The sequence below is a fragment of the Vanessa tameamea genome, chromosome 7 (genome assembly GCF_037043105.1).
Source record: "Vanessa tameamea isolate UH-Manoa-2023 chromosome 7, ilVanTame1 primary haplotype, whole genome shotgun sequence".
Taxonomy (NCBI): Eukaryota; Metazoa; Arthropoda; class Insecta; order Lepidoptera; family Nymphalidae; genus Vanessa; species Vanessa tameamea.
The window spans coordinates 13519440-13663618 of NC_087315.1; the positions used below are offsets into that span (position 1 = coordinate 13519440).

At 34.9% G+C, this 144179-nt stretch overlaps 7 protein-coding genes across 10 annotated transcripts; 4 read left to right on the forward strand and 3 right to left on the reverse strand.

Annotated features, from left to right (window-relative positions):
* The first annotated feature begins 25848 nt into the window (after positions 1 to 25848).
* LOC113395699 (zinc finger protein 1) lies at positions 25849 to 36135 on the forward strand. 3 transcript variants are annotated; one of them, XM_026633369.2, is made up of 4 exons: positions 25849 to 26049; positions 31359 to 31549; positions 31756 to 33820; positions 33969 to 36135. In XM_026633369.2, the coding sequence occupies exons 1-4, from the start codon at positions 25956 to 25958 to the stop codon at positions 34160 to 34162; spliced, it is 2544 nt and encodes an 847-aa protein (XP_026489154.2). In that variant the 5' UTR covers positions 25849 to 25955; the 3' UTR covers positions 34163 to 36135. The 3 variants fall into 3 exon arrangements, with proteins under 3 accessions (XP_026489154.2, XP_026489152.2, XP_026489153.2); XM_026633367.2 differs by having other exon boundaries at positions 25914 to 26351; XM_026633368.2 differs by having other exon boundaries at positions 25914 to 26351; positions 31359 to 31531.
* A 4216-nt stretch (positions 36136 to 40351) lies between these two features.
* On the forward strand, positions 40352 to 52772 carry Ltn1 (Listerin E3 ubiquitin protein ligase 1). Its single transcript, XM_064215417.1, has 25 exons — positions 40352 to 40558; positions 40739 to 40939; positions 41213 to 41344; positions 41704 to 41838; positions 42385 to 42497; positions 43046 to 43231; positions 43377 to 43542; positions 43859 to 43925; positions 44080 to 44197; positions 44431 to 45268; positions 45340 to 45529; positions 46075 to 46232; positions 46778 to 46911; positions 47597 to 48089; positions 48443 to 48856; positions 48987 to 49159; positions 49233 to 49416; positions 49590 to 49776; positions 50134 to 50355; positions 50477 to 50603; positions 51386 to 51529; positions 51603 to 51754; positions 51827 to 52224; positions 52305 to 52472; positions 52548 to 52772. The coding sequence occupies exons 1-25, from the start codon at positions 40511 to 40513 to the stop codon at positions 52605 to 52607; spliced, it is 5208 nt and encodes a 1735-aa protein (XP_064071487.1). The 5' UTR covers positions 40352 to 40510; the 3' UTR covers positions 52608 to 52772.
* A 1312-nt stretch (positions 52773 to 54084) lies between these two features.
* On the reverse strand, positions 54085 to 55559 carry LOC113395701 (transmembrane protein 138-like). The gene is made up of 4 exons (XM_026633371.2): positions 55341 to 55559; positions 55200 to 55272; positions 54909 to 55080; positions 54085 to 54838 (listed from the first exon to the last, which is right to left on the reverse strand). The coding sequence occupies exons 1-4, from the start codon at positions 55466 to 55468 to the stop codon at positions 54732 to 54734; spliced, it is 480 nt and encodes a 159-aa protein (XP_026489156.2). The 5' UTR covers positions 55469 to 55559; the 3' UTR covers positions 54085 to 54731.
* Positions 55560 to 55830: 271 nt separating this feature from the next.
* On the forward strand, positions 55831 to 63608 carry LOC113395724 (neurogenic locus notch homolog protein 4). 2 transcript variants are annotated; one of them, XM_026633398.2, is made up of 11 exons: positions 55831 to 56127; positions 56568 to 56640; positions 57873 to 58058; positions 58457 to 58647; positions 59100 to 59308; positions 59830 to 59883; positions 59966 to 60042; positions 60138 to 60318; positions 60949 to 61262; positions 61348 to 61488; positions 62222 to 63608. In XM_026633398.2, the coding sequence occupies exons 2-11, from the start codon at positions 56578 to 56580 to the stop codon at positions 62420 to 62422; spliced, it is 1617 nt and encodes a 538-aa protein (XP_026489183.1). In that variant the 5' UTR covers positions 55831 to 56127; positions 56568 to 56577; the 3' UTR covers positions 62423 to 63608. The 2 variants fall into 2 exon arrangements, with proteins under 2 accessions (XP_026489183.1, XP_064071514.1); XM_064215444.1 differs by lacking the exon at positions 55831 to 56127 and adding an exon at positions 56137 to 56492.
* A 1044-nt stretch (positions 63609 to 64652) lies between these two features.
* LOC113395725 (NKAP family protein CG6066) lies at positions 64653 to 66959 on the reverse strand. The gene is made up of 5 exons (XM_026633399.2): positions 66503 to 66959; positions 65957 to 66098; positions 65375 to 65595; positions 65031 to 65301; positions 64653 to 64937 (listed from the first exon to the last, which is right to left on the reverse strand). The coding sequence occupies exons 1-5, from the start codon at positions 66852 to 66854 to the stop codon at positions 64763 to 64765; spliced, it is 1161 nt and encodes a 386-aa protein (XP_026489184.1). The 5' UTR covers positions 66855 to 66959; the 3' UTR covers positions 64653 to 64762.
* A 67432-nt stretch (positions 66960 to 134391) lies between these two features.
* On the forward strand, positions 134392 to 135514 carry LOC135193368 (larval/pupal cuticle protein H1C-like). Its single transcript, XM_064215445.1, has 2 exons — positions 134392 to 134507; positions 134777 to 135514. The coding sequence occupies exons 1-2, from the start codon at positions 134496 to 134498 to the stop codon at positions 135422 to 135424; spliced, it is 660 nt and encodes a 219-aa protein (XP_064071515.1). The 5' UTR covers positions 134392 to 134495; the 3' UTR covers positions 135425 to 135514.
* Positions 135515 to 141723: 6209 nt separating this feature from the next.
* Positions 141724 to 143116, reverse strand: LOC113395722 (larval/pupal cuticle protein H1C-like). The gene is made up of 2 exons (XM_026633396.2): positions 143001 to 143116; positions 141724 to 142731 (listed from the first exon to the last, which is right to left on the reverse strand). Exons 1-2 carry the CDS (start codon positions 143010 to 143012, stop codon positions 141814 to 141816), a joined length of 930 nt encoding a protein of 309 aa, XP_026489181.2. The 5' UTR covers positions 143013 to 143116; the 3' UTR covers positions 141724 to 141813.
* Between the last annotated feature and the right edge of the window lie 1063 nt (positions 143117 to 144179).

Consider the following 144179-nt stretch of genomic DNA (forward strand, 5'->3'; position numbering starts at 1 on the left):
AATATACAATTACATATATTCATGGAATACGTTTATTATTTAATATTACCTACAAGCTTCTATCTTAATGTACTTAAATAATTATTATAATTTATAATTCTCACAAGGTGAAATCATCGGCTTGCTCAAATGTTTATTTATGGATATAACTAACAGACGTTTTAAGTTAATATTATATACATTTTCATAACTAATAATAATATGATGCCGTCAGTTTTAAGTTGATGAAATAATAACTAAAATAAAACTAAAAACGTTACCGTTCAATTTAAACGGGTAACAATAAAACTTATCAGTTTACCTTACTGATAGATCAACCAATATAAATACATTTAAATCTCTCTTATTGTAATTGATATAAAGGCGATTTTGTCACAGCAAAATGTTAAGGCGAAAATGGGATATAAAAAGCGAAGACAGCTGAGATGATCTAAATAGGAGCGGTTTTATGAGGGTGGCTGATCGAGGATATTCCTCCGGGCTCCGCAGCGTGACATTCCTCAAGGGACCGGTGGGCTTTATCGCGGAGGTAGCGGTGTTATGGACTCTGATACTCTAGATTGGGGAAAATTTCTTGATGGGTTATTTGGTATTTTTCTTTATTATTGTAGCTGCAATATCCAAATGTAAAAAATCCTTTGCTAAAATAGGATAATATGCGTATTTCTGACATCGAACTTTCTTAGCTAAAATAACTAACGTTTAGATGATAAAGATTTTAAGCTCAACGAAAATGTTGTTTAATACTTTCATAATAACTTTTCGTTAACATTAAATTATTTAAATAGAAAATTACTGTTCCGGCGTCTGTCTGGTTTAGCGTAGGGGGTTCTTGCGGACAAGATAAATGCATGCGGAGAACGCAGGTGCGTGCGACCCGTTTCATCTGTAAACTAGGCACATGGACAAGATCGGGGGTGATCTCATGAGCCACAGTCAAAATAATTCTGCATAAATTTCATAATTTAGAATTTAACAAGTAATAATATTGAGTAAATATTTCTACTAGAGTTAACTTGGCAAACTACTCGCTGTGGCTTTTTTAAAAGCAAACGATAATCACCGTGTTGTTATGTAGTGTGTAATGTAATAATAAATTAAAGATAAAACACCTATTTCGTTTAGTTTTAATATTATGCAAACCAGACACGGGTCGTAGCTTTCCGCCATCGCACAACGCGGCGTGCCGCCCGCGCTAATTGTTGTTCATAATTTGTTTGCAACTGGCCACACCACCGCGCCGCACCGCACCGCACCGCGCCGCACCGCACCGCACCGCGCCGCACCGCCGTGCCACCTCGCGTACGCCACAAGGTGATATTTTATCGTGTCCACATTTAAATGTAAATGCGCAAACTTCCACTTCGCTCGACTTTTGACGACTACCTACGCACGTAATTTACGTATGTCCGAGTTATAAATTAACCTCGCTCGCCCCGCTCAGCTTACATGGGATTTGAATTTTAATCGCTCGTTTCCTTTATAAATTAGAATTACAATCGGACGCCTCGTATTGATTGAGTCCGGAGGTAGTTCTATCAGTTGAAGGTAGGTCCTTAATAGCCATTGAAATTGAACAGAACGTGAGTGGACAAATTGGACCGGACCGGGTCAAGATAAGGGCGCAAGGAAAGGGAAATGTTCATAAACAACAGGCGACTCCGTCCCAATTAATAAAGCAGCCAACACTGAAGTAGCGCAATTAATTCTCTGCCTTCGTAGATTTTAATAGTTCACATAAATCAGTGTGAGCGGCCGGTGGGTTAATCGTCGTTTAATATGCCGGACCGGCCTATCGGCGAACTATCTTCTGCCGAATATATTGCTCGCCTCCGCCTGATAAAGCACGGTACGTGGTTTGACAACCCATTAACTTGGACTTCTTCCTCCTTTCTATTGTGGGCTAATTAAAAGCATAGAGCTACGTGAATACCTTGGCGAAAGATTTTTTACAATCTGGTTTTTCACGATTAAAGTGATATTCTACTGCCAAATAGTAGTACTTTGTTTTGGTTCGAAAGGTGACCTTCGTACCGACCAAAGGATGGTTAATAACGCATTGATCTATCTACGCAATGGTCGATATTACAGAGCCCAACACATACCATTTTTCTAAAAAAATATGCACATCTGTTTAGGTTTTATTTTATTTTTCTATAAATACACATTTTTCTATAAATACATGAGCAAAGGCGGACTAATGGTGAAATTGCGAGTTGTGTCTGCTTTGTGCTTAATTTGTGTTTAAAATTTATCTCGTGCCCGACAATGAAGGAAACCATCGTGAACAAACACGTATCGGATGAAAATGTATCAAACAAACAAAGAATAAGAGCCAAGCTTTCTCCAAAAAACAGAGACTACGTACTTACTATTGAATGAATTGACTTGAATATTATTATCTAGTAATATTAATATAAAGCCGAATAAGATTATATTTATTAAGATTAAATTACACTTTGAACACTGTGACAGTAGGTAGCTAAATTCAATTGTAGCTAGACTTCAGTTCGCGTTAAGTGGTTATATCCCCTTTAACAGCGGACAGGGGCCGAGTGGACACTAAACACAAGGTGCGAGGGGGTAGCGATGGGGGGACGGTGGGAGGGATGGTCGCAGGCGGCGACACCTCGGGATATTGAATTTGCGGCGAGCGACTCTCAATTGTTATCTGGCGCTGCAAGGTCGCCCCTGAATAGCACCCTGGCAGGTACTACTGCCCTTTCTTTTAAGATAGGGGTGTGCGTATTTCATTTAAATTATTTTGATTATTAATTGAATAAATTCAGTTTATTAATCAATATTATTCATTAATATTTCTTTAAAATAAAATATAGAATATGTTCTATTTTGTATACTTTCTTTAAATGAATTCAATCCTTTAGAAACCTCCAAAAAGCATGTGATTAACCCTTAGTAGTTGGACTGTATGTCTGATATGCGATTGGTGTTTACACTAAGTAAGAAAATATATACTTTTCGGTCATTCAGATAGATTGCCAGTTATGTCAAGGTCATATCGTTTTCAAAAGCTAAAAATTAATATGCAGAATAATAAGTATGATATAATATTTATTTTTATCAGTTTAAAGACAGTATTATTTACAAAATTACAATGTATGCATCACTTACAGGTAAAATGCTGGCAAATACAGGGTTAAGGGCAGCTTAAGGGTTTGGTAAATTCCACGGGCAAACAGACTGCGCCTATTATACTCAGATATATCTTTTCTTTTATATATTTTCGTAATGAAATGAATCACTGAAATAATATTGATACAAACAAAAGTCAAGGAAATATTCTCGATAATTTGATTTTATTAACTTTTTAAAATATAATTTATTTTGAGTAGGTATATATTTATTAAGCTTGTGATATATTTATTCAAACAACATATATATATCAGTATCATATATTTTTATTGTTTTTATTCTTGAATATTTTATTTTTACCATGATTGTGTGTGAATTTACGTATCCATGATGAGAATAGTTAGAAACCGTACTTCGCCCAAGTGAGGAAAGCGGTGACGCTTAACGTTAAACGCTTAAAAAAGCTCGGTGTGCTCAGCAATGCATGACAGAATTCATGTCGGCCCATCGTCTAAGACTATACAAGGCGCAAATTCGGCCTCACATGGAATACTGCTCTCACCTCTGGGCGGGTGCTCCCCAGTACCAGCTCCTTCCATTTGACCGTATCCAACATAGAGCGGCTCGAATTATCGACGATCAAGCCCTTTCCGATCTGCTTGATCCTTTGGATTTGCGTAGAGATGTTGGATCGCTCTGCATCTTCTACAGAATTTTTCACGGGGAATGTTCTGAGAAATTGTTCTGATTAATCCCGGCTGCTGAATTTCACCTTCGGACATCTCGTCAAAATTCAAAATATCACCCGCACCACCTAGATGTCCGAAAATCCACAACAGCGCGATTTTTAAGACATTTTCTGCCTCGCACAACCACTCTGTGGAACCAGCTTTCGCCGGCGGTTTTTCCGAACCGATACGACTTGGGAACCTTCAAGAAAAGAGCGTACTCCTTCCTGAAAGGCCGGCAACGCACCTGCAAGCCCCCCGATGTTGCAGATGTCCATGGGCGGTGGTAGTCACTTTCCATCAGGTGAGCCTCCCGCTCGTTTGCTCTAACATAAAAAAAAAAATGTAACCGCTTAAAACACATCAAAAATATTACAATTAAAAATCCAGTCCATTAAACATATTCGGACCTGTTAATACTCTACCCTACAGCTATAATTCAACTAGAGCTAAAAAGTCCTCAATTATACAAAACAATAGTCAACCCTAACTGCCAGTAAGGGCGGTCATTGGTCAATTTATTTCTTACGCGGAGACCGGCCGCAGTTATCATGATTGAATTAAGTAACTCCATCCGGGATTGCACTGATTTAGCCTCCGCTGCGAACACCTCCGACCCGGACCGATCCGGTCCGGCCACAAAAAGGGAATTCGGAATTTTAATCGTGGGAATGTACGCCTGTTTCGGAACGAGCCCGCGACCGACATTTATTTAAGGTTAATTTTGTGAGCGGTCATCGGAGTCGGTATTAGTTTATCGAAACCTATCGAGGTCGGCGCCCACCGAAGTCGATCGGCAGCGATTTGTTTATTTATCTCAGTTGCTATTCGACTGTTAAACTTGCCTTTGAATTTATTAACCTTTATAAGCTTATAACAACATGAAACTATTTATCAAATGATTATATTAACATTTTTATTTAAATATTTGCTCACCTTGTTACAGGTTTCCTTGTTCATATTCAAACACTAAAAGAATTTTAATCACAAATGAAGTACCTTATACCTTTAATAAAGAACTGCTGAATGTTTAATTATTTAAACATGTCTTTTGAAACTAAATTCACCCCGAGGTTTATTCTTATGAATCTTTTTATCCGTGAGAAACTGGCCGCAAAGAAAAAGTATAAAATCTTTTATAAAATTTTATGTTCGGTACAAATACTCGTTATATAATTCCTAGTTTATAATAATAATTAACACTATAACAAACATATATGAAATTAAAAAAGTAAACAAAAGTCAATATCTCAGTGCTGGGCTGTGACCTCATCTCCCTGTAAGGAGAACGTTTAGAGCTAATTCCACACACACGTGGCAAAATTTCATTGAAAATAGACGTGATGGTTCAACGCCGAGCACGAGATGAATTATAAACAGAAATTAAGCACATGGTGCTTGCCTGGATTTGAATCCGCGCAATCAACGGTGAAGTTGCACGCGTTCTAACCACTGGGCCACCTTAGCTCATGCAAATGCAACTTCATATTTAAAAATAGCTTAAACATTTAAAAGGGTAGCAAATTTAAAGAAGCAACTGACGTAGACGTGCTACGGAGGCAGTTAGCTACATTTAACCTTGAAGTTACATTTAACATTTAACCTATAGTAGATAATGATTTTTAACACAGAAATAATGTATTTTATTAATTATTATTTATGACGTAACAAAATTTGAAATAAAATTAAACCGAAAATATTTTAAGAGCTGACAAATTAAATTAAGAGCCGACGCAAGGTAGTCGAATTTATAAACAAACTTTACACTTAAGTAATTCTGCCGGACCCTATTCATAACTAGAAACAAAATTAATTTCACTTCTCGTAACACAATCATCTTATTGTTTAAGTTGTACCTTACAAAATAGTAAATTGAAAAGTTAAATCAACATGACATCTATTAAAAAAAATGTGTTTGGATGAATTATGTGTAACGTAATTCATCCAAATAATTAGTTCGTCTAGTTAATGACGGGTTTGTATGTAAATTAATTTTGAAATGTCTGGGATACATAAAATTTTATATATTATTATGCAAAACTGAAGTGCTTTTCTTAATCTGTACTCAGGTATAAACTCATTTGTCCTGATTCACTGTCAATGCACATTCAAAAGTACTGAGTCTAGAAAGCTAAACTACTCGACTGCATAGAGTCAGTAACTTTTTGTTGGCAATGTATACGATTCTACAACAGGATCCCAGAAAGCGTTCAAAATTCCTCTGTTGCCAAATAAAAAAAAAAAATGTTAAGGAACGCTTGTGTGCGAAAGGTCACTGTACAATGATTAATATCACACCTTGGGAATGAAACGATCGCCTCCTGGATATTTCATTTCATATTGAATAGATGTATAATAAAATTGTCAAAAAAAACCCGCTGAGTTCTTTCGCCGGTTCTTCTCAGGTCAGAGTATTCTCTTTTCCAAACCGGTAGTAGTGTTTAGGTAATTTGACTATCAATAAGTAAGAGTAAAGTAAGTAGTTAATGTTTCTATATTGAATAAAGGAATTTGAGTTTAAGTTTGAATTTTGCAACATGTGACATTAACTTTATGTTAATTTTTTTACGTATAAAAATGTTTTTGGTAATTTCATCTTTAATGTGGGCGTGGGGGTGGGTGTCGATTTGAGTTAAAACGTTTATAATTATATTATTTTTGTAGAAGTGTTTGTTGTTGTTATTGAATGTTCCGAGATCCGTGTGTACAATCAGAAACTCTATATATCATTTTTCAAATATTTTAGAAGTCATTTAATATTTATAAAGAACGTTGAGAACAGTCTATAATTTATTGTAATAACTAGGAACTTCACATTTGCATACAATATCGATGGATCGAAACAGTCGGCATAAAAGTGAAGCACGTTACGTTAAATTATTCCGTTCCATTTTAGACGAAATGTGTACAGAGCAAACATGAAAAGAGAACAAAATTAACCATTACGGTGGATGGAAGGCACAAGCGGTGGCAGGGGCGAGTACGGCCGCGATTTTACTATATTAATCATACTAAGAAATAAAAAGATATAGCCTAATTAATATAATAATTGAGTCACGTTTCGATAGTGTTTACGGAGAAATAATTTTTTGTGTATTTTCATAATTTCGGAAAATTATGTATTTTGATATTTGTAAGAGACAAAATATCTATATAATTTTAAATTATTCGTAATTGACAAAATCAATTTATCAAAGTATGTTGTTATTATGCACTATTAGTAATTACGCATTATTTACTTTGAATAGTCTCTTGTTTTCGACTACATTCCGCAAGAATTAATTTTATATCATATTGTTGTGCCCCTACATCGCCTGCCCGCGGTACGGAGCGCGGCCGGCGCGATGGTGAGAGGGGTAGGGGGCGAGAGGGACGACATCAATAATCCTCCTTGTTATTTTTATGCAAATGCCCACCGTACGATAATAAGTGGAACGCGAATCACCAGACGTTATACAGATTGGAAGAATTCGCTGACAGACGGGCCGAACCACACGGCTCGGTTTTTCCCACGCAAGCTAGATTTAAGTTAGATTTTCAAATCTAAGATAGATATTCAAATATTAAAGATTATACTATTTATTGAATTGTAAAATAAATAACATAAACGTTACTTTTTTGTCTTGAAATGTGTTTTGAACATTACAAACCCAACGAGAAATTCATCAAAATGAAATGAAGAATTATTAAGTTTGCAATAAATATTCCGAATCGAAAGAACCTTTACTATATATGTAATATATCAAATCATTTTTTAGAAAGGGTTTATTCAAACATCAAATACTAATGCTACACCTAAATTCAACCATGAAATTAATATAGCGCTCATAGAAGTTTTCCATACAATGTTATCATAAAAAGTATGAAAAATTATAATTATAGCATTTATATTTCCAAAATCGCCTCGTGTGTCTCCGAAGTGCGTTTTGGTACATTGGATTGTAGGATCCGAACGATACTGATTCGACGTAATCAGTGTTGTGACGTTACAGAACTTTGTTTCATCAATTTTATTCATTTTTCCTGTAATTTATTTTTCTTTTGTACTTAGTAGTCATAAATTAATGAGGCTTGGAACTTGTTGAGATTTATGTGCCTTGTACATTGTATACTTTATATTTATGTTTTAAAACGGAGTTCTGGTCAATTAAATAAATCATAGTCACGCGAAATTGATTCTGATCTCGGATTTCACAATGTTGCTTCCTACCAAATTTTATCAAATTCCTTTCCGTGGTTTGGTTGTTAAAGCGTAACAGGGAAAGTGGCAGAGTTCAGCGTTTTATAAATATAATATGGGAAAGAGGTGTGAAGTTACCCATTGATTTGGAGACATTATAATTATAAGTTCAATTGTTTTTAATTAAGATACAGCATTTATTGATGATCACCGATATTTTCAGCTAAGAACTAATTAATAATTTGACAAAAAAGTTGCTTTTTATTTAACTGCACCTAAACATCTCCTAGCACACTTCGTTCACTTAAGGTTTTTAAGACATCGCTATGAAAAAGTAACCGCTTTTGTAAACCATTTGTCATTTGAACTTAGTGATGACTTTCTATTATATGCACCCCTGCACCTGCTAACGTTTCTTAAGGTTTATCTGCGTCAAAAGAAGAAAGTGCTTTCAAAATAGTACCTACATAAGTTTTGGTGTGATAAGAAAAACTTTGGACTTTGTAAGCCAGTGTTTTATTACCAAATAAGTTTACCGCTGAACCCTGACGCTAGCACCAATAAAAATAGACACCAGATATCATACGATACGGTGGCACCTCTGACCGAGGAGACAGGGAAACGAAGTACTTCAAAGGCTGACGAGTGCGGAAGTTGTCTTATGCTAAGCACATGTACACTCTAATGTGCGACTTGATAGGAGCTTTACTTGGTGGTAGGTTTTGTGCAAGCCCGCCTGAGTAGGTATTACCTACTCGTCATATGTTCTACCGACTAATAGCAATGATTGGAATTGTTGTGTTTCGGTTTAAAGGGCGAGTGAGCCAGTGTAACTATAGACACAAGGGACGTAACGTTGGTAGCACATTGGTAACGTAAGGATTGGTTATAGCTCAATATTTTTTGCAGCTCCAATGTCTACGGGCAATGGTTACCGCTCTACATCAGGTGGCCCATTTACCCATCCGCCTACTTATACCATAAAATAAAAAACCTGAGTATTACATGTGTTTTAAGGCACGTTAGTATGAGGTGTATGGATAACAATAATCAAAGTTGAAATCAGAAATCTTTACTCAATATAGAAGCGTTACACTTGCTAATCGATTGTCAAAAATTTACAGCAGGTCCGGAAATAAATATCTCGTACAGTACATCAGAAGAATTGGCGAAAAAACTGAATCGGTTTCTTATGTCGTATTTTAAAATTAAAATTTGAATATTTGTTTTTAATTATAAATCTCTAGCTAGCTCCATAACTAAGAACTGATATACAATTGTTATCGTAGACAAAAACGACATATTAATGGCCCGGAATTCAAAGCAGAAACTCTATGACCCGCAGTCGTATCCGCTAACAATAAGACCAACGGGGAATTATATGTGTATAGAAAGAAACATAGTATCTTCTTCTATCCGTATCTTATATAATATCAATTACCAGAAATGAATATTAAACATGGTTATGTAAAATAATACGTTTAAAAGGAAATGCGACACAGTATTTGAACATAATGTGTTCTCGTTATCAAAGGCCGGCCGGTGCGCAAGCGCTGAATACCTACGCCAGCCGTCGGTCACAGGCCAAGGCGCGTGTGTAACCGTTGCACGCAAGATAATAAACATTACAATTATAATCTTTGCTCTATTTAATGAGATTTTTTTATCATCGTTTGGGAATTATTAATATAAATAAGGCGCTTCATGTAATAGTACTTCTGTTATCGTTTATTAAATACAAAAGAAAAGTTTCAAATATTCAAATCAAAAGGAAATAATATTTCAATCTGTTACAATTTTTACAGGGTGTAAGTAAGCATCCCTGATATCGATAATCCGCCACCGAGGTGTGAAACTTAATATGTATCTTGTGGCTGTACTTACACTGGTTCTCTCATTCTTCGAACTGATACACAACATAAGTATTTCTGTATGACGGTAGAGATGTGATAAATGGATGCCACTTATCCAGATGGGCTTGAACTGAGCCCTACCACCAAATTTCAGATCTTCTTCGTGAGACTTTTACGAGCTGTTACTTTACAAACATCATATTCCTATTTGATAATAAAAATCTTACCATTAATAATTCTGGGGTCGTTAAACCTTTTTTAAAGTTACACTGAATTACAAATAACGTACTTGAATTAATATAATTATATATTAATTGTAACAATACAGTTAAACTTCGATATATATTGACGTTATGATTTGCGTCAAGGTATAAATACATAAACTTTGTGTAATATTCCCATTAAATGCGACACTTTAATTGTTTAGTGTGTTTGTTACTTAAATTTATTCAATGAAACATTTGGTGTATTTCAAAATATCACACACATGGACTAAACACAACAACATACGTAATAAATACGGCCAGAGTCTTTGATGTATTTAAAAACCGGCAAATTGAACGAGTGCGTTCTTGTCTATATTTGTGTCAATGAATCAAAACATAAAAGTCATCTACTCAGTGAAGTGTACGTACAATTCAATACGCGAACACGGTACGCCATAACGCTATATCATAAGTCTTGCTTATATTGCGAAGTGACATAAGTAGAGCTATGAGAACAAAATCTCAACTCATCATTGAACACGCTAGCAAAATTCCAAAGAGTAAGGTATAGGAAATTTGCTATTATAATTATACCATTAAAGGGCAGGACCTCCAGACCAGTAGTCTAAAATTCAATTTCGAGCATTCGCTTCCAATCGTGTCAATTGTTTTTAAACTTGATCCTTATCTCTCATTGATGTCATGTTATAAATTGTATCATTACAGGCTGCGCACTGCAATGCTCAAATCTTCTCAATCACTTACAGGCGAATGATCCCGGTGGAAGCCTGCCCTTAAGAATTTGCGATTAAACGCATCGAAATAACCTCACCACGTAAGTCAGCTTCAACGTCTCACGAGTGAGATATGAAGTGAGTCTTTAGTTTAGTTTTTCAGTATAAAACTGCTGATCTTCGTTTTGGAAAAATTGTTTTAAAATAAAAACTTTAATACCCATTTCCCAAAAGTATCGTTAGCGTTTGCTAAAGACATGCTGCGCCGACCCCAAGTAGAGTTGGGATAAGGGCAGGAGGATGATGATCGTTAGCGTTTGCTTCTTTCCACTGACTGATATATATCGTCAAAAATACGAATTTGGATTGTTTTCCTAACAACACTAGAAATTATATAATATTAATAAAAATATAAAATAATAATCATCACTATACGACAATAAATGATCTGACTTTATCAAGCTCTCAGAGCGTACACATACTGGCGTGGTTATTGAATACAATATACAATACAATTGATACTTAAAAACGTTAAGTTAAGCTTCGTCGCTATACGGAAGTATTTATTTCAGGGATTTTATATACAGATTATTTTGTTAGCCAAATAAAAAAAGAATATGAATGTTATTTTTGCTAAAAATCACTCAGAAATCACAAGTACAAATCAAAGGATAGTTGTACATTTGAACACAAACCACACAGTTGTAGCTATTAAAGTTTGAAGAAAAAAGTTAAACCAGTTGTGATAAAAACTAGATGATTCCTCACCTGTTTATTTTGAACAACGGTGTACTTTATAAGAAAACGAATACTGTATAATAATGAGTAGACATCAAAGCATTGCCTGACCTACTTAGTAACAAATCATAATTGATTAACCATATATAATTTCCTTCAGTCGTAATTTAATAACTTTATTATTGATTATCTTGTAAATGGATGATTTTAAGACTCAAAAAAGCTTACCCATATAAAATAAAAAAATAACATTATTTTATTATTTTTGGTCCCATTCTGATAGCGTTAGGGCTTTCTGTACCACCTACTCATCAGGTATTTAGCCGCCAAACAGCAATACTTAGTATCGTTGTGTTCCGGTTAGAAGGATGAATGTAACTGCAGGCACAAGGGACATAACATCATAGTTCCCAAGGTTGGTGGAGCATTGGTGATATAAGGAATGGTTAACATTTCTTACAGCGCCAATGTCTACGGGCTGTGGTGACCACTTAACACCAGGTGGCCCATTCAACTATCCACTTACCAATTAAATAAAATAATAATAATGCATGTTATATAGTTTTTATTACTTTTAACAATATTTCTATAAAATTTTTAATAACGGGTCGTCGCCCACGTGACGCCATTTGAAATGCTCCCTTGACACCGAGCACAAGATGGCGGTGGTTATGAATGGTATTGTGTTTGTGTGAACGTATGATAACGCGCGCGTGTGTGCGTGTGATAAGCGCGGTGTTTTTACCTTATATTAGATAAACTATTTACAATTTATCATTTTAATTATAAATTATTCAAGTTTCAAACCACTTATATCCGATATGACCTCAACCTGCCGCCTACCAGTTTAGGTATAATGGATATATTTTTACAAAATAAAGTTAATTTTACAATCAAAGACAACAAATCAAATAAAATATAAAATTGTATAATTAGTGTATGATTTAACATCGACTTATTTTATAAACAGACAAAGTTCTTATCACTCTATTGTTATTCTAAGTAAGTTCCTCTTTATTTCGAAGAGGATAATGGGTCATAGGAAACTTTTATAGAAGATGAGGTATGAAAAGGATACCTAATAAAAAAATGTAAGAATGTATGAGAAAAAGTATAATAATCCCATTTTATTCGCATACTACCTATATATAAGATTGGAATTTTTTTATTAGGTCTTCTTTTCAAGAGTAAAAGAGTCGATCAATACTGTCTACAAATAGTTTAAGTAGAGTAAAAGTTTACGATTTCACCGAGGGTTTTTTTATTAATAAACCAAACTTATTAAAATTATTATTTAACACGTCAGCTTTCTAAATTTTAGAAAAATATAAGATACATTATATTATTTATAAAATTTGTTATATTCTGTAACGTAGAAAATAACTTGGCATTTCTTGGTAAAATTTATCAGTAAAATCTTAATTCTGAACTAACAGTAAGGTGTCATCCGATTTTCAAGAGCAATCCAATAAAAAATTTAAATTTCGAAATCGCACGTATGAGACGGAAAGGAACGACTCACACGGCCCGTTAGTCGAAACAAGCGATCGGCAATTATTATAATTCTTTAAATATCATAATAGCCTACAAGAATCAGATATTTTGATCTTTTCATAATATAAGTTTTTCTTTTTATTTCAAATATTGATGGCATCGTAGTACGGATCTAACATACTTGGTAGTAGGCAATGATGTTCTAGTAAATCAAATAAAGTTTATTAGAATATCATTGGTAGTAGGGATTTGTACACGCCCGTCTGGGTAGATACAACCCACGAGTAATATGTTCTACTGAAGCCGGTTTTTATTATTTAATTTGTGTTTATAACTAATGACATGCTCATCGATGAAAGAAAACATAGCGAAAAATGTAAACCTACTTGTGTTAGATAAAATTCTGACGCATACTTTGAATAAGCATGTGGCAGAATTTTATCCGCTTTATACAAGAATAGTAGAAGAAATTACAAGCCTTATCCTAAAATGTAGAAGCCGTCCAACATTTACATGCTGTTAATTGCTATATAATGTGTTTATTTTGAAAGTGCGCAATGTATCATCGTAAACGTCAAATTATCAACTAAGTACTCATAAACTTGTATTTGAGAATTAGTCATTTAATATCGAAACGTTAAAATTTGGACATTATAATCACCTAAAATTTTATATTACAAAAACATAAGATTGTACTGAGTAGTAGGTAGTTATCGATGCAAGTTGCATCGTTAAACCTGATAACCTTGTTCCCAGAATCGCTCTCTGAAGCGAGCGGTAGGAAGTTCGCTGATTTTCGGGCGCGACCTTTGATAGCAATTAATGTGATGACGATTATAACAAAAAACAGCTATTATCGTTCACTTTGCGTTTGTAAGGTTATTGCCTTTTTTCACTCGAATTGCGTAGTTTAATTTCAAAACCTCGGAGAATGAGGGCGTCGGGACGAGGCTGTGTCGTGTAGGTGCAAAGCTTTATCGCTGCCGGAGGAAATGGGACCTTATCTCGTTGATGATAAGGTGTTCGGGGATGAGCGTGATATTTACCGTTAGGTGACGTCAATGGTTATTTGTGTGCGTGTTATCTGGAGGGCGGAGGTGAAGGATCGTCGACGCAACGTTCACGTGGCGTTCGTCAGTCGTTCTCAGAAGATGACGATAGGGCTGATTGATTGCTCTTTGTTATAATCGACGTTAATTACCTACCTGCAATCTGACGGATGCTGCTCATCTAATTTATTTGACACGTACCGTCCTGTATAATAAATGTTTATCGCTTGTTGTCACGAAATGAAATAAGACTATACCGCTGGTGCAGTGATTAGCGCACCGCGCTGTGAGATAGTATTCTTTGGGTCATTTATTTGTTTTAGTGTTCAGGCATTCGAATCGAACAGATATTTTACCAATATTTTTATTAAAAAATATTTCAGAAAGTTTGCATGTTCCTGCTGAAATTATTGTCAATTTTTAAAGTACCTCATACTGTATACTCGTAAAACTATATTGGTAAAATATATTTATATGTGTTTCTGAATCATAAGTTCATCGAGATAAGAAATCTTGTTCTATAAAATCTAGTAATCTTTTGAAGTTGCCGTCTTCGATAAAATAAAATTCAGAATAAACACAGAGGTAAACAGTATATACAGTTCTCCTACCTTTATAAGGCGCCATAGTTTCTTTACGATAATAATATTGATCACAACATGTTATCAGACGTCACTAGTTAATCTAATTACTAATGAAAAACACCTTACTATCTGTCAGACAACTACGACATTTATATAACGTCATTTATTTTTGCGACTTAAACTCAGAATTAAAACTGGTGTAAATATTATTTATCGCTTTTAAAATAACATCAAAACACACTCGCATTTGTCTGGTTCGGTACATTTATTTAAAATAATTGCATTACTAATATAATCTACGACAAATTTTCTGCTTTTTTTTTAAATTTAGTGTTAAAGAAATTTCTGAATAATTAATAATGACGGGAAAAGGTATAATGGATACGTTGCTCCGTGTCTTATACAGCCAGCTCACGGCAGATTGAGGTCAATCTAACGATATTCAACGAGATTTATGATTTGCTAGCAATTTTGTTTGCAATGTTTTACTCGTAAATACAGTTAAAGATCACTCAACCGATTTTAATCATAATGAAACATTCCTTTGAACACTTTTAGACAATTTCAAATAATATGAATTATAGCAAAAACCGCGCAGTGTTCTTATTTTAAATGTGAAACTAAAAAACTTTAATCAAAATATTTTTAGCAAGTAAATAAGTCTCTGTTACTTTTTTACTCTATAAAAAAACGCAAACAAAAACAAAACAATCATAGCTCTAGTAATTGTACACAAACAAAATCCCAGTATGTATGTAATCTATGATAGTAAGTTTTTATCTATCCTTCGGCCTTCGTGCCCAAGTATCAGGCATTGCGGTAAAAAGTTGTACCGAGCGCAGTCCACCGCCGCCCGTAACAGTTGGCGCGCCGCCAGACGACACACCTCGTTTACTTTCCATTACGACGGATCCCAACACCGGTGCCAACGCATCAAGCCAAAGGTGTACTTTAATTTCTGTGATAATGAAGACATTGAAATAGGTTCAAAGTTATATAAATGAAAACCACTTGTAAAGGGACGCCTGACGGAAACATTATTTTATTTTTGTGCAAGATACTACCTCGTTGACTATTGGGCTCGTGGGTCTTAAGGACTTAGGTTGCAGGTCTGCAATTCGTGCATTCAAATCTCAAGTCGAACCAAATTATTGCGTTTTTCTGTCAAGAAGCTCGTTGTTTAGAAATTGGCAGTGCTCAGACATTGTCCGTCGAAAGCGTTTAACACTGTTAGTCCTGCGACTCTTACTAGTAGTTTCGGGTTGCTTTTGCACACCTTTGCACGCTGTAATATCTCTTGTGCAATTAGCCCGTTCCGAATCTGCTTAAAAGGCATCGTCACAAATTAATAGTATCTTCTAATTGGTTCCACATTCTTCGGATTCGAAGAGCGTATCGACGGACGTGTTGTCCAATTAGATATTTTGTTCTTATATATAAAGGTCTTTATAGTATGTTAGCGGTGATAATGTTGTCCTGACCGAAATAGGCGATTTAGGAGACTAACCCAATAGGCTGGGCATACTATAATGCACAAGTGTTTGCACAAACACATCTGCACTCTCTATTCCCTATTTCTCATTTTACTTGGTGGTAGGGTTTTGTGTAGCTCGTCTGGGTAGGTACCACCCACTCATCAGATATTCTACAACCAAACAGCAGTACTCAGTATTGTTGTGTTTTGGTTTGAAGGGTGAGTGAGCCAGTGTAACTACAGGCATAGGGACATAACATCTTATTTCCCAAGGTTGGTGGCGCATTGGGGATGAAAGGAATGGTTAATATTTCTTACAGCGCCATTGTCTATGGGTGATGGTGACCATTTACCATCAGGTGGTACCATTTGCTCGTCTGCTAACCCATATTATAAAATAAAAACAAAAAACAATATCCGATGGGACGGCAAATCTAACACGACCGGAAAGAGTTCAGGCACAATACCATGGTCTTAACGTGCTTTGCGAAGTTCAACTTTCAGACTCCGGGCTGTTACTAAGATTGTTTCTATTTATCAGCACGACATGAGGTTTGAACCTTCAGATCTGCAGCATCTATCTAGCCACTATACCAACGAGGCAGTAAAGTTGACGGTATTTCTTATATCAATAAATAAATAAATAAATAATAAGTGTGTGACTCTTGGTTTATTTCCTTTCCAATCTTTTAAACTATTTATTAGAAAAACATTATTGTTTGTAATTTAGAATCTATTTATTCGAGTATATATCTATAAAGCGGACCTCTATACCTCTCGCCAATACAACACAACGGAAAACTTTTAAACCGAACGATCGTCGCCAAATTCCACGAACATTAATTTTCACTAGAACCGGATGCAAAGGAAAATATACTAAAGAAAACCAGAGAGGTTAATCTGTTCGAGCCAGATAGGATCTTGTTTTAATACGTCACGGTGTCCTGTTGTTATCTCTAATTAAAAATATTACTGAAGGAAATATTAATAGAAGAAGAATATTTAATTGAATCTGGCATTGCAGGAAATTCGGTATGACAAAAAGCTAAATGCTATGTTTTTAGTCAACGCCTCGCTTCTATCATTTCAAAATAGTATTCATAAGCCAAACTGAATAACTTCTTATAAGAAATTTTGAGTCAGTCAGTCACGTTATAGGAAAAAATTAAGTGTGAACAACCGTTGAATCAAAAAATATATATAACATATATAGGTATGTAAGAAATAATTATAAAATGATAAAAATAATAGCGAATAATTTTCCTGTTGACAATAATATTATAAAAATATTCTATATAAACAGTTCTTATCGGTTAATAGGTAAAAGGTAACACAAACAATTGAATATAACTGACGTGACCACAAACCGCAATCCGCCGTTACCTGCGGAAAAACAACGCAAAAATAACTCGCAAAACAATGAATTCGCTCTGTAACAACCTTGTTCTCTTTAAGTGGTTATGGCTTCATAATATTTATAACAAACTAAGAACAAACACAGATATATAATTAACAGATGTACATATATTCCGATGTAGGTACTAATTAACGTTAACGTAAAAATAAGCTTGTATCTGTGAGCAAATTTAAATGAATTACGATATTTAATGTAGGTACTAGATTTTTTTATAATTATTGATAGATAGGGAGATGGCAAAGTGTCTAGATCATGTGAATATTAATATTTACTTATGCGCCATCTCTCTTGGGAACGAAGATCTTATCTATACCCTTTGCTTAAAGTCACACTGCCTCACTCACATATACAAGTTATTTTATCGTTACAAACACTTAAAGAACATGTAACATTAGTTTTCGGCGTTCTTATTTTGAAATTATAATTAATGTCAATGACAACAGTTCAAAAAAATATTGCAAACAAACATACCTACACGTATCGTATGAATCGCAGCCACATGTGTGCCTGTAACATCGGGAAAGTAATAAGCTCTAAATCTTCTTTTAAATATTAAAAGAGCCCTTCTTTTAAATAGTACTGATATCCACGGGGCGAATTTCGGTTAAGGCAAACTGAAATAATGCAAGTACTTAGGAGACATTATAGTGCAAAGTGTGTGTGCCAACACAGGTGCGCTCCCTGTGTTCTCACTCATAATCTGGCGGGACAATAATCCACATCGACTAGAGAGCTCAGACGCAGGAACGACGGCTTTATGTGTGAACATTGCCAGCCTTCACACTCGGGGTACTATTTACGGATATCTTAATTTTTATTAAGCTTAACACTAGCGATCTGCCCCGACTTTTGCAATTTATTAATAAAGGATTTTTTTTAATATAAATATAATTTGTAAGTTATATCATTCAACAGTACTATAGCTTGCTACCAGTGAAAAAAATGTTAGATTGAATGATTCGAAGATTAGTTCCGGAGATTGCTATACATACATACAAACAAAAAACAATCTAGTTCTTACCAATATTTGTGTACTAGCTACCATGCGATTTCTCCTCACGAATGGATAGACAACAATCTCAATAATGAAACCAGTACACTAATTTGCTAATTAGGGTCTTAATGTAATGTTATGTATAATACACCTAATCAGATTTACAGGTTAATAGATAAGATCAGCGCATTCAAACATACAAACACTCCGAGTCTAGTATTAGTGAATATGGTAAGAAATATTTTCTTTTCAGCACACGTCAAACTAAAGAATCTCCCCCATCTGAATATTTGTCGCGTCATCGTCGACCGCCATAAAGCTGCACTCCATAATTAATTAACAAATAATAACAATAGTGGGGTGTTTTTACGAGCTAAACAATAGCAAAGTTACGTCTGAGTAATGTGATGAATTACAGGGTGATATTACTGAATAGCAAATTAGTTTGTGGCTGTAAAAACAGTAACTACTACTACTTTACTTCATTGCAAAACATTTTAGAGCGGAAAGTCAATAATTTGATAGATTGCTGATTAAATAGATACTAGAAAAATAAGTTTTTTTTTTCGATAAATAAATAGGTAGAGTCGAGATGGCTCTGTGGTCAGAACTGGTGAACGAAATCTTAATCAATTCCGAGCAAATTTCACTGAATTTTCTTTTGCTCAAGTGTGTATAAACACAATCTCCACAAACATCGTGAGGTAAGTGATGAGGTAACTTACTTACCTCATCACTTACCTGGTGCTGGACGAAAGTTTGCCACATATGAATCTAGTTTATTCATATATAGCAAATTTACCCACATTAGAGGAGCGTGGTGGAATAAAATACAATCCTTCTCATCAAAGGATGAAGAGAGTCAGTGGAACATTAACATTCTGTTACTTAATTTAACTTTTTCATAAAACCATAATTAAATATATATTATGTGTGAAATTATCATATTATATTGTATTTGGTACAATTCTGCCTGAAACCGAGTTTGTGTTGCGTTTGATTTAACCTTACCCCGCAAAAAAATCGACTGGCATACCTACATTACTGTTACACAAACATGCAGACTAAATTGTAATATAAATATATATAATATACATGTTATATAATTGTATATGAAAGCAAAGAAAAATATCTCAAAAAACATCACGGACGCAAATGTGTATAACTACAATTATTAATTATAAAACTCGTTTAACATTGTTTTTGCAAAGGTAACATTGTAGGTACGTCGTAAATACCGTAGTTAATTATAACAAGTAATTATTATTGTAATCGGCAGCTATTGGCAGCGGTTCAAGCGCCGCGCCTCTCTCGGTTATTAAACTGATATTAGTTATATAGTTGAAATGCAATGAAGAATAATAATACATTCGCATAAAACTGAATATTCAGTGTGATCTACCTGTCTCCTACCGAGACAAAATTCCGTCACAATTATCGCGAATTATTCCAGGTGTGATTATCGAAATACTGTTTTCATATTTTGATAATCTGAATATAATCAAGTGTGACACAATCGCTATCAATACTAAATATACTTATTTTTAAACAGACTAATCGCATTAAGTTGTTTATTCACTTGTAACTCCATACTCTATGGGAACATCTCCACCACATGTTGGCAGGTTTGAGTCTCGTACGTATCAATGACAATCGTATTAAAAACAATTGTCCATTGTCTTCGTTATCTTCACAAACAAGGGATTTACGGCGTTCCTATCATTATCTGTGGCACAAGTCAAGTATAAAGAGTATTTGACACTTAGTGCATCCTGTGGAAGTGCAGACCATCTGGCACCGGTCTGCGATTGATTTTGACGCGGAACTATGACTCTTATATAGTTTTAATACGATTCATTTACTCGTGATGTTCGTTTGCTCGGACAAAGCCTCGTTGGGACAATTATCGTTTGTTCGCAGGTCCCGAGTTCGCGACGGATGGCCGCCACATGACGGAGGACTATCGCTATGAATGGAAATGAAACACTAAAAATTTGTAATAGGTGTTTTGTATTGTTTTCTGATTTCACAAACACCTTGGCTAGTTTATTACTTATATAAGGTAAAAAAAATCCTTTGTCATTTTTGTAGATGTATAACTTTTAAATAAAATAGTAGTAAATATCTTCTTATTATAAGGAGGTAACTGGGAAGAAAAATTTAAAAATATTTATTCACGAACGTAATTTTTTTGGTAGTTAAGAAAGGTCTTAAGGACAATAACTCGTTATAGAGTGATGTGAAGGTCGCAGTTTCGTACCGTACCACTTTTAGCACTAGCGCCTGTTTAATGAAATTATTAGCAAATCTTAATATTCATTTCGATTGTTAACTTGAAGTAATTACATAACCTTTATATTCAACCAGTGCTTACAACACAGATATTGTCATTTTTCCTATCGTGGAAATGTATTTTTATCGCAAGAGGAAACAAAAGCTATATTACAAGTGAATGTTAATTTAATGTTATAAGACTTAGAACAAAACGCATCTGCAACAATACATTCGGTTTTTATGTTTGGGTTACAGGTCGCGCTGCTGACAGCCGATGTTTTACGATAACCCGAAGGGCCCACTGATTACACTATTTTTACTCTTCCCTTTATCATCCAAACGCTCACTAAAGCTGATAACTTATATATACGTTTCCCCTGTGATAAGCTCGGCTGACACTTGTTTATTTTTTTCATTCATGTTTCAATTCGTTTACTAAAAAAAGTTTTTTTCTCGAGAATATCTCGATAAGTCAACTTATTTGAACATTAATTATGACGCTTAGTTGCGTGGGACGCTGACTTGTGATATTTTAACGTTACTATTATTTATTTTAGGAAGTGAGACTGGTATAGAGTTGAGCCACCTGATGAGTGAACGTCGTCATCAGTATACAACGTCGTGATGAAGAATAACAATCATTCCTCCCACCGCCGCTAGCCACCGACTGCTTCTACACACACTACTAACGTTACACCTACTTATAGATTGCCAAATATCTGGTGTGGGTTGTACCTAACCAGACGAGTTTGCCTAAGCCCTACTACAAAGATAACTAGTTCGGCAAGAAATACCACAGACCTGAGAAGAATCGTTTTTTTTTATTTATCCTCTCTCACCGTCTCCAAACAGGAGCACATAAATATTGAGTATTATTTCTAAGTATACGACGACATTTTTATTACACGACCTTCGCCACTATCTTGAAACAAAAAAAAAAAATTTGCCAACTGAATAATGTTTTCGCGGCTATTCTTAAACTGTGAACTATAAATTACTTAATTGCAATAATAATATATTCCCACATTCAGAAAAACCGTTACGTTTAATAACGCAGCGATATTTCTATAGGTGAGCACATGCGGGCGATCGTACTACAATCGATCGCTTTATTATCGGTTTGAGATCGTATAGATATCGTCTCGTTGCAACTTGAAATTAGCATCAAAATCGATGGAATAACGACATCGACTTGTATTAAATATACCTCCATGATTTTCAACAGAATGGTATATTGATTCTATATATTATTTATAAAATAGTTTATCAACTATTTACTACAGTTTACGTTTTAAAATAAATTTAATAAACATGTAAAGTTGACTTCTATAATTATGTAATCATGTAGAAATGTTAAAACAACTATTTACATATGTATATATAGTTCGGAAAATGTGGATTGTGGCTTCTGTGTTTTTATCTTTGGTACATTAGTTTAAAAAAAACTTTCATAACTACATAACATTGCCATATTAGGACCTGCTAGTACATATGAGTAACCTCCAAATAAAATCTCTAATATATAGGTAAATCCCTAATATCTTTAAAACATATTCTCAGTAGTATATTTCACATACAACATAATTAAATAATACAATAAAACGCCTTTATGACGTTTGCATTAGAAATTCGTTTTTTTTTTTTAAATAATTAGTAGACTTCAGTGTATGTAGGCCGGTAAGTCAACCGACGGGACCACACGCGGTCACACGTGGCATGAGGTGGGTCCATTGTCGCCACCCTCATCGCCACGCACCACAAAAATTCATGTGAACATTACAAAAGCAAACGTCTCTCTATTAGAATACGATTCGGTTGCCATAATAATAATACGTGCATACTTAATTATTCTTTAGGTACGTACCTATTTAAAACCAATTATTACTCTAAACGCTATTTTCATCAGTTGCTATTGAATATTTAAAAAAAATAATTAAAAAAACATTTATATATGTTATTTACACCTTGTTTATACTACAATATGCATACCCAGCTAGAGCACCCGTTTTATGTCATCAGAATCAACCTACAGCTACAAGTCTTCCGATTAAATTTCAATACAAAATTAGTATGTCTTACAGATGTTGGTATTATTAAAGTAGGTATTTTGTTCTCAAAATCAAAATATATTTTTTTAAATACTAAAGGTTTTTTCTAATAAATATACTTTTGAGAGTTATAACATTTAAGAGTATTCCTAATGCCGTGTGGTAGCTCTTCGTAATCGGTTGTTATTCTTATAAGCGAAAACATTAATAAAATGAACAAATACTTAACCAAAATATTAATTTATTTTGAATGGTAAAAGAACCAAATGAACCACCTTATGTTAAGTTTCCATCGACGTTCGTAGACAGCGACACTGAAAGATATGTTAACTTTATCCATTGCTAACCATGGAAATTCAGATGGTGCGTCCCTTGTATCTGGATTAACGCTGGCTCACTGACATTTCTCAAATTAAATGTATTACTACTTGGCTTCAAGATAATTGTTGAGTCGGTTATGCCTACACTCAAAATAGCTCGGTAATTTCTCCATAACTTAAAACATACGATGACGCTTGAGAATTCCTTAATTAAATATTGAGTAATTAATATATTACAGCTTACTGCATTATTTACTAAGTTTATTTAAAAAAACCTCTTGAAACCACAACAATACTTACTATGAATCACAATGCTACATTATTGATGTATTATTAAGGTATAATATTTACGTATGAACAACGGCTTTTTAACGAGATTATACATAATATATGACTAACATGAAAAACCTATATGTTATTAGCAATATAAATAGATAATTTACATATACATTTATACTTTTACATATATGTATAATATATATATTACATCACCAATGCGCCACCAGCCTTTGGAACTAAGAAGTTATTTCCCGTATGCCTGTGTTATGAGTGGGCTTGCACAAAGCCTAATTTTCTTACATTTTCAGCAGTTTGAACTAATGATTTAATTGGTTTTGTGTGGAACTAATACCTACACAATTCAGTTACAACAATTAAAACCCTACAATCCTAAAACGCAATATATATGTGTAAGCGCAGATGGTGCAGTATGTAGACCTCATGACTCTAGTCGAAATTTAGGAATTTATTCAAACCAAGGCAAGCACCTCTTAGTTATGGTTGGCTTATTTGTGCTCTTGTGCTCAGTTGAGGCAAAACCTAAGGAAGATAACCGGCATGTCTTTTGACACCCTGCCACACGTATATCCTTCAATACTAAAGACTTCCTTAATTATCATTGGTTAACATAATACCTGCACCGTTCATTAGTATTTTCGCGCTATTGGTGAATTATTTAAGAAAAAAACTTACGGAACAGATGTTAGGTGTATAAATTTTAAGCTCTCTAAACTCATTATAAATAATACAGCTCCAAGACGACGCTGTAAAAATATAAATTACATGAACAATGCTTAGGTGTGACATTCAGAATACATTTTAATAACTCAAGCGCTCCAGCGATAGAAATGTAGCAATTGTTTTACACGTTCGTCATTCGCAGCGGTTTCACAGCGCTTTTAATGTCGAAGAAGATGCACACGTGTGGCACACGTGCGAACAAGGTGGTATTGTCTTAAACTATAAAGGTTACACAACGGATAAATTACAATGGACATGTCTTACAAATGTACACCTTAACACCGTCAAATAAGGCTCACAATAGTGTATTGTTTATTGAACAAAATAATTATGCCGGTAGCATAACCTTACCGAGGCTCGTCTTTGTTTACTTATTTGCCATTTTACTAAACGCAGAACAAAAACTATTTTACAATAAACCCATATCCTTTTTTATAAGAAACAATTTTTCTTGTTTTCATTCAAATATGAAAAAAAATATAACTAGATAGTTAATTATTATTTAAATGCATAATATACTTAAAAGGCGAAAAACTAAAATGTAATTAACCACAAACAGTTAGGTAAGTTAAAAACAAGATTGCTTATGGATCCAATATTTTTTTTTTATTGTAACGGTAGGCGGACGGGCAAATGGGCCAAATATTAACCATTCCCCACATCGACAATGCAACGCCCAACTTTGGGAACTAATATTTTATATCCCTTGGGTCTGTAGTCACACTGGCTCACTCACCCTTCAAACCGGGGCATGACAATACCAAGAATGGCTGTTTGGCGGTAGAAAATCTAATGAGTGGGTGGTAGGTACCTCGCAGAGAGCCTTACCACCAAGTGAATTATAAGTGTATTATTATACACAGTAGGTAATTATAATATGTAGAAATAAAATTAGATAGGTAGTCTCGATATTATTATTACCTATGTAGGTACTTGATTTATATTTATAGTGTTGGTTGCTCTTATCAAAGTATTTAAAAGACTTATTGTTTAGGAAAGAGTTTAATATGGAACTTATATCAAGCACATCTATAGTTTTGTAAACAGCAAAAGCTGTACGCTACGTCTAACGCCATCTAGTGACAAGAAGCCAATGTAAAAATCCAAACAAAAGTAGAGACTGGACAGCTTTAACTTAAATTCTTTTATATTTACAGTGTTAACTTAAATTATGTTAAAATTATCTATGTAAGGTAGTAAATTAGTTAATAAAATAATTATTTTTAATAAAATTCATATAAATACTCAAAAGTAGAAGCTTCTTCAAATTTTAAGATGAATTCACGATAATCTCATTTTTTTTTTTTCATAAAAGAAATACATTTGCAATTACTAACATATTAAATACAAAAATCATTCGGAAACTTTAAAAGCTCGCATAGAGTTATCAACATCTTTGTAGCTTATCAAGATTCCGAAGCGCAAGATAGAGACAGGTAGATGAATGGGAAGGTGGAGCGTAGCGCGTACACATACAAGTACATATAACGAGTCATCAAAAAGCGATCTCTTATGACATACTCGTACGATACTGAAGACGCGGTGTTCGCCGGACACGGTGCCGGTGGTGGGACACGGGTCGAGCGCGGCTCGTAGTCGGCAGTCGGCAGTCTCTCGGCTCACTAATTAAGTATAGGTGGGGGCGTAGGGGCGCGGGGCGCAGCGGGCGCAGGGCGGGGCGAGAGGCGGGCCGGCTTCATTCCGCCGCGCGCCGCGCCGCTAGCAACACGTAGAGAGCGCGCGCGGGCCATGGTCGCGAGAACCGATGAGATGTTCGGCTGCTATGGTGACAGCTACTCGTACCGCCTGTGGAGCCTGGCCAACGTGTGGGGCGCCTGCCGATGTGAGTAGCGCCGCGCTCCGCTCTGGGACTTTCGCCGCTGACGTCAGCGGAGGCTGTGCAAGCCTGTGTAGTACGGCGTAGATACGATCCGGAGCCGGCTCCGTAGATAGTGCGTTGAGTAACGAGTTTCCGTAGTCGCGGTCAGTGAGGTGTGAGAACGAGGTGTCGCTAGATGAAAGTGCAGAGCTCGCTTATGGGAGTTGGCGGTTGGTACGAATGCTTGGCGGCCGGTTGGCTTGCCGACATGAGGAGTAAGCAGGTCCCCACGTCTACCACCTCGGCCAGGCGGCTCGCGGCCTTAAGTAAGCTTCTTTTCCTTTTATGTTTATTTGCATTTTTTTTTATTTATTTACAATTAATTCTTCCGCGTCTGAGTTTATATTTTTATTTCCAAATTAAATTCAAACTCCTTGACTATTCTTTACACTCTTTAAATATTTAAAAACGTTTTTTATCCAATTTGCTGAAAAAGTTTTAAAAGAAAAAAAAACTAAGTGTAAAAATTTCAAAGAAAAAAGTTCCCCAAAAAGTAGAGTCGAACTGTGAAATTGAAACAGGTGAAAACATCACCTCGACCGCATTAAAAATAAAACTCGAGCACGTCTTCATTAGAAATAACCTTCGTGTTCGTAATCTCCCCTCGACTCCCGAGGGATATAATTCATCCACTTGAGAATCGGGAACAGGTACACACGGACTTAAAAGAAAGTTTCGTTTGTCGAGGGGAACCCCGCTCTCTTTCAACGTCTTAAATCGTAAATGATTATGTTGTTTTAATTCATTTGCTTTTTCTCTTTTACTTTTATATTTTATTCTTCTTTGAGCGCCGCCTGTCTGGAGTGGTTAGAACAGCTGGCCGTTTATGCGTTCGGACCATGATGGTAGAGTTCGTGGAAGACGTATGAATAAATTTTTGAAAGTTCCGTGTTATCGTGCTTCCTGATCGGCTCTACGCTTTCTGAAACGCGTCACGCTCGTCATTTCGATATTATTTGCTCAATGAACTCCAATTATAGCGCGCTACAGATAACATCGCCCAATGCGTAGTTTATCGTTAAAACATATTTTGTAAACGAACAAGGTGTGCGGTTAATTTACTTTTAGATACGTACACATACAATAACGCCAGTTAATATTGACAACGTTGTAGAGCCACAACCGTTATTCCAGAATAATAATTTATTGCCGTAAGCTAACCAAAGTTATTAATATAACAAAACGAATTATTCTTACAACATGATGACTTTACAGGTAAAATATGAATTAATAATAATCCTTCACTAAAGAAAAATTAATATACCAAACACCATAATAATGGGTATTTTTAATATTAATGGATAAAAATTGCTAAACATCTTTAATTACTTTGTTGTTGTTGTACGAAAACGAAATCACATTTCTTTAATAATCATAATAAAATATAATTGTTTCTTAAGATGTATATGTAATATGTATATAAAGTATATTTTTGAAAATTTAATAATAGTTGTAAATAAAAAAATATTTAATTCGTTCCGCGGAAGTTATGGGCGCTTGCAGCCACTAATCACTTGTTTGCTAAAGGCACAGAACGTTAACAGCTAGGTATATTCATATCGAAAACTCGGATCCGTTAATCACTTGATAAACAATATTTAAGATATAAGTCGTTACCGCAATTTAGTCTGACTCAAAGGCGAGTCAACATAAAGTTTTTTCTGTCTCTATCTACGAACAAATCATAAGATATTGTTTGAATTGCAGGTAATACTGAAAACATTTCCTACCATACTTCTATACACTCTAATTGTACTTCCACTGAATATTAATGATTTATTTTCGGAAATCTATATTAATAATACAACTAAAGTTATAAGATACTTTTGATAACGACAACTTGAAACGCTTTACGTTTGATGATCAACAGAGGGGAAGACAACACCTATATTTTTGTGAATATAACATATACATATAATAGACCAGTAGTAGTATTATTAGTGCGAGCTTTTTACTGGCCGTGAAACTATTTGAATATGTATTACAGTTAAAATAATCAGATCATAATCAAAATCAAATATTCATTGTGATGACAGACCATGGAAAACAAGGAAATGGACGGACAGAAATGTCTTAGTTTTAGAACTTATTCATTCGCATACAGAATCTTTGACGTTATATTATATCATCCTTAGATATACTATATATGCTTAATATATGAGAATAATAATAATATAACTTTTCAGTCATATATCTAGTATAAATGAATAGTTTACTATTTAGAGGTAATTATTATACTACAATAACAAACTAATTAGTTCATGTAATTTAGAACTGTAATTATTTTTCGACCTTTGATCAAAATATATACCAAACATTTACAAAATATGTTATCGGTATCTACAATTAAGAGTACTAAATAATCTACCTACAATCTACCTACTAATCTACAAGTAATCTACAAGTAATAAGGTATATAATATAAATATACAGGTGGGTAATAATAAAAAGGTAAATACAATTTTAAATGGTTGATAAAAAAAATCCTGCTGTATTTAATAGGTGTTTTGACTAAACTATACTATAGCTTGAAATCATTGATGTTTTATATAAATCTATAAAACACAGTAGTAAGAGTTCCGTTTATAACATTTTCATTTTTTATTTAATTAAGTACTTTGTAACACAACAAAATGAAAATGCATAAAAAGTGGTAACTGATGTTAATGGCGTTCTTTATCGGCCGATTCCAAGACGTACCATCTTGCAAAATTTTACTGTATTTAATATATCATTTACTCATATTGGATTATTACACATAGTTTAAATAACCTTAATAAAAGTTGTAAAAATTTTGCATATTCCACTACTGGGCTGAGTGAGGTCTGATGCCGTTTTGAGGAAAAGGTCTACAGTTTATTTCAATGCTTGAAAATTCCTTTGTACGTGCTGCAACTTAAACCCGCCATTTTCGGTTGATATTGACTTAATCTTCCCACTGAGACTTGTTGGCTCCTTATAATAATAGGTATATCGTAATCGTCAAATAATTTTTTGTATGATGCGTAACGCATTGGACTTGAAATACCTAGCTCATTATCCCTGTCACGTCTATATAGCTCTGGGTATCCGCTCGACATTGACTCAGGCTCCGCGGCGTGGGTACCGAATTGCCGTAGAGTGAATCATAATTAAAATAGTGTACGATTGTGACGTTCAGAGCGAAACTAAATAACGATGTATTATTACATTTTAGAATGAACCCGCGGTCCATATTCCTTTGTCGCAATACAATTGAACAAATAGCTCGCACCCAACCAAACAGTTTACTAATAATTCTCTCATCGCACAATTACGATCGGAGACGTTTCAACATGGAGTCTAGCCACTTCGGGACAGGCGGAGTTTTTTTGTTTCGAAAGCAAGCGAGCCCCGCGCCCCTGCGCCGCACCGGCACAGGTGTAGCCAATCACCAGACGCGCTTGTGTGCCACAATCAACAATCAACTCCTTATCTATGACCGCTCACACATGTGTGTGCGATAATTATTTATTGTAACGCAATAGGAAGCGTCGATCGTATGTGTGCGTGCACGTTTTTTATCAGCGGTTAACGGACGCGTGTACCCGTGCGCAGAGATTACTGCACGATACTCGCATTGTGTAGGTGTTGTCGTCCGTTCCACCTAATAAACTCTAGGTACACTGCTCACTGCTTACTAACACGCTACATGTAGACACTGCTGTTTAATCTAATATTTGAGTAATTAGTGGTTTTGAATAACAAAATAAATTCATGTTCTTTTTTAAATTAGTTTTGTTCGAATGATTACCAAGAATTATTAAAAGTGAAGTAACGACGTATGTTACATTGGCTATAGGTATTTCATTTAACCAAACGTACAAATTTATAGCCTGATTTGGACCTGTACATAAAGCAATTAAAAAAATTGTATTTAATCTCACATTAATAATCATTTATTTGAATAACACCGAATATTCCGTACTTATATTGAATAAAAAACTTTACCGTACAAGCGACGTTACTGTGATTTTCAGTGCAACTAGCGCCATCTGTTATCGAATAGCATAAAATTACTTCCAATCGAAGTTATTTTATTATAATAATTATATTTCATATTAGTGCGAGATGTTATCAATAAATTGCTTACTGTTTATAAATTTTAGCATATTTGTTTCAAAGCGTGAGAGCACAATTTGGTCAGGTTAGTTACCTAAATAACGGTGAATATGACCTGCGCTTCGGAGCGCGGTTTACGAGGTCATATTTTCTAAAATTCAATACCGGTGTGCCGATAGCAGATTATATTGAACCTGAAAATCTAACGCCTATAGGTACATATAATAACAACTGCGTTTGCGTGCAATCCTTTTTCAGAATTTAAACATAAGCGTTATTTTAGACTCGACAATAAACAAATAAACTCGACATAAAATAAAAATTATAAATATAGATCGCTGCTTTAAGCAGTGTAAGCGTGATGTACCTCTTGAAAATCGTCAAATGTGGGGTATAATATAAATAATTAAGGCAAATAGATAAAAAAATCCTGATAGAACTACCGCTCAGCTGTTTGTAACGCAAAATGATTCCGGAGCGCCACATGGAACAGCCAACTCTATGGCGCTCGCTGTCCGTGGACGCGCACGGACTCGACCGCACTAATTAATACGTCGTGGCGTTGTTTTGCTCTTTATTATATTTGATTTACGACGTAGACCGCGCCCGTGCCGCCGGACGCCGGACGCCGGTTTTAAAAACGATATTACGCGGCAAAACGAGTATTACGAAAATAACCGAATCCAAATTGAAATGTTACCGTGTTACAAGAATGAAGGTGTCCGCGATCGTTTAGCGTATAAACATCGTTAATTGCTCACCGGGCACATGTACGAGATCCGACTTTATTATTATTTTCATTTGTTTTGTGGTCATAAATCGCTCCTGAATTAAGGGATTATTACGATTACAAATTAAAAATAACATGTATGAACAACGTTTAAAGCTTTACGTTACAAATTTTCGAATGTTTTTACAAACATGCTGTCGACTTTATTATTTTATATTATCATACCTAATTGTTTAGATACCTAGTTGGTATTTGTTGTTAGTTGTTACCCGTATATGAACTCACGACCCTCAGGTGCGATAAAAAAAGTTCATAGATTTCTAACTCAACGTGAGTTCAACCATAAAAAAAACTGTAAAATAAGTAATGTTAATAAGTTAAATGGAGATGAAAAAATCGGATGATATACTGAACAATACGAGACATTAATATTTATTTATAGTAAAGAATTTGAAATCAACAGTCCGACCGCTTGCCGGTGGAGGTGCGGAGGGCAAACCTTCGGAGGAAGAGGAGGAGCGTGGGGGCTCACCGCTGGGCCCTGGCGGTCCTTTCACCTGCAGCCAATGCCGCGGCGCCTACCCAACACGCGAGCAGCTCGAGCGACACGAGACCCTGCACTCGCCCAGCACTCAGGTGGATAACATCAAATATGTCAGTGCCCATTCTAATATACCAACACTAACAATCCGTGCAGGTTATAGTGAATAGGGCGAATCCTCATTTTACACTTTCATTTCATTTATTTTTTTCAACATTTATTTTTACTTTTACTCGAATGCTATTAATTTATTTGCATTTTTTTTAAAGTTCTCTTAAGCAGATACTGATTTCTGATTAGTGTTTAATTTTGTCAACAGTCGTGCAAGATTTGCCACAAGAGCTTCGCGAACGTGTACCGACTGCAGCGCCACATGATCAGCCACGACGAGAGCGCTGGGCTTCGTAAATTCAAGTGCAACGATTGTGACAAGGCATTCAAATTTAAACACCATCTCAAAGAGCACCTTCGGATACACAGTGGAGAGAAACCATTCGAATGCGCCAATTGTGGCAAAAAGTTTTCCCACTCCGGCTCGTATTCTTCACACATGACATCTAAAAAATGTCTAGTGATGAACCTCAAGATGGGGAGAATAAAGCCTAACAACCCTGCTCTTAACCCCGATCGAAGTCCTTCGCGCAAACGAACAAATGCCATGGTTGCATCGCAACTGAATAATAATATTGCGCCGAATGGTAATTCTTTCTTACCAATTCTTCCTAAATACAACGACGCTGCCGCTGCATTCTTTGCATCGATGTCTACACCAGAAAATAATTTCCACCGACCGCCTTTAGGCCAGCCAGGGATTAATCCTTTCTACATGCCTCCCGGTATGCCTTTGAGTCCTGCTAATGGTATTGCTCCATACAGTTTTCCTACTTCCTTAAGCCAGCTTTTCGAGCAACTAGCATCACAACAATACCACCAAAGAAAAATTGAAAATCCTAGTCCGAAACAAATGGGTCTTCCTTCAGCTGATCCTGAAGATTTAATAGAAGAAGTGATCGAAGATGAAGACAAAAGATCAGAAGGTAGCGCCGAACTCGTAATGGACATAGAAGATGAGGATAATATTAGCATAAAAAAGGAACAAGAAGAACGAGAGAGTGAGCACAGGTCTCCCTCGCGTGTTTATGAATCCGTCCCTGTTAACAATAACAGTGAAGAGGCTGACAACAACCAGACAGGTTTTAACACTATAATGAATTCCGTTAATGCGTCTGTAACGAAACATTTTTTTAGAGCTGATATGGAGAAACTTTCACCTGTTTCCGGAAACATATACCCGAGCATAGAATCGCCAGTATCACGCGTTACCGTGAAAGAGGAACCTGATGAGTTGCGCTGCTTAAAATGCAACGTTTCGTTTAATGATAAAAATGAACTAATAGAACATGAAAAAGTCTTATGTGGAAATATGTTTAGGAAACACGAGGGATTAGCTGCTCAAATGGCTGAAACAGTGGCACTAAATAGGTTAGAAGCTGAAATGCGAGCTTCTATACAGAGTGGAGTCAGTGCAAGTGAAGATGAGGACTTTGGAAAAGACGATAGAGATGATAAAGTATCTCTCCATGACAGCGATAGAAAGATAAGAGTTCGAACAGCCTTAAGTGAAGAACAACAAACTGTCCTAAAGGAGCATTACTCTGTTAATCCTCGACCTAATAGAGAAGAATTTAAAAAGATAGCTCATCAAATTGGTCTAGATAACAGAGTCGTACAAGTGTGGTTCCAAAATAATAGGGCGAGAGTGAGACGAATGACTCAAGCGATAGCTATTTCGGATCAACCATTAGATCTGTCAACAAAAAAATGTAACGCATCGTTAACTTCTAGTCCGTCACCCTCCCCGCCTTGCAGCATTTCAGTTACACATTCCGACTCTGAAGAAGCAGTTAATTTGAGCCAAAAATCTTCGCGTAGTACGACTCCACATCGTTCTAACTATCTTAATACGTATCCACATTCCAATTGTTCTTCTTCATCTTTTACTGATTTTCGATTGTCGCCATCGCCGGGTGAAACGATTAGCGCGCAGAAGAGGTTACTGTCTCAAAAGGTGCCAGTAAATCCTATGATGCCAATGGATAAACTTCTTCAATATAATGATTTGACAAATGGCAGATCGCCAATACTTAACATGCATATATCGTCTGAACATAGACAAGAATCTAGCCCATCTTACGACCGACCGTCTTGGGGAGATGAACTGCAAGCTCAAAACGAATTTGAAGATGAAACGTCTGTACTTAAGAAAAGCAAGCTAAAGGCTGGTAACGACTTTAAAGAGGGAGAAGGACAATTCGTCTGCGACCAATGTGATAAAACTTTTGTGAAACAGAGCTCTCTCGCGAGACACAAATATGAGCATTCAGGTTAGTATTTACATAATATAAATAGGTAATTTTAACAATCAGTTAGCTATGTTAAGACTACTCTCTTGTAATTTTATAATGGTCGAAAAAATATGTTGAGATTTTATAGTAAAAAATGCAGTATTATTATACACCTAATATATTTCAGGTCAACGACCATACAAATGTTTGGAGTGCCCAAAGGCGTTCAAGCACAAGCATCACCTCACAGAGCACAAGAGGCTCCACACCGGCGAGAAACCCTTCCAGTGCTGCAAGTGCCTCAAGAAGTTCTCCCACTCCGGTTCCTACAGCCAACACATGAACCACAGGTTTGCCATTTGCAAACCCTACAGGGACTAACTAATACTACAATATTATAATAGCTAAATAATTCACAAACTTTCTAATTTGAAGTCTTATTCTTGATCATAACCTATGTAAATGTATTCGCAAATACGCGGGGCTGTTACTTAGTAATTTGTCAGAACAAAAAAAGTCAAATACATATTTATTTATTACGATACAATTCAATAGTTCGTCTAGATAGAGTTTTAGTTAATGTGATATTCGTAAAAAATATAAATAAACATAAATTGTAGGATCACGATTTTAACTTTAAAAGTTGTTTTCATATATACTAGTTTTATATTACAATAACTTAAAATGACAAGCATTGCCTGAACATCGAGATTTAGTGAACATCGAAATAATTACTCATAATATGGTTAATACTCATGTTATTAAAGTATTCTTTGCTCGGTATTTATTATTCGAAAATATAATTTAAGGATTTTGCTCAACGTCATATTTCGTACGATACGACATCATTCAATCAATTATTTATATTGCAACTAGTGCCAAATATGTGTAACTATGTGCCAGTTCATAAACCAAAAATATTTACTGTTTTAATTTAATTACGAGTTAGTGCGAATTCGACTGAGCTAAGAGCTTACAATAAAATCAAATCAATGGTTGCGTCATAAATAATTGTCTTAATGAATATATATTTGTATATACTTTCGATACTTAACAAGTATTCTGAAAAAATATAGATTAGCTTCCATTTTAAATAAAAATTAAAGTAATCAATTCACAATGTTATAATAATGACAATAATCATAAGATCACTTTTGAAATCAATATTTTGCTGAAATAACGATTTTTTTTTATTGACGCTTATTATGCTGTCATTATTGTAGACCAATCACCTCGCGTTGTGTGAGCTCAGTCCGTTTTCGCCCTTATAGTTTATAAATAGTTTTACGTGCTGAATCCCAAAGGCCAGTACCTGTAGCATAATACTCATCAACGTTTAATATTATTCTATAATTTTTATACTTATCTTTGAAATAATAATTAGAATAGAACGATCTTGTCATTATATACATTCATATGTTGTTTTCATTCGAGCGCCGTTAGAGCATTTGCAAAAACAATGCGAATTCGAGTACGAAACGTAGGCTTACCAGACCTGTGTCTGTCGCGATGACAATATATGTATATAGTTAAGTATAACGCTATCCATATAATTAAGTTGACTCCGTGTGTTTAATGTGAACGTAAATACGTACAAAAGAGTACACGTCGACTTCAGACATCTAATTTCATGCTTCCAACACGGAGATTGCTTTTCGGCTATGAACCGATGCACTCTCGGTCAACTTTTCATATTAGCCTCAGTATTTAACGACTTTAGTGTACTAAAACATTCATATACCATCGTCATTTTTGTTAATCTTAATAAAGTACTATTAGAATATTTAAACTTCTCGTATTTTAGTATTAAGTGAATAGATAGATATATAACTTAAGTTTAAAGCATTCCATAATACTTCTATGGGATCTCCGCTGTGTTTAAAAAACTTTTGAATAATCCAAAGATTAGTAATACAGGTGTAAATAATAATTATTGTACATATATTAAAAAATAAAAATATCTGTAAATATGATCGCTTATAAAATCTAACAGTATAGTTTATATGTGGATGGGCGCGCGACGGAAGCGAGCGCCTTGTATGAATATAAGAGACAATAATGAATGAACATCTGTTTATTAAAATCGATATATTTATAGCCGTAATTGTAAATCAAAAATAATATTCCCATGATGTGATCGTTACCAGCGAACTCTGTGTTATTTATTTCTTAAAAGTAATAACGAGGTTTATTAGGATTATTAAAAAAATATAAATGTTTACGAATTTTCATTGACGGTTTACATAGAAACTAGATAGCAACACGACTCACGCATTGACTATTCGAAGTACTTAATTTGTATACAATTATCGATTGGTTAAGTAGCAACGCATTTGAATTAATCAAACGCTAATGTCTACCTAAATAAAAACGATCATTTTTCATTCTTCCATACAACGTACGTTAGATCAGAAAGTTCCTAAGCCTAATACTTTTAAGAGATACCTAATGATTTATCTATATTATTTTGTATTCATAAGTAGATAAATATAATTTTTAAAGGTTTCTAATCAACGAATTACGTAAATTATTGCAAACAGTACATTTCTTGTTTAGCATAATGATAAATTGTCCATTGAGACAGTATTTGAGCACATTTTCGCGTTATTTAAATTGTAGCTGTATATGTATGGCTCGGCACTAAGTCCATTTAAAGTGTTAACTTTGTTGGCTAATAAGGACAGGATCGACTTATAGATAAAATAATACTATTTTATTTCGAATCTCTGCACAAAAGCTCTGTTATTTTAATTTAATTATATATGTACTTCTATAAAATACACACCAGATAAAAAAAAATCTTACAACTGTTATTATTGGTTATTGTTTTTGTATAAGTTCTTATAACAATAGACACTCCTTTAAGTCGATCCTTAGTCCAATCAGTATTCCGCTAACATTAAAAAAAACTGCGCAAATACCAAATCATTCGTAATTTAAATAATATAAAAACTATTGTAAAATTAATAATAATTGCATTAAGCGAGTCTGTTTGAAAATATTTCATATTTTATTATGTATAATTTTAATATAAGTGATTTCCAAATTATCACCGGTGGGCTAGATAAACCAAAGAATAATTAGTTTACGAGATATGATGTGGAAAATTGTAATATATAAACCTCCCATCATCATTAGTTTAGTTTTAAGTTTTGTGCCAAAATTATTTTTTAAAGCTTCGAGTATATTTTATATGCAATGTAAACTATATTTTTCAAATTTGAAGGGCATTACGTACTATGGCATTATTTAGTTATACTCTTGTGCAATATAATATTGCAGAGAAAGAAATCTTCCTTTTATATATATTATATATATATAGTTTTAGATGTAACTTTAGGCCAAAGTGAATTCCTATTGCCATAATGTTTGTTGTAAAGGTGTAGCAACTGCTTGCAAGTTGCTATACTTGTTAAAATAAGGTAACTCTAGATTGTTAAACGTAACCATAGATTAACATGTGTTAAAATATTGCCTATATAAATTATAGTAATTCATTTTACTTGATATTATAATGTATATTGAATTTATGAATATTAAAAATATATATATTGACATTTCAATGCAATGAAGTTTATTTTATTTTTAGGCTCATGTTCTTCGGCCACTTTTTAAAAATGTTTTATACTTGAGAGTGCAAGTACAGACAACAGCTAGTATTGGGAATAGCTTGAATACTTACTGTCTAAATATCTCAAAACGATTCTCTGAGTAGATATATCCGTTACATACATTGTACATGTACAAATACATTTAATATTTGTCTTACAATACAATTTATTAGTTTCACAAATTAAATAATAGCTAGTTTTTTAAATTTAACTATACATTTAATAAAATTGCAACTGTTCTGTATAAGGAAGATATTTGAGAAAAATATTATTAAGGCTATGTACCACATAACATTGATTTTTAGATTTTTTTTTGTTTTTTTTTTCCCGCTAATCTCTAAAAAATTTTTTTAAAACAGGGCCTTCAATAATTAGAAAAATATAATAATTATAGGTTAGATTAGATTTTATAATACTTAAAAAAATCTTTAGGTACTTACATATTACTTTGCCAATCATGGCGGAAAATACTCTCGATTAAGTCATCTATGAATCAAAAAAATATATAATCATAATCGGACCATCCATTCGGGAAATGCGATACGACAAAAAACACAAAGAGATACACAAATGTGTCAATCATATAACAACCCTATGTTTGAGTTGGCGCTTAAAGTCCCAGCTTAAATATGTTCCAGAATAAATATTGGACAACATCACATAGGTATATTACTCTGATCCCAATGTAAGTAGCCAAAGCACTTGTGTTATTAAAAATCAGAAGTAACGACGGTACCACAAACACCCAGACCCAAGACAACATAGAACACTAATGAACTTTTTCTACGTGGACTCGGTCGGGAATCGAACCCGGGACCTCGGAATGGCGTACCCATGAAAACCGGTTTACACTACTCGACCACGGAGTTCGTCGTCACAAGTAAGAAGTCGCGGGCACCAGCTAATTTTTAGTAAATTTATGTACCTAAAGAAATAATATTTACCGGAGGAAATCATCATTTTTTGATATGCATATATCTTGCGTTTTTGTTTATTCCAATAGTTTCAGTGTGCTTCTAAGAATTAGGTATATCTGATCAAAAGTCCACGTCAGTCTCAATATATCGATATTAGTAATCAAATGAAATCGTTTAGATGTTCTCCGTAAGTATACTCTATTACTACTATTATAAATAGGAATATATATAATTTTTATGTATGAACTTATTCTCAAATCAAAAGTTTTGATTCAGTTATATAGGTGTTATAAGTGACTGACAACTGTATGATTGAAGTTTTATGTAAAATAATATTCTAGTTAAGTTTCGGTTCGGTCAGTTTATTCTCGCTCGGGACGCTCGAGATGTTATATTATAGGTACTGTATTCTAATCCTATGCAAGCTCGTCCAGATATGTACCACCCATTCGTCAGATATTCTATCGTCAAATAGCAATTAGTACCCAATATTGTTTTGGACCGACTTGTAAGATGAGTAACTACAGGCACAAGGAATATGACATCTTAGATAAGGTATGTTTTATGTATAAGATCAGTGGTGGTCATCCGCCTACCTAAACTATAAAATAAATATATACTTCCTTGCCATATACATATATAATATTATCACGATAATAAGAAATATATACTTTACTTATGAAACTGTTTAGTTTCTATTGTTTTATTTATTTTCCTCTATGCACGTGTATGATGTTTTGAAATTAACCATAAAATATTTTAAAAAGAATCGATTTCGTTGCGTATCCTTCATCAGATCATATCTTTCGGGCGTCCAGTGACGGTCACATCTTTATTTAAAGCTTTTAAATTCGTAAAAAATATTGGTTAGATAGGTACTACTTATACTAAATATTTAATAAATTATCACTAATACAAATAAGTATTCTAATTACATTAAAACTATCGCTAATTATCAACATCGATAATTACGCTAGTAAATATCAAATCAAAATTCGCGATCTACTGTTTCAGATCCACAAACTTAGATCTTCATTACTTAGATGTAAATTGTAATATAAATAATTATCCTAAAAATGTAGAAGAACTTTCTCGAATTGACATTAGTAATATCTACAATGTTTTGGTAAATCTTAGGATGGAATTAACTGATAATTGAGAAAACATTAAATCAACTAATAACATGTCAGAAATAAACATCTAATCATCAATATGTATTTTTTATACAAAATGATTAAAATAAAAGAACTCAGTTTCACATCTCATACCGTTATACTACCGTGAAATAATTTCTGAAGAAATTTCAAATTTCATGTACAAGAGAGTCGTGAATAATTTTGCAGTTAACATAACACAACTATTAAGTTTAAACTAGGAAGTAATTCGGATATCCCTTTTTATGAATTAGCGGATATTCAAATATTATATATAAATTGGCGCCGACGCACTTTTAAGAAAATTCTTCAAATTGGCGCGAAAATATATAGTTATTCATTGGTCAAACGCTATTCCAGTAAGAAAGAAATATGTAAAAATGAATATGTAAAGTGTTGCAAATAGAATAAATTTAACAGGTTTCTTCTTTCTTTCTTAAATTATTGTTAAACTAATTCCATTTATTTTGTTAACAAATAAAATTAAAAAGTTTAATTAGACTTATGATATTTTATTACAAGTATAAAATAATAAATTGTTTTTTTTAATATCTGGGATTTAAAGATTGTACCCACTAAACCGTTTGCAAATTAAAATTAAACCAAAGATTTTATCCTAATAAAATCTTTGATTTAATTTTGACAGATAATAAACATTAAACAAGCTTTAAATGCTTTCATATTAATTAAGAAATTGAATTCATATTAAATTCTCGTATATATAAACACACTAATACGTGAATCTAACCTTTTACTTCTTAAATCATAATATTATACGTAGCGTTAGATTTTATCGGTAATAATTATTGCTCACCGTCTGGTAACACAGTGGCACACGGTTGGCACTGTGAATGTCAAGTGTCAACCGTCATCTGTCTAATAGTCAGCAATCACATCTCAATTGGCAAATTGTCACAATTATGTCAACATCATTTGTTCAAACCAGCAATTTTCGGATAAAATCACTTTAAAAATTATCATATCGACCGACGTACATGCACTTTTTCTGTAAATCAGTCCATATATTTATTTTCATATGTAACTATAATGGGCGGTAAAACGAAGCAGAGCCAAAGAACTAAGAACAATGTTCGAGTGAGTACATGCAGCAATATTAACTTTGCTTCATACAACTATTATACACGGCCATAAAATAGTCGTTTCTTTAATTATATCGTTTATATATATTTTTTTACTAGTAAAGCATTTCTTTAAAAGTTTAAAAGTAACCTATATAATTAAAGTATATTTATTTTCCTCGTCCTCTACTTTCAGCCTTCAAGCAGCGGTCGGAGCGCAGAACTATTAAGTAATACAATTAAAGTGGACTCATCATTTGGAGCCTTAGGTCACGGCAAGCCTCTACCGGTGTTATTCTCAACTTTAGGTGTATCCAATATTGACCTAGGCCTCAGCCCTGAATTCTCAGTATGTTTCAAGAAGCTTAATAAAAAGGATCCAATTACTAAAACAAAGGTAACACACACCAGTAAACAATTTAGTTAATTTTAACTGTCACTATTAATACATTTGTATCTTAATATTAAAATCTAATTATATTTATTATTATTATCTTAATCTTTTAGTAGATAACAAAATTAGAACATTATATACTTTATTGCACAACAAAATTAAATTCTGGAAAAGGTTGCCTTAATGCTACTGCATTTTGTCTATATTATTGTGAAATTAGTTCAAATTAATTTCTTTAATAGACACATTATTCATATTTTATATCTTATATTCCAGGCTCTACAGGAATTGACTGAACTGGTAAAGAATAGCAATGTCGATGAAGTGGTAGCGGCTTTACCGAGCTGGGCTCACTTCTACCAAACTTTGATCATTGACAGTGACAGGAGAGTGCGGGAAGCGGCTCAGGTATAAATTGAAAATAACATTTTGATTGATCTTTCACTCTTTGATCTTACACTCCATTATTTTCTGACTAGTGATCAAATATACTTCAATGTAGTAGTTATATAAAATTCAAAGTGCTCTAAACACAAACTTTTAAGTATAATATATTACCATGAAACAAAAATTATCAAATAGAATAAAATATCACAAATAATTATACAATATATACAGAATAATACACTATTTATCAGAGAACCTCATAATGATAAGACAATTTAATTATTTTTTTTACCGCAAATGTCATCAAACTCATTACTGATACTGAATTGAGAGCATAAATATGAGAGAGTGAGTGAGTGCGTATGTTGCCCGGGCGGCAGCTGTGCCACGGCACGCTGGTGTCGGCGAGCGGGCGGCGCGCGGCGCCCCAGCTGCGGCGCCTGCTGCCGGCGTGGCTGCTCGCGCGACACGACGACCATGCGCCCGTCAGCGCACAGGCGCACGCGCAGCTCAAGGTACGATGCTGTCGATTTGTGACGGCACTGGAAGGTATTCTGAGAAATGCAGTACTACTCCTAATGTTATGAAATATATAAAACATATATTAATTATGTTAAATCTGGATGGTGCTAACAAACACAGATTATAAAATTCCAAGTGCATTCCCCTACATAGTATGTGGAAGTGAATTGAGAGGCACAATTTCATCCAACACATTGAAAATTTCATCTATGAAAATTTTCATAATTCACAAAGGACATCAATGAGGACAGAATAAAAAGGAATCAAATTTCATAGGATAATACATTTATAAGAGAAAAAATTACAATGAATATTACTTATGAGATGCCAAACTTTAGTTGTGTGAAACAAACAAAGTGTGCATTTGATCTTGTTTCTTTTCTCTCACACCACTCCTACACTCTTTCCTCACGTCTGGAGAAAGTTCGAGCGTATATTTAAACACTACCATTAATTCATTGAATCGCCCCCCTCATTATTATTTTTATATGAGGTAAAATGTGTGATATAAAGGGTAACAATTTTTTTTTATATTTCAGATGACTTTTCCTGAGAGCAAATTAGGGGAAGCAATCTCGTTCTGTAAATCTGAAATCATGTCATTACTCATTGACAACCTCACGGGCAATGCAGAAGCTATGCTCAGTAAAAAGTTAGTATAAAATACTTAAAGTTGAACAAAAATGCTGACTTCTCGATCATTCTTATGTAATCTTTTATTGGTTGTAAAAGTGTTGGGACGTCTTATGTACTGCATGGCGTGATACGGATCCGAATTTATCGAAGATAGCGGGTTCGACTCGAATAAGCAATATAGTTTTTCATATACTTAATTTGTGTTTACAATATTCATCTTATGCTCGGCGGTGAAGAAAAACATGTTCAGAAAGAATATGAATGGATGGTGAACTTTCTAGAACTTCTTCCAAAGAGGATAGCAGGCTGTGTTCCCATATATTAGATTCGTAATGATGTTGTGAATGGTATAAGCAATACATTAAGATATGTATTGTTTTTTACATTGGCAATATTTTCAGAAAGTACTTGTATTCATTATTTGCGAATGGAGTGAATTGGACGGGATGATTGCATTCAACTAAGTGAAAAATGTTAGATAAGCAGTGATTTAATAGAATAATTAATATAATAGGACCAATTAACAAAAGTACGATTATATTCATGTAAAATATTTTATTACAGACTCGACAATCCCGAGGAACGTGAAATTCAAATTGTGCGTGTTCTATGCAGCAGCTTGAGAGCGCTGGATTTATTTTTAACCGAACTGCCGGAAGTTCACAACGACTGGCTGTGGGACGCGATAGAGCCGCTACTGCAAGCGAATACTTTTTGGAAGCTGGCCGCGCATCAGTCGCAAAATATCAGGTGAGTTTACCGGCTCGGAAAGGACGTTAAGCCGCTAGTATATTAAACTTTCCATCGACGCATCGAGGGGACGGGTCGACCCCGGTCTCACGGCTCTCGCTAAGACGAGTCCGACGCGCTCTCAAGGCCAAGGTCTCGGCGACAGGGCGGCGTGGTACGGCGCGGCGGGGCGCGCGGCGGGGCGCGGGGGCGCGCGGCCGGCGGCGGGCGTGGGCGCGCGCGCGGCGCGGGCGCTGCTGGCGCGCGCCGAGGGCGGCGCCGTGGCCGCGCAGCGCTGGGCCGCGCTGCTGCACGTCATGCACCGCCGGGAGGTCAGTGGACGAGGGCGGCCCGCAGTCGTCGCCGCTCATCAGATTTTCTGCCAAATAGCAATATTTTATATTGTTGTATTATGTTTTGAAGGGTGAGTGACCCAGCATGACGACGGCCACAAGGGACATGACATCTTAGGTTCTGATGTAGATGGAGCATTGGCGATGTCAGGAATGGTTATAATCTCTCAGAGAGCCAATGTCTATGGGCGGAGGTGGCCCCTGGTGGTAACATAAAAAACCGAATAATTGCTGTGAAATGCCTGATACTTATCAGCCATAAAAATGTTTTTGATAACTCTTATTAAATTTTTAGGAGTGGCACACGTGGCTGGATAAAAAAGATCTACTCATGAAACGACTTCTGGAAGTTATAGAAAACGGTAATGATAGATTCCATTGGAAAGTAAATAATTCGATCAGAGTTCGGACCCCATTTTTTAGATACTGATATTTCGATTTTATCTTCTTCAAATTGCCCTTTTCTTTTTTTGTGTAATTGTTGTTTAATTTTGTTATATAATTGATATTATACAGGCGGATGGGGAGACGCTCGGCTTTTGTCTAATATGTTGCTGCCGTTGTTGGCTAAGTTACCGGCTGATTTGATCACCAAGGACTTCTATATAGCATTCTTTGGCGCAATTTTCACTGGGTTTGTATAGTAATTTAAACAATACATCATACTTAACTTATTGATAGATAAATATATATTTCAAATGTAACTATAATGGATTACGATTAAAAATGGTGGTAGGGCTAGAGGTGGGACAGTCTGGCTGAAACCCAACCAGTAGTTTTCTGTTAACTTAAAGTTGTATTTAAACAAAACATTAGAATAAGCGTTTGCTCACTGGATAATTTTACTTTTACACTCCATATTTTTAGGTTTAACAACAAAATACTAATAAGTTCGAAAAGTGAAAGACAGACATGGATAAATATTCTAGAAGAATGTCTTCGATATTTGTCAATTCAGCAGCACGAATACGTCATAGAAGTAGTTACTTTCGTATATCGAACTTGGCTTGAAAAAATATTCGAATATACAGATACGCAAGTGAAAAATCACTTGATAAAACATTCGTCAACAACTATGGCATCGTTGGTCAAATATTGGCTCAAACAGACCAAACAAGAAAACAGTGAAAAATACGACCAACTCATAAGGAATTTTTGGTTGAGCATTGGCTCAACGATAGCTGCGCAGATAGACAAATTAACGGTCGAAAAAGATGATATTGTGCAAATGATCGAATCACATATACTTCTATTGCAAACTTTGAAGACAGCTTTTCTACAAGAAGGCAAAAAGCAACATCATATTCAGTTTGCAGATCAAAAGATGCCGGACGTCAAAGATCCGCCTCCGGCTGTAACGGAGCAGTGCGACGTCGCTTCAGTAGAAAGGTTCAACCACAATTTAAACGCCGTGGTGGAGACCACGTGCTGCAAATACTTCGACTTTGCGCACGAGAAACAAGTCTCTCAAGCTGTCTTCACGTCTTTGATCACGCTAATAATAAAATTTGAAAGTAAGAATTTATTTCTGGCGCAAGCGAGACACTTCAATCAAGATTCAGTTTATGGATTGTATGATTCTGTGTTGAGGAATTGGTTAGCCGGCGACACTATGAGATGCAAAGCGCTCGTAGATCTCATATTCATTATTCTTAAATATTTAACCGAACAAGAACAAGACGGGATGTTCAAGTCTTTTCAACAGGTACGATCGGCGAAGTTACTAATGAATATGAACGTAAAATGACACGTCTGAAGTTGACGTTCGTTTCGCAGTTTCCTCCATTTGTGGTGGAATGGTGTATATCGAGGACTCTGTCGCACCCGCACTGCTCGTCGGCTGCGGGAAAGAGATGGCTGCGCGGCGACGTCGTAGAGGCCAGCATGGTCGCACTGTGCAAGCGACAGGAAGACAGCGATGCGGACGATATGCTTCTAAAGTGTCTCAGTCCCGACGATAGGGGGGGTAGGTAGCTTCAATTTAACCGATAAATAGTATAGAACAAAAAAAATAATTTTAAAAGGACTTAATTACGTATGCAGGAATTAGTATGCGTCAGGTTGAGCCGAGATGGCCCAGTGGTTAGAACGCATGCATCTTAACCGATAATTTCGGGTTCAAACCCAGGCAAGCACTACTAAATTTTCATGTGCTTAATTTGTGTTTATAATTCATCTCGTGCTCGGCGGTGAAGGAAAACATCGTGAGGAAACCTGCATGTGTCTAATTTCAACGAAATTCTTCGCATTGGAGCAGCGTGGGGGAATATGCTCCAAAACCTTCTCCTCAAAGGGAGAGGAGGCCTTTAGCCCAGCTGTCGGAAATTTACAGACTGCTAATGTTAATGCTAACGCAGGTAATCAAAGAATGGAATTGTGATATAAAACTTCAAAATAGACAGTGCATAGCGATTTCGATATATAAAGTTTTAACGATACGGCTACACATCGTAGTCGCATTACCGAGTGAGGGTGATCTCATGCCGCGTGTCGCGTGTGTCGTGCGCGCAGAGGCGGCGCTGAGCGAGCGCGGCGTGGCGCGCGTGGTGCGCGCGCTGAGCGCGGCGCCGGCGAGCGCGCGCGCGGCGCGGGCGGCCGCCGCGCTGGCGCCCTGCGCGCTCGCGCTGCCGCTGCTCGACGCGCTGTTCCGCCTCTCGCTCGAGCGCCCCGTGAGTCCGCCGCACCTCCTGCTTGCACCTATTTTATTTGTACAGACTGCGAAGCCAGGCCACCGAGGCTGCAGACGTGGCTCTGTAAAAGTGGAAACTAATTTTTATGCTCTCGAGGAATGAGACGTCGTGTCACACCTGCCCGTGATTATACTGGTTCATGTTTTAATCGAAACGCGTCGATGTATCACTTTCGACGGCGGTATAGTCCGATACGAGTGGGCTTCGATTACTCGGACAAGTTAATAATTTTTAACAAAAGTATGAATATACTTAATGAAAGATAGTGCACATTATCAACCTGTGTAATAAATATTAATAGTCTGTCCCGCTGCCGGTTAAAAAGTATCGGAGTGCCGAAAGCCGGGCAACGTACTCCAGTCGCTTTTCGATATTCCGATGAATACATGTAGCGGAATGTTCTATCCGTCGCCAGATTTTCTTAGAATATACCTTCACCGCCAAACCCGAGATGAGCTATAAGCTCGCAATCGCTCAGCGACCCTGCAGCAGAGTGGGTGTGACGTGTGCGTGCGTGTGTGCAGGCGGGCGAGCCCCGCGAGGCGGCGGGCGCGGCGCGCGCGGCGTGGAGCGGCGCGCTGGCGGCGCTGCCGGCCGACGCGCGCGCCCGGCTGCTCGCGCTGGCGCGCGCCGCGCTGCACCGGCGCGTGCACTCGCGGTGAGACTACCTACCTACCCGCCTGCCGTCCTACCGGCACTCTAATATAATGTCCGGACGTTCCAATTATTAAACCGGATAGCTTTTCGAGTCCCAGTGCCACGTTTTCCCAGGGCCACCGACTCGTCGGAAGGTTTTTGATATAATTATATTAAACGAAACGTAGTTAATTTTTCTACATAGTACATAATTTGGATTCACAGAGGTTAAATAGTATTCTTGAAGCCTAAAAGGAGTTACGTGATATTTTAAGGATATTTTGTTAAATATATAAGGCGTTTTTGTGCGATTGCGCGCACTATTAAACACTGATCATATCTGAACTGGCGAAGTTAGAGGGATAATTTATATCGAAAGAGAAATTTTGCTAATAATAATAATAATAGTAGGGACCTATTCCTGGCTTACTTCTCTTCCTTGTATATATGTACAAATTTATTGATTATGCTACAAACGCTCACCATCAATTCAAGGTGCACTAACTATGTAGTATCTATTGCTCAATCATTATTATTACGTTATCAATATCTCCGTGTAATTGAAAACCGAAAGCGGAAATAAATATTTTGGCAATCATTTCGTTCCTTAAAGATGGAAAGTAACGGTTGAAAATCGCAAAAAAACTTTTACTACTTATTTTTTTTGAAAAGGTACCTTTAACGGCATTAATACCGTTCTCTTCCAGCACGGATGAACTGGATATGGAACGTATCGAACACGCCGCGTCTTTGTGCCCATATCTCTTTTTATCTGGACTAAATAATTCTCCCGAAAATGCCAGCGAAATAGTATCCCATACCAAAGAGCTGTTCGAGATGCAAACACAGAGACCCGAAGTGCCCATTGAAGTGTTCGCCCTGAGGTGCGACTGTATAGAAGGAAACATCAATTGTCCTTTTGAAAACGAAAATGAATTCATCGAAATAGTCGTGAGAGATTCAGACAAGGAACACGAGGAGCTTACGAAAAAGGATCTCATTTTGTACCTCAACGAGAGTTTGTTTCGCGCTTCATTCTTGAGAGCTATTCTATCGAAGAAGGCAGTCTCGGATGAAGACGATGAGGAGACCGAATCTTGGTGCGATGTGCTGTTGAGAGACGAGTATTTCAAAGCGAAATTGAATCGGGTGCTCTACGAATATGTGGTTCTCAACGTGTTTTACGAGAAATATGCTTTTGTAAGTTATTTAAAAGTTCAACTCATAAACTTTGGAAGATTTTCTTCAAAAATTTTTTTAGTAGTTACATGTGACAGTACGTAACTACTGTCTTTATGTATTTTAGTTTATGTTAAGAACATTTAGTTTGTCGACTTTTTATACATTTACTAGTACAGACAACACAGGGATTGTATGTAGACTTAGCTTTTACTTAGCAAACAATCCAAAGCTTACATATATGGGCATATTACATTCTTACCATTGACAATTAATTTTTTGTTTATGAGTTTATTTAAAAAAATAAAAACATTAAATGTATTTTTGTTTATAATTTGTTTTGACTGAAAGTCACGTTTTTGTATTGTTTATAGTGGCCTGATTATGAAGTAATAAAAAAAAGTAAAGAACGAATGGAAAACTTAATAGAAGATATTTTATCCGAGATCACACCGGAAACAAAGAATGTCGTCATGTCATACATACACGAGAATGCGATCACAAAAGGTTACTACTGGTCGTATGCTAAGAAATTATTCGTCGTTAAAATGAATAAAATAGCGCACGAGATTCGCGAAAGTGAAAACGAAACGCCCGAAAGTCAATTAAGCTTCGACGACAGACTGGAAGACGGTAAAGTTTGCGATGAGAAAAGTGAAAAAGAGGACGATTCTGAGACTACGAATAAAACTCCCGAAAGTGACGAATATCAAAACGTTATCGAAAATTTAGATATATCTAAATTGGAGGAAATGATCACTGGAAGTGGATTCTTTCACAGTTTGCAGGTGACGTGAAACATTGTTATCGAATAGCTTCATTTCATTATCCTTTATAATCATCATTTGTCGTACTCGATTACGAACAGCCCGTTAGAAATATATAATAATCCAAGAATTCCGACTCCCCGCGCGGCAGGCGGACGCGGCGCCGAGCGAGCAGTCGCGCGCGCTGCTGATGCTGCGCAGCGTGTGGCGCGCGCACGCGCACGAGTGCGCCGCGGCCGCGCCGCTCGCCGCGCCGCACGCCGCGCCCGCCGACGTCGTCATCGACCTGTACTACCAGCACAACCACATCATGCTCTACGAGACGTACGTCACGGCCGGCCCGCCCGCTCGCCGCCCGCGCGCCGAGCGGGCCTGACGGTGCCGTCGCTGTCCGCAGGGACCTGACCGCGGCGCCGTGGAGCCAGATCGTCAGCAACGCGGCCATCGTGCGGTTCCTGACCGAGAGCGTGCGCGCGCGCGGCTGGGAGCTGGGCGCCCACCAGTGGGACTTCACCACCATCACGCTGTGCTCGCTGGTCACCTCGCTGCGACTCAGCGCGCATCGCTGGTGGTGCTGCAAGGTGAGTGCGCCGGGGCTCCGAATGGATTTCGAACGATGTCGCACATATATCTCAACAGTTTACCTAGATGTAATCGGGGCCCAATAAAATCGTAAGAAATTCGTGTGACTTCGCGCCACCGGGGACCGAATCTAAAATGACGATGTTCGACTCGACAAATGGCTCGGCCATAGGTGGCGATCGTGGCGCGGGCGGTGCTGGAGCTGTTCGGCGTCGTGCACGAGTTCGTGGGCGGGGTGCGCGCGGAGGCGGAGCGGCGGCAGCCGAGTGCGCACGTGCTGGCGCTGCCCACGGAGTGGGCGGACATCTTCGCGCCAGACTTGAATAAAAATCTATTCGAATTACTAATGATAATGCTCAGTGAGTCCGCACGTTCAATATTAAGTTTTTAATTATTATTTAGACTTTTTAACGCCTTTAACGTTTAATACTTAATTCAAAATACAACCAAATTCAAATGGCCAATTACACGTCGATCACTGTCAAACATCTCCTCGTAGTTGTACCTGTAGTAATTATTATACATTACATTTCGGTTCAGTCGAACAATTCTATAGCTCGATAAATTATTCTGCATCCGCATAGTACGACATCGAAATGACAAATGGTTTTAATAGTTCACCAACCATCACGATCGGTCCAGTCCTGCAAGGATTTAGGACATATATCCCACAAAAGGCACGAAATAGCATTCTGACCCAAGCGCAAACGCGACAGAGCAAGACGGGCGCGCGATGACGTCGTGCCGCGTGTCGTCGCTGGGCGCGCTGGCGGCGTGCGGCGCGCGCCTGCAGTGGGAGCGCGCGCCGGCCGCGCTGTCGCTGCGCGCCGCGAGCGACGCCGCGCTGGCCGCGCTGCGCGGCGTGGCGCACCCCGCGCTCAAGTACCTCGCCTTTGCCGCGCTCGACCTGCTCGCCGAGCCGCTGGTGCTGCACGACGGTGAGTGGACGGGGCGGGGGGGGGGGGACGATGATGTCACGTTTCGCACGTGTCGGTGATTGTGACCGTCGGAGGTTAGATCTGATCGTCCGATTTTTTTTAAATAAGTTTCTATCGTTAGCCGAAAAGCTCGCGGAGTGGTGCGGTCGAGAAGACGATAGTCCCCGGCCAGAGTTCACTCTCACCTATTATGACGAAACTTTGGTTCACCTCCAGGACCTCGTCGACGCTGCGTTGTCGAATATAAAGTGAGCATTGTTTCATTATTTCCGACTAATGTTTTTTTTTTCAGTACTACAGTATTTAGTCTAATATATAACACACAAAAACGTGTAACATGTCGAATTACAGTGTAAACTTCATGTAGCGTCACTCGATTTAACGACAAACTCCTTAAAGCGTTGAAATCACTCTATATAGCATTACACCCTCTCAATAACGACATATTAAACAATAAAAAAATATTTTTTAGTTGCCAAAATTAGTAAAAACAGAGCAGACGTGTATGTTCTTTTGTCGCTTTATTATCCTAGCCCGTAATAAACTGTCGGCATCATACATACCGAAGTTTCTAAGAAATCAGTTCTTTAAATTAGAATTTGCTGGCACGTATAAAGAAGCTGCTCTGGGAGCAGCAAAATTATTAAAAAAGTACTTTTTTATCACCAATATGTCTCATTATTATTAGTTACGTAAAAATGTACAACTAAAGACGTCAAACGAAAATAACAGACTATACGCAATAGCGTTCAAATAAGAATTGTTTTATTTAATTACTAGCACGAGTCTGAAATAAACTTTTTTTTAATACAAATTTTTCTTCTCACCATTTAACGACTCTCTATAACGTCCAAATACACACAGACCCTTGAGTGACGTTATATAGAGTTTACACTGTATTAGGAAAATTTGTATTTGTGGGTATTATAAGTTTAATATATTATTTTGATAAATTCGATTATTTCTCGAAAATACACGAAAGAAAAGCTCAATGTTATATCTCTTCTTCATCGCCGTTTGTATCGTACAGCGTGTGTGAGGGCACTTGCGAGATGGTGGCGCCCTCCGACAGTCACAGCGTGGCGCTCGGTCATCAGCTACTGGCCGTCGCGCTGTTGCGGCACTGTGCTCGCGCGCGCGGGGACCTCGCGCAGTTCTACATCGAGCTGCTCAGGTGACCGTCTTCTCGCGAATCTGACGCTCCACGCGCACGGTTCGAGTTAATCTCGATGCTTATATTTCGACAGAGAGGGCGCGTACGCGGCGGGACTGATGTCGAGCTGCGTCCGGCTGCTGCCCGCCGACGTGCTCCGCGCCGCGCTCGAGGGCACCGAGCGACCGGCGCTGCCGGCGCGATGGCTGCGCTGCTTCCGCGAGCTGCCCGCCCTCGACGTTTACGGTGAGCGACTTTTCGATACGAACGCACCCGATCGTAGCCGATAGCGAGCGTACACGAGCCCGGCGCCCGCAGAGCGCTGCGACGGCGAGACGGTGAGCGCGCTGGCGTGTCTGGTGCTGGCGGAGACGCTGGGCGGCGCGGCGGCGGGCGAGGCGCGCGGCTGGTGCGGCGCGCTGGGCGTGCGCGCGGCGGGCGCGCTGCGCCGCGTGGTGCGCGCGGCCGTGGCGCCCGCGCTGCGCCGCCGCCTGCTGCTGCAGCTGCGGGACCGCGCGCACGAGCTGCCCGACTCGCAGGTCACCATCCAGTGGTCTCGCGCCGAGGTGCGCTGCGAGCTGGAGCTGGAGGAGCGCACGCTGGAGCTGACGCTGCAGTTCGCGGAGGAGCACCCGCTGGTGCCGCCGCAGGTCACGGCGCCGCCGAACTCGCCCGCGCCCGACACGCAATGGATCGTGCTCTACCTCGCCTACCAGGTGCGCGACACTGTACCGCCCGACCGCGGCCGAGATGCCTCTCACCGCTCGGAGACGACTACGGTTCCATGTGCTTCCAGAACGGCACGCTGCTGAACGCGCTGAAGATGTGGATCAGCGCGGTGACGGCTCGCGTGCAGAGCTCCCCGCAGTGCTACATCTGCTACTGCCGCATGCACCCGTCGTCGGGCCGGTTGCCGACCGTGCCGTGCCACCAGTGCCGGAATAAGTTCCACTCGCCTTGTTTGGTACGCCCCGCACGGCATCATCGGTATTACATCGAGTTGCAAATAAAACGTACTAAAATATCGTACCTTTTGCAGCGTAAATGGTTCTCCACGAGCAACAAGTCAAATTGTCCTCTCTGTCGTACGAAGTTTTGATAAGCCCCATCGAAGGTCGAGGATCTTCGGCTCAAGCGATCTCAGTACAAAGCGGCTGCAGAGCGTATGCGCGTAAATGGTCAAGCACTCAAACTTCAGTTAACTATAAACCAAATACATTATGGAATTCTACTTTTTGTTTGGTATTTGTGATAACATAACCACTAACAAATAAAATAATTTAGTAAGACCCTCTATAAACTGTTTGAAGCCACGGAAGATTGTCGCCGTGTCGCCGTGATGTTTAAAAGTCTATAAACATTTTTGCCATATGTTTCCCGAATGTTTTGTTTAGTGTTATCATTATGCGATCAATGCTATATTTTGGCAAAAGAATAAGACGAGTATACAATCCTAAGATTGATAAAGGAAATCCGTATTTTTTATTATTCTATGTCGATTAGGAAAATTTTATTACAATAAATATTTTTTATTAAAGGATTACATATGTCTAACAATTTTTTTTATTTCGAAAATTTAGTAGACATGATCATAATCACTTTATTATAGGAACATATCATCGCATTTACACTATTAATGAAATTATAAATATTTTTGAATCTTGATTTATATTTACCGAATTGCGATCGCGCCATAAACTGGCCTTAGTTATGTTATCGCACGACCACTTGTGGCTAAATTCAGCCCAGCCTTCTTCAATCGTATGTAATATATATTTAACGATTTGTTTTAAATTTTTTTTTAAATAAATAAACCAAAAAATTGTAAAAACATCTATGTAAAACGAAGTTATTCCAGAGAAGTTTGTAATATTCGGAATTGTCCAAAGCGATTCTACTTGACTTCCGATTCAGACGAGAGCGCAATTTAGTCGCTGTTATCAGTGTTTATCATTATATTATATTATGTCCAAGCCAATTTTTATATGTCCTAACAGGCCACGTAGCCATTTTGGCAGTAAGACATGCTAGCGCCAATTAAACAAAAATGAGGGAACTTGTCAGCAATTATTCACTTTTTTTTAGATTCAATGAATTTACAATTAGTGCAAAAAAATTAATATTGGTTGTTTGTTTTATAAAAGTTAAGAAAAAAATAACTTTCATAAAGGTTGTAATTGTTTAGAAATATAACAATTTTTACTATTTTCTACTGTTAAGATGTTAATAAGCTTTGAATTAAAATAAAAAATTCACATTCAAGTTGACACATAATTTATTTTTCATCAAGCAGTTTTATATAAATAGATCATGTTTTTATAATAATTAAATATTATACAATAAATGAGTTGTGTACATATTGTTGATTTTAAAGGTAAGTTTTTAAACACAGTTGTTATAAACAAAATACAAATTATGAAATAAATCAGATTGATTCATAGTTATCTATCATTAACCTTATTATTTTAGTATTTGATACCTATACTTATATAATTTTATATTAAATTTAATTTATTTCTATATAAATAAATTTAATTTTAATAACAGTTATTTTTTATACATATCATTTATTACCCAGTTGATGTTATTTTAACTATTGAGGTTTACTTGAACATGCAAGTTAGGAGCAACCATAAAAAAAAATCTTATCACAAGATATTGTAAGACTTACATGCATACTTTCAGTTATTTTATTTCATGTCATGGGGGTTCCTTTATCAATTATACAAATTTATTTGAATGCCTTTCACATATTAACATTAAGTATCTTAATATAGTATACTTAGAAATTTGGACATTAATATGTTACTATACTTTATACAGATGTATTTAAAGACAATATATTTTAAAGGAATTGCATGATTCCAGGGTGAAGTTTTAGGCAGACTTATTTTACATGACTAGAGAGATTTGATAAAATTAAATTTAGTTATTGACTAGACTAGACTTGTTTTAAGCAAGTTCAATCTTTTTGATATTTCTTCTTTGGTCACAATTATTCAGTCCATACTTAATGTAATGATTTTTGTCAGTTTACAATGTCTTCATTCAACATAACTTACAATTTTACCTACATTTTTCTAAATGCCAGTTAACTATTAAAATGCATTAGTTTGACATTTTGCTATAGAAATTTAATGGAAGATATTATTCAATAATAGGTAACTGGACAGGTCCAGTTCAAAAATTGGCCCTAAATTATATTTAATCTAAGATGCATCATTTAATGAGATTGTAACTGTTGGTTTATCCAATCTATATCTTCATAAAAACGTGGGTCACTGACTCGTAGTGCTGCTCGTTTGTAGAAAAAGTAATACCATGGTGACACTGTAAAATGTGAAACAATTAATATAGTCTTTTTTTTTTAAACTAAAGTCCTCCACCAAAATATACTTACAGCATCTTTGTAAAGTAAAGAGAACAATGAGCATGGGTGTGGAGACGGACTCCGGATCACCCCATTTTTCCAAAAGCCAAACTGCGTGTAGAATTATGCTAGCTGCTACATATGCCATTATAACGGAGCCTGCTGCGCGAAACTTGCGTATTAGAACTTCTACTAAGCCAGCCTTAAAACCACGACCGAAAAATTATATTTTTTCAAAATTACTTATTAAAGTAGTTTCTAGTCGAAATTATTCTACATACCAATAAATATATTTCATATACCAAAAACACGACCACTTACTTGAAATAAATATGTTGTGAAAAATGTCATAAGCATTGTAGTAATGGACAGTATAAGAAATAAATCCTGAAATCTAAATCATCGTATAATTAAAATAATATTATTATTTTATTTTAATTTGAAAAGAAATTATTTACTTACATAAATAAAACTAGTAAGCCATCTCGACTTTTCGGAAATAAACTCACGCAATTAAATATAAGATCACAAAACATAAACGTCAATTGACTGATTAAACAAAATGTGTATCTTGGCGTTGATAATTTCATTTTTTAAATCTAATCGCAAAAGCAAATTAGACTTATGAAATTGAAAACATTCGGTTCGGTTTATTGACAAATTTATTTTTTGACATCCGTTATTGACGTCATCTACGCAATTCACGTCATTGGGCATTGGCTAAAACCATCAATAACTATACGAACTGCCAACATAAACGAACATATCAAACAATTATTGATATATTTTTTATATAACGTAATAAATGATACTGATATAAAAAACTATAATTTGTTTACAGATGTTTATAATTAATTTACAATATTAATGGGGCACATATCTTTATTTAACTTCAAATATCAGATATAGAGTTTAGATTCTCTATACTTCAACAAGTATGCCAATCTTCACACACAAAATAAGAAAAATAACCTACAAAAAGTTAATCCAAAAGACTTATATGTACAAATATTTTTTCTTTGATTTATTACAAATTAGTTACATACTTCTCACTCCCAATAAAAACTACTGTGTTTCTTTTGTTTTAAAGTACCATAAAAATAAAAGAAGAAATATTTTGACATTTCTTTTCGCGGTATAAAATTAGGTTTTTTCGAGTAAAACACAGAAAATGTGTTGACGTTTACAATTTACAGTGAAATACTTTTAAGATATTCTTATAACTGAAATCATTTGTTGTCATTCATAAGTAAGTATTGGTATTTGTCAAATGTTGTTGGAAATAGTCTCTTTATTTACATTATTAAAGAACTTCCGTTGAGACAGGAAAAGGAAGTGTGAGATTGGTGATCGAAAATGCTTTATAGAAGACTTTTAATTTCAACATCCTTATCCTGTTTCTATGTTTTCGTTTTGTATTGTAACAAAAGTTTGGAAAAGTTGTCAAACTGCAATCGTGAAATAAAAATTAAAATGTTTCCAATACAATAGATTCAGTAAGCGTTGTCTGTATCATTAGGTACTAAAAACAAACTGCAAAGTATTATAATTACCGGATTTTATATATTTGCAATAAAGCCGTTGCAACATAGAATATCTTTGAAAAAAGTTAAGGTGATAACTAGAAAAAAATATATGAATATGTTATGATTAATATCCTTATGTTATATGGCTTTAAATACTTTATAGATGCATAAACATGACAACAGAACTCTGTGGCGAAGACGTTATTGTGCGCTTATCATCACCTCAAATTATATCTGTAAGTATAGTAAAATTAAATGAGGACAATCAAGATAATGTTTAAAAAATTATTTAAACAAATCCCTGTAGCATTTTTCTTTATCCTTATCATTATTTGAAATACTACTTTGTACATTTATCTAACATTAAAAAGTTAATTTTGTGTTGTATATAATATCCTTTAATTATACTACCAGAAACATAATTATTATTTTCAACAAATTTAGTCCCATTCAATTCAAACACTAGATTTATAAGAGGAAACCTTGATATTGATAAAAACCAAAACTTAGCATTAATTTATACATACTGCGTTACTAGAAAGTATGGTTTTTACATAAAATATAAGGTGAAGTCCTCATTTAGATGATACATATGCAATAAGATATTTATTATTGTTATATATTCTTATTTTCACTATGAACTTGCTATATTAAAATTAAAAATTATAAATAAAAATAATTTACATACTAGCACTTGGAATGTACTCAACTACTACTAATTTAACATATTTTATAATAGTAAATGCTGCCTGAAATATCCCACTGCTGGACTAACGCCTCTTCTCTCTTTGAAGAGAAGATTTGGAGCTAATCTACTAGCTTGCAGCAGCTATTTTGATAGATATACATTTACCAGATTCTCACCCAATTAATTGCAGGTTTCCTTATAATGTATTCTTTCAGCGCTGAACACTAGATGAATAAGAAACACTAATACAAATTCAGTGGTGCTTGCCTGGATTTGAACCTGAAATCTTCTCTTAAATTTGATGCATTCTAATCACTTAGCCATCTTCACTGAGATGAAAATATATTCAAATTTAAATTTCTTTACCAGGCTCATTCATCATCTATTTACTAATAGTTAAAGTAAAAACTGCCAGAATATGAAGAGATAAGCAATGTTTGTTGTATTTTTGCAAAAACTATTAAACTGATTTATATGGATTTTCATATTATGATAAGAGTCCATGACACTATCAATAATGAATGTTGTTCATCTTATACATAAACAATAAAAAAAATCTAACTTTGCCCTTTGGTATTATGTCTACCTTTGAAAATTTGTGCAAATAAATAATTTGGATATTATTACAAGGACAGTTTATTTGACTTAGTCAAAACATGCTTGCTATTATTAAATATAATGAGAGAAAAAGAAATGAAACCTTATTTTATTTGTATTCTTCTATGTACATTTGTATTGGAATAAATAATTGCAATACAATATTAATGAATTTTATTTCAGACAGAGACAATCGTAGCAGCTTCTACAGCCGGTAATGGCGGGACAGGTGGAGCGGGCAGCTCGGGCACGCGCGTGCAGGCGGGCGGGGTGGAGCTGGGCCGACGCTTGCTGCTGGCGGCGCGGGCCGGCGACACCGGCGCTGTGCTCGACCTCATGGCGAAGGGCGCGCCTTTTACTACGGACTGGGTATGAACCACGTGGCTTAATATGTTTGAATGGTTTAAAATAAAATAATTCAAAATTGTTAATATTGCTGTATTTCTAATTTAAAAGTGTTAATCAGACACTAGGCATTATTTACTATTATAGTATATCAAATGAGTTATATTATACTAGTTTCCGCCCGCAGCTTCGCATCCGTGTTAGTGGAACAGGAGGGGGTGGGGGGGTGTTGTTGGTTCGAGTGTTATATCATTCAGATCTGTTTAGCCGTTCTGGTATGATTGAGTATGAAGTCACCCATTTAAACATTCGCATTTATATTCTACTACTAATACTAGACTCTGTATGTTTTTTGATAATGAGATAAAAGTTTGTTCAATATTATTGAACCTTTCTGTAATTAGTGTTTTATTACGATTCAGCTTGGCACGTCGCCACTCCACCTAGCGGCCGCCAACAACCACGTGGAGACGTGCGCTGTGCTCCTGCGCGCCGGCGTCAGCCGCGACTCGCGCACTAAGGTCGAGCGCACGCCGCTGCATCTCGCCGCGCACGCCGGCCACGCGCGCGTCGTGGCGCTGCTGCTGGACCACGGCGCCATGGTGGACTGTCGGTGAGCGCATACACATCGTACGAGCATCAAGTAGACGACCCGCTTCGCGCACCTAAAGAGGGAACGAAACTGAAACATAATGTATTATCATTTTTATTTGTAGAAGATGTAATACGATGCCTGTAAGTCCACTTAGTAGATAGTAAATAAAATAAGGACAGAACATATCTGTTTATAGCTATTTTTCTTTTCAAAAATTGGTATAACTGTACTGATGTAATAATAGTTGAATTATATACTTTTATACATTCAAGAAATTTATGTGGCGTCCATTACTTGAAGTTTCAAATTAAATTAAAAGTTTAAATTAAAGTTTGAATAAATGGACCAGAAACAAACGTTCTAGGATATTGGAACATCGAACATCGGAACATCGGAAGTGACGGAAATGACAAGTTACTCTTTCGTAGAAAAGAGTTTTCGAGTATAATGACACAGTACTGCGTCGACAGGGACATGCTGCGCATGACGCCGCTGCACTGGGCGGCGGCGCGCGGGCACGCGGGCGCGGCGCGCGAGCTGCTGCGGCGCGGGGCCGACGCGCGCGCGCGCTGCAAGTTCCGCAAGACGCCGCGCTGCCTGGCCGCGCGCCGCCGCCGCGCCGACCTGCTGGCGCTGCTGGACGCGGCCGAGGCGGGCGCGCCGCCCGACCCGCCGCCCGGTGCGTGCCGCCGTGTGCTATATTATGTCATTGCATTATCTTCATCGTTTCTCATCTAGTGGATGGTTTATGCTGCTACAGATTCCGTAGCCCCAAATGACACCAATAAAAGTGTCAAGAATACACGTAACTCTTTTGTTTTTGCGCCCATCGTCATCATCATAGTTTGACGACCTCCGTGGTCGAGTAGTACACCCGTTTTCATGGGTACGCCACTCCGAAATTCCGGGTTCGATTCCCGGCCGAGTAGATGTAGAAAAAGTTCATTAGTTTTCTATGTTGTCTTGAGTCTGGATGTTTGTGGTACCGTCGTTACTTCTGATTTTCCATAACACAAGTGCTTTAGCTACTTACATTGGGATCAGAATAATGTATGTAATGTAGTCCAATATTTATTATTATAGTACAATCAGAAAGAGGATAGAGAAAGACTTATTGTAACCCCTTCTGCAAAGTTCCATAAGAGAATATGTGCCGTGACTGAAATTGGTCAACATTATATAATAATATTATTGTTTCAGATCAAATGGCAGAAGAAACTTCGAAAATGGGACAAGGTTTTGAAACTATTCAAAGTGAGTGAGTTGTTTGTGTGGCTTGAGTGCTTATTGATTTAAAGATTCCTAGAATACATCTCCAAGTCAAATGTCGTTTCAGGAACGCAAGATATCAAACCACTAACTAAAGTCAGAATACAACCAGAAAAAACTATAATTATCGAGTCAAAAACAGAGGTAATTTTCTAAAACTTTAATGATTTAATCATGAATAATACCTCTCTGTATATTTTTCAATGGATTAACGTGTAGCGTGCGTTGGTACACGTCAGCCCGTCCCGAGCTCGATGTGCGGCGGCGCGACATCCGGCGCGGCGGGCGCGGGCGGCGCGGGGGGCGCGGAGGGCGGCGCGGCGGCGCTGCTGCGCGCGCACGGCATCACGCTGCTGCCGGCCGACCGCGGCTGCACCGTGCTCACGGCCCTGCGCAGTGGCCGCACCGTCATGCTCTCCGGTAACCGTTGTACCTGTGTCTACGTATATAACACGCCGCCTTGCCGGACGAGAAGTCGACGGATGAGTTAGTTAGACGAGCATGATTTATATTCTTTATTTGAAGAAGTGTCTACTGTAGCTGTAATCCTTGATGAAGAAGATAAGGATGTAATGATGGATGGATGGATACATAAATATCATTTTCAAAACAGCAATTATTTATATATGAAATTACCCATTCCGAAAGTAAATTTGTTAAGACATTTCTATCATACTGGATTACTTTAGCTAAAGTATAATTCAAATAAAATTAAAATTTAATAAAATGAATATATTGCTTTAGTGCGTAATAGCCGACTAAACCCGAAACCAAAAAAGCAAATTTCTTCGAGAGTGATGACTTGAATGGGATTCCAGCGAAACTTGACTCTTACCGAGAATATTAATGCACATGTATATTATTTATCTGATAATATTTTATAAAACCGAGAACAAACTATGAATGGCATCATAGTTAGGATCAGCTCTAATTCCGTTCGCTTCGGTGTAATTAGCAGATTTTGAGTATGCGTCACGTTTCAGAAAACTGAGTATGATATATTTTAAATTATAATACTTTACGAAAGCTCATTCGCAAGGAATCTTCCAGATGCCGGTAAGCTAATGTTGAAGGAGAGCGGCGACGGCGGTCCCTCTACTGAACCTCGGATCGTCGTCAACGATACGATAGCGAGCTCGACCGGCAACGCGACTATCGACGAAACCAGCTCTGCGATGGATATCATAAACACGAGTGCTGCGGTCGGTGCGGGCGGTGCGGATAATGCGGGCGGCGCGGGCGGCGCCGGCGGAGCGCTGGTGCGCGCGGTGAGGACGATGCGACCCGCGAGGAACGTCAAAGTGGTAACGATTAACAAGCCTCAGCAACCACTCAAGAAGATCATTCATCCGAGTGACCTGCAGGTACTTTTGTATATCCTCTGAATATTACTCGTGTATGTAGGTCGCGAATGAATACTACGACGAATTAACGCGTGGCAACTTCCAGCAAGTGAAGCTCGTGCAGGTGTCGGGCGCGGAGGGCGCGCGGCCGCGGCCGGCGCTCAAGCTGCTGCTGAACAAGGCCAACCTGCAGCGCCTGCTCGCCTCCGCCGAGCCCGCGCGTCGAGCCGCAGCTGCCGGCTCGCAGGTACAGTGGCTTATGTATAATAATAAACTAAATATGATGTTATCTAATAATTGAATATAGTATAAGTTGTCATCGGAACTTTGATAGCCTAATTAAAATTGACTTTAGCTGTATTGTAAATAGATGCGTTAATATGCTCTATTCCTACTAGAATAGTCAAATAATCGACGGTTTTATATTATATTGTAATAAACTTAAATAAACTTGCATATGTTTTTTCCAAAAGAAGGTTTTTAGATAGTGCAATAGCTTAAACACAGCATTTTAGATGATAAACTTAATAATTGTATTATTATGTATTTATTAAGTTATCGTTAACAGAATAAATAGTTTTGTAAAAATTACATGAGGTTTGATGCTAATATAACCTATATTATACCTTGGTTTTCATTCCTTCTTTTCTCAAATATAATAAAGAAATACATATTTTTTTATAAATACATTCTAAGGAGGGCTATCTGCTCGTTTATGTAGTGTTTAAATTTTCATAGCTGAAACAGTGTTCGAATAAAACTATCATTGTAAAAATTTTGAAAACATGCACTTTTAACAAATAATTTGTCTAATATCATCTTTATTTATGATTTTTTCAATAGATTCTATTAATAAGATAATATACTTTTGTACAGTATTTTTTGTTTAAGTAACTGATAAAAATTTGGCTCACAATCCCGTTAAAAAAATCTCTGTCAATCTGGCATGAAACGCTCCTAATCAACATATAAATTTCCAGTCGGTAGCACAGCTTCCGACCGAGCCCGTGAGCATGGAGACGGAAGAGGCCGGCGCCGCGGAGGCGGAGGCGGGCACGGAGTCGGAGCGCAGCCTGCGCGCGCAGCTGCTGGCCGCGCACGCAGCCATCGCCAACATGGCGGCCGAGCTGCGCGTGTGTCGCGCTAAGCTCGCACACTACGAAAAGGAGCGACCACAGTGAACCTGCCTATGTATCCACTTGGTATGGAAATTTACACAGAAAATGTTTCAAAAGCCAGATTTATTCATGTATGAAGAATCTTGAAAGGCAAGAGAAGACATCACACGAGTAACGAGGACGAAATCACTCGAGCTATGGCTCGAGCTATGGATATAAATCACAGCTGTCTGTTGAAACGACTGTGGAGCATAGTATAGTGTTAGATGTATCTTTCGATCTGTTTGATTATTTAATTATGATGTATTTTTATACGAAACGGTAATACAATATTAAACACACTTAGTCCACCTTTTCGGTTTTGATGTTATATTTGATACATTAATATTAACAGGTAATGATAATAAAACAATTTGGTTTTGTAAATAAAAATATTCATATCACCATTGAAGTGTCTTGTATCTTTGTAAAGACTGAGCTCTCTTTAATTAAATTTTATAAGAAATCGCACAAACATATAAACTTTTTTTTATTCATTAACAAAAAAAAATAATAAATATGTTTTTTAAATGCACAATTCAAGAAAAATCAACTTGTATAAATAATATCCATGTTGTGTAGGAAAAATGCATTGCCATATTTATTGTAACTAATGTTTTCTATTGGCTCTAATGTCAATTCTGATTTCTGATTGATGATAGGTGATATTACTGAAACATAAATGTGTTATTTAAAATAAACCATTTTGCATTTAACATTATTTACATAGATTCATGTATCACAAATTGATCATAAAATGTGATAATTACTTTGTAGTTAATAAAATGACAGGTATTATCATTAAATTATAAACAAAAGTAATTATTTATCAATAGAAACTTAAGTACTCGCAATGCATGAAAACAATCCTGTGATTTAGTAAAATGGATGTTTGTGTTGATATTTTTTTACTTTTATACCACCTAGAATTGGTTTTGTGAAGCCAATTTTAATATATTTATAAAGTGCATTTGTAATAAACCACTAACACCAAATAAAACATATCTATTTAACCGAGTATCAACTGAGCTGAAGGTATAATTTTAAATATTATCATATAGAGCAAATTATTTGGATTATTAAGTGCCAATTGTTTCAATCAAATCTGTTTTTAACTGAATTAATTCTGTTATTTATAAAAAGTTAAGTTTAAGGTTTAAAAATATAAAACAAATGTTATGTAAAATAAAAATATTTTTATTATTTCAAATGGATTAGATTTTTATTGAGAATTCTTGTGTCGCCTTTATATCCTTAACATGAATATACAATGTCGTGATTCTTGTCAGGGGACTGTCCAGTGAGATATAATCTTCTGCAGATAGCATGGCAATGGTGATAATTGATATGTCCATTTTATTTGAACCAATTTAAAAATTAAAAATATAAAACTAATATTTATAGGAAAGCAATAGATATGTTTATAACATATCCTGTTTTTAAAAGTATGTAATGTTTAAAACTTCAATTTGAACTTGGATTATGTGATGTTTTGGAAAATAATTTATCATTCTTATTATTAGTATCATACTTTATATAGTGTAAATGTAGTGTAGTGTAGTAAGAGGGTATACAAAAACCTTTATGTATACCCGCTTACTTCTTCTACACAATACAACGGTTTTGGTACGGTTTTTATTATTACAAAATCTACGAGAAAGGTTTGTATATATAATTTGTTAAGAGTTATGACAGTATTTAAAAAAAAAAAACTGTTTTCGAACATTTACGAGCGTGGCTAACGCTGGTTAAAAGTTAAAACCCTTACATTTTAGTACACATGCAGAAAAGTCCGCGTTAGCTATTCTATACGGTATACTTTTAATAACTTTTTTGTTATAATATTGACAATAATAGTTATTAAGAGATTAGTAATAAATATAGGTTACTTATGATACCATTTCCTCCAAATCATTATTTATTCTTATTCTGATATTATGTTACCTTGGGCATTTAATATGGTATACTAAAATTTTCTTTTAAAATGATATATTCATTCAATAGAATAGTTTAAAAGATATCACCGCTTCTGATTATGTGCAATAATAAAATTAATATTAAAAAAAAAATCATTTCACTAATAATAAATAATTAAATCTTGTTTCTATCGTAATGGATATATTTAGTCTCAATTCGTTTTTCAACCATTTCATAATCAATACACCAACAGCTATGCTACATGTAAAAGATTACAGTTGTTACAATATGCCATCGAACACTTTGTATTTTCAGAATTATAGTTATTTCATCAATATAAGAGATATAATCTTTACGATGTTTTCAATGGATGTTTCTAGTAGATCTACATATTTATGGTTGTCAGTGCAATGTATTGTTTAATCTAATAGTGTAGCAGCCGGAGGGCTACGTGGCGTCCCGACGCTGCGAGCGCGCCTGCAGCACGTCGCGAAACTGCGCGAGTATCGCGTTCTCCCGCTTGGCACGTTCCTCCTTGCTGAAGGCGGCAAGCGCTCGCTTCTCGTCGGCTGAGTAGATCTGGTTCTCTTTGCGTATACGTACTGCTTCCATACGTCGATGCCTGCAAGTGTATTTAAAAACGAAATGTTTTTTACCAAAATAATAAGTGTGTTCCTAATATAAAGTAGTTCATGGGTCAACTTTATTATGTTACCTGCTTCCACTCATAACATATCCCACGGATTCATATGCTGCTATTTCATCTGAAGTCAGTCCGATTTCACCTCTTCTTGGAATACGTTTACCTTCAGCGACATAGGCTGCCATTGCAGCTCCCTCTCCAGGCAGCAAAGCTCGCCCAAAGTCTTTGTGTCCTAAAGCTGGCCCAACTCGAGGCACTGGTCCATATGCTTCCGATGCTAGCTCTTCATCATGTTTCTTTGATTTTGATGATTTTGTGGTTGTAGCTTCAACTTCATGCTCTTCTATGAAAATTTAAATAATACAAATTAATATAGTTGAAAAATTTAATAAATATGAATTCAGTTCTGCACTTACTTCCTTTTTCCACCCACAACTCCTCCTCACTGCTAGAGCTGCTGTCACTGCTTGAACTTTTAGATTTTTTCTTAGCTTTTTTTCTTGCTTTCTTTACTTTCTTTAGTTTCTTCTTTAATTTCTTGAGCTTTTTTTTTGTACCATCTTTGTCTTTGGATTTTTTACTTTTTTTCTTTTCTTTGCCTTTTTCTGAATTATTTTCTTGTAGTTCTTCCTCAGAGCTGAGAGATGATATGCAATTAGTAACGTGAGTAATAACAATTTGGGCAATCTTTATCAAATCAATATTCAAACAGCACTTCATTTGCTTAAAAATATAATGCTATCATACCAAACTTTTTACTTGCTTCATTCAGATTATATATATTTATTATGATTAACTAATACAGACTTACTACAACAATTAATTATTATCAAAACACTACTTTGTGTATTAATCATATTGTTGCGTATAGTAGCGCAGATTATGCAAAAAAAAAAAAACAATTAAAAACAGCATGAGATCTTACAATAAGCTCATAATATGTACTCAGTGTGTCAAAAAATTAAATATTATGTGGTTATAAATAAAGTTTTACTCACTCAGGCCTAGTTGGAGATTTTCCCCAAACTGAAGACACCCCAACTTCACCTATTCTCTCTCTTTCTTCTCTCCTCGCATCGAGGAATTCTTCCTCCTGGGGTTTGTATCGACCGCGGGGAGCCTGTTCACCGCTACCTAACCCTTTCAGTGGAATAATAAGAGAAATAAAATTACAGATATAATTAAATAAGTAGTCTACATAAGTAGGAAAAGGAGTTGAGATGGAACATTGGTAAGAATGCATGATGTATGCAATAAATTAACCAATAGTTGCAAGTTCAATCCTAGACAAGCACCACTAAATTTTCATATTTATAATTAATCTCAAGCTCGTTGCTAAAGAAAAACATCGAGAGGAAACTTGCGTGTGTCTAATTACTATTATCTAGTTTTAATTAAATTCTGCCACATGTGAATCCCCCAACCCGCATTGGAGCAGCACTGTGAAATATGCTCCTAACCTTCTCCTGAAAGGGAGAGGAGGCCTGAGCCCAACAGTGGGAAATTTACAGGCTGTTACTATTAAGTAGAAAAACCGTCTGTACCTCCTCCTAGTCCACCGCCTGTAAATTCTTTGTAGGAGCTCCGACCGCGATCTCGATTTTGCGCTCTCTCACGATTCCTTGAGTAATCCGTGTCATCATCCCTATGACGATATTTTTTCTCTCTTTCACTGCCGACATCTCTGTTATTATCACTGCTGCTACTCCTGCGTTTATCTTTAGTTTGCCGTTCAATACTGTGTTTGCGTTCTCTGCTGCTGTTCCTATACCGATCATTGCTGTGATCTCTCTTCCGTTCTCGTTTGTCACGATCTCGGCTTCTGTATCTATCTCGACTGCGACTTCGATGTCTCTCAGTACTACGACGTCGAGTTTTTTCGTAATCTCCTGCCATTTCTTTTATTTAAAGGTTTATTTATCCTTTCGCTTATATATTTAAATAATTGCTTATTGTAATGTAAAATATTATTTTCTTACTTGCAATAAAACTGGACGTAAATATTAATGAATCTAACTTTGAAGCTACCAAAGAGAATAATAAGCACAATATTTGGGTTATGTGTCAATGTCACCATTCAGTCATTTATGTCTGAACCAGTGCTACCAACTCCAAAAAATATATTATGCTAAATCCACTGTAAGAAAATTCTAAATACCTGGCAACTTTTTTGTGTTTTGTTTTTTGTACTTTTGCTCACTACTATTTTAATTATACAACTCTACTAGAATTTAACCCAACCTACATTAAAAACCTTTTTAGAAAACTTTATGTACAGCTCACGCTCTTTTGTATTTTTACGAACCAAAATCAGTGAATTGCATTTTCATTACTAATCCGAGATGATCTTCACACATTCATCATCATCATTCATTGTCAAATGTTAAAAAATTAAAAAAAGTCCACAAAATGTAATATTCTCCAATTCAACTTCTGGGATTCCTTTTACTTAAAAATTGACAATTGAATCGATGTCCTTGTACCTAATGTGTTTTTGCCCAGAAAACACACAGAATTATCTTTTAGCTATACAGTTAGCCTAACAAGTCAGTGTTATTTCTTAAACAGAGATAATAACATTATTTTTTATACAGTATGCATCGTTCTTTAAAAGGCAGTTGTTTTTACCATGCCTTGCACTTCATAAGTTTCCTCCCCCATGATGTAAATCTATAGGAACTTTTGTTGACGAATGTCTGGCGTGCCTAGTGAATATATGTGTAGTGTATGTAAAGGACATTAAAAAATACGAGCTTAACTTTTTAAATCAGTTGAAATTTTTAGAATCATTACGAAGTATTTTAAAATTTAAATATCCTTTAGCTCAACTAATGGGAAGTGGCCATAAAGGTTTTGCCAACTGAACAACACATGCTAACTATCTTTTTCCTTGGATTAAAATTTTGATCAAAATTACCAAAGATTGTTTTTCGATGATAGTTATACTCAATAAATGAGTCATTCAAAACCAATTTGCACTTCATGATATTTCTTGCAACTTGCATAAAATATTCAGTTGTTATCCTATTCTTACTTGGTAGTATGGCTTTGTGCAAGTTCGCTTGGATGGGTACCACCCACTCATCAGATATTCTAACGCCAACCAACAATACTTAGTATTGTTGTGTTCCGGTTTGAAGGGTAACTATAATCACAAGGGGCATAGCGTCTTAAATAGTGCCCAAGGTTGGTGGCGCATTGGAGTGACGTAAGGATATTTTATCCAATTCAATGTCTATGGTCAGTGGTGACCACCTGCCATCAGGTGGTACAATATCCCGGCCACCTAAATATGACATAACAAGATACCCAAGTCGTGAGCACTTCAAATATACACATCAAAAGCCTTACGAAATTCTGTGTACTTACATTGATTTACACGAGTGTAAATAAGAGTTATATAAAAATAGCACTAAACTTTGTTCACCATAACAGCGTTGTAATTATAGGTAGTAGTTTATTATATAATTCGAATATGAATTATTAACAATAATTGACAGTATTGAGATATTCTAATTATAAGTGCGACTAATTTAAAGCTACATATAATGGGCGTGAGTTAAATATGAAATATAAAAAGGGAGATTAACTTAATGTAAGTAACAAAAAAACTCATTTAATAGAGGTTTTCTCATCAAATCAATCTATACGAGTTTTGGCTTTGTAAATACTAGACCTATTCACATACGTTAAATTATTTATTATCGGCGTGTTATTATAAGTATGAGTCAGTGACGCTCTGTTATAAAGGGCACTCTTAACAAAGTAAAAAAAAAAAGAAATGGAATTAAACATTACTTTATTCTATATTGAATATAGAATTAGAATTAAAATAAGATATAGAATAATGTTTAGGCAGCCGTCGCGAATGTAGTTTGGAAGAGAGCTGACTCCTGCCGAGCCCTACTTCTGTCTCTCCTGTCCATACTGCTGACATTGCATTTGCAAGTAATCCTATAATTAGGGGAGTAACGTCTCCCTCCTTCGAACTTCGAGGTTGTCTATCGAAATTTATAGGAAACTAAGACGTAGAAGAAGAGAATATAAATAAAGATTTAAGTTTTAAATTAGTGATAGATCTTATTCAATATATAATTATAATTACTGTGTATGACTGTTGGCTTTCTAAAGAACATTGAATTTTAATAGAAGTGATATTAGAGTGAATCGGGCTGCTGCCAGATTTATAAATTTTGGTATAAAACTTAAACATAATAAAACTTATCATAATTAAAATTAGGAAAACAACAAGAACAGAATAATGTAGCCCATATTTTATTACACGTTGTTGGTTTATAATGTTATAGATATTGTTTATATGCGATTTAATAATAGCATTGTACTCGTGATTAAAGTTCATATTTTCTTGATTAATTTGCAACTTAATAGGACGCGCATTACTAACAGTTTATTTGAAAATTTATTTAAATTTCAACATAACTCATCCATAATATTAAAATTATAAAAACAAGATAAAGATTCAGCTTTAGCGCAATCTATTGACGATTTAGTTGATAAAGATTGTAGAAAAATCTATCGATTGTTATTTAGGGTTTTTCAAATGTTAAGTAACCGTACAGAAAGTCCGTTTTACACTTTTTCGGAAGTTGTGTTGGATAATAGTTTACTTTCATAGGGTAAATTGGCACTTAACGAGACGACGTTCATAATGCTGTATAAATAGTTTTGAACACTGATAATTTTACTAATTTTCAGAGAGTGGAAATTACTGTAATATAATTTGTCCTTAGTAACAGCGGTATATTTGTTATGCGGTATTGTCATCCTTAATAAATCTGGCTTTTTCAAATTATGAGGTATCGTCAAAGAAATATTAAACATTAATATGATACAAATAAAATTGTTTAGATGAAACGAGTGGTTTATTTTAAAATTATTTAATTTATGATTTAAATAATAACAAAGTAACTTAGTAAACAATAGACAACTAACAATGTTTTAAGACCAAATACATTTACGCGTGATGGCCCAAATGTTTTTGTTATATAAAAAAGGCAGGAATGTATATTTTTCTCGACTTTTAACTTGATACGAGGAAAAAAATACAAGTAAGCTTAACTTTTCTTATTAAGGTCTAAGCATCTGTAGGTGTTTATTTATTTATTTAAAATTCAAGGGAAACAAATAGTAAAACTTAATCTTCAGGATAATAATTTTGATTTGTTTTTCTTTTTAGCAACAATGTTTCTAAAAAGAAAACAAGGACAATTTTGACCCAGATAAAACTGCACATTTTACTATTTTGTTCACCTACCGTTACGAATTACGATAACCTATCATTGTGGGTCCGAGAAATTTAAACTTAATTAATGTTTACCTGCTTCGAAAATAAGAGTATTTCAGTTTGGATTTATACTGGAAGTTATGTTAATGGTAATTATTGATTTGATGGATGATGATTATTATGGCCTTAAAATTATGGTAATTTGGTGAAAAATTCCCAAACTTTAAAGGTTTTCTGTTAAATAAATACTTCACAATGTCCAATAAACATTAAGAAAGCTTTCTTCATTTGCAAACGCATTTCTTCAAATTAGTATAGGGTTGATAAACAAAATATGTCAAAGAAAATATTTTGTAGAAGGTAATAAGTTGACACTTTTGAAAATGAATGACTCGAACGTTCGAATACGATTATATCGATTGATAATTCATTAATATAACTTTAATTCAAATAATATCTAGAGTATGTTATTCTTTATCCTATAAAACAATAAGTTTATTTTGAAAACAGATTATAAAGGTGAAGTTGCGAATATGCAAAGTCGAGAACGCCTTGGCCGCAAATTCTTCAAAGGCGCGCTACGGCGTATTACCTTCTAGGGTTGACAGTGATGAAATTCTTGTGGGTTTTGCAAGATTTTAGAAATAAAATAACTCTCTACAAAATTCATCAAAGCATTTTTATGAAACGTCAAGATAAGGATTCATATGATATGTGAAGAGGGAATCTCACTCGTTTTATATGTGTAGGAGCGACATTTTTCGTATTAGATATAATCGCATTGAGAGTACTTGGACCTTTGAAGATAGCCCATTAAGCTTGAAGCGAGATACAAAGTTAGTTAGGTTTTATCGTTAATGTTTAAAATTATGGAACAATTTGTTTATACACATACTTTATTGCACAACAAAATAAATTCTGTTTTGGTGGGATTAAATTAACGCCACTGTAACCTCAACGTACATACGTTACGTACTCGTATGTCTATTTAATTAAATATATAATAAAATTAGTATATATTTATTTGCATGTCATGTACTGCTCTACATTTTTAAATATACTATATTATTATGTAAACATCACACATCTTCAATATGGTATTAATGTAAGAGTACCAAATCTTCCACCGCGCTGGAACTGCGGCGAGTCGATGCTTACAGTTGCTCTGGATGATATTGATTACTTATCAATAAGACCGCCTTACACGTACAGCAATATCTGAAGCAAAACAAGCGCCCGGGAGGATGTCCTCCGAAAACAAGTTTTAAAAAAGACCTTTTAAGACGCCTCACCGATGGTACAAGACTTGGTCCAGGTTTTTTGCAACGCCTACGGTGGGTCTTACAATCTTTTGTTGCTTATATGATAGTAGTAGTACTGTATAGTAAAATTGTTTTACATGATGTCGTGTAAAGGTTACCTGATTTGATTGAAAGTGAAATGACGTTTATCATTTTTAAGTTTTTATACTAGTACCTTGCAAAAATTTCACTTAATTTAAATTAACAAATCCAAAGGGCATAACTTTATTTTTGAGAAATCTTTTGATTTATTTTCTTCTTGTTTTTATCTGTATTGACATCGGTTATAAGAATGATTGCAACCCTAGTATTTCCAGTAGGCGCTCAGAGAGCTCAGTTTAATACTGAGTGAAGAAATCAAGCCGCCGCAGCCGTGATCGTACTAATCGCAATATCCGACTACCGCAAGAACGGATATTAACTTTGACGTTTTGCTTTCCTGTTGTCAAATAATCTCCAATACGATACTACGATCACTTCGTTTTATACTAAAGCGGCTCTATAGAGATCTGATAATATTTTAATTATGAAATGAAAACGTCCAACGGTTAAAGATGGCATTTATTAATTCATTATTATTTCATTTGATGGCATACACACATAATGTGTAGGTGATATTATTATTATTTCTTTAATAACTAAATATTTTGTAAAACATATATTTTAAAATAAGTTATAATTCCTAATTGAATGAATGGTTATTTATATAACGTTACACAAAATATCCATTGTCTATGACGTGTTATTTATATATGACGTAACAATTGAATAAAAATGAAGCCTATAAACCTTTTCAATTAGATCATATTTACAAATAAATACAATTAAAGTGTCTGTTTGTAGTATCACAATTATATGATTAATAAATACGTATGAATGTGAGAACACAAAACGCCTAAACCGATTCCAAAAAAGGATTACGGTTTCACTGAAAAAAATATATTAGTTCGGCCCGGACAAAGTCTGTCAGGCTCCATTACTTATACTATAAACAACATTTACACATTTATAAGTTCAGTAAATAATATGAATTATTAAATGATTTCACCGAGGGGTACGAAATAGCAACGATATTATAAATAACGTTCTTGCGGCTCTCAGAGCCAACATAAGCCTTGTACAAAATGGAAAAATCTTCGAATACTTTTATCTTTCAGTGCACGATTCGTTTAAAAGCCACTAAACGGATATTGGGATTCCTTATGGTATATTTTAAGTTTAGGGATTGTGATAGTGGAGCGATCAAATGTATGTACATGTAATAAAAAAACAAATAAACCGATCAAATGGCTGTAAAAACTCGCGAAGAGGGTTTCGTACTATACAATAGAAAATAAAGAGAGAAAAAAGTATCGTAGCCTTCTATTAGGAAGATTAAAATAGAAATAATTTAAAACATAAAGCGATACAAGTTAAGAAAAAGTGCAATATCAACAGAATCGAAGCGATTAGTGGCTACAGGTAAAAAAATAGAGAGGATTTTTTAAAATTATACCATGTTACGAAGCCCGACTGGGTAAGTATTGCCCACGCAGCATATTATATCCTATTGCAAACAGCAATATTTAGTATGGTTGCTTTTCGTTTGCAGTGTGAGTGAGCAAGTGTAACGAATGTACCAAGTGTAACAGTGTAACAAGGGACTTGACGTCTTCGTTCCTCAGGTTGGTGGCGCATTAGCTATATGAGGAATGAATAATATTTCTTACAGTACTTGTACCTATTGGCAGAAGTGACCCTTCGGGACCTACGACATTAAAAAAACAATACTTTCTTTGATTTTTGATTTTTTTAAATATATCCCATATGATGCTCTTAAATTTCATTTAAGCTTTACAGGATTTATTTATTTCTTATACTTGATATTAAGTCTATCTATCTGATATGAAGAGCCGAGATGGCCCAGTGGTTAGAACGCGTGCATCTTAACCTATGATTTCGGGTTCAAACCCAGGCAAGCACCACTGAATTTTCATGTGCTTAATTTGTGTTTATAATTCATCTCGTGCTCGGCGGTGAAGGAAAACATCGTGAGGAAACCTGCATGTGTCTAATTTCAACGAAATTCTGCCACATATGTATTCCACCAACCCACATTGGAGCAGCGTGGTGGAATATGCTCCAAACCTTCTTCAAAGGGAGAGGAGGCCTTTAGCCCAGCAGTGGGGAATTTACAGGCTGATAATGTAATGATAATGATATTAAGTCACCGATTTATAATATATTTATAACAAACAATGAATCTAATAGATTTGGACAAACTAGTCGGTGACAGCAGACAGACAGGCATGAGAATGATTCTATAAGGGTTTTTGTTTTTCCAGAGACTGTACGGAACCCTAAAAACATGATGTCCATCGCATTGTATAATGCGATGATATTCATTATTAAGTCCAACGAAGTAGTAAATTATCTGTATAACAAAAGAAGAAATTGGATCCGAATAATCATTACTATCGTGAACATTGATTAATTGCTCTGGAGGGTTGTGTTATTAAGCTATACATAATATATATATATATATATATATATATATATATATATGTGTATTGATATACATTTATTTAGTAGACATTGAAGTTGTTTTTATTTGTAAACCTTGAAAGGTAATTAGTTTAATTCGCCAGGCACTCGTGATATATTTGTATAAACACAGTAGAATTTATTCTAAAAGATGCAATCATAGTTCATCTTAAAATTGATCAGCTGGCTATTTGGGTATTATTATGTTCGTATGAACGAAGAAAACAGATAAGTTTGTCATTAATCATGTAATTCCGTATATAGCTTCATTCTGTCACACACTATTTTTTACACACACACTTAATTTACTTTATTATTTAACAAAGTAAAAAAGTACTCTACATTTTTAATCATAACATTGTACATAACAGGTATAAATCAAAAAAATTTTCAAGCATTTGGGAACTTATCTCATAAATGCTAGTAAAGCATATTTGGAACATGGCAGCGTAGAAACTTTCATTTTTTTAATAGAGATTTGTGATCTATTTTCTTTTCGTTAAATTCAGCTTGTGATATTTCTTTGATTTCTAAATTAATACTTAATTAAGACAACACAAAGAAAATATGTTTTAATTTACGTGTATATTGACCTCTATAATACATGGGGAAAAACTCTACACCTATTTAAGTGTGAAGTGAAGAGCAATGAGCGATTTGGCATATTTTAAGTTTGTATAGAGAAAGTGGACAGATCGATCAAATCTGTTTTAATATTATTAAATTTTTATTTTTATATTAAATTTTTATATTAAATTTTTATTTTTATTCAAGTAAACTTTATAATAAAGCATTTTTGAATCGTCATAATTAAAACTCTACCACCATTTTAGAAAGCAGCCTCGAGCGAGAAGAAACAGCTAGAGTCGTTTCTGTCCAAAATACATTATTTTAATTAATAATAAGATATATAGATTAATTTAGTCTTAATAAACTTTTTAAATTTGTTAAATGGTTAATTGATTATATTTTCCGGTATCTTATTTCATATGCGTATAACTTTCCCAAAAACGCTCTCTGTACCGTATGCAAGCGTAAAGCAGGGGTTACATGTATTACAATAATACATGTAACCCCTAAACTAAAAATGTATAATATATGTGTTATAAATACAAATATTAAATAAGATAAAATTTACGTTCATACTGACAATGACAACCCACGTCATGTCAAAGTTAAAAATCAATAATGCGTTTTTTCTGTTTTTTTTCTTCAAGTCTGTGATAATACTTAATTAAAATACATTATAGAACAATGAGTTAAATAATGTCGTATAAATTTGGAATGAATTACCAGACTAGTGAGTAAGTTTGATATGATAGTTCTTGTAATTCACAGTACAGCATTTTATTATTCGCCACATACCAGGACATGTCAGTAAGTAATAGTGGAGGTGGTGATGGCGGGCTCGCCGCTCGCACTTACTGCATTCCGGACGAGCTAGACAAATAACTCGCTTCACCTTTGTCTACCACAATTCACTTCACACATAACATTTTTTGCATCGGTCTCAGTACACTGCTGCTTGTTCAAAGTCCTCTCGGGCACATAACTAAATAAGGAAGCAATGAATTTGTCGCGATAATGGTGTGTCAGTAGATATTTGTCGATATCGGGCCATTGGTGGCGGCTATCACGCAGAGCCGTCAATGCGGCTACGTGACGGCACGAACACGCCGCTGGCACGAAGCCCCCATACTTTCTCGGTTACTACGCCCCATTTATTCTATAGCTAGCGCAACGGACAGCTTAACCTACATTCAGACGCTTTACTGGATTAATGTATTGTTTTAAAATATTTTGTAAGTACAAAATATTACAGTATAAGTAATAATCACCAAAGGTATAGGTATATATTATTATAACACCAAGTTTCCGACTTTGCGACGTCAATAAATGCTTCCTGGGGCAAAAGTTACCGTTACGTAATAAAATTCCGCAGACATTTTTAACTTAGTAGCCAGTAAATAAATGTCATGTATAAAATAAATTTATAAGTGAGATAAATTACCTTATTCAATATTATACTCATGACAAAAAAGCGAGGTTAGTATTTGTCGATTTTCAGGCAAGATAATATAAAATATATATTTCTTTAAGAGTCAGTATAATATTGCTTTAAGAGTCTGTTAAATTACGTTTCGAGTTTATGATTTTGCTATTAAAAATATCGCGAAGTTTCAACTTGAAAATTGTCTAAGTAAAATTGATTATTTCATAGCGTAACTTCTTACACTAGGCAAACTCTTAAAGTATATAATAAATATTTATGTACATAAATTTACATCAAATATGAAAATATGTATTAGTCTAGGCTATACTTTAACTGCATCTACACAATTTGTAAAAAAAAATATATATTGAATGATTCATTAAAATTGATTCGTCTAAACCTATAGACATAACATATATAACTCTATAGGTAATGACTCGTACTGGAATAGCGTGGTAGAATAACTACAAACTTCCCCTTTGGCCTTTGGTCGCCCGGAAGTGGGACTTTGATGTTCTGTTTTGTATGGTTAGACAGTCTGAGACCGTCAGTTTTGTGCTTTATGTGATGAAAATAGTAGCTACGAGTGTATTTGATGTGTTTGGTCGAAATCGCTTGATACTTAAAAACTTCCCACGAATAAAACCCGCAGCAGAAATCTAATTTCTCAAGAACTTGGAAAAGCCAAGTTTAAGAACTCGTGGACTTTTTTCTCCGGGTCCAATGTTTTGTTTTCAAACTTCAGTTACGCCCCGAAACTTTTATATTACTACTGGGATTGTGTATGAGACTTAGCATGTGCTATTATTTACAATAATATTTTATACTAGCAAAAACAGATAGGGCAGATATTTTCCTGCCTGTGTATATAAATAGTCATAACCAGTTGAAGAATTTCGACGTTTGTAGTGCAGCATCATACAGTGGAGAGTTACAACATAAAATACTTATCCATCAAAAAATAACGTTTATTATGTGACAAAATAATAAAGTAGGGCTTTATGCAAGCCGTCTGGGTTTCGGTTTGAAGATAAATTGAGCTTGTGTATGTAAATTGTCACAAGGGACATAAAAACTTAGTTCTTAGGGTTTAGTACGCATTGACGATCAAACGGGCGGTTAATATTACTTACAGTGCCAAAGTCTGTAAGCGATGGGCTTACCATCATTCGGCCCATTTGCCAGTCTGCCTACCTTATGTTCATAATATACAACATTTATTTTTATTTATAATACTTAATTACTTAAAATTATTTTATTCTATCATGAGAGACCGTTATTTATTTTTAATAAAAATATCACTCGACATCGACTCGAGACATTATCCGATTTCCTTCGAACATTGTCTATCTTAGACAGCCAGAACCTACAACAGTTGGTTCTTCAATATATTTCTTGACATCGAGGTAACAAGCCCCTGCTGTCAGTTACGTGGTTATGTTTTATGTAGTTGCTTCGATTATCTTCGTCTTATCGATTTGTCTGTTGAGTATATGAGAGTTCTGCTGTATACGCTCACAATATGTTGTTTAAGTAGGTTCTTATAAATACTATAAAATCGTTGTTACAGAATAAAATAATGTGTAAAACTAATGCCGGTTCGAAATAAATCGATTAAATTCTACTGAGAAAAATCAGTTTCTATTTAAAAAAACAGTAAAAACTTATTAAACTTCTTCCTTTAATAACTATCTGATGAAAATCCAGCGAAAACTGGTCAAGACCAATATTCAAATATATCTCCAATTTTTCCTGTCTGAGCTGCTAGGGTGCCCCTGAAAGTATATGCTATGTTATTATTTACCGGACACCTATTCACGTTGAAGTGCGAAGCTGTGCATTCATTTTCTTATTAATTTATTATTAGATATTTAGGATTTTGACCTTGTCTTTTTTATTTTGTAAGATTATTGGAATGTTTTATATTTAATTTGTGATATAATACCGAACTTACCAATTTTCAGCTATATGAGATTTTTTGTAAGCTTACTATTTTTTTCTGTTTCGCTTATAGAATCTTTGTAAATATTTTGTACATGTAAAGTTACCTCAAAAAGTATCAGTAAAGCGGCAGAAACAACACGTGTCTTCGAAAGAAGATACGTAATGGACAAATTTCAAGCCAAGGAATCTTAATGGATTTTCACAATTCATTTTCAAATTCTACATATATATATATATATATATATAGGTATATATGTATTGTTATAAAACTGAGTATTTACTTGGTGGCATGAACATAACTAAAATATAGTAGACGAGCTGTATCAATATAAGTTAGCTGACTTCTAACCACGTACATACATATATACGAGTACGAAATGTTCTTTTATAGGCTATATTATAAAAAAAAATCAAATAAATTTGAAACTCCTAATTCTTATTTATTTACTATTTGTGTTCAATTTAATTGGTACCATTTCCTTTTGTGGGCTTAATTTTAACTTTTATTTTATATTATTTTAAAATGTTTCCATTTTAAATATTTTATTAAAATAATAATTTTAATATGAATTATAAAGTTTATTTGGGTCTTGTATCGTTAAATCTAAATTAAATAATATACACACCACAATATCTTTAAAACAAGCAGTGATTGGCATAAATATGTCGCAGCGTCAGATAATTAAATACTTTGATTGTAATCTCTTAGTTTTGAGATTTGATTCTGGATGGCCAGTGAAGTCAATCACTCTTTGTCACGTTAGAAAAACATAAAATGTCAGTTGTCAAGAAGGATAAGGCAGATGTGGTCGCGGCCAATGAAATATTGTAAAAATCTATATACGATATAATCCATTATTAATATTAATCCAGCTATCGATTTGTTGTATTATTTGTGAATATGTATGACGAAGATGGTGACCCCGAACGAAACAATACTGCCGGCTCGCCGTTAAATATATATATATGTATATACATAAGTATTTATATATAAGTAAAGAGCATATATATATATATATATATATATTAGTATGTATATTAGTAATTTCTTTACCAAGAAAAACTTTTGACTACAGCGGTAAAAAAAATAATTATTTATAAATGATACTTCATATATTTTACAGTTACAAAACACAGAAATAAGTTTGGTTTAATCTGTGCCTGAAATACACGTCTTAAACTAGGCGACCAACCGAACATACCAGGTTGTTTTCTATAATAAGTCCACATTAAAGTCGCCAATTACATATTTATTTTTATTAAATATATTTTTAAGATTATCGTTTATAGTGGTCTCAAATAAGTAAAAATCTCCCGATGACGGCCGGTACATGCACACTATACTGTACTGCGGAAATTCCACGCAGGATATTTTAACAGTACGTTTGATCGAGAGTCAAACCAACTCCATTATTTCGCGAGGGAATTCAATCAATAGCCACCATTAATAGAATACTCTCTACTACCTCTTAAGTCTTGCTTGTCTAGTTACTTTGTCCTAAGCCACAAAGGTAGGTATTTAGTAATAATCGAGGAGTATCATACATTATACTGTCAAATATATCAACAGTTTGTATTGTTAATGTTCCAAAGTAGAGTTAACCAGTGTAATCACGATACCAGATTTTATTATATGGAAATTGGCGCAATCATGATGATAAAGATTTACATTATAGTTCTCATAGTGCATCCTATCTTCGTGTAAGTTTATTGGCAATGGTGACTATTATCGTATCCAGTCTGATTGCGTATCTTCCTTCCCGCCATACATTAATAGTCACTTGAAGGCACCCTGTTCCGACATTAATAACCCATATGTTATCAAATCAATCTTTTGTATTTATACAATATTAGGAACATTTACAGCTTGCAAATGTATCGATGATGGGCATATCTTTTCAAAGAAAAGTTTTGGATCCAATTCCACCTCGCCGTCCATATGGAGTTATGGTGTTTAGAAATAGCGCAGATTTCCATTCGATGTTTCCCTTCACTGCCTTACATAAGATGAATACTAATAGACAGAAATTAAGCACACGATAAATCAGTGGTGCCACTGGACATCTCAGATGTTATCTAGTTTCGTGCAATAATTTTTGCCATATAATTATGATTGTTATAGCGGACATATAATTACAGAAGTATTTTGTTACATTATATGTTATTTTTAATGATATAAAATGAACAATTTCAAAGTATATTACCAATTTAGACATTTCATTCAACCAATAACTAAGAGTTATTTTGTTATCTCATTTGAAATGTTACTCGTTCTAAGTATCCGTCTGGAGACGGCATCTTGTCTATATTATGCATATCCCCGAGTCGCCGCACGTCCAGTAGAGGTCGCAGTATGCAGACCGCACTCGCATCGCCGGAATATTAACGTGCAGCCGGCGCTGCAGTCGCATATGATGTGGGGTCAGAATTTAAATTTCGAAGCGAATAGTTGTTTCAGCAGAAAAAAGGTTTTTTTTTGAGTAGAGTTGAGTATATCGTTATTTTTCTGCTACATTGTTCACTGTGTAATAAACCACAGAACAAATTGTAGTTTAGAATCAAATAAATAACTTATAAAATAATTATAATGATCGATCCGTCTATTATTAATTATTGAACTTATTGAAGGATAAATTATTTTTAGTATAACTATTTCGATACGTATTTATGCAATCGATGTAATATATTAAAAAAAAAAAAAACATGTCCAACTAAACAAGCTATCCAATCTTAACGTACGCCTCAGATTATTTTTCTTAAACGTTTTTAAAACATTGTGTGAAATTAATAAAATAAATTGTTAAGTTGAAGAATACCTTTAAAATAAATTTGTTAGTTCATTACATTCGTGTGTGTCGAATAATTTGCATTTAAATTATCGGGAAACGTAAACAAAAAGTAAAACTTAATATTATGTGTGTAACATAATTTATTTATTTGGCACACATAACTAATTGCAGACAGTTTATGGCGCACGTTGACAGCACTTGGTGCTATGTTAGGCACTATTAATTTAAAAATCAACTGAAAATTAGGCTAGAACATATTTCAGAAAACAATAAATTTAATTATATTCTTGTTTATTTAAAACCTGTACCAGTACAATTAGACGTAAAAATATCTAGAAATGTATTCTCAGCAACCGTGTTTCCACCCATTGTGAGGAGATTGTAGTACGAAGTATTAATTTTTTATTTTTTTTTATATTATATAGGTAAGCGAACGAGCACATGAGCCACCTGATGGTAAGCGGTCACCACCGCCCATAGAAAATGACGCTGTAAGGAATATTAATTATTCTTTACATCCCTAATGCGCCGCCAACCTTGGACAAAGTAAGATATTATGTCCCTTGTACCTGTTATACTAAGTTACCCTGGCTCACTCACCCTTCAAACTGAAACATATTCTGAATCCTGAAGTGAAAATAATTTTGTTGTTTCGCGACATCTATAATAACTGGGGGAATCAATCAAATCAAATCAAATCAAAAATCTTTATTCAATATAGAAGTGTTTACACTTGCTTATTGATTGTCAAAAATCTACCACCGGTTCGGAATTTAGCACCTCGGACCTGAGAAGAACCGGCGAAAGAAACTCAGCGGGATATTTTTTAAAGAATATATAATTTTGTAAAGTGTTCGCAAATCAATACGTTTGTGACGGGTAGCGAAGCCGTGTAGATTACATTTTTGTAAGCGGACAGCTCGGATCGGAATTGACGACGAAGGCTCATTATGTGTCTGAGTATACTTAAGAATTTCGTTATGATACGTTTAATATTTTGAACTTTATTTGGAGGAAAAATTTGTACTTTATTTGAATTATGTCGGACTGAGTATCTAGTGGGTAATCAAAATATATGGTCAAGTCTCAACGGGTAATTTGTATTCAGCGTTGACTGTGCAGAGAGTTAGACCAAAGACGCTATTTACGTCAATTCAGCCCAAGATATATATGAAGTTTTAAAGCCGACTTAAGAAGATGTACAGTTCACAAAGTAGTCAATGAATGAAATGAAATTTGTTTTAGAGAGGTCGCTGTTTTTCTTAATTACTCCTGTTACAGTATTTTATTTCACAATAGTTTACAACCTGGCGTTATCCGTGTGAATGTGTATTCGTACCAGAAAAATATTAACCTGTTATATATTTCATTAGAATAAAAACAAAACTTAATCTTAAATTGATTTCAGATAAGCAAAAAATGTCACAAAAAACTCTCCAAGTAATTTTAATACCGTGAAGGATTGTACGCCAATTTATAAAACACTTATATAATACTAATATAAGTAAATACATTGATAAATAAATTGATTAGAGTTTAAACTCCGCGCGCACACAAATAGGCAAATTACTAACATGTCAGTTGCCAGTGAAATTGATAAGTTAATAACAGTTTCACGACGGAATTAACTCGGGGCCTTTCATTTTCATTTCACTGAGATCGAATAACGAGCCGTGAATGCAAACAAAACTTATACTGAACTAATTCAGTTAAATCTTGTTATATCTACTCACTATAGGAGGCAGTTGTTCGTTTTAAAACCGCTTCTCTTTGTTACAATATATTGAACATCGTATATATTCGATTATCGATAAAAATTTCAATTTCTCGGGCTACTTTCGGATAGCTTTTCATCGAATAACTCACAACACTTCGTTTTGATTGACATGAAGAAAGAATATAAATAGACGCGCCACTTTGTCATACGACGCCGGCTCTACGAACGGACAATGTCGTTATTATGAATGTCTTGCTTTGTCAAGGCGCTGTCAAGCCTATAATAGTGAGTGGTTTCGGACCCAAATTGTTACGTTCTTCGTACCTATCGCTGTGGAGGCGGTAGCGCACTACGATATTCTTTTTTTCAAACAAATCTTTTGCATATAATAGTCCGTTGACTACGTTAACGACGTTGTTGTGGAAATGTAGATTCAGGGACAATGCACAGACATGTCGTCGAACAAGTGGGGGTTCGTTTTTAGAACAAAAAATAACGACGTAGCTTTATTCGATGATCGACTTATAACGCCTGCTCGGAGTTTATCGCTCGTGAAATATTTAGTTCGGTAATAATTTGTATTATACGACATTTTTTATGTTTTGAACAAAACATTTTCACGAATTAAAATTGATGCTATTTTTGGTTAATTTAGTAATGTCCATGCCGTTACTTCTTATATTTTGATTGGTGTTAGGGATTTGTACCAGCCACTAGAGTGGATAGCACTTGACTATTTATTGTACGGCCGAAACAGGAATACTCCATTTGAGTTCAAGTGAGAGTGGTTCCGCAGATTTTTTTCTAAAAATTTTGGAGGTCAACGAGTGTTTCCGACATAGCTTTCGTGTACCTGTTATATTTCAGACAGTAGTCGCCTACAGACAGCCAGACGGCCAGTTTTCTCTCTTACACTGTTTAAATGTTAAGCTATTTTTATGAAAAAAAGTATATTAACGGATTGAATGCCAGTGAATATAAGCATGTCCTTCTGGAAGTATAAGCCAAAATTATTAAAATCCATTTTATTGGATCAGTAGTTTTGCGGGAATCCATAAACAAACAAACAATAAAAATTTGTGTAACTCTTTCACGTATTTTTGTATCGTCGTAAAATTATAAGATTAATTAATTACAAAGCTCTGTTATCCATCGATAAAAAGTTACTGGGAAGAACCGCCAATAAATTAGTAGTGATTTATTTTGTTTAATAAAAATAAATCATCAAAATTCTACAGATAAGTACAATATTGATGATCTACCTAAATATATGTTATGAACATTTGCATGCATTATAACTAATTTTAATATTAGCCAATGTGAGTAATAATAGGTAAACGATATGCGTCCACCACAGAAAGGCATTGTTTTTACGAAGATCGTTTCATTTGGAAACAAGAGTTAGAACGTTGAATATATTTCGTAAATACGGCGCGTATTTTTACATCCGTTCCGAAGCGATGGTATTGTTCTTCTGCTAAAACGATAGCTGATAGCAAAAAAAGCTTTGGTTGCAGAAATATTAAAACCCGAGCTAGCGCACGAGCTATCCTAACGAAGAACTTTTTTTAGTTTCAGTTTGGTTGAGATTTCAGGTCAGACTAGACGAAAGAATCGGTGATCTGTATACTGTATCGTTGGGGAACGGCGGCTTATCTGCTCGTTATATCTGCAGAACATACGATATCTTAAATCTGTTTTTTATCTTTGAAACAGTTTCAAATAAACAATATATGGTTTAAATGACTTTATTGATGTAAAACATAAAAACAAATACATTGGGGACAAAAAATTGTCAAGTTGACGCTTTTGTTTTTTATGTTATATTTTGTCTTTACATTTATTTCTACTTTCTGAAAATGGTTACACCAAAAATACAGCAAAGGTGAAACGAAATAAGTGTAGATACGTTGTATAACATATTGGAGTTGCTTAATTTTACGTAAATATGTTTAAAGTATATATGTTTTTAATTATCACTGTAGACTTCCACATCCAAGCATAAATATTTTTTTGCAGTATTTTGCCTATTTACTTATAAATAAAATGTTAATTGATATTCAGATACAAGTATTATTTTTTATATTTTATAAAGTCAATTCTCTTGGGCTATTTAGATGTTGTGACCTTATCGCGTTCCTCAATGCAGCTGCAGTGTCTTGGAATTCCAAACTATGTATAAGTTCGGAAGCTCCGTTGCAAATGTCTGTGATATAAATATACTCCTATATCGATTTTAGCTAAAATGCTAGAAGGCGTTATTGACATAAAGCATAATGCTTTTAATTCTCCAAAACACCTGATAATTCTCAAACGAGCTACAAATTGGGGTCGAACGATATGGGGCTGGGAAAACGATTGGTATAATTGGTTAATTTTAATTTGAGTCAAACCGAGGTCGTTGTAATAAGCGTGATCATTATTTCTGATGATAATTAGTCCATTGTGCGTAATGGGGCTTCACATATGACTCGAGGGTATTTGTGGGCTCATTGTTCTTACGTGTACTGCTTCAATGTGATCGTACGGCAGTCTGGAATCCATTCATGTAGTCATTTGTATGATGCAATGATGTGCGCTCAAAGACAAACTTATTATGAATGTTGCATAATGCAAAAACTTTGCTTCCGAGATACATAAAACGACACATGCGAGATTATTTACTTATGCATCATTATAAAATGAAATATAAAGTTAGTGCATCTTGGTTGACGATTAGCTTGTCTGTGAGAGATTATCAGGCGCAGAAACAGCTTATTTTTCGAAGCGAAACAAAAACTCCAGGTTTCTATTGCGATTCCAAAATAAATTAGGAGGTGAATTCGGCTCGCGATATGCAGCCGTTGAAGTAAATCACTCGGTGGATATCGAACAATCACTAATATGTCTTTCGCATATCATATCTTAAGGACGACTACATTTCTAGCCTATTTAATAAATTAACACATATTATATTTTCCCTAAAGTCGTTCAACTTTAACATTATTGTGTTTAATTAGCGGAATGTGTTACAATCACGCAGAATACATAAATAGTGAATGTTCTTGAGACTATCATATTCTGTGTAGAAGCCGAGATAGTCTAGCAGACAGCAATCAAGGAGTAGCATGAGCAGGATACATACTAAAATTTGTCTCAGCAGATGGAAATTCGGGCTGTGAGATTTAAATGGAACGCTATGACAATTAACTAAAAACGGTTTAAAAATCATAAAGGATATGAATGCTTTCACGGATGACCGTGAACGAGGAATAAGAGTGGAAAATTAGGAGATTTAAAACTTGTGGTGTTTATTTTAATTGACGTCTTCGTTAACTACAAATTGACTTTATGTAACCTTTTTTTTTAAAAAAAAAAAAAAATAGACACGCAGTGTGGAAAACTTGGGGACACATAACTTTTATTACACGCCGTCGCTTTACATAACGAAACAATAACAACTATTCACCACTATGAGTAAAAAACAAAACGAACCTTAACAGTAATGAGCAGGTTCTCAATTGTTACAGCACTTCGACTTCGTTCCGAACATATGGCATTGAACAACTTTGGTTTTAGGTAGAACGTTCTTACCTAATGGTAGTATCTGTAATTTTACTTTAGAAGATACGGCCCTTGTAATAATAGAATGTCTTCGGAAGCCATATTGCCATGTGGCCATTGGTGGTGGTCACTTTCCGTCTAGTGAGCCTCCTGCACGTATATAAATCAATAATAAACAAAAATTGGGTACGCGAAACAGTATTCTCGCTGACCCTATACCAGAACCAGCGCAAGTCCCGTATAATTTATCGATTATTTAAGAATAGAAATGTAATTAATGTGTTTGAAATTTAAGTAAGAGTTTGTGTTTATTTTAATTAGCTTGCACTGTAAACTTAAAAATTATTTATATATTTACAATATAAAAACTTTTGTTTTTAGAGTAGGCGTTAACCATAACAGGGTTAGGTCAGTTCAAATCTGTTTATATACGATCATCGATCGAGGTAGTTTGCATGTAGGTATACACGATTGTGAAGTCCGTGCTTGTCACGTCTATTGTTTTCATTTAAATCGGGTGAGCCTGCGAGGCGCAGCTACTTATTTATAAATATATACTAAAGCCTTCACCGAATCATGCATCATTTTATCTGGTATATGTTTTATAATGTTACAACATCGAGGTTTTTGTATGTATTTTAATATACAGTTTTAATTGTAGCTTTAAATTTATTATATTCATAGGTCTGTAAAAGCCTACTTGACACCGTCAGTTCCGATTTTTAATTATTTATTAACGAGCGACGTGCAATAGTAATATAGAAGAGGCTTCTACGAAATAAATAATACATTTGTCGGGATTGTTCGTGTCTGTATATAAGTGTGAGTAATTTTTGAGCACATAAGCGACACTCATATTGGTGGAAATAAAATGAGGTTCGCGTTTCGCTTCGTTCGCAGCGTCCAATTACAAAATACTAACATAAAGTTAAGAATAAACTCCACCCGTACATGTGGAATAATGGTGTTTATTTTATTTAAACGTTGCCGTCTCATTTGAACCTCGAGTTAATATGGCTTATTTAAAATCCACATTATGTCACTTGTTTAACAACAAAAATATATTTTTTTCTCTAAGACCCTTGATAGTGAAATGTAATTAACGCTAATGATTAATATATTTATTCTATCAAAAGTGATCGGCGACAACAGATGTTTGTGAAGGGAACCGACCGACATGTCGGCTTAACGTGGCATTGTGCAAAGACCCACGAGGCGACGTGAAAACAACATTAATTATAATAACTAATTATTCTTCATGTTCGAAATATTCTTTCTATAAACCCATTGTATAACGAGATGCGTTTACATTGGATTATAATTAATTAATCGAAGAATAATACTCTGTCCTCAAAGATAAATTATGAAATATTTATCAGTGTTATGATATTTTTCGAAGCCGACTTCTATTTTTACTATTTAAAAAAAATACAATCGTAACATTTTGAAACATTTCTTTCCTATTATGCATATATATGTATATATGTATTATATATTATCAGATACATAACGTTTGTATTGAATTATTTTGGACTGTTTGTATATTATTTTGGGTATATTTTTTAATAAATCGATGCTATGAGGATAAACAAGTTTTGACTTAATTATTATTTTGAAACGTGAGTGTGGGCGATGTTGCGGCCTCAATATCAATTAAATCGAACGTGCTGATAAAACTGAAAGCGTAAACTCAATCAGGGAGTTACAATGGGCTACCAAATAATTCAGTTCAATTCCGTACGTTTGATGCCGTATAACTTGCGCTCGGTACAGCCGCTGCAAACAAAAGATAATTGAAGCACGTTTCGCTATTCAAATTACAAATGAGAGGGCGAAGGCCGGCGGTACCGGAGACGGTGACGCGTCCCTAATATCGTGACAGATTGTCTTAGAGCGGGACATTAAGGGGCTTTATCTGAGGCGCTCGAGGCCGTGAGGCCGCGGGCGTGGCGAAGGACGGGGCACAGAACGATGTCGTCGACAACTCCGATTGTTCTACTTCTTGCACTCGTGGTTTGACTTATAGCGGGTCCTGATTTTTTTTCAATAAGCGTGTTTAGCATAGGGTGGTAATTTGTAGTCAATTGTATATCCCCCTGACCGATTATGGGCGCCTGATCGTCTGAGCGTCTGCGTATGATCAATTATGGCATGCAACGGTTTGTGCAAACATTGGTGCATTTACATCGTCCGATGGAAAAGCAATCTGGCCCGACCGGGGAATTCAGTACAATATTAATTTTCGTACTTGACGAGTCTCGAGTACTTGCGAGCTCTAAGTACCAGCCGCTCATCAAATATTCGAAAACAAATAGCGATACTTTGTATGATTGTATTCCGTTTTGAAACGTGAGTGAGCCAGTGTAACTAGAGGCATAAGGGACTTAACATTTGAGTTCCCAAGGTTGGTGGCGCATAGGCGATGTAATATATTCCTTAAGGTGTTAAGATCCATGGGCAGTGGCGACCACTTACCATCAGGTTGCACATTTGGCCGTCCGTCAACCTATTTGACATCAAAAAGAACAAACTCGCATTCTTATAAGGTATCACTATCCCAATCAAAAATTAAAATCAAAATATACTTCATTCGAGTAGGCTCTTAAAAGCAATTTTGAATCGTGATTTTACAAGGTTTAATTAAATTTTAATATTGAGCTACCACCGGCGGAGACATTGATTCTACCGAGACGAGTCTGTGTTATTATAAACTTTTACCAAGATTTTATGTGAAGGGATTCTAACAACATGAATACAGGACATTAGCATTGTTATATTCCCGTGTTATATATCCCGGATATCAGTAACAGCTTTAATTACTTTGCTTTGAAGAGTGCACTATGACACAAATGTAGAAGAGAATAGTGATGAGCTCTGACGGAGGGAATGAGCGGTGGTGTAAATTCCTTGAAAATATAACAACAGACATCGATATAAGGCATTTCGCGGATACTGCGGCCACGCGCTTCGAGGCATTACTTCGGTAATTGAGTGTAGTCGGAAGGGCTTAGAGGAGCGAGTTATGACGCAACTCCGTCGAGCCCCGCGCCCCTATTAACTATGAATATTCAGACCAACTTCGTTTTCCTAACGAGTCAACTTGATTAATTTCGAAGCATGAGGATTTCTACATCAAACTTCTGCTTGAACTTTACTTTATTACACGCATCTTGCATCTAGTATCTGTTCTTGACGAGTACGACTGTTTTTTGTAATAAATATATTGTTAATTAAGTATTCATCAACGCTCGCAGCGAGACTATATAATTATGCCATTGACGTACACAAAATTATATCCTCGCGGTAACTCGTTAAATATTATTCTGACATAGTATAACAATTAGTTGTTCTATTATATTTTAAACGTCAGCGATGTATGTTTAGTTATTTAAAATCAAAATATGTTTTAATTCAAGCACTCATAAAAGCTCTTTTGAATCGTCATGGTGTTGAATTAAATTTAAACTACCACCGGTTCGAATAGTAGATTCTACCGAGAAGCAGCAAAAATACTCAGTAGTTACTCATTTTATTTGGTACCTGTAATTCAAATACAATTTACCTTTACTAGAAAAGGTATGATCGCTGTTTAAATTTAAATGTAAAGCTTGGTTTTGTTCATATTCAACGGAAGCCTATCGTTCATCGAGTTGAAACTTAATACAGCTTTGTTGGTACTTGAGTGAATGTTTCTCATGTTGTTTCACAAACGTGTAAAAGGTGGCAAATGACTCTTATTGGAGAATAATGTAGAAAAAAGAAAGATAACAACACAGCTGCGAATACTCGACAATTTCTAGTAAATAAAATTAAATAAATTACATTTATTTTCAAAAATATATTTTACTTGCACGTTATTCATGTGAGAAATACTGAACGTATTGATGTGAGTATGAGATATGACCAATCGAAGCGGAATATCCCGTCAGTATATAATATTAATTTTTGGATTCCCTTGATTCTTCATCCCTTTTTTTAATGGCCTGCGAAGAGGGCTTATATAAGGGTCCGGCGTACGGCGTTTCAGTTTTAGTCAATAAAAATATGATTTACGATTTAAGATAATATTATTTTATAATTAAGGAATGATTCTTACATTTTGCTTTAAACGACAATCTTTTTGTAACAATTTTCGCTTAGAATGTTCCAGCAACAGTCCAAAAAATCCAATAGAGATTACATCACGTACGTTTGCACACTTGATCGCTGATCGAGAAATTCCGATAGATTGTTGTTTGAGCTGCAGCTGAAACACCAACGTGGGAACAATTTAATTTCACTCCCTGAATTGAATTTCTGTGACAATATTTCGTTGTCAGATGCTATTCCGAACGAAGCGAGTATCGATGTCGTCTTCGCTTCTGTTGAGAATATTGAAAGGAACATTCATTTTCTTAGTTTTGTTTTCGGTCATTTACTTTGATTGCTTGACTTACCTTCTCTTTCAAAACTTTAGTCGAAGTTAGTTTAACTAATTCGGCTTAAATCTGAGCGCTCATCGGCCACCATTGACCAATAACTAATTAAAGGGAAATCAGTTAATTTGACTTTGTTTAGCGTTAATTCTAAACCGATTAGGAAACTTTTAGTTAGCGGATTGTTTTCATAACGCTGCTCTAAACGAATTACAAGGTTGTATTTTGCTATTTCCAACTCCATTCATTATAATACTTTTGATTGTTAGTAAATATAATATAATTTCAATATCTCGATTCTCTATCGACTAGTTCGACTGTAAAGGTTCGAACCGGGGCCGGGCCGACCAAAAAAAGAATTCGTATTTTTATACCATAAAATCCTCAGTAGTTGCCTGCAGCCTGGGAATTTTAAAATTAGATTGTACACTCACGTTCACATAATTTTATTTGTAAATTTTTATTTACATTAATATAGGAATTATTTATCCAAGCCGAACATGCTCATCGGTACGTTTAAGTAAATATAAATGTATTTTTATTTCGGTGTTCCAATAGTAAAAAAATAATCCTAGTTTATCGGAAACCATAAATATGCGGGTTCGTTAATAAATGAGGCGGGATTTATTAGGGTCGCGTTCTCGTATCTTTATAACTAAATATCAGTCTTGGGCTCTAAGGAACACACAGGGTTATCGCTTGTATGCTCTTAGTGTTATTTTATTCAGTCGTTTTGACCTGTAACTCTCTCTGCTTGGGAACTGTCACTTATATATTTATGATAATTTGATAATCAAATATGTACCTTTTAAATACTTACCTGTTATTCAATAGTTTTAATGAAATTATTATTTATTGAAAGTCAAAAAATTCCAAATCAAAACCTCATATAATCTTTAAGTGGAAGATTAACATCAATTGAAAACGTACAATGATTGTTATTCAATTTTGTTCCTTTCCAGGACGGCGAATAGTCTTGCTTTTATCTCAGTCGTGATCACGTCTCACCTGATCCAACATCGAGTTGCGATCAATCGAATATGCTCTTTATCCGCTATTACACTGACATGGAGTGTAATGCAAACGTATGAAGCGCCCGGGGACGCTCCTATCGAATTAGAATCAACAGGGCCGTTATCTATTGGTTGCAGCTGACTATAGCGCTACATACTAAATCTAATATTTATTAATATTTAAGTTTCCAGCATTTTTGCCACCACACAGGTACCACACGGTCGTGACATTTACTGAGGCATTTTTTTTTGTATATTCTTTAATTGTATAATCTAGTAGTCGTTTTTATGGATAATTACACTTACTTAAGTGTAATACTTGTTTATTGATTTTTTTTTATTCAGATGTAATAATTTTTCATTGGTTTGACTTCGATTTAGTAAGTATAAGTTATAGGTGATGGGTAAAGCTGAAAAAGCGTTTTGTTCTATTGTACTAATTCATTCGATAAAGTATGTTTATATTTATTTATTTATCGTATTTGTGCTGCTTGTAATATATTATAAAGATAATGATGGGATACGTGGTTTCACGGTACATTGTAATGCAGATCTAAAGTTCTTCTTTTACGTATTATTGAATATTTTTATTATCTATTCATATGTATATTTTAGTTTTCTTTCTTTCCTTCTCTTGGTAATGCTTGAAGAAATATGTTATTCGTTTTATACCTTAATTTTTTTGTCATTTTAATTTTTTCTGTCTATTTTGTTTCTGACGCGAACAATAATTGAAGAAAATAAGTCATTAGGGAACAACTTTTGGAAGCTCAAATATCATAAAGTAGGCATGTACTAGCTTGCTAAGGTTTTTTCCGCTTGAACACAAACGATGATATCGAATTCAAACTAATTTCTTCCGACACGTAATTGCATTCCAAGCGCCTGATTCAGTTTTCATGAAATTCGAACGAGCAGTTTCTTTTTATTCTAAAAAAGTACTCTCTAAGGGCGTCAATTAGGAAGCAAACGGTCGAGGGAAACGACTGACGAGTCACAATTAAACCAATTTAAAAATTTCGACTTAAACGTTAATCATTTTCGATAAAAATATTTTTTAGCTGTGGATGTCTGCAACTCCCTACTTTGTTCGTCAAATCTCTGCAGACTTGTCCGTACCTGTGATATTAAATTGAGTAAGAGAGCACAATAAACGATTCGATCAAATTGATAATTAAATGCGTTTTTTAAATCGGTATGACGAAAAAAGTGTTGTTGTTCGGGGCATTTAAAGCATTCCCTATGTACTCATAGGGAGTTCAGGTGCAGGACCGAGTTACAATATGTGCTTCCCAAGGCGAGAGGTCAAGCTGCTTCTGAAAAGTCTTAAAAAAAAACCCCATACAATTGTATTGCTCCGAGCCGGGATATAAAGCGATATATCTTATATGCATAGTAGATAAATAGTCTTAGATTCGAAGAGGGTAAGGCTCTTACCCGTCATTTATCATTCAGGCGGGCTGGGCGTACGACCCACCGGCCTAATACTCGTGTCCCGTCATGCTCTGCTAACGACGTCTATTCGTCGATACGTCATTCGTTTCCTAAGCGATTAATGACTGGCGGTTTTCACTCATCTGCCCAGGAATCAGTGTAATATGCGGCGCGCAATTAGAGCCCGACGAAAAGAATCTATTCGTATCGGGAATGACCGCGCGTGATTAAGTCGGAGAGTTTATTAGGTACCTATTTAGATTGATTATTTTCCTTAGGTAAATCGAAATGTATATACTCGTACTTGCTTGTATTATTTGTAGCGTATTAGTGCCTAGAAACGGATAGCGTGCGATTAAGTGGCGTACTTCTTGACAGCGCTTGCTGTTGTATGTTGTTTGTGGATACGTAGAAAACTTTATAGTTTTATTTAGTGGAAAAGCTGATAAGGTTTAATTAGCTTTGACAGCGAGCGATCAATGTTGCTTATAAAGATGTTGTTTGATATATTCAAATAATAAAAAACTAAAATGTCAAAAAGTAAATGCTTAGCAAAACCTTCCTTTCTCCATAACAAGAAAATTTTGAATTATATGTATGCTTTACTATCGTTAGGGAAGCATAATATTACAATAATAATTAATTTTAATTAAATATACTCATGTATATGTAATTAAAATTGATTATCATTACAAATTAAGTACTTGGAAACTTAAGAATACGTGAGTGGATTCAAACTCCCGACCTGCGATTAAGATCCACTTATCTATTCACTGGTTTCATCATCTTATCTCGGCTCACGTTGTGATTATGTACGAACTCCAAATTCCACTAAGTACATAAAATTGAAACAGTGTTTGGTATGTAATTTAGAATTCGTCTATTTTAATAACGAGAATGCTTTAAATGAAGGAATTCAACTCCCATCTGCTCGAGCTATACAGACCTGAATTAAAATTTAAGTAATCTTTCGATTTCGAAGGCATTTCTAAAATGATTTGTTCATTTCTCGATATCGATTTGTGACGACACTTTTCCCTCTAGCCTCGCCGTTAAAAGGGAATCTTTAACAGCGAAAAGTATTCCCGGAGACAGAGAGGAAGCGTACTAATTAAAGTGTCGGGAACAAAGTCGTTCCGAGTATCGACATAAGATAAGACGCCTTTTTAATTGACAGCAACGATACGACAGCACGACATCTAAACTCTTTAATACGATTAAATCGTTGCTTGTATTTTGTTTTTGTATTTTTCGGAATCATCAGACGTGTAATCTAAAACTCTGTGCTTCTTGTATTAGTTAATTACATTGGCTTTTTCAATCTTCCAACCGTAACACAACAGTACAGAGTATGGATATATATATTTTTTTGTTAAAAAACCGTTAAGTAATGATTTTGATATCTTAAATCCTAATATGCTATTCGTATTCAGGTTAGTGCAATATGATGGTGAAACTCTTTTCGATCAAATGAAAATATTTACCATAGATAAATATTTTTAAAAATTACATAATAGAAATATTTTTTAATAGTTTGTTTCTAAATAAAGAAACAAACAAAAAAGACTTTAAAATATATTATTATGTTGAGATCGCCTAATGCCCATAATAATTTATTAAAAAAAAAATACAAATAACGTATGTGACTAGCGTGCCACCTGTTCTGTAGTGATATTCACTTTAATGAACGATTTACCTGTCCAGTAGGAATATATAAACATACGATTATCGCAAAGGATTCGGGTCGTTGTCGTTTCTATATTGTGTAAACGCTACGACAAACGGATAAACATTTCAGTTTCCATAGCATTCGACAGCGCTACTGAAATGTGATGTTATTGGAAAATATAATTGTATATAGACATTTGAGACGGGGGAGTTCAGAATATTCTTCGGGATTGGTTTCATTCCTGAATAATAATAAACAATTTAACTTCAAATTATAAAACATGACCCAGACCGAATGACTTAATTAATTTATAGCCAACGTTATTCGAGAGGATGTAAGGATTCTAACGAGACCCCATACATCCAAATCTGTTCGCGCATTTTAAAGTTATGTTGGAATAAATAAACTCACATACGTACATACACGAGCCCTGAAAATATTAAACTACTTCATGAACTGTCGTATATAATTAATGCTAAATTAATTTTCTAAGAAATACATAAATAATATTTTTAAGCGTTCCTAATTTCATTTTCCTGCCACAGGGATAAAAAGTAGAAACTTTTCTAGACTATGATGTCGTTTTTAGTTGTTTTTCTTCCGTGACGCGCTCTCTCGTCTACGAGGGAGCGGGCCACAGTGAACGTGATCTCTAGTAAACGCTCTCTGCCGTGTTTCCTGACGTTCCTCGCCTGACGCGGCGCCTGCGCTCTATCGACGCCTATTATACGTATAATGTATGTGAACGAATAAACACTTACTAAATCGTTCATCTACCTTTATTGGATATTGGTGAATAATAATGTATTTTTTATTTATACTATACCTTAGTACCTTTAAGAGTATAAAATGACACAGATAATAACACAGGCGAAATTAACAAATATTACCTAATTACATTACAAGAAATGCCTCGCCCTCATTATCCTTAAAGTGAAAAATATTCCGTATATAATTTTTCCGCTCTAAAATAGGGCTAATTTTTTTCAAGCTAAGGTCACTGTCCTTATTACCTCATCTAAAATTTTACTGAATTTGCTTAAGTTTCATTTGCATTTATGACAGCGCAATGTTTTTAGATATATACTACCTGCCTTTTAAAATTAGTCTGGCTCGTTCCAAGCGAACGCTTCCAAAATTAAACTATGTTGAACAAATACCGGCTGTCTATAAAAGGACACAATATAAATATCTGGTCTGACCTCTATCTAATACTTCATTACGGACATCGAGATTCCATTCCAGAACGTTAGACCGGGTTCATTTGGACGGATTCCGCTTCTGCCGGAGCGTTCGGGCCGCCTCGCGTGCCTCGACCGCGGAACGCCACGTCACGGAGAAGTGTGGACGTGAAAATCATTATTTCGAAACGCAATATTTCTGATGTTTGGAATTATTTATATATGTGTATGTGCAATCGTTGTGTTTAATTAGTTGCTACGTTAAATTTTGATCCAAATATTCTGTGAAGCTTATTAAGAACATTAATATCGTGTATACGGGTAAGTATGTTAGTTTCATTGGAATTTGTTTGAAATAAAACACACAAGTAGGATGTATCGTTTAAGTTTAAGTAATTATTTAATTAAAGATTATTCCGAGTACATACGATATAACGTATAAACTATAACACACCTTAAGTACAAGAAACTGGAATAAATAGCATGTGTCTCTGATTTATTTTGGGAACATTAGTACAGGAATGCAGCTAAATCGGTGCGGTCCGGCGCGCAGCCTTCATCGCGTATTGATTGCGCAGCGTTCAGCCGGATTACCGACCCCCAACGCCCTTACCGAGACCTATTGTTGTTACGTTTGCTAATGTTACTACATCAAATATTACATTACGGGTGAAGTCGTAGGCAGTTAGAAGCGAGTTTTTTACATTATTACTTATTACTTACCTGTATTACTTTTTCACAACTATGAGTTAGTTTGTGGGAATGAACACGTCGTTAATAACAATATTGTTTGCCAATTATTATCTAATTGATTACAGTTTTAATCCAGTATACTTTATTATTGAATGGATAAAATAAATAAATAACATTTTTTATATTTTATTTTATGATTTCCAGAAATTTAGAAAGAAAAACAGAAACGAATTCCCTAATTTAATGTCAACAAAGTACGAGTAGCTGACTGTTCTCCTAACAGAATAATTAGAAGTATTTACTTTTATCAGCGGTTAGACAATAACTTCGAATGAAGATTTGTTGTCTGATAACCGAGTAAATAATCTGATTGCCTGGAATTTGATACTTGACTTTTAAATGAGTCATAACGTTGACATCGCGTAAAGTGTAAGTCGTGTTTTGTCTTCATCCGCTTTATAAGCCATCCTGTGCGGGACAATGACAATGTATGGTTTATAGTAGGAATAAAGTTACATCGGGATCGTTAGTCGTAAAGTCTGAATTCTGATGATGGGGTCGAGTGCATGTGATCGTTGTTTATGAGTCTTACTCCGTGAGCTTCAATATTTCGAGAGGGCGACTGTAGCTCTCCCTTGGACGTTTCACTTTAAGAGCAGCCTATAAATAGAAACAATGCTGAGTTTCTAAGCAGAGATTCTGTATTGAAGAATATACAATATCACAATGTTAAGAGACGCAAATAGGTCAATTGATTGTAAGTGGTCATTGTGAGAGTTACCTGTTTAAGACTGAATATTAATAAATTGGGGATCGTCTGAAATTGGATTCTCACTGACAAATGAAACCGAATGTTGACTAGTTACTCAGTAGGTAATTAAAAAGTAGGGCTTTGTGCAGGCTCGCCTGAGTACCACTATCGCCAGCATAAGCAAAACTTAATATTGTTGCGTTCTGCTTTGATAGGAGTCAGCCAGCATATAATCTTTGTTCGTGAGGTTGGTTATTTTATCCATATGCTATTTGAGTAACGTGACCCGAAAATACGCGTGAAAATGTTACAGGGCCGAAGTTTCAACATTTTTTCTGGCCAAACCGAATACGAAGCCGAATTTAGATTAAATCGAAGTTTTAGTCGGTTGCTAAAGTAACTGTATTAAATTGGTCTGAGTTAAAATCTGCCCACGCTATCAACTTTCCCTTTAAAATCCTTAGAGACCTGAACCTTTTTTAATAAAAAGTTCTAAATATTTAATAAAATATTATAAATGCAAAAGTGAGTTTGTTTGTTAGGCTTTCATCACGAAATTTGCATATATGTATATTTTTAGGGGCGTAGATAAGGTAACCTAACCTAAAAGCGGACTCCCGCACTCGCCACGCGGACGAAGCTGCGGGTTGAAACTGATGTTTAATAAAAACTGAACCGGACACTTGATGTATAAAATAATCCAGTAGTAAGATAAATATATATATCCGAGTTGGCCCAGTGGTTAGAGTGGTTAGAACGCGTGTGTTAGATTTTTTATAGAGACTTAATACATTATGTCAGGATATTTTAAGATAATTTCTATTTCTTTATTATTTTATTATATTTTAAGGTTATAAGACAATAAAAAATTGTATATGAAACACAAATATTTATTTAGCCATTATCAAAATCAAAATATACTTTATTCAAGTAGGCTTTTACAAGCACTTTTGAATCGTCATTTAACAAACTATTTAAAGTAAAGGTAGCACCGATTCGGAATGTAGATTCTACTGAGAAGAACCAGCAAGAAACTCAGTAGTTACTCTTTTTCAATATCCAAAAATACAGTCATTTTAGTTAAATACAATTATATTAACTTTGTATATATAATACTAACTTTGTATATTGATAATTGCAAAAACACAATTCATATATTGTATATATAATACTAACTTTGTATATTGATAATTGCAAAAACATAATTCATCTAGACACGCGGCAGCGTGTCAGCCAAGTTCAAGTAACAGAACTGGCGAGCAGCACCGTGTGTAATATTACACGAACCATTTGGAGCCACTTTTGACCTCCTCATAACTCAAAAACTATTTGACATAAACCTGTCAAATTTGATTCATATATTGAGACTTGCGAGATACATATGTGTTCCAAATTTCATAAACGCATCTCAAACGGTTATTTAGATATTAATGTCAAAAATCTTCATTTTGATCACTGACTGACCTATAGATCAAAACTATAACCTACTTTCAGGTGACCTAGAAAGTTCAAATTTGGCATGCAGGTAGGTAATTAGGCCAATATAAACGAAAAAATCTGAAACTGGTAAATTTCTATCATTTTATTATAATTTTTAATTTTATCGGGTCTATTAGGAACACTTATATACTTAGTTCCTCTAATAACTATAAAAAAAATGATGTAAGAACCAGCAATCAAAACTTATGACAGCCGGTCTTAATGTGGATTTTAAGGTCTTCACGTGAATATATAACGAGTTGAATACCTTAATTTTTTTAAATCCAAATATTTCCGTTTTAGTACTTATGAATATAGTCGACTTTCGTATTTATTACGTTATTAACTGGCATTTAGCGCACATCAATAGTGCAAAATCATCATACTTTAAAAAATAATAATCAAAGGCATTTCGGTACACGGCGCGCCACGCTACGCCGGAGCAGCGGGATAGGAGCGTTGCGATAAAATCTTGACGAGGACGTGTCCGAGCGAGAGACAACCGCTCTTATAAGAATTATTCCAATGCCTTCCGATGGAAGCTGCCTAGTCTATTCGATTGCATATTCTTTGTTTGAGTATACTAGTATACAACAAAAAAAAATAGGTTTCGAGAGACTGTAGTAGAGTATGTATATCGTAACTGGGATGATTTAAGTATGTGCTCTAGCGCTACAAACGGGGATCCTTATTGCTTGAAAGAATAGTATCGAGCAAGAATGCTGATGTCAGCAAAGGACTGGTGAATGGGTCCAATGGAAAAATAGAGAAGGTACATTGGGACGTCGACAATAGCAATAGCGTGTCAGATTAAGTAAGAAATAAATAAATAATTAGACGATTACAAACAAAGCTTACACTATGTATTGTATGTTTTAATCAATTCTGTAATAACAATAATTTAATTTAAGTTATTTTTGAATTGTCTTGATAACATTGATATTAAATAAGAATATATGTAGTGATAAATGAATTTCAGGAAGGACCATTGAACTTGGCACCCATTTAGATCTCACTTCTTTTGTCGTTGAAGTCAACAACCAAGGTATATATCATAATATTGGACTTGGCTCTCATTTTTATATTTATTTTTTGATGGGATATATATATTCATCAATAATTTAACAAGCAATAACAGTTATACTATATCACAAAATTATATCGTACCTTAAATGTTAGCACGTTGCTGCTCCAAGAAGAGTAAAGTGTAAAGTAAAAGTCGAAGTATTCTGTACCGAGCTTCCATCACTTATATAAGCCTCACTACAAATCACGTGACTCACAATATTGAACAGAAAAGTCAAAGTACCCTCTTATTTAATATCAATGTTATCAACACAATTCAAAAATAACTTAAATTAAAATATGATTATTACATAATTGATTAAAACATACATAGTGTAAGCCTTGTTTGTAATTGTCTAATTATTTATTTATTTTTTACTTAATCTGACACGTGCATCTTAACCGATGATTTCGGGTTCAAACCTAGGCAGGCACCACTTAATTTTCATGTGCTTCATTTGTGTTTATAATTAATCTCGTGTTCAGCGGTTAAGGAAAACATCCTGAGGAAACCTGCATGTGTCTAATTTCAACGAAATTCTGCCACATGTGTATTCTACCAACACGCATCGGAGCAGCGTGGTGGAATATGCTCCAAACCTTTTCCTCAAAGGGAGAGGAGGCCTTAGCCCAGCAGTGGGAAATTTACAGGCTGCTAATATAGTGTAATGTAATATGTAAAATATTCCTATACTGGACTTACAATTGTAGAGAATTGACTGGACTGGTTGTTTATTCGCATCAATGAGTCACTACAGAGTATAAAACACGTCGCTCCGCCGCGTCTGTCTATCTGAATGCTATAAGCACATTAAATACCAAACAGGAACGTGGAACGGTTGGGTATAGTCGTATATTTACCTGAATCTTTGTGCAAAAAGTTAAATGTATTACGAAAAGTTTTACAAAGACCGTTATTGTATCCGAGCGAAGTCGGGACGGTTAGAAATTTTATAATTCTAAGTACAAGTTACTGTAGTAAACGTTAGTAAAGATTGAATATTTTAATATTTAATTTTATAACAGGAATATTAGCGTGTCCTGTTCACGTATGTACTTGTATTGCAATAATCGCAATAGTCAGTATCAATCATTGGATCATCATCAAATGGTTGCAGTCCGCGGGTCATTTGTCTTGATTCGACTTGCTTATGATCACTATCAACTTCCGATTACCACACTACTGATCTTAAATTAATTTATGGATCCTACAATTGTTAATCGGGGTTTTTATCACATTTTAACATGAGATAATCTGCAGTAACTTTTGGGAAAAATTACTTTATTTTTGATGACCGAGTTAGTAAAAGATATAAATAGATTTTTAAGGTTTAGAGACCTTTATCTTTTAAACGGGACGGAAACGTCGATAGACTGCCCTAATGAGTAGAACTAACAATTTGTTTCACCCGACAACAGGGAAGCAAATATTACAAGAGTTATGATTTTAACAGTATACGTGTATCGTTTCCCGTGAGGCTCAACGCTAAACGACATATTATGACAATTTGACAGATGACATGTCTTACCTTCATAGAGCCCTACGTGTCATTAAGCTTATGAAGTGATCCAACATGTCATATTAATGCAACAGTAATAATAAAAAAACAATTTTATGGAGTAAATGCTTCACTCTTGGGTATCATCTTCTTATGTCTTCATAAGAGAGAAGATGATACCTTATGATAGGTTTGGTGCTTATCCCACTACGCTAATACAATGTGGGATGTCTAGTATTAACTAGTTGTCGCGTTTTAAAGGTTGGTCGTCAGGTGTTAGATATATATAAAAAAGTAGTATATTTCCTTCCTCGGCGTTCAAGCTTGCTTCATAACAAATTTTACCAAATTTGTTGCAGTGGTTTGGCCTTGAAAGAGTAAAAGACAGAGTAACTTTCGCATTAATAATATTAATATAGATATGCTAGTTCTATCAAAATGTTTTCATTCATCGGCAAACAAATGATGCAATTAAACACACTTCATTTGTGTGTTTATAATACTTTACAACGCAGGTGTGAGTGCCCGTGTTCGAACCCGCAATATTCGGTTACGATGTACGTGTTTCAACCACTCGGTCATCTCAATTTCGTAAATGTATAATTTATATTACATATTATAATAATGGTTCGTGATTTTTCACAGCCAGGTTTTAGCTTCTTACGCTATGAAACATGACGCTTATATCGATATTTAAATTGAAGTGCAATTTAAAAGTAATGTACTGGAATTAGATTAAAAGAGCAAAATCCAAGTAGCTTTCCGATTTTCACAGTGAAATTCGTATTCAGAACCGTCTCCTACAACTGCTAAAATATATTCGTAAAGCGTTGATTTAAAAATACTCATAAAAGCTAAATCAAACGGAATATAAATATTGAATTTGAATAACAATCTCCTAATATTTATTTTGTTGGGAATTCTCTAAATAAATTACAAGCTCGCGATTGATATTAAGTTTACGTGCCGATTTGCTTGAATAGCTTCTCGCGATTATAATAACTTCCTTTCATTCGTTTTATCGGAGACGACAATAGCGCGCTTCAGGAGCTCCGGCAACAATGATTTATGTCTTTAAATCTCTTCACTTCGATTGGGACAATCATTTTGCTACCGACAATTCTTTGGGAGGTTCCGCTCTGCGATCCTTTTTTGGTTAGTAACAGCCTGCTGCACAAATGTCTCTTCTCTTCATAGGGATGAGGAGCTTATTCCTCCTAGCTACTCCACTGTGGCTTGATGGTTATTACAAAGTATATATTTCATGAACATAATGCAGTTTATTTCAGAATGTATTCCTAAACACAAATAGATAACGTGAAAACAGTGGTGTTAGTCCAATTTCGTACCTATGATCTTCAGTGGTTCAACTTCTTTCCCCAGTGGAAAGTATCCATCAAACCTAAATAACGGATTCGTATAATTGGATACAAACTTGGTTCAAGTTCGCTTTTATAATATATTTGTATTGTCATAATACATTATCAAATGAAATGTAAAGTTATCGGTTCTGAATATATACTTACATTTCTGTATTTATCAACCCCCATTGAAGCAGTGTGGTAGAATACTCCAAACCTTCTTTTCAAAAGGAAGAAGAGCTATTAGTTTTATGTTTGTATTATTTTCTGCCTTCGGTTTTTCCGAACCGATATGACTTGGGTACCTTCAAGAAAAGAGCGTATTCCTTCGTTAAAGGCCGGCACCGCACCTGCAAGCCCCCCGGTATTGCAGATGGCCATGGGCGGTGGTAGTCACTTTACATCAGGTGAGACTCCTCGTTTGCCAACTATGATATAAAAAAAATGTTTACGTTAACCAATATTATACTCAAATTGTATTTATATTAAGTAAATAAATTGCACACAGCACTTTATCCGCGATATGCAGCGGATTCGTGTTGCAGCAATTATAATGAACAGATAAAAAGTAAATTATATTTTAATGTTCGTAATTAATTCGTGTATTCACCCGATTAGTCCATTTTAAATCGTTTACGAGGTCGTCTCTAAAATATTATTGTTTATTATTCATGAGAGTACTTTACCCCTCCTTCCTAACAGCCCAGTTCTCCCGCTGCCCGCACCCCGCGCCTCGACTCGATCCCGCACAGTTTCTATCAGACAGCTAATTTATTTTCATCCCCCTATCGGATGTTACGAAGATAGAAAATTTTATAAATTCAGTGATAACGTTGACTTTCAAAATGATCTCACGTTACAACAATCGCTTTTTTAATAAAAACAATTGAAACTTAATATTTTCGACGTTATAATATTGTTGTGACATTCAATTATTTTCATGCAAAATAAATAATAACTCAATTGTATTTATATAATGTACCGGTGCCTTTGCAATTAAATCTATGGGAAAGAGTACCTACTAGAATTCTTGCCAGTACTTCTGGGGAGATTCTTCATGCCGTATCGGTGTTTGTATTTATTTAATTGAATCCTGAAACATGGCGATTTAAAGAGATTATTCGTGCCCATTTGATAAAGTATATTTGATGTATATTTAATATTGTTAGTTGAGCTTTCAAATAGATGTTCTCATTATATAAGCTTTAATAATTCATATCATCGTTTTATCCTTTTGACTAACAAAAATTGAAATTACAGCTTTCATAGTTGGTAAAAGCTGAAATTTTAACATATTAAGAAGCTTAAAGATGAGCTTTTTGTATAATTCAATTTCAGGTTACAGGAATAAGTACCAGTGAACTTCACTGAAATGGAAGAAATAAATCCACGAGCGATAAATAACATGCATATTACTTGTAAAGCTATGTTTTCATTACAAGGGCCTTCGTCACATCAATGCAGTCGCAGATAGCACAAGCTATCGCTCCTGCCTCGCTTCGTGCTACAAGCGCGTTCCTTATATTATTACAGCTCTTGTCGAGTCGCGTCGAGTGTTAAGAGCTCTCCGTCAATATTAGCCTTTACTGCGTTATAAATACACGGTACATTCACTGCGAGCTGAGCACAAACAAAAACGTCGTAACACAATAACACGTTGAAGACTACCGTTACGAGCTTACTTTTATTATTGGAATGGAGATTAATTTGTATTCGAAGGTCCATATGGCGATAAACTATCATAACTACTTATAGTATAGCTTTACGTTTATATGTTTACAGCGACAGCTTACCATCACGTAAGCGATCACCTCTCCCTGTAACCGTTCGTTCTGACAGATGTTTATATGTTTATATGTAGCTGTAGCTAGGCCCGGGGATATAAGATATCGTGACTTTTGTATCTATAATTACAAAGGCTGGCTCACCCTTCAAACAGATCGCAGCAATATAAAATATTGCTTTTTATCGGTCATTCTACTCGGGTAATTAAGATATTTATCAGTCTGGCGCTAAGACCACCAGAAATTTGTATACGAAAGTCTGCATAACATTATTTTGATAAAATGTAAATAATGGAATAGATAAACAAGATCTGTTGTTGAAGTAGTTCACGTGTCACATGGTATCAGTAAATTTTTAAATAAAATTTGACTAAAAATTCGCGTACAAACATCATGAAAGAAAAATTCACTCCGGATTTTACCAAAATGTTTGTTTTTTTCTTTTCGTAGTTTTTGCAGGGCTTGATTTTTTATTATCGTTTTGTTTTTATACGACGACTCGTTACGGAGGAGCTACCCGTCCAGCTGCAGTTACTTCAGCGCTTAAAAATTTAGTGTCGACTGTTTTAGCAAATTTCATGACGATGACACCGGCTCTCATTTCAAAATTAGACTTACCTCCAGTTTCGAAACGTTTCGAAACGTTCAAAGTCAAATGAACTTGGTTTGAATCTGATACTCGCATGAAACATCAGCTCTACCGCCGACCAACGATTATTAGGTCATGAGGCTAAATTAGTCTTTGATCAGATCAGAAACGAGAAGTTAAAAGTACAATAAGGCAAACGTGAATTTGGGGATAAATAGGGGAAGAAAAGTACACAAATATTAAGCTATAATCCATCCAGTTCAAAGAGGTTTAATTTATCTTGGAGATACACAGAAAATCTACTGATTCCATTATTACGAAACTTTGTCACTGTTCATAACTTTTAGTTAGTAATTGCATAATAAACTCTTCATTTTCTATTTAATTCTAATACGCAATGTAGCTTGTATTGAAAATTCTATCAAGCTTTTATTTTAATTTAAAAAATAAATAAAATTGTAGCAACATGAAAAAGTATATTAAAACCGAGTAAGTATTGCGGCGACCGCGTTGGTTTGATAGTTATTTAAAAAAAGTTCCATGAAACGAACGTATTCAACCCAGTAACAATTTCGCGACGACAAGCTGTTGTGTAAATACAGGGCGACAAAAATATATTCAACGACGAACACACAATGGAAAAGAAAAGTTGGCAGCGAAACCGCCGCGTAGCCATTTGTTAACTTTGACGTAGCATCGTAGCGTCGTAGCGCCTCAGCTACTCAGTCGTACTACGATATCGCTGAGAATATAAAAACTAAATGGTTCTCTTATTGTTAACCTTATTATGAACGTGAATGCAAATACGTGAAAGAATATGAACATTTTTAGTTCAGATTTACTATTTTATATATGAGATAGCCTGGAAGCATCAAGATCTCAAGAAATAGTCTGTTGCGAATAAACGTCCCTTTGCATTTTTTTTTAATTTCGCAACGCACGCATTTTTTTCGTTCTGAGGTCCTGTTGTATTCATATAAAAAGGCCCACAAAAGAGTTTCTGTCTCCATGTATGGTTACTAGCATGCGTAATAAGATTATATTTGTTTCTTGCTTTTTTGGTACATGTATAAGGACTCCTCACAAATTCTTTGATATTTTATGTTTAAATGAAAGTGTATAAATACTATCGAAACCTTTAAACCCTCCATTCAAACGGTCTGTATAAATAATAATATAACATCTGTTATACAATTCTATCCACGTCTGAGTCAAAACAAATCAAGTTAAAATATTCTTTATTCAAGTTAGTTTTTATAAGGACCTTTACTACCTACCTACGGTTTGTAATATACATAAATTCTATTCGAAAAAATCGGCGAGAAACTCAGTCATAGTCTACAGTCTACAGTTTCTTCTACCAATTTATATAGACGTGTAATTAAATAAGAGTAATTCTTATTTACCTAGCACGAAGATCAACAAATATTAACTTAATGTTTTTTATCATCCATGTAGTCTTTTATCGAGTAATAAGACTTATGTAATAATGTTTTTTCACGTTATATTTAAATTTATTACTAGCATTACGTAACTTATAATATATACTTAAATGTACACAAAGTTTCAAGACAATAAATTTCGACAAAATTTGTGTAATGCCGGTATAACATCAGACTGGAGTTTCATAGCGAAGTGAATATTAAAATTTCAGTGTGACGCCCACTCACCGCACCTGCACGCCTCGGTCTACACTCGCATTGCGTTTAATATTAAAGGTAATAAAGAAACAAGATCACAAAGTAAATTAAAACAAGGAAAATGAATAGTCGGAGTATACATCGCGGGAAAGTTGATAGGTGATAAAGCTCCACAGCAACATCATATCGATACTCACCTACACTTCGGTATAAATAGTTACCGGAGCTTTTATTAGAAATATTAATAAATTAAATAAAATAAAATAAATTAAATATTCAAAATAAAAAAATATTGGATAACGGCTGTTATAAAGTTGGCGCAAAAATATTCCTATTTTTTGTTGTTTATAAATAAATGTATTTCTTATTTTAATTTATAATATGCTTATATAAGCAATATAAAGTAATAATGAAGTTTAGAGCTACCCCTGGTTCAGACTGTAGATTCTATTCAAACAGTATTGGCAAGAGTTAATTTAAAATAATTAATTAATATTAATTATATGTATCTATATAAAAGACTGATCAGGTTTTACTACATTCCAAAACATTACTTACTTTACATTCAATTGCTCTTGTAAAGTAACGATTCAAGAGTGCTTGTACGAGCCTATTTGAATAGAGTTAATTTGATTTGTTGTAGTGTATTTACTAATTGGAATCCGCACAGCCAATACATACAGCGTGGAAAAAGTTGATGTTCGTCTGTAATTACACCGACGCACAGGTACCCACACAAATAAAAAGCGTCGCTGTGTCATGTGACGCTAGAATAACAGGTTCAATGAAAAAATAAACCAGAATTAACCGTACAATTTCCGGCGTGTAAGTTATTCAACGGCTTTATATTTCGTTCCCTCACCGCGGCGGCAAGCCAAGTAATCGTTCTTTGTTGTTTTATCTTTTCTTTTTATTTTTGTATACAAAAGAAATTCTCTGTTAACTGGCGGTAACGTAAATAAATTACGTTTTCAATAAATTACGTTTATTATATTCATTTGACCACTTACTTTTTATCTGGTTTAGAGTTTAATTAAAGCATCTCGAGCCATCTGTGTGCTAGACTCTACAATGATTGGTTGAAGCGTATGACGGGCTTAATCGGCCAAACGGACGTTTTCAAATATAGCAGTAAACGCGAAATTATCATTTTTTAATTTTAATGCAGGACAGAAAATATAATTATAATTAACCACCTTACCTTACTTCTAAGAACGTGATACATACATAATAAAATTAATACTAAAATAAATTAAATAAAAGTTCTTCTATTTTTTCAAGGGGACTGTAAATTGTCAATGTTGTTAATTGAATAGCAATAATAATGTACCAAGTTGATCCGTCCGACGGACTATCACAGAGTAAATGTCGCAACAACACACGGAGCTGTCTCGAGTGGACATCAACTGGAATCACTCAACCCATATATTAAAAGAAAGTGTTCAGAAATGAAATGCTTAAATAACTACATGTACTCGTAATATTAATAATGTACCCATTCAGTGTTTATTTATTAAATGGTATTAAATTATTCTTTGCATCGTATTAAGTATTAAAATAGTTCATTAGTTTGACAATTTATTCCCAAACAAATCATAGATTATTTTGACTTTAATTAAACTATAATTAAAAAGGCTTTATATCTTCATTTCCTCCCTGTTCCAAGCGCTGAGTTGAAAATTTGCGCTCATTTTGAGTGTTAGTGACGACAAATCTAGTTATACTATTATTTTTTTAATTTTACTTTCGGTAATAAATAAAGGTTCGTGGTGAATACGTTGTCCGAATATCAACTTACTAAACAATTTTTATGTGCAAATGACGTGTAATTTTGACTAACAGCATAAATCAAAGTAAAGTACTAAAAAATGGTTTAACCTGATTTTTAACGACCGTTATAAAAAGTCGTTTCTTGGTACTTAAAAATAAATTGGAACAGAGACTATAAAGAACAATTACTTGGCGACCCGCGGCGACGGCGGAGGAAAAATAAACAAGTCAAATAACTTATGCGCTCGAAATTGTGAGGTACTGTTTTATTTTTATTAAAATGATTTCAGCAACGAATTCAAAGATTCGTAATATTTAAACATTACTTTGTAGTCGAGCTTTGTGCATGGTCGTCTTACAGCCGAACCTTTACAGCAATCTGGTAGAGAATTACAGTACACAATTTGGTTTGGTATTTTTTATGCTGCGTTTTTTTTTCAAGGGCTTTTCTATAATCTAATCTAAATATATCGTTATATCAAAAACAGAATGAAAACACTCGTTTAAGGTAGCTATTTCTGTATGTGGGAATGTTAGGTACATTGACTGAACTTAGACCATATTTAGAATACTCTAAGCTTCACCCTTAAATGACCTCTGAAACCGCCGCCACTGCTAGCAAATATATTCATCAGTAAATTGTATTTTATTATTTATGTTCTAAGTTATCATAAAATATATATATCAAATATGTATCTGTACATTTTGCAATTACAAACAAGTAAAGTTACGTATATTGACAAATTCGAGCGACTCGCTGACGCTTTTATGCAAATTTGCTATTTATGTTTTCTCGAGAATAATTTGTCGATGGAATAATTATTCACATTTTGTAAGTAGTTTAGTTTTAGTAAGTAGTTTACTTAATAATGAAACTACTGTTATCATTTGATACTTAATCCCAGCTGATAGCTCTAAGTAAAAAACGCGAACAAAGATGGCGAATCGAAAAAGCATTCACCCAGTTCTTTTTGTCGTAAAGATTTGAATAAGTGTTTGTATTTAATATTAACAGAAAATACACGTTAAAATTTTCATTTGAAAATATTTGGAAGCATCTAACGCCATCGTTCGTTTAAAAAAGTGTTTGTAAAGTTTTGTGCTAAACTACAACAACTTAATTTATCGGGATACTTGCTGTATGTTTTGAAGTATAGTCATTAAGACATTATTTAATATAAAAGCAAGTTACACGCTCGCTACGCTAGCAACGCTCTAATTCCTAAAGGTGCTTAGATTGTAAAAACTATGAGGCTAGGATAGAAATACTCCAGATTTGAGAAGAACCGGAGAGAGCAACCAGGCAAGATTACCTTTTAAATCAAAGATCAATATTATGTTTTATATTAGGACAATAACATGTAGCACGCATTTTTATTTAAAATAGTTTTAAATATATCGATTCTTGGAGTAAAATTTCTCTTCTGTGTTATAGGAACAATAAAACATTACGACTGACTTATATCAAAAAGATTTACTGGTTTTTTAATATATTTTAGTACGAGGTAGTGACATGTTTCAAGGCCTACAACATAATAAATCCTCTTTTGAAATAGTACGCAGCGCATAGTTTGACGGTACGATGGCACGTCCAAGTTAACAAATAGCTACGCGGCGGTTTTGTTGGCAACTTTTCTTCCCCATTGTATATTTGTCGTCAAATAAATTTTTGTTGTGCACTCTCGCCGCGGAGTCATTAGTCGCTCAGTTGCGTTTGCTTCGGAAACTTTGCTCGAAACTAACCGAAATTATGCCGACAACTGCTAAACATTTTGTACGTTGTCGCAGTTGAACGCTTTGAGATATCTTTTTAGAACATATAGAACTTTATTTTATAAATGCTTAAAAAATAAATGTATTTTAAGTTTTAAGATAGATTAGATCCTATTTTTATATTCATTGGGCGACACCCATAAACATTATATGCATGTGTCAGATTAAGTAAGAAATAAATAAATAATTAGACAATTACAAACAAGGCTTACACTATGTATTGTATGTTTTAATCAATTCTGTAATAACAATAATTTAATTTAAGTTATTTTTGAATTGTGTTGATAACATTGATATTAAATAAGAGGGTACTTTGACTTTTCTGTTCAATATTGTGAGTCACGTGATTTGTAGTGAGGCTTATATAAGTGATGGAAGCTCCGTACAGAATACTTTACACTTTACTCTTCCTGGAGCAGCAAGGTGCTAACATTTAAGGTACGATGTAATTGTGATATAGTATAATTGATATTGCTTGTTAAATTATTGATGAATATATGAATTGTGTTTTTTGCAATTATCAAGATACAAAGTTAGCATTAAGGTAATTGGTGTCAATGTAAATATTAATTGATACAATATTACGATTACTATAGGTATTAAAATGTTTAAATAAATATTTGTGTTTCATATGTAATCTTTTATTGACTTAAAACCTTAAAATATAATAAAATAATAAAGAAATAAAAATTATCTTAAAATATCCTGACATAATGTATTAAGTCCCTATAAAAAATCTAACACATGCATACAAGACATATTATACACCGGTTGGAGTTTATTTAAACTCTTAATACGAGTATGCACTCATTCAAATCGGGAAGATGCATAAAATACAAAATCTACAACTGTTAGACGACGAGTGAAGCAAACTTTGTGAAATAATAATTTACAATAATAGCGCGATTTAACGTACTATTAATGCAATCTATTGGCAGCAAAAAGCTGTATTTATATTAACATAATCGTGAACAGCAACGGTAACATTTTAGGATTCCTATCTCAAATGAACTTATAAATATTCCGTATTTAGTCAACACTGAAAGTAATGAAATTGAAATGTATTTTTAAAAGTCAGCTCTCGAAAAGGCTAACATTGACGGAGAGCCCTCGGCGCTCACCAGTTGCGAGTCGCGACGGTGCGAGCGCATTATATAAAACTGTCATCTAGAATGACTTTCGCTATTATTACATTTCATTTAACTGAATTGGCCAATTGAGTATTTAAGCTAAAAAAAAATACATTTTATGCCACGGATTTTTGGAAGGTTTATTAATTCTGACCGACAAGATGCCAGAGGCATGAGAAGTACACATGTGGCAGAAATTAACCGACGGTTGTTGGTTTTTTCACGATGTTTCCACCTTCACCTTCACCGCCCAGCACGAGTTTAATGAAGATCACTAATGTTTGTTTGTGTATTTAACACAATGTTTCAGCTACGTAGTCCATATTTATTACATCTTTAATATCTAGCATCGGATATACATATTATGGAAATAGTAACAAACGAATATAGTATGGCGATATCCATCACACCGACAAAATTTAATAGCACGTAAATAATACGTACAATACAGATATTAAAATGTGTTGCTTAAGAATGAAAACAACGTTTTGATTGTTTTTCAAAATCAAAAGTATCTAGAATGTTGATAATGTAACCTACTCTACAAAATAAATTACTGAACTTACTGTCCCAGTGATTACGGGACGAAAGCTGCATAAATAATCGGTTATAGTCTCATTTTGAACAGCTTCAGCCGTAGATGTGCAGAAAAATAAAGAGGATTCTTGATTGCAATGCATTAAATTGTTATGATTTAACAAATAATTAATTTTAGAGATGGTTATACAGAGGCTGGCTATTTAGAGAGCGGCGCTATGGTTGCAAATGTAAATCGTTTGAACAGACGTCGTGAGCTTACAATGAAATGAAATAAAAAAAAACCTGTCATTGGTTTCGAAATTTGTAAAAATCTGTTGAATAAGCGAGAAGATTCGCGTACGACTCACTATCGTCGGTGTAACTTTCATAGAATATTATAATAATAAGGTATCGAGAGCGCATGCGTGAAGTCTAATATTGACAAGAGCATTCGACTTTTGAAAGCCCTCACCGAATATTTGTACTGCTACAGGTGTACAAATATTACTCTTCGAAATTTTCCTGATCTGATATCACCGAAAAGACAGTTGATTTATTGAAAACCTTTATCGAACAAAATCATTGCAATTGGTACAAAAGTCGGACTTTATGCATGAAGGTATTCTGTAGCAGTCTTATCTTAAGGCTTGTCAGAAAAACAGAGGTGATTTTACAACTTTTAAAATAATAAATCCAATGACACTACTCACTCGTCACATAGTCTACCGCAAAACAGCAATGTTTATAATATTTACTCGTAGGATTGTTGAGGCCCCGTTTAAGGGATAGGTGTACCAGTGTATTTGCAGGTACAATAGATATAACATTTTAGTTCCCAAGGTAAGTGGCGCATTAGCGATATAAGTAATGGTTAATATTCCTTGCAGTGCCAGTGTCTGAGCGCGGCGGTCACCGCCTACCAGGTGCATTTACCATCAGCCTTATTCATAAAAAACAAAAATAACAGTTTCAATGGCCAGAAAATTAAAAGTTTATATAAAATTTTGTTAGTTTCGTCCGAGACGTAAGTGATCATAACGATACAAAAACGTATGTAAATTGAAAATAATAGTGTACGTAGGCTATTGAAAAGTTTCAAAATTCTATTAAAAGGGATAAAATATACTAGGTAGGTATACCTCACACGGTGACACATTTATAAAAACTAATATTTAGGTTTATCAGTACAAACAAGAAGCATGGCCCGAATGGTGGGACGTGGACTCTGAATAAACGAATTAATCTAATTGTTTAACAGTAATGTGTAAATTAATTTATTAAGCATTATAAAATAATTTGTACTTTGTTGTTTTGTCAACTCTTTGTCATCCTAAACTGATTTATATAGGGACGGATTTTAGTTAGTATAAGGTTTCCTCTGTTTTTAAAGATAAATATTTTAATAAGTGTTAGTTTAAATTCTCTAAAATTATAATAAATAATATAATATTGTAGTCCAACAGTATCCACTGCTCAGACTCTGCACAGACTCACTTCGCTTCCTACTAATTTATATATTTTTATGTATACTGTAAATATATGGATTATTATTATAAAATTTTCTAAACGTAAAGATTGCACGAATGCACTGGATATTCGCGACAAGCCGACAAGAAGACGCGGAAGAAGTCGCAGTAACAGTAACATAATTATATGCACATATTAGTACACATAAATACCTACAAATACTACACATAAACAAAATAAATCAATACTTAAAAAGTTAAACACTATCATCGTTATAAAAACAGAATCGAATCGTGGGTTAAATTTATTAAACGTTATGTCCCTGCGTTTTAAATCTGTCTTCGAAAATATTCATTTAAATCACATGCTGTAAAGGGCCGTATTGATCTTTATTAAATGCACAATGTATTTAATGGATGTACTTAATTGGATAAGGAATTATGCTGTATTGATAAAAATTGCTTCGAAAAAAAGCCATTATTACTAAGCGAAGACATATACCACCGCGGACTTTTTTGAAGACCTTTTTAAGGTGTACTATACTGTAGAATATTATTTTGATCTATCTCGTAGGCTTCAGCCAGCGTATGCAATGTAAGCGCAAAAAATTTATTTATTTACGACATCACTTCAAAACCTCTAAAATTATCAGTGTTTCTCGACTATATTGTGCGTGTATTATACATATAAACCTTCTTCTTGAATCAATCTATCTATTAAAAAAAATCGCACCAAAATCCGTTCTGTAATTTTAAAGATCTAAGCACACATAGGGAGAGACAGCGGTGAGCGACTTTGTTTTATACTATGTAATGATTGCACTAAATGTTTCTCTTTAGTTAAAATGTTTGAACTGCGGTTTTATTTTAATAAAATTTAAAAAGTAAAATATAAATAAGATATTTTTATTGACTACATTATTAACTCCTGAGTTTATTGCCAGTCTCTCTAGCTTCTCGATAGATTCACATTCCGAATCGTTGGTGGTTTTACAATTAATGGAATAATAATATAAAATGATGATTTATACGAGCCTATTTAATCAAACGATCTTTAGATTGTGACTGTACTTGGATGTTGTTCCAAGTAATTACACGACTACAAGTCACGTTGTAATTCAAATATAGTTGTCCGATGTCTTTTAATATTCCGCTTTGTTAATTATTTTTGTAGTATAATATGTACTCTAACTGACTTTAGTTTAGTTTCCCTAGGAGTAGTAGTGCAAAAAGCTTAATTAAAAGTATAACACCTCGCCTTATTGCCTCTGCTGGTGACGGGAGGGCTGTTTCGTTTTCTGCCCAGAGGCTCGGTTGCGCTTCAACGGGGAAATGCTGCTAGCATTTTTGCCACCAATCCAGGCAGTCAAGATTTATAGAGTAATTATTTTGAATTCCTATTTGTATATATTTAAGGACTTCAATATAAATAATTCTTATGTAAATCATATGAAATTTATTATATCGTTAGTCTTTGTATATAATATATTTTTGAAGTATAAAGAATTGTTTAATTTATGAAATTTTAAATTATACAAAATATCCGATAGGCCGATGAAAATAAATTAGCCCTCGGATAGAAACAGCGCGGAGTGGGGCGTCGGGCTGCGGACGGGGGGGGGGGGGGGATGAATACTCATGAATTATAAATAATAATATTTTAGTAGAGGCCTCGTAAACGATTTAAGATGAGTCTATTGGACGATAAAACGAATGATTTAATGTCGTGAATACATGAAACACGAAATCAGATCGGTGTCGGGGCTATCGTGATAATTATTGAAAAATTCAGTTGGTCTGATGTGATTGGAATTAAGAATCCATGAGACCCAGTGGTCAGAACATGTGAATCTTAACGGAACAATGCAGCTTCAAACACGGTTATTACTGAGTTTTCATGTGCTTCTTTCGTGTTTATAATTAAACTCGTGGTCGAATAGGTTTTAAGCCGTTGAAAATAATGTAAAATTTACAATCTGTTACTGAAAAAAAAAACTATTAAAAGAGTTGGAAATTCGCAAATGAAATCTAAAAAAACACGTGGTCTGAACGGAACCACTATAGAAACATTGTCGGTGGTAAAATAATTGTCGCGATGGAAGTGAGATTTATAGACGCGAATCGTTGTTACCGAGATTCCTGAAACGCGCTTTTGTTGTGTTCGATATAACGAATGAAAGGAAGTGAATATAATTGCAGAAAAGTAAAAACAAAAATTGCACGTAAATCGTGAATATTTGCAATTGCATTGTAGATATCCTTTGTTTGTAAGAAAAACCATTTCGAATATTTTACAAATATTCAACCGAGAAAAATGTTCGCGTGAGAATAAATATTAAATACAAGCTTCTGCACGCAGTTTTGTTCGCACAGATATCGCAATTTCAAACCCTAGTAACCCTCCTAAGATGTCGATAATTTCGATAAGCTCAATTTGAATATTCGAAGAGTCTTTTCGACGCCTTCAAGGCATTTTAAAGTAATATGAAAATTTAATGTTGAGAGTTTCTGCAGACAGTTATATTGTTTTTTTCTGTTACTGACGGTGGGAGGAGAACAGAACCTGAAAGTAGGAACTTTTAGCCCTTAAAATTTGAATGGTAATAGAATAAGAATAATAAAAAAATTGATCTGGGCTGACCGCACACGCAACTCGATCATCCGAGGTAGTCTTGGGGTCTGTGACGTAGCGAATGAGCTCCAAGAGCGTCGCCTGAGGTGGTATGGCCACGTCACGCAGCGACTTAAGAAGTATGTTGGGAGAGAGTTACATGATATTTTTGTACCTGGAACTAGGACTCCCGGATGTCCAAGGAAGCGATGGGTGGATATCGTGAAGCAGGACATCGGAGTCAATGGACTGACACAAGATTATTTAGCGTCATCCTGTGTAAAGTGGAGTAGGTTTAATCGGATGGCAGACCCTGGCAACAGCTGAGATTAATAAATGCCAGGCAGAAGAAGAAGTAAAAATTAGATCTGGATAAAACAGGCATTGCCGGTACAGACTTACTACTAACAATTACGATTCGAATTGCAGAAAAAAATAAGCAAAAACAGTCAAACAGATTTTCATTTTCCTTTGTGTAACGAACCATAACGTGACAAAGTATCTTACTGAAATTACAATCTCACCGAAGATTGCGGGTTTAAACTCGAACAAGAAACACTGAATTTTCATGTGCTTTTGGTATATATTCTAAATTATAGTATAATTCTAGCACATTTAAACCCAACTATTCAAGGTTTCATAGCGAGATTCTCGAACGGTTGCCAAGCGACGTGGATTGATAATAATAATAATTTACACCCAGAAGGTTTTATACATGGAGTGATAGCGAAGTGATTCAAAATAATTTGTAAAGCCACAGCAACAACACGTGTACAACCAAGGGAGAAAATTATAACAAAGAGACTTCCCGGTCGTCCCGCAGGTGTTGCCGTTGCTTTACAGATGATTCCACGTCGCGATAGTACGGGTTCGTTGGTTCGATTTGTTAATTAATTATTTGTGTAATTCAATAATTATGAAGTTGTAAAGTAATTATAATTTATGTATCATGGAAATTGTCGTAATGCAGAACTACCGCTTGGTTTCTGCAGATCAGAATAGAGACACTCCTTTTAATCATATGAGTCGATCAACTTAAACACTTGTTTAGTGCATTCATTATGACAATAAGTTCTAAATTTCTCACGTACTCCAGAATAATTTTAGTTAAGTAACGCTGTGTATACATTAAAGTTAAATTTATAACCAAAGAAACCAGTATCGCTACCAATTTAGTTAGAAGCTCTTTAATAATAAATGGAAGCGCTTGGGTATCTCATTGTAACAGAATGCTATGTAAACGAAAGTATATATTATTTTTCTCAAGTTGTCGTAAACGAGTAAACAAAAATATAGTCTGATTCGATTTGTTGAGCGCGGACCGGGTTTGCGAGAATACGTTTGATCTGCGTCCGCCTGATTAATATTAATAAATCAACGGAGAACTTTGTTTATTAGCGAGAATATGGAGAAAATATTTTCTTTTTGATATTATTTATATCACATTAAGTAACAAAACCATTTTTTTTTCTTTGATCGTATTAATGGAAATTTCCCGTTCTGTTTTATTTAATACACGATGTGGTTTTAATAATTCGAAACAATTATTGATTTAAGAGTGCGGTTTGCATTTTTCGCAGTAAAGGGATTCGGATGGTGAGAAATCATTAACTATTTCATATAACTGGTTCTTAGATGGGTATTTTTATCAACCAAAATTGGTTGAGTGTTTGCATCAAGGATCTGCGTAGTGCGTTGTATTAGTAGCGGGTGTTATTTAGTGGGGAAATAATGTCACTGGAGGTAGAACTGTATTGCCTGACTGAGTAAACAAAAATGGTTATACCACTAAACAACAGTTGTTGGCACTGTGTGATTACACAGTGAAATCTTTTTTTCAAAAAGTAGTATCAGCAGATTAAACTGACACGGGACTCTTTGATTCTATGATGCACCGAATATAAATTTAAATCCATAAAATTGGTTCACAATCAAATATCAAATATCGAAGAATTCACACAGAAAAGCGTCTGCGTTGAAATCGATGCGAGTTACATTTACGACATCAATTAACGACGATTTCAACGATTCCCGTTTATTAAGTCGCAACTCGCATGTCAGTATTCCTATACGAGTCGTTACGTTTAAAAACATTCATCCGCAAAATCGTAGCGTTCAAAGAAATTTCACTTAAATAAATAAAATTCTATAACATTTACAATCAACGAACATACAAAGAACAATGAGCTGACGACTCGTACAGACCGATATGAAAAAAGAGCATTTCTTTAAGTTCTGATTTAATAAATGTTTCGTAGCCGCAACTTTCGCCCGTCCGCGCTCGCGTTGCCAAGATCTCATTTCGTTTCGTTATCATCTGCTACTCGGAGCGCAAAATTGTTGTGTTAATAAATAACCCGACAACAAACTGGATTGTTTACTCGTTTATTTTACCTACCTTTTCTTTCGTTGCCAATTTTCACGAGGAAATAGCTTTTTCATTACGTCCGTCCCCGTCAAGACAAATGTATTTATATTATTTACCGTTTAACGAATACCGAGACTCTGTTAATTGTATCCCTAACGTTATAGCATTATGCTTTTGAGTAATAATCATTTCTGCGTTTATGTGTAAGTATATTTTGAAATAAATGCAAATTTGAACACGCAATCGTCGCTTAAGATGGACGTTTTCTAATCACTGGGCCATCGGCTTTTTTGGAATAATTTGGAATATAACAAAGTTCAGGATATAGACATTTCTCTCGTTGTTGTCTTTGTCAAGACGAGCTCAACTGAGTCTTAATGCGTTTAATTTGTGTGTATAATTCATCTCGCGCTCTGCGAGCGAGGAAACCTGCATGTGTCGGGTGGAATAGCATTACAGTAGGTTGACTTATAGTCAAACTTCTGACAACTAGCAATCAAAGTTTGAAATTTGTTTAAAATATTGAAAATATATAGTGATTTTGAAATAGAAATATTATTGTTTGTGCGCCACGCCTCGTTTTAGTAACATTATATTTGACAGTAAATAGATGAATATAAATTTGCCCGGCGGTTACTTTACGTGTTGGTTAGTCGAGTAAAATGCAATATATATATTTTTTAATGTCATATACATTGGTTCTTTAATATTATCTTCATATTACCGACAATTAATCTACCAACCTTGGGAACTAAAATAATGATGTCCCTACTGCTTATACTTATACTGGCTCACACAACCTTCAAAATGAAACACAAAAATACTAAGTACTGCTGTTTGGCGGTAGAATATGTGCTGATTGAATGGTACTCTGACGGGCTCGTACTCCGTACGAGCTTATATTCAAAGATACTTGTTTTAAATTGTTACAATAATGAAAAAAGACACTCCGAAGACACAATAGAACTTTTTCTTACATTTTTTTAAATTATGCTTGGTCTGATAATAATTTCCTGGATTCAAATTCCCAGTCGAGCCAGTAAAACGTTATTAAGATTCTCTGTTAAGTAATTCACGGTAGCGGCCCTGAGTTTTAAAGTTCTTGCCTTGACAATCGCCTTGGATGAATTTGGTTAGGGAGACATTAAAATAATAATGTTTACTTGAAATTTTAATAATTTCATGGAATAACGTCGGCCAGATCTATTTTATAATGAACATTCCAATACACTACACAATTTTGTTGATCGCAGTTGAATTTGGTACGACCGAGTGCAATTTATCATTTACTCTTATAAAATATTAAATTTCCAATACTAATTGCTCTTATGAGAAGTTTATTAGCGAGAACGATTGATGAGCTTGCCCCAAAGATAAACCACGCCCAAATATATTTAAAGCAATATAAACCTTGCGCTTTAATCATTTTGACATAAATTCCAATCCACCGGATAAAGGATTTCAATTCATCATCAATTTTATAGCAATGTGAGCTTTATTAAAATATGAATAAGGGCTTTAGTGAATTGTAAATAAGACAGTAACACTCCCAATACTCATACGTCAGAGAGTGACGTGTACTTTATTCATCCAATTAGCTTCTCCAATGAATTATTTGTAAAATGTCACAATTATATTTTTACATCATTTTAAAACATTAATAACGTGTATCAAGTTCCCGGCGAACGAGATAAGTATGTTCTAATTTGTATACCGAATAACTAGCGACCCGCCCCGGCTTCACACGGGTGCAATGCTGATACTAAATATACTACAGAATGTCTTTCACAGTTTTTTTGGCCATTAGACAATACAGACCGCTATGTCCCTGCGTTTTAAATCTGTAATATCTTTGCAAATATTCATTTAAATAACATGCTGTAAAGCGCCATATTTATCTATATTAAATTCAAAATGTATTTAAGATACTTAATTAAATAAGGATTGATGATGTATCGCTTAAAATCGCTTCGAAAATAAGCCATTATTTCTCGTAAAATGTAAAGGATAAAAAATGGTTATTGTGGGCTATCCTTAAGAGATATACCATTACGGACTTTTTTGGTGAACTTTTTAAGGTAAGGTGTACAATACTGTAGTACATTATTTTGATCTATCTCGTAGGGTTCATCCAGTTTTCACAATGTAAGAGCAAAAAATGTGTTTATTTACGACATCACTTCAGGAAACTCTAAAATTATCGGTGTTTCTCTACTATAATGTGCATGTATTATACATATAAACATTCCTCTTGAATCAATCAATCTATTAAATAGTAAGTAAGTAATTTTAATGATCTAAGCATACTAGGGACAATGATTTGTTTAATGTCCGTTCTTATATTCAAGTAACGATTAGATTTTCTTACGGATAGTCACTGTCTACGGGGCGTAATTCGAAAGCTTTCGTATAAAGAACGCCTCAGAAGTACTTTGTAAAACGTCAGTTTGAATAAAATATTTCTATTATAAAAAAAGGGATTTTAATATGAATTAGGATTGTTTCAATGTAGTATTGAATATTGAATTCTCTCCCCGTTATTCGACTACCAAAAGTTATCAACGGTCGGCATAAAAACCCTTATATCTATCGATAGCATCTAAGAGCTCCTTAATTAAATCCTTCTATTCCAGACGACTTCGCTCTCGAAACTAACTTACTCTTGAAAACAGTACGTGTTGCCAAAGTTACGAGTAATTGTTACTGGCAGAAAAAGTTATCCCACAGTAGAGAGATTTGATAGTAACTCTTTAATCACGAAGTAACTTTAGGTGTTACGGTTTTCACTAAATGTAAACTTATTTTAAAAGTAATGTCGCGAATGGGCAAGGCGGTGTTGTTTTAAATATATTATATTATTGTCACTCCACACACATTGAGCCGAGATGGCCAAGTGGTCAGAACGCGCGCATCTTAACCGATGATTTCGGGTTCAAACCAAGGCAAGCATCACTGAATTTCATGTGCTTAATTTGTGTTTATAATTCATCTCGTGCTCAGCGGTGAAGGAAAACATCGTGAGGAAACCTGCATGTGTCTAATTTCATCGAAATTCTGCTACATGTGTATTCCACCAACCCGTATTGGAAGCAGCGTGATGGAATATGCTCCAAACCTTCTCCTCAAAGCGAGAGGAGGCCTTAGCCCAGCAGTGGGAAATTTACAGGCTGTTAATGTAATGTAAAAAATGTAATTGTCACTCGCTGTAATGTAATGCGCGGTCTGTGCTTGTTGCGTCGGCGTTAATTCAAATTTAGGTGTTATTATACGTATTAATAAATCAAATTAAAGCATAATATTTTTAAGTATGTAATCACAAGCCGTTTTGAATCTTTTATAAGATTAAATTGTGTGTAAAGTATTCACAACGTGTCCACAACGTGTTCGAAATGCAGATTCTGACGAGATAAACCAACGAAAAACTCATTTGTGTATAACGATGTAGATACTAATTTTAGGTTTTGTATTGGGTATATAATTTATTTTTACCAATAGAAATAGATTAATCGTGTGATTCATGTATAATTTGTGTTTGTGAGTGTATTTGGCGGTTTAATGTTCATCAACGTTATTTAATTTACGGCCGGCGAAGCGGACGTTAGCTTGTTAAATATATTGCGCTATAAATGCTATTCCACAAGATTAAAAAACTAAAATTCTGCTACTAAAATAATTATATATGATACATATAACAAATAACATATTTTTGGTATATAGCTACACCAAATTCATAACATTTGTCGTTATTTTATTGTCGTGCTCAGTGCCGCAAGACGTAGACACGACGTTAGATTTAATATGAGATCCCGAAGCCTCTATGACGAGGTTGACTCGTAATTTGTTAAAATATCGAAACCTCCCGTACATTCAGTCGTATGACAAAGTTTGTGATTTTTCGGGAGAGACATTTTTAACTTTCATCTTTGCATTGCTCTGCCACCAAATACAGTTTGTGATTCATTTAGCGACACAGCACTGATTGTAGGTTAGAGAGTATAAGTATATAAGGCTTTTTCATTGAATTAAAAAATCATATTTTAGTAAAAATGGATAAAAATTAAAACTTACGACTTTATTATTGTTGTCACAAGGTCTTTACTTTAATATGAACGTACACATATAATCGTAAGTTATAGTTACGACGTACAATCCACAAACATCGCCCACAAAGTCGTAACTTTCGTGTGTTGCAACGTTTTGCGTCGGACATTTGTAATTTTTCACAAAACATTAAAATATAAAAGATAAACAGTTTATTGTATTTTTTAATTTTCAAACAACTTAGTAGCATTTTGTTCTTTTTACCATGGCTCACTTAAGCGCGCTCTAATAGATCAACGCAAATCGTCAAAATATGATCAGATTATTAGCGAGTTAAAATCTCGTTATTTAGAGGAAATATGAAACTATGACTTTCTTGGGTGTATAGTATTTATATAATATAACATTATACTACCAAAGTTTCATTTTACCAAAAAAAACATGTTACGACTTTTTGCGTGGAGGGTGTCGATATTTTGATGACGATAAACATACACACATGGTATGTGAGGATTACGATATAAACTTACTAATAGATTCGCCGAAAAATATGCAAAGACGATAGACTAGCACCATAATAGATATATTCTTGATACAATTTTGTCGATAAAAATAACTTCCTCGTATTGATTTAATGTTGTTTTTGTTTTCGCGAGGATTCACGGTCGGTGCGCGAAATATCAGAAAAGTTATAAACATACAAAGGTGAGTACTTGATTTGATCCGACGTCAACAATTTCTACGTTAATGAGTATTTACCTAAACATCTGTCAAACTACAACAGCTTCGGGTTGTAGACTTTAAGAATAAGCGGCAAGAAAGCTGTTATAACTCTTTGTACCAATAAAATTAAATAACATTGACACTTAAATTAATAAATATAAATTATTGTATTTATGACAAATAACAATTGTTGAAAAATATTGAAATCCCGCTGTGATTTTGTGTCTTCAAAAACTGGAGGATCATCTCATTCGATTGAATTTATGCGTATTACCTCAGAATTCCTTAATTTATAAAACAATATTTGAAATAACCTTTTTTTATTTGTAAGGATATAATATGTATGTATGTACGTATTTCCAGATGAATCCATTATAATTTAAACCCAGTCCTGATAATGGGATTATTGAAAAAATCAGAAAACCCAAATATTATGGGCATACATATAATGTTTTTGGTATTCTTACCAACAATTTATTCAGTCATTAAAACATTTGCATTGCATTGCATTCAGTTTAATTTGAAGAACCGATGACAAAGACCAGAGATGGCTAACGAAGTTTGTTATATTTTCTTAACCACTGGTAGATTTTTTTGGTAATATATAAGCAAGAATAATTGTATATTCAACAAATATTAAACTTATTACGAATATGACTGTCGATGGGTTGCGTTTCAGCCGTGTTGACTATTCCGCCTCCAAAGCCACTCCATTGCAACCCATCTATAAAAGCCGACTAAGGCAATTATTGTTTAGCGTATCTATCAATTATCAAACACATAAGTGCCTTAACCCTAATGGTTACGGAAAACGAATGCACCAGCAACATCATTTCCAAGTGTTATATAATCCAAGTGTTCTCGAAATGTATAAAAAGATTCTATGTAACCGAACATTCGCTAACACATTTAAGGTAAGTAACAAACGTTCCTATTCTAGTTTAGGTGAGTTTGCTCCGTGATTAAGAGTCCGAGATAGAAGCCATGAGGAATACTTATACAGACGTGGGGTCGAGGCCGGGACGGTACGGCAGCTTGTAAACACAACTAAAATAAATAAAACAGCTTCGTCACATCTTCATAGACCAAGATCAAGTCCCGCTGTATCGATCAAAAAAGTTTTGCCGGTATAGGAATCAAGGGAGACAAGAAGAAAATCTTTCGTTACTTTCCAATTAACTGTTTAAATTAATGGTCGCATATTTGAAGAGGTTGGGTAAAAAGGCTGCATTGAAGCTGTGTTTTTGGAGACATGCTGCAAGTATTCGTTTTGCACGACTCTCTAAGTGGGTCACGGGCGGGATGCCAAATCACACACGTTCAGTATTGTGTGAAGGTCGTTCTTGTACCACGCGAGCATATTGCTGAAACACCTAAATTAAACACAAGAAATCAGTATAATGTCAATTGATTTTGCGTTTTTTCAAAATTAAAACTTAATAAATAAACTATACAGTGTTAAAAATATGAATTAAAAGTAAACTATTCACAATAACTAATAAACTATAATTCATATTAAGTAGACAATAAAAAATACATGACGTATGTTTTAAGACGTACTTGCAATAGTATTTTACATATTCGTATACATCATCATCATCATCATCATCCTCCTGCCCTTATCCCAATTTTACTTTGGGTCGGCGCAGCATGTCTTCTTCTTCCATACTTCTCTGTCGGACGTCATCTCATTAGTAACATTCTTTCTAACCATATCGTCTTTCACACAATCCACCCATCGTTTCTCGGGTCGTCCCCTACCTCTATATCCATCCACATCCATTATCAAAACCTTTCGCACAACATAGTCCTCATTCCTCCGAAATTTCCGCAAATTCCAATATTAACTAAAACACTAAATCAAAATATTTTTGCAAAGTAATAAATTTAACTGGACTTCAAAAGTGTACCTATGTTTATCGATATCAATCTCCTAAACCCTCCCGCTTGGGTTTTGGGGAGGGCTGTCTCCTCGGAATAGTAATTACGCGATCGGCCTGCCCAAAAAGCAATAAAACGTATTTATTTACCGTCACCATCGAGTTTGAGCACGGGTACGACATGTGTATTATCAAATTTATAAATTATGCTTCATAAATGGACTAACTTAACTTTATAATTTAAATGTGCTTCATTAGCTGTATATTTTATGTAAATATTTAGCTAATACGTATGTCGCCACGGTAGTTGATCTCAAAGACTAACCAAGCACGTACGAGATATGTGTGTGTGTGTATGTGTGTGTGTACATAAACGCAAGTGCATTCTCTACATAAACCTCGCACTCTCACCATCCGATGGGATCAGATGGCCGAGGTTGATCTGGCACAAGAATAGCTTTACGTGCGTTCCGAGGTACGCGATAGTAACACTTCAAAATGCCTATCCCCGGGCTGCTACTGTGAGTTTGGAAAAAACCACCTCATTCTTTGTGTTGATCAGACGTAGGATTTAAACCCACAACCGCCGACTCTTTAGCTGTATGAGTGATAAATATATTAGATATTAACAATCCGAATTTAATATGCAAAATAACCTGCCTATAGCGGATGTGGAGGTTATTGTTCCGGAATTATTTGCATTTTAACCTTAAAAATTCTATTGCATTATATTGTTAGTTAAATACAAAAATAGGTCCACTTTGTTTTGCGGGCTGCGTTGAAATGTTGTCTTAAACTGTCAGCACAGGGGAAAGCAAAGTCATCGTAGTAAGTGAGTGACAGATAGGGCCGGCGGGAAATTCACTAATTAGACATCGCGGTCGCTATCCTTGATTGCGCCTCGGTGCTTATTGTAAAGAGCCTTTATGTCGCTTAAACTGGAACATAAGAATTTACCTAATACCTTAGCTGTATGTACAAAGAAAGTACAATCATACTCGCAAGTCGCTTAAATAGTTAATTCTGAATAGTTGCGTATCACTACATAGTATAAAACAAAGTGGCTTTCTGCTGTCTGTCTGTACCTATGTATGTTTAGATCTTTAAAACTAAGCAATGGATTGAGATGCGTTTTTTTTAATAGATAGAATTATTGAAGAGAAAGGTTTATATGTATAATACATCACAATATAGTAGAGGAACAGTGATTATTTTTGAGGATTATGTTGGATTATAAGAGTGGAGTGGTTTTTGTTTATTTTACTTTAATTACTCTTTGGACAATTTCATTTAAGATATATTAATTATATAATTTTCATGTTATTTTTATTTTTCATATTAAGTTAATTACAGTGATATAGTCATTGTATTTTTATTTTGCACGATGTAACCACTAACTATTTACCCGTACCTACTGTAAAATCATATAATTTGTTTTATTCTGTTGGCGGGTCGATTAAATAAATATCTTGTAATCGTAGCTGTATTATTTTATTTGAACAACATTAGTTTCAAATAATACAGGATCTCATATCGGCCTGTCTCACTTTATGTCTTGTACGCTATGTTCCGACCGTAAATCCCGACGTTGGCGAAAATAAATACGCCAATTTTCATCCAGTAAATATAAAATGGCTGCCGCCTTGCCAACGATTTCGGGATTTTAGCTTTTGTTTCGCATTCCTTGCATTTAAGATAAAATTACTAGACGGGATCGATCGTTGATATCCCTCTTTCTGATTGTCAAACCAACTCGTGAGTTATCGTCACTGTTATACATACATATATATAACCTAATTGGATGGCGGTTACATCGACGGACCGTCGTAAAGTCGAGTAAATATCACATCAGTTATTTGCAAAACTGCTTCCAAAACTTGTATCGTTGCGGTTTGAAAGTTGAGCGAGCCAATGTAAGTCTTACTACAACCACAGGAGACAATGTCTTAGATGTCATGTTTGGCGTAGTTAATAGGCGAATTGAGAGTGTGGAAGGTTATTTCTGTGTTCATAGCAGCATAAGGAATGGTACAATAACTACAAACCAGTTAGCAGTTGCTTTCTTTTCTTTTTTAACGGATGAAAAAAGTTTTTACCCAAACATGTAACCTAACAATGTGTAAGAATGTAATAGGTAGGCGGCCGCGCAAATGGGCCACCTGATGGTAAGTGGTCACCACCGCAAAATCAAAAATGATTACTTAAGTAGGCTATTATAAGCACTTTTGAATTGCCATTTTGCAAACTATATTCAGTGAAGCTACCACCGGTTCGGACTGTAGATTCTACTGAAAAGAACCGGCAAGAAACTCAGCTTTTTATCATTTATATAATCATGTATTGAATAATATGCTTTTTTTGTTAATGTTTGTTTTACATGTGATTTCAATTTATGAATCGGCAAAGTTAAAAATATCCCATAGACAGTGACACTGTGAGAAATATTAAATATTCTTTACATCGACAATGCGCTGCCACGGGAACCAAGTCGTTATGTCCCTTTAGCCCTGTAGTTACACTGGCTCGCCTTTCAAACCGGAGCAGAGCAATATTAAGTATAGCTGTTTGTCGGTAGAATACTTGATGAGCGAGCCGGCGCGACCCAAACAGGTTTGAGCAAACCCTAACAAAAAGTACATTTTCGATTTCAATTATGATCGCTAATTCCCAAGATCACTGAAGCGATATCATGTTTAGTCATTATGCGGTCTCAGATAATATGATTCAAAAACTTTATAATCAAAAACATTAAAGTTTTTCTTATAGCATTTATAGATTCTAATCATGAAACATCTTTCAAACTCAATAAGCCAATCAGGCGGCTTACAAGCTCACAAATTCTCTTAGAATCATTTCAGTTGTTAAGAATTCCTTTCAACTTTTCCAGTCGTATTTGCAGGACTTCAGACTTCATGTTCAGGAAGAGGAAAATAAATTTGAAATTTTACCAAAGATTATTTTCCGTTAAGAAACTAAATCTAAATAAATATTAAAAATACTGAAGGTACTTCATGCTAAGGAAAAGTCGTTACTCTATTAAAATTAGTCATGCAATTAATAATCTGCAATGTTGTGAATGATGTTGACCAATGTCATGGCGGTCAATCTCAAAGAGGACCAGCCAACTATGCAGGACATAATATAGTGCACAAGTATGTGCACTCATGCGTAAACTCACTCATATGTAAACACAGGTGCACTCTCTATTCCGTCACACTCATAATCCGATTGAACAGCGATTCTGACACAACCAGAAGAAGTTCAGGCGCAGGACCAATGACTTTAAGTGATTTCCAAGACAGAAAAACCCAATAGCTTTTTGTCGTCCCGACTTGTGCTTCTTACATTGAAAATGTACTGTCAACCGACCTTGTGCCTGTAGTACACCATACCATGTCACTAATTAAAAGGATACAAGAGGGGGTACGAAACAATATTGCTCTTATTTCATTTCGTACGGATAAATTCAGTTCTAAGTCAAAAATAAAACATTGTAAGGAAAACTTCGTTATATTTCCAATGGCTGTGTTTGATCAAAAACATCAAAGTAGAAAATATTTCGATGGAAAATATCGGGGAATGTCCTCTATTCTTAACATATTATTAATCAAGAAAATGAGAAGTGTGCTCAGTATGAAAATTTTTGATAGGTTTATTTATTTTTTACTTTATATACTTAAATATGTCATAAATGACAAATATAACATAAAAACTTTGGATGATATATTTATTGATATTTCAATCTTATATATAAAAATAAGTGGCATTTTTCGTTGTCACTTTATAACTCAAGAACGGGCTCATCTAACCAAACCAAATTTTCAGGGTTTATTCGGACTATTTAGTAGATGGTTTATATGAAGTTTGCACAAAATCGGTCAAGTGGTTCTTCATTTATCACATTTTTGTAACAAATGATTTCAATAAAAGGCGGGTCATTTTGTTAATGGAGATCTTTTAGACGGGGAAGTATCTGTCAAATTAAAATTAAGTATCAATTAAAAATGAGTACACTCATCCACCAATTTCAATAGGTAATACGTCTTAATTCAATTTATTATTTCCAAATAACCCATGGCCTAGCATTAAAACTGGCATGTAACACAATTTTTTATTTTAAAAATGATTGAGCTGTCATTAGAAATAATACAAAAATCAGTTAGAACATCGATTCATTTCTTAAAAAAATATATTACTTAATTGCTAGCTATTTAAAAACTAAAATCATATAAATATTTATTTACGTTTGTCGATTTAAAAGTAGCGTGTACTTTCAATTTTTAAATTTTACTCAGTTTTTTAGTGCGCTGTCGGTGTTGCAGTTATATAGGTGTAGTGTACACAGATCTATAGTAACACATTCATTAGCATTAGACTTATATTTTATATAAATATATATTATCTGTGTATTTTATGCATCTGTCATCTCGAGTGACACACATCGCAAAAGCGCGGGAAAAGAGGATATATAAAAATGGGCGCGCGGTGAAGACGGTGTGTGTGCACAGCGAGCTGATATTTAAATATAATATTTATTTTATTTAATTGGTAGATCGACATGTGAACATTACAATAGGTACAGGGTGAAATTTTGTTGGTTGTTTTCCCGCAAAGAATTGTTTTAGTAGTCAATCCCTACTCCTTTTATATTTTTATTTTTACGCGAAACTGAATCGATATCTTGCGGGAAAATAACCACCAATATTTCATCCCGTATATTTCCAGACACACATGTATAAATACTGATACACCACTATTAATGTAGCGATTTGTTTTCAATTTCATTTTTTATTTTGTATATGAAGGTGAACGATCAATGCCACGAGCCAGATGAGCAAATATAGGCCGGCGAAAGCGTAATACAAATTATGTGACATCACAATGACGATCACAGACTGCAGATGAACGCACACAAGCTAAAGCATCGCAGCGTGAACGTAGTGCACGAAAAAGATCTGCTGACCCTGTACCTGTACTGAATCTTCCACGGTGATCACGAATACGTCGTGCTACTTTGATTGAAACGATGTGTGCTGCTTTTAATTACAACAGTCAGATTGATTATAGTATATATAATATGTCCACATTGTGATGCGACAAAATTTTCAGGTGAAACGCCCGGCATGTGTTGTGCTAATGGCAAAGTTAGATTGCCAGCATTAGAAATTCCACCCGAACCATTATATTCATTAATATTTGAGACATCTCAAACATCGAAGCATTTTTTGAGTCATATTCAACAATACAATTCGGCATTTCAAATGACTTCTTTTGGTGCTACTATAATTTCATGCCGACGTTTAAGGTAAATACTTCAACTGGATTGTCCCATATTTATATCAATCTTAATCATAAAGTATTCGATAGTTTTAAAAATTCGTATCTAACAACCTAAAATTGTATACATGTTACAGATTCAGGGCCAGATTTATCATCAAGTTGGGTCGTTATTGCCGTACCCCGACGCTGATCATCAATTTTTGCAAATTTATTTTATTGGTGATGAAAATCGTGAATTGCATCTACGTTGAACAATTGTTTCTAATACAAGACGAGAAATTATTCGAGAGCTACAATGGTTTTTCCATCAGCATAACGCATTAGTTCAATTGTTTAAAGTTGCTCTCGATCGTATGCCATCTGATAATCACAAAATCGTAATAACGGCTGATTGAACACCTTTTGGAGAGCATACCTAGCGATTCAATGCACAGAAAATTGATGAGGTTGCAATTGTAATTATTGGTGATCAATTTCAATCCCGTGATATTGTACTTCATCGCAGAAATGAGGAATTGCAACGTGTTTCAGAACTTCATCGTAGTTATGATGCATTACAATACCCAATATTGCATTGGAAAGGTGTTTGAAGTCATCAGTTCTTTGGATATGTACAAAAATTGACACTAAACATTAATATACGTATTAACCTACAAAATGATCCAGCTGCCCATGAGTTTTCAAAAAAATTGTTAGGAATTGGTGTTGGCAAAATACAAATCGATAGGACCAATGGATTGATCGCTATACCGAACAATTTTTGTACTATTGTGCAATCGATAGATGAATTGATTGAATGTGTTTTTCCGAATATTCTTTAGAATTATATAAATCATGATTGGTTGAGAGAATGTCCCATTTTAGCACCAAAGAACATTCATATCAATGCTATTAATTTTCAAATTCAAGAGAAACTGCCAGGTGTATTCACGGGATATAAATCAATTGACAGTGCTATGAATCAAGATGAGGCATTGATTTTGTCCAGTTGAATTTTTAAATTCATTGGAACCGGCTGGTATGTTACCGCACTGCTTAAATCTGATAGTTGGTTCTTTAATTATATTATTGCGAAATATTAATTCATTAAAACTGTGTAATGGCACCAGATTGACAGTGAAAAAGTTATTGCCAAATTTGATCGAAGCTACGATCTTAACTGGTAAAGCTAAAGGTGAAGTTGATGCCACTCGAGTTCAAACGGTTACAATATCCTGTTCGTTTATCATTTGCGATGTCCACCAATAAGGCCCAAGGGCAAACACTTCACGTTTGTGGTGTGAATTTGGAAGAATCATGCTTTTCACACGGCCAACTTTATGTTGCCTGTTCCAGAGCCGTTTGTTTATTCACACTCAAAATGGAAAAACCAAAAATATTGTTTATCCAAATGTTTTGAATGAATTTTTTAAATAGCTAGCAATTAAGTAAATATATTTTTTTAAGAAATGAATCGATGTTCTAACTCATTTTTGTATTATATCACTTTATACGTAGTGAAGCACGTACCGGGCTGCTAGTATATATATATTTTGTATTCGCTTTTCTTGCTACACTTTGACGCTCCGTGCGCTAGCCCGCCAAGATTTATTTTCTATATTCCACTGGTAAAAATCCTACTTTTGGTCATAACTCATTTAATAACATTTTATTCCATTGAACACAAATAAATAATGCATTGCTCAAAATTTGAAGTATAAAATAATGACCATTTCTAAAATATAATATTTATAGATTATTACCACTCGCTTACATTATCAAAACAACATAACGATATTTGTCGATTGAATAATTGATGAGTGCTAGCCATCCAGGCGAGCTTGCGCAGTTCCCTACTACTGGTGAGTACACAAGAGAGTACATTAATATTTTTAGAATAATAGAATGTTTTTGTCTTTGTTGATAAAACAATATGACAATAGGTATTCTGTCAGCATAATGTGGGACGACACAAGCAAAGCAAATTGCCAGCAATTATGATGGAACTTTCCTGATTCTAGTGAATAATAAATGTGAGCCATTACAACCAAGGTAACAATGGGTGGCGTAAGTGCTGGAGCTCGTGAATGTGTTTGTGTTATTTGGTTTTGGATTTCAAATAAAGACAAAATTGATTTATAAATAAAAAATAGTTTCGTTTAAGACTTATATATTACCTGCACCAGAAGAACTTCTGTTTCCTAAATGTATGCGATTCATTCAAATAATTAATATAATTTAATTTTAATATTCAATTTTACAGGTTGATCTTATCAAGATTATTTGCGTCATATATCGTAACATAACGTAGTGTTTATGTATGAACGAGCCAAAAAACACGTTGGTAATATAAACTACTCACAAACTTAAAATATTAAAAGAATACTACTTACAAGTGGCACTATTTTCTAAGAACAAACTTAAACTCACTGACGGCTGAGACCACGATCGTAAACAATAATCATATTTTTTTTATTTCATCTTATAATCTCTTCTGACGCATTGTCCGTGTCTCTGGTTTATCTTCCAATTGGTTGGAACGGAGAGTGGAGTTTGATAGTGTAACGTGCTGGCATATTTTTATTTGGGACAGCCACAATCTATTTTTTTGTAGTCGCATTTTCAGTTTGTCTTCTTCTTGTTCTGGGTCTACTTTTAGTTTTTTGTGTTGTTGTTAGCTGATATTAGAGGAATTTTGGATTCCTAGAAAAATCGTGATGTCGACCAATCTGTTCGTTAAGGGGTTATCTCGATTATGGTTTGCCATGGTAAGGTTATAGCCCAAAATCTCTTTAGTAGTCGCCGTTTCTGTTTCTATTAGTCATCGCTGCAACTGCACGGGTAGTTTATTAAACATATATTTTAAGAGAATTACGTCTCATAAACGAGTCCCTGTGCCTCATTTACTGCATGATGTTGGTTCTCCATTGCCGTAATCTCACCTCTAATAATAACATTTAAAGGGTATGTCAAGATAACGTAACTCGGGTTTCAGCATTTTATGTGTGACATACGAATACGCTCTTCGGAATACCACCGGCCAAAGTTATGTTTAAAGTTTAAAAAAAAATGTAAAAACGATATCCATTGCTGATATCTCGGTACATATTGGTTTAGTAGTTAATGCCAATAAAAATGTAAAGTTTTTTAAGTAAAAAAACTCACAATCTTCTCGGGTTGCATAAGTTGGCGTTGTTTACAATACCTTACTCGGTACTTAGACGCACTTTATAAAACGGTTGGTCGTACGCCAGATCTATTTCTCTCTTGTGTAGTTTGCCGTCTCATCCGAATATTATATGTGTGCATAGTTTAGACCATAAACGATCATAATCCGGAAGTCACACGTCAACCTGATTTTGCTGTCATTTAGCATGAATCCGGAAAGAAACAAATGGTTATTATAAATATTTTTTATACTATTAAGATATGCTGATATTAAAACGAGTGTGTCATTTCCGCATACAATTTAACATAAAAGGCACCTTGTACATTTAAATAGGTATCTTGCATGCACAATTTTTTTTTTTCAAAATAAATGATGTAAGTAGTAGATTTGATTTACATTTATGAGTGAAAGAGACGTCGTGATCGTGTCTTCTCCGTCGTGTTTCAATTACAGCAATTATCTGTGTATTATCGCTAATTACGCGAACTGCCGGATCACAGTGTGGATTACGTTATAATTGTATGTCCCGTGTTATTACCCCGATTATTAAATGAGTACTATTAATATTAAGTGTTATTAGGGAAGGTTATTAGAATTCTAAAATAAGTAGCAATATTAACCGATGAACAGGACAGGCCTTTGATCATATTATATATTCAAATATATTTATAATCATATATATATTTATATTCATAAAGAACATTACCATTACACTCTACTCGACTCCTAAGGTCACAAATTTAAATTCCAGGAATCATTGAGTTTAATTTGTATTTAGAATTAGTTTAATGCTAAGCAGTGAAAACTTAGATTTTCTAGTTCTAGTCTATTTTCCCAGTTCTATGGGCAACTATTATGGTTTGTCGCAAATCTAATTATTTTGAATAAAATATATATTTAATCAATGCTAACAACAATCTAAAATTAATTTATTAAACGATAAGAAAGTTAACACTTCATCGTCCAGTCCGAAAATATCAGAAATGAAAAAGTAACTGACATTGGCCGCATTCTTATTGAACACAACCGGTCCGCGGCGCTGTAATTTGTCAAATAGCTTCCTGACTCCCTCAATGCCCTTGGTATTGGCTAGTTACTGGTATGAGTTCCGTTTTGCGTCAAAACTGAGCAAGTATAAAAGCTGTCTGGAAGCTAGCAAAATCAATCAGTAGCTTTCGAGCAGTCTAACAGAAGTGCACGATGAGATTTCTGGTGGGTTCATACATTTGTTCTATTAAATGTTACATGAGGACCGTTTCGAAAACAATACCGCCTAAAGAAACTTAATAATAAGTCCGCGCTACAAAGAGGGCAAAGTAAAAAAAACCATCCTCTATAGCATGTACCAAACACCATCAAAGCCGTATATCTGTGGATCAAGAGACTTCCGCTTTGTCGTTAAGACCAAATAACCTGTTTTGTTTTTTCCAAACTTATTATATTTTCTTAGAAGATTTTAATTGGATAACATTTATTTTCAGATTGTTACCGTCGCCATCTTCGCTTGCGCCGCAGCTGCGCCATCTGGCGCTCTGCTGGCCACATCTTACTCCAGTGGTATCATCAACCACGGAGCACCATGGGCCGTCGCTCGCGCTGCACCCTTGGCCATTGCTGCAGCCCCATTGGCGGTAGCTCACGCTGTCCCTGTAGCCGTACCTACTATCTCCTCTGGTGATATTCAGGCTGCTGCAATCGACGCTCACGTTGAAGCCGCCGACCACGCCCGCGCAGCTGTTGACACTGTACGCCAGATAAACGATCAAGCCGCTGAAATCCAAGGCAGAGCCATCAACGCCGCTGAGGACCACGCCTGGCAATCGGTGAACGCTGCTCAGACTGCTGCTGCTCAAATTGACGGTGCCGCTGCGAACGCATCTCCCACCATCGCTCGCCAGATCGCTGGTCAGGTGGCTCCCGTCGTAGCTGCACCGGTCGCTGCGTACGCTGCTCCCGCCTTCGCTGCACCAGCTTTCGCCGCTCGCGCTATTGCTGCCCCTCTTGTGGCAGCGCACGGTGTCGCCCCCGTCTACGCTGGCAGCCAATCTGTGTCCACTCAGTCCCTTTCCCAGACTCATCCAATCCCATTCGCCCATGCGCCTGTCGCATACGCCGCCCACGCGTGGTAAACTGATCCTAGCCAAATTTTGCATTAGATTATAGATTTATGAAAATTGTACAGACGAGACGAAGATGAGCGAATAAAAATATTAAGTTTATCAATTTATTTCTTTTTAAGATGTTTTTGAGTAAAAGTCCAATCGTCAAACATGGCGCAAGATTGAAAGTAATCGCAATTGTAGTAATTATTAACACCACGAGCTGTTATTACTAACAAATTTGATGTTAATTTGTACTTAGCGTTGCACGGATTTCAAAACAAATACTCTTACAGTATAATACAAAATAGTCACAGTAAACTTTTCAAAAATGGCATATATTGTCATTTTTGTTTTTGACCAATGAGGCATACAAATCCTTTAATATTTTATATTTATTGTGGCACACGAATGATCCGAAAACCTTGCTTTTCTAGGTGGTAAACAAGAAAATATCACAAATGTAATTCCATCGGGAGTCTGTTAGAAGTTATGATGTGTTTGCGGTATGCGAGTGATATTGGTTTCGCTCCGCGGCGGCGGCGTGTATGAGTGATCTCGTCTTCAGCTGATGCACGCTTATTACACGCATCACGTCAAGTGACGTTTACCGCGACATTAATTTCGTAAACGTCACCCTCCACGATAAATGTTTACCAGACTTGATATGAGTTGAGTAATAATGGTCGTATTTGATTTATCACTTTAATTAAAGTAGTTTGTCTGGTTTTGTAGAAATATGTGAATTTACAGAAGAGAGTTAATTGTCCGCGGAGCTAACCGGTTTTGTTCTTTACGAACTCGACCACTCGAAAGCAAGGATCGAGTTCTTTATTTCGCATTAAACTTTCCTTTCACCTCCCGTGTCTAAGTAAAGTTTGTAATTGAATACTTTTACCTCAAATTGAAACGAGCGCTTCAACTTCTATGTAATGTTTTCAACATTCGATTTATACGAAGATGAATTATAACGAATGTTATGTTGTTTAGAACGGTCTTATGTTTTATTTTTTAATTGCACTCTTCGATGTAATTTTACCCATAAAGGCTTATTTATTTATTTAATTATATATTAGAATTTAAAATATCCACAAGAATACATAAATCATTAAGATTTACATATTATACACATTTTTAATTATGATTATAAGTATTGACAACTAAGTTTATGGTTTATGTCCAAGACTAGTTGTTACCCGCGGCTTCGCTCGAGTAGAATATGAATATATTTACAAATTAACTTAAAATATTACGTAAATTTAAGACCTCTTTGTATACCACATTGGTGTGTATTTCAGCCCTTAGGGTAGAATATCCAGAAACGCTTAAATGCGAATCAACTCATTTTTAATCGGTAGCCCAAAAATAAATTTCATGCTTCTAACTTAAAAAATGACAGACTTCCAGACTAACCTGAATTCGGAATGTTAACCCAATTTCTTTCCATAGGCGTAAAATATCCAAAAACTTTTAAATACCTTTCAACTCAAATTAAATCGGTAGCCCAAAAATAAAGTTTCATGCTTCTAACTTAAAAAATGACAGTCTTCCAGACTATCCTATATACGAAATGTCAACACCTATTTTTCCCTTTAGGCGTAAAATATCAAGAAACGCTTAAATACGTAACTACTGATTTTTAATCAGTAGCCCAACAATAAAGATTCCTGCTTCTAACTTCAAAAATGGCAGAGTTCCAGACTAATCTATATACGAAATGACTACCCAATTTCTCTCCTTAGGCTTAAATGTCAACCCCTACTTTTTCCCTTTAGGCGTAAAATATCAAGAATCGTTAGAATACGTATCAACTCATTTTTAATCGGTATCCCAAAAATACAATTTCTAGCTTCTAACTTCAAAAATTACAGACTTCCAGACTAACCTGTATACGAAATGTCAACACCTATTTTTCCCTTTAGACATAAAATATTAAGAAACGCTTACATACATATCTACTCATTTTTAATCAGTAGCCCAAAAATAAAGTTTCATGTTTTTAACTTCAAAAATGTCGATCTCCCAGACTAACCTGTATACGAAATGTAAATCCCTATTTCTCCCCTTAGGCGTAAAATATGCAGAAACGCTTAAATACGTATCTACTCATTTTTAATTAAAAATTACTCCGTAATATGAAGGACTTCAAGCATATTTATATCAAAATTAAAATATTCATGACTCTAGTTCTTCCCATACTGGAATACAATAGCATTATATGGAATCCGCAGTATGATATCCACATCAATAGATTAGAACAAGTTCAAAAACGCTTTCTTTACCATCTCTCTTACAGCGATTCATAGGCTAAAAACATCACGAGTTATAACGACAGAATTAAATATTATCACATGACCTCTTTTATAAACCGTAGACATATCACAGATCTTATATTTCTGCACAAAATAATACAAGGAGTCATAGATTGTAGGAATCTGTTGCAAAAGATTTAAGTTAATGCTCCTTCTCGTATGCCCCGTATAAAAGCATATAACTTGTTTAATATTCCTACATTTCAGTCCAACTTAGGCCCTAACGCTGCTTTTCCAAGGCTCTGTAGACAATATTACATATTTTCTAGAAATAATAATGACCTCGATATTCATCGTTACAGTTTGTCTAAATTCAGAGTGTGTTTAACTAAACTTTTAACCTAACACAAAAAAATGTTTAATTAATAAGCTATTCTTAATTTTTAAGTTACTAATTTATATTTGTTTTTTACTGCTACGTATATTTTTTTCACTTTTTATCTTAATTGTATTTAAATTATTATTTAGTGCGTGTGTACATGCTGTGGTCTCCTATAATTGAAGGAGCACACAATTTGTAACCCTTATATTGTTTAATTTTAAGAATATGTATTTAGTTTGTATCTTTTGTTGGAGATTCGAGAATTAAATAAATAAATAAAAATAATAATCGGTATCCCAAAAAAAAGTTTCATGTTATTGATTTAAATAAATGACGGACTTCTATAAAAACTTTCAACCTTTATTTCACCCCCGTAGGGGTAGAATATGCAGAAACACTTAAATAAGTATCTACTCCTTTTTAATCAGTATCCCAAAAGAGAGTTTCATGTTTCTATTTTAAAAAATTACGGACTTCCATACAAACGTTCAACCCTTATTTCAACCCCTTTAAGGGTAGAATTTTCAAAATTCAGGTCTCATGATATTTTAGTTTATAAGTATACAGACTAAAATATAAGTTTTATGCTTCTAGTCCTAAAAATTACAATACTTTCAACAACTTACAACCTTTCATCGCCCTTTTCAACCCCTTACAGCACTTTTTCCAAATAAAAAGTAGCCTATGTCCTTTCTCAGGCTCTAGACTATTTGTGTACCAAATTTCATTGAAATCGGTCCAGTAGTTTTGGCGTGAAAGCGAGACAGACAGACAGAGTTACTTTCGCATTTATAATATTAGTATGGATCTGTATGAAAATGAATTAGAAGAAGGTATAGTATATGCCTCACTGCCTCTTTGATAAGGTGTCCTTCATATGATAAACTAAAAATGTTGTGATATAATATAAAATACGTGTAAATAATTTCTTATCCTGTCGTATAAAGGCCTCACGTGAAACTTTTCTTATGGACGGTAATTTGTTACAAAGGCTGTCACAGCGAATAAGGAGCTCTGACTATCAAGTTGCTAATTTGTCCTGCGAATCACATAAAGTATCATAATCATATTCAAGTAATGTCTTGCATTGACTATCGCACCATATTTTTTTTTAATATTTATTTAGAGACGAATCATATACGCCATGCTAGCCTATGTCCATTCGAAACTATAGTCTAAATTAATGTGGAACTTGTTTGGGACTGTATGGAAATGAGATTAACAGTTTGCATAAATGCGATGTAAACTAACAAACAAATCCTGTCCGTTTATAATATTAGTATCATTGGATACCGTAATGTTATAATCATTTACTGACTGGATTTTTTTTAATATATGAGAAGTGTGCAATTAGTTTTCAATTTGTTTTCGTCATTTTGTTTGGTTTAAAGCTCGATGTGCTTGAAAACTAGTTGTAAAATAACTTCTGGCTCGCCAGTGAATTTGTAAACTTTAATTAAGATAAGAGAACTTATTACTCCCGTGGAGAGACCACTGGAATTGTAAGACATTATTTAAAAAAATACAACAAATAAGTAACATTTGTTCACAATACAATATTCAAATGCGAAATGATATAACAAGCTAGCGGCCTTGTAGTATTTCTTTAATCATCTACTTTTGTGAAACATTTCACACGAATTTTCATTAAAACGCAATGAGAACAGGCCATTGTTTCATAAAATAGCTACGTTCCAACGTCCGCCTGACAGTGACAAGAAAAAATGGGCATGATAACGAGCTTTGTGAGAGTGCCAGCGCCCGCATCACCCTTCGCCGCGATGAGGCCGAGACCGCGAGGAACTGCTCAAACAGATCTGCGATTGTGAGATTGTACTCTCTGGAAATAAATTAACAATCTCTATTTAAAGCGATTCTCGATGTGAAGCAAGTTATATAATATAAAAGTGTGTTTGGTATGATTATTTAGTCGTCGACAGAATGAATAATGAGAACCGTATTAAGCAATCTGGATTAACGGCAATCGGTGCTTTTACTTTAGGTGAAGTATTTACAAACTCCGAACTGATATTTTTAGACAGAAAAACGTAATAACATTCGCATACCGCACACACATCATAACTTCTAACAGACTCCAGATGAAATAACGTTTGTAATATTTTCTTGCAAAATATAGAAAAACAAAATTAAATTACTTGACTGATTTGTTGATAGTGGCTGACTTGTCAAGCTTTGGCTATTTTGTATAATATTGTAAGAGTAATTTAATTAAATCCATGTAATACTAACCTAGAATGAATATCCAAATTGTTAAGGGTAACAACAAATTAAATCAAATTCCTTTATTCAATATAGAAGCATTACACTTACTTATTGATAGTCAAATTAAACACTACCACCGGTTCGGAAAAGAAAATACCCTGACCTGAGAAGAACCGGCGAAAGAAACTCAGCGTCAGCGGGACTAAATTGTTTTGTCAATTTTATTATATACAAATATTCAATTTGAAAATAAATAGCCAAAACGCGATCGTTTCATTCCCAAGGTGTGTTGTGTACCATAAACTCACTAGTTGTATAATAACCTCTCGCAAACAAGCGTTCTTTAATCTTTTTTTTTATTTGGCAACAGAGGCATTTTGAACGCTTTCTGGGATCCTGTTGTAGAAGCGTATACATTGCCTCACAAAAAAATTACTAACTCTATGCAGTCGAGCAACAGGAGTAACAAGTTTGTATTTGTTCCTTGTACCAATGCTACGAGTATCACTTTTTCTCATAAAATCATTAATACTTTTCCATACATACATAACATTACAAAATATATATTGAGAAGCAACAGATGATATCTTGATTTCTTTAAATATATAACTTTCGCGAATAGTTAATATAGTTTTCGCGAATAGCCTTTTTCTGCAACACAAATAAAGTATGGATAGCGGCTGCGTTTCCTCCAAGAAAAAAGTAACTGAAATATACTAAGCGAGCCCTATCAACATTGGTATATATCTAATAGGCTATTTGACAATGTGAAAAATATAGTGTCAATTATTGTAATCAGTATATATTATGAGTTTAAAAATGGTTATTTATTAAGGAAAGTTGAAAATAATAATTAATATATTCAAAAATCCTTAAATAAAAATGCATTTCTTTAAACGTTTGTCACGTGACACAAAACGCTCCTGGTTGGTCGGGTTTATGATGACGTCACTTGCTTGTTAACCTCGTTTGTTTACTGTATGTGGATTATATGTGCCGCAGATTACAATACAGGCAAGTGACGTCACCGACCCCATTGCAGCGCCATATTGCCAAAGTAGCGTTTCCGCGCGCTATTTAAATATAGAATTTTTAATTTGATATTTTTCAGCAAATATATACTAGAATTAAAAAAAAACACCTTTTACTGGGTTCCTTAAACTCTACTAAATTATATAAAATGGATTTTAAAAATCAGTCAAATTGCCTATTTTTTCACTGCAAATGCAGCAGAGCTTAGTCTACTCCAAGAAATTCAGCTGACTCAACTGGATCCATCGATTCTTAATTGCACACTTGGTGTACTAAATTTTCCAATTTTAGTTTTTTTATTGTTTAGCCTAAGATTATTTACGCTCAACAAGTGTACTTGTGTAGTTATAAAATATTATAATTGCAACTACTTTCAGTTTTAGCGCCGTATCAGAAAAAAAACCTACTCACTAAAAATATGTTAAAAAGAAATAAATTGATAAACTTAATATTTTTATTCGCTCATCTTCGTCTCGTCTGTACAATTTTCATAAATCTATAATCTAATGCAAAATTTGGCTAGGATCAGTTTACCACGCGTGGGCGGCGTATGCGACAGGCGCATGGGCGAATGGGATTGGATGAGTCTGGGAAAGGGACTGAGTGGACACAGATTGGCTGCCAGCGTAGACGGGGGCGACACCGTGCGCTGCCACAAGAGGGGCAGCAATAGCGCGAGCGGCGAAAGCTGGTGCAGCGAAGGCGGGAGCAGCGTACGCAGCGACCGGTGCAGCTACGACGGGAGCCACCTGACCGGCGATCTGGCGAGCGATGGTGGGAGATGCGTTCGCAGCGGCACCGTCAATTTGAGCAGCAGCAGTCTGAGCAGCGTTCACCGATTGCCAGGCGTGGTCCTCAGCGGCGTTGATGGCTCTGCCTTGGATTTCAGCGGCCTGATCGTTTATCTGGCGTACGGTGTCAACAGCTGCGCGGGCGTGGTCGGCGGCTTCAACGTGAGCGTCGATTGCAGCAGCCTGAATATCACCAGAGGAGATGGTAGGTACGGCTACAGGGGCAGCGTGAGCTACGGCCAATGGGGCTGCAGCAATGGCCAAGGGTGCAGCGCGAGCGACGGCCCATGGTGCTCCGTGGTTGATGATACCGCTGGAGTAAGATGTGGCCAGCAGAGCGGCGTTGATGGCTCTGCCTTGGATTTCAGCGGCTTGATCGTTTATCTGGCGTACGGAGTCAACAGCTGCGCGGGCGTGGTCGGCGGCTTCAACGTGAGCGTCGATTGCAGCAGCCTGAATATCACCAGAGGAGATGGTAGGTACGGCTACAGGGGCAGCGTGAGCTACCGCCAATGGGGCTGCAGCAATGGCCAAGGGTGCAGCGCGAGCGACGGCCCATGGTGCTCCGTGGTTGATGATACCACTGGAGTAAGATGTGGCCAGCAGAGCGCCAGATGGCGCAGCTGCGGCGCAAGCGAAGATGGCGACGGTAACAATCTGAAAATAAATGTTATCCAATTAAAATCTTCTAAGAAAATATAATAAGTTTGGAAAAAACAAAACAGGCTATTTGGTCTTAACGACAAAGCGGAAGTCTCTTGATCCACAGATATACGGCTTTGATGGTGTTTGGTACATGCTATAGAGGATGTTTTTTTTTACTTTGCCCTCTTTGTAGCGCGGACTTATTATTAAGTTTCTTTAGGCGGTATTGTTTTCGAAACGGTCCTCATGTAACATTTAATAGAACAAATGTATGAACCCACCAGAAATCTCATCGTGCACTTCTGTTAGACTGCTCGAAAGCTACTGATTGATTTTGCTAGCTTCCAGACAGCTTTTATACTTGCTCAGTTTTGACGCAAAACGGAACTCATACCAGTAACTAGCCAATAAATACCAAGGGCATTGAGGGAGTCAGGAAGCTATTTGACAAATCACAGCGCCGCGGACCGGTCGTGTTATTATATGTGCCGTGTTTGCTTACTAATTAACTTTTACTTTATATTTAAGCGGTGTGGCGTCGGGACGGGTACTTAGAATAAAATGATGGATGTATCTCTACTATTGTGATATAATTATAGCTACCGTCGCTTAATTATAATACAAGGGCTTTCTTGTGTTTGCGATGGGAGTGTCGTCTTGTGGTGAATGATCCATTCAAACTCAGCGTCTCAAACAAGCACAAGAAGTTAAAACTTAATACAAACTAATTTATGAATATCATTAAGTTAATATTTTTTTCAATGTTTATTTAGATGAAGTATTTGGTTTTTAATAGCATTAGTAATTGAAATTTAAAAATCAATTTATAAATATGTCATATTTTTGCATTAAATGTATGTAATATTTAAATGTCAATGAAAGTTATTACCGGCACCGAACTTGTTTACGAAATCTCAGCTCAATCGTTTAGCAGGAGTGGTAACATATATATTATATTAATAAAATTATTTAATACACGTAGTTTCAAATAACACAAAATGTATATATAATATTTGATATACATATATCTTAAAAAGCACTTAAGCTAATGGGAATGATGGAGTTGGGTATTTTTCTAATAACTGATTTTGCACAAAATCATCGCCGCGACCCGATCGCCGCCCATTGGCTTTCAAATCCACTTTGGAAGACTTTATTGGAGTTTATAGATTGAGGCGGGGAGATAATAAAGGCCTTATTATGGTAAGAAAACTTATATAAAGATTCAATTTCGCCGTCGTAATAGTAAAATAATTTACAAGTTGATGGTTAAGAAAATATTTAATAAAACTTTATGAAAAATATAAAAATACTTTAAAATTAATAATAGTGAAGAAAAATTAGTTAGAATTTTATTAAGCGGTTTTAAAAGTTCTACTACACTATTTGAGGTCGTTGCTGAGTCCTAATGCTGTCCTACTACTGTTACGTTTTATTTTATTTCACAAAATAATTTTATT

Coding starts and splice junctions, on each gene's coding strand:
- LOC113395699 (XM_026633367.2), top strand. CDS start 26,222: ATGAAAGTGCAGAGCTCGCTTATGGGAGTTGGCGGTTGGTACGAATGC. Junction 26,352..31,358: donor CAGGCGGCTCGCGGCCTTAA/GTAAGCTTCTTT, acceptor TGAAATCAACAG/TCCGACCGCTTGCCGGTGGA. Junction 33,821..33,968: donor ACACAAATATGAGCATTCAG/GTTAGTATTTAC, acceptor AATATATTTCAG/GTCAACGACCATACAAATGT.
- Ltn1 (XM_064215417.1), top strand. CDS start 40,511: ATGGGCGGTAAAACGAAGCAGAGCCAAAGAACTAAGAACAATGTTCGA. Junction 41,839..42,384: donor AGGCGCACGCGCAGCTCAAG/GTACGATGCTGT, acceptor TTTATATTTCAG/ATGACTTTTCCTGAGAGCAA. Junction 46,233..46,777: donor GCCTCTCGCTCGAGCGCCCC/GTGAGTCCGCCG, acceptor GCGTGTGTGCAG/GCGGGCGAGCCCCGCGAGGC.
- LOC113395701 (XM_026633371.2), bottom strand. CDS start 55,468: ATGAAATTATCAACGCCAAGATACACATTTTGTTTAATCAGTCAATTG. Junction 55,273..55,340: donor GGCTTACTAGTTTTATTTAT/GTAAGTAAATAA, acceptor ACGATGATTTAG/ATTTCAGGATTTATTTCTTA. Junction 55,081..55,199: donor TCACAACATATTTATTTCAA/GTAAGTGGTCGT, acceptor CGTGGTTTTAAG/GCTGGCTTAGTAGAAGTTCT.
- LOC113395724 (XM_026633398.2), top strand. CDS start 56,578: ATGACAACAGAACTCTGTGGCGAAGACGTTATTGTGCGCTTATCATCA. Junction 58,059..58,456: donor CGCCTTTTACTACGGACTGG/GTATGAACCACG, acceptor ATTACGATTCAG/CTTGGCACGTCGCCACTCCA. Junction 60,319..60,948: donor CCGCACCGTCATGCTCTCCG/GTAACCGTTGTA, acceptor GGAATCTTCCAG/ATGCCGGTAAGCTAATGTTG.
- LOC113395725 (XM_026633399.2), bottom strand. CDS start 66,854: ATGGCAGGAGATTACGAAAAAACTCGACGTCGTAGTACTGAGAGACAT. Junction 65,596..65,956: donor AAATCTCCAACTAGGCCTGA/GTGAGTAAAACT, acceptor ATCATCTCTCAG/CTCTGAGGAAGAACTACAAG. Junction 65,302..65,374: donor GTTGTGGGTGGAAAAAGGAA/GTAAGTGCAGAA, acceptor AAATTTTCATAG/AAGAGCATGAAGTTGAAGCT.